General features: G+C 52.4%; 1 protein-coding gene across 1 annotated transcript; it reads left to right on the top strand.

Annotated features, from left to right (window-relative positions):
• Positions 1-26,932: 26,932 nt before the first annotated feature.
• On the top strand, positions 26,933-113,640 carry ADCY1 (adenylate cyclase 1). Its single transcript, XM_055144588.1, has 20 exons — positions 26,933-27,508; positions 38,299-38,448; positions 58,997-59,115; positions 60,368-60,479; positions 73,928-74,055; positions 76,628-76,786; positions 78,397-78,538; positions 79,627-79,776; positions 82,268-82,462; positions 82,596-82,693; positions 84,183-84,267; positions 91,853-91,942; positions 92,498-92,733; positions 92,869-92,995; positions 105,474-105,590; positions 106,005-106,151; positions 106,730-106,828; positions 111,455-111,569; positions 112,010-112,134; positions 113,204-113,640. Exons 2-20 carry the CDS (start codon positions 38,335-38,337, stop codon positions 113,489-113,491), a joined length of 2,646 nt encoding a protein of 881 aa, XP_055000563.1. The 5' UTR covers positions 26,933-27,508; positions 38,299-38,334; the 3' UTR covers positions 113,492-113,640.
• Positions 113,641-131,581: the final 17,941 nt, after the last annotated feature.

Here is a 131,581-nt window from a genome sequence, read left to right as displayed (position 1 = left end):
CCCTTCCTTCCTTCCTTCCTTCCTTCCTTCCTTCCCTTCCTTCCTTCCTCTTTTTTTCTCTCTCCCTTTCTGTTTCTCTTTCTTTCTTTCTTTCTTTCTTTCTCTTCTTTCTTCTTTCTCTCTTTCTTTCTCTCTCTTTCTGTCTTTCTTTCTTTCTCTCTTTCTCTTTTTTCTTTCTTTCTTTCTCTCTTTCTCTCTTTCTTTCTTTCTTTCTTTCTCTCTTTCTCTTTCTCTTTCTCTTCTCTCTTTCTTTCTCTCTTTCTTTCCTTCCTTCCTTCCTTCCTTCCTTCCTTCCTTCCTTCCTTCCTTCCTTCCTTCCTTCCTTCCTTCTTCTTTCTTTCTTTCTTTCTTTCTTTCTTTCTTTCTTCTCTTCTTTCTTTCTCTTCTTTCTTTCTTTCTTTCTCTCTTTCTTTCTCTCTCTTCTGTCTTTCTTTCTTTCTCTCTTTTCTCTTTTTCTTTCTTTCTTTCTTTCTTTCTTTCTTTCTTTCTCTCTTTCTCTCTTTCTTTCTTTCTTTCTTTCTTTCTTTCTTCTTTCTTTCTTTCTTTCTTTCTTTCTCTCTTTCTCTTTCTCTTTCTTTTTCTCTCTTTCTTTCTCTCTTTCCTTCCTTCTTCCTTCCTTCCTTCCTTCCTTCCTTCCTTCCTTCCTTCCTTCCTTCCTTCCTTCTTTCTTTCTTTCTTTCTTTCTTTCTTTCTTTCTTTCTTTCTTTCTTTCTTTCTTTCTGTCTTTCTTTCTTTCTTTCTTTCTTTCTTTCTTTCTTTCTTTCTTTCTTTCTTTCTTTCTTTCTTTCTTTCTTTCTTTCTCGCTCCTCTCCTCTTTCTCTCCCCCTGTCCCAGGTACTAACTCCTAGCTCTGTTCTTGAGGGTCACTCCTCATAGTGCTTGAGGGATCATATAGTATCTGGGATTGAACTGTGGTCAGTTATGCAAGGCAAACTTCATAACTTCTAAACTATTTATCTGGCCCAGGGGCAGAAAATTTCTAGGAACTGCAAGACACTTTCATGGTGAGTCTGGGACATGGGAGCAGGGAGGAGTTCAGAGCATATATGACCAATTTCATCAATATTGGGAGGCTCTAGTCAGCATTAAGGATGCCATGACATACCCACATGTCCATTATGGCGTGATGAGGAGAAAGCAAGAAGTGGAGGTCCCAGACATTTGCCTTGACAGGCACAGGAATAGATGCAGGAGAGTAGAAAGGCTTAGCATAGTTCATAAATATCAGAAACTTCTCTTGGGAGACTGAATAGATGGAGAAACAATTATCTAAACTAAGAGAAAAACTAGGACCAAGCAGTGCAGTCATTAGGTGAAATGGGATTTCAGTTTTGCACAGACCGTGAAGTGTTTTTGCAATAACACACAAAAGTGTCCCTCGGCACATTTTGCTGGTGCTCAGAGTAGAGAAAGGATGGCACGAGGGAATGTGGAGTATGTTGTTTCAGCTGCTAGACTTTGCTCTGTGCTTCTGATGATCCAATGATGACAATTTATGAAATAAGTGCAAGAATGAACAACCCAGAAAAAAGGAAGAGATTGGCCAAGCAGGCTTGATGTTTGATGTGTAAATTCTCCTCCATGAATTAAACAGGAATAAATTTTCTCAATATGTTGAGTTTCCTCACTTTTTAATTTTTTTGTGGGGTGAAAGATGTGGTTGATGAGGGCCACAGCTGGTGGCATGACAGTAGATGGGGGAAATAGGAGAGGTGAGACACGAGAATCAGGGTAAGTTTATCCATCCACCTTGTTAGCCCAGGTGCTTACTAGACAAAGGCAGGACTTTAAACTGAAATCAGGCAGAGGCACCCATATTGGTTTGCATCAAAGAGCAGATGCCTCCTCTAGTCTTAGCCATGGAACAGACACCAGTGGATGGTGGACGAGAAAATGCCTGAATTCAGGGCAAATGGGGGGGGGTAAGGACAGAGGAGAATTTAGTACTCTGCTGAGATAATGTAGTATAGTGTCAAATACGTATTGGAAAGTGAAAATAGATCTTTTACTTCAGAATAAACTTCCTGAAATAGCGGTTATTGAGGGGTAGGTGTGAAGGAATGTCTGGGGTGTCAGAAATATTTAGTATTTTGGTTTGTGTGATAGTTGTATGGATTTAAAGATAAGTAAATGTCACCTCTGTTCTTAATGCAAGTGTAGTTGGGTATTAGTTATAGTGAGCTGAGTTGTGTCCCCTAGAACTTACAGGTTCAAGACTCAGTCTGAGAACCACACCTCACTCAGTGGCATTTGTAAAACTGTGGTGAGTTAAGATAGGCCATAGCAGGGAGGGATGGGCCCTAGTGCAATCTGGCTCTTGTTTGGACGTGGACGCTCAAAGGGAGAATGTGAGGACTGGAGCAGTGCAGCCACAGGCAGCAGACGGCCAGCACCAGAAAGGTCTGGGAGCTGCCAACAGTGTTTCCCTGGCCTACAGAATCGTGAGAACACAAACAGCCTGTGCATCTTGTTGGTGAAGCCACACAGCCAGTGGCACTTTGTTACAGCAGCTCTAGAAACTACGGGATGCTTTAAGGAAGAGACGAGAAAGGACAACCATCCTAATGCGCACAAACATTCGGCAAAACTCAGCACAATCCCATGATAAAAGTACTCAGGAAACTAGGAATAAAAAGGAACATGACTTTAAATATGCCCTTTTTTGACCACACCTGGTAGTGCACAGGGCTACTCCTGACTATCTTCAGGGATGACTCCTGGTGGGGCTGGAGATTGAACCCAGGTTAGCTACATGCAAGGCAAGTACCCTTACCCTACCCACTGTATTATTATTGGTCTGGGCCCTGAAAAACCATCTGGTGTGGCTCAGAAGCCAGAATTTTTTTGAATTAAAATTAAAATATTTTTTTAAATAATGCATTGACAAGGACCTACAACTAACATCAAACTCAATGGTGAAAGACTGAATGTTTCTTTTCTAAGATAAGGAACAAAATAAGATGTTTGCTTTTGCCACTTCAATTCAAAGTTTGTGGATTGAAAATAATAATGTTAAGATAGTGATACTTTTCAAGTATCTACAGATTCGATATAATCCTTACCAAAATTCCAATGACTTTTTTTGCAGATAGTGACAAGTTTATTTGAAAATCAGTACAGAAATAAGGATGCAGATTATCCTAAGTAATCTGTATCTCCATTCAAGAGCTTACTAATAGCTGCAGAAATCACCATGGTCTAGAATAGCTCAGGAAAGGGACAGGAAGATGGACTAGAATCGAGTTATCAGAGGTAAGCCCAGCACCTGTGGTCAGCTGAGTTCAAAAAAGCTGTGAAAGCAATTTGAATTCCATTCACTTGTCATTTGTAGAGTTTTATTTAAGAAACCTGTTGTGATATTAAGTTGTTTCCCTTGTGTTTGAGACTTTGCTTCTCTCTTGCTGATTTAAGGAGGACATCTGTTTCTCTCTTAGGCTCTTGTCATTTTGATTACACAGCCTTGAGTTGTATTGGTGTTGATTTATTTCCAGTCTTTGGGCCTTTACCTGATGTGGGAAGTTTTTAGCTATTATCTCTTTCATGAACCTTTCTTCTCCTTTCTCTCTTCTTCTGTGATTTCTCTGATTTTGGAGGCTTTTCTTTTGCTGTTGTCCTTTAGCTATCTTATGTTTCTTCATTTTGTAAATATATTTCCTATTACCTCTTTGTAGGACAAAACATTGAGTTTGTCCTTTCAGCCTTGCCACAGGGAACTTAGTTTACCTTACAGCAATATCCTTTCTGTATGGACACAGGAAGACACTTAATATTATGCTTTGTAAGTTGGGAGCTGATTGACTCCAATAATATTTACTCCTGGGCATCTGCTTCCTCAACTCAGTTGCCTTTAGTTCTAGCACCCCAAAAGCAGGGTCCCGACAAGGGACAGAATGGACACAGGACAAGCGGTGAGCTACCCTGGCATCGAAATGGGCCATGTCAAAGTACCACAATACTCAACTATAAGTTGAGAGCATGGTCATAGACAAATGTTGTCATGATCCAAAAGTAACGACGAGACTAGGATTCTGCTGGGGTTAGGAAGACTAACCTGGTCTGAGGACTGTAGTCTGGAATATATAGTGATTGTCCTCAGGAAGAACCAAACTTTAAGTCTGATATATGTCTTACTGTGCTCATACAGAATGACATTGCTAGAAATATTAGAAGTAGATTTACTACAACTATTTAAGTGGATTACTAGCTGAGGAAAGAAGAGACACACCCTTGTTTGGATCCCACCCTTGAGCAGACCTCCTAGTAATCTGGAGTAATCTCCTTAGATGAGATTTTGTTAGTCTCCTGGAGAAATGGTTTTACCCTCTTTGTTGATTTGTTAATGTTCAACCCACCTTTGTGTTACCACCTATGTAATTGCTATGTAAACTAAGACTGTAAAGGGAGAAGAGGCAGAGGCAAGACAGAAGCAGCAGAGAAGACACAGAGGAGAGAAGACACAGAAGTGGAGGAGAGAGAAGACACAAAAGCAGGAGAGAAGACACAGAAGTGGAGGAGAGAAGATACCGCAGCAGGAGAGAAGACACAGGGGCAGAGGTAAGACAGAAGCAAGGAGAAGAGACAAAAGCGGAGAGAAGACGAAGGGAAGACAAAAGACACAGGAGAAGACACATAAGCAGAGAGAGAGAGAGGTCGGAAGAGACCAGAGGAGAGACTACAGAGACAGAGAGACAGACAGAAGAGAGTACAGCAGCATACACAGAAGCAGAGCACAAGGAGGAACCATCCCGATCTGGTCCATACACAGCGGCTTGAGAGCACCAAACGCAAGTGGAGAGAGAGAGAGAGAGAGAGAGAGAGAGAGAGAGAGAGAGAGAGAGAGAGAGAGAGAGAGAGAGAGTGCCTCCTCACCTCAAGAGCCTGCAAACAACACACAACACACATCTTCCCCTCCCACACGCGCCCCTTTGTATTTTTTACACCTCTTCTTTGTCGATGGTGTCCTGTACATTGTCCTCAAGGTCACTGACTCAATTTTTGGCTTCTTCACCTGCTACTTCATTCTTTAGCCTTCTCATTCTGTTTCAATGAATTCTTTGGTTCCCCAACCCAACTAACCCCTCTGCCAAATGTCTCTTATAATTTATTGGATTTCTCTTCTGATGTGTCCCAGTTCAGTGAACACTCAGAGGATGTTTACTCTGGAGTCATCGTCAGACAGCAGAAAAAGTCACTGTTTATATTAAGTGAAGTGAGACAAAGGAGGAGAAGGACAAATACCAGGTGTCCACTCCTCTGTGGACTATAGAGACAAACAAGGATGCAGACAGTGTCAGACAATGACAGACCCAGACCTTAGATCACTAAACATTAGCCAGCAGCAGTGGGTGGTGCATGGGGGAAAGATCAGACTGGAGTTGGCATAGAGACAGTGGTGGAATATCTGAGAAACTTTGCTTTTGGTGGAGTGCATAATGCCATAAAATTTAACAGTATTGTAATTATCTAAACTATATATCTCTCTATATAAACTATATATGTGTATATATGTATCTGTATCACTGTGGTCCCGTTGCTCATCGATTTGCTCAAGTGGGTGCCTAACATCTTCATTCGTCCCTGTCACGTTCAGGGTCAGGGGAATGAAGGCTGTTACTGTTACTGTTTTTGGCATACTGAATACACCACGGGTAGCTTGGCAGGCTCTCCTGTGCAAGATTCTGCATCGCTCTCTTCCAAGAGCTTTGTTTTATAGTCTCTGGATCTTGGCCATTGATGAGATTACATGGCGCCAGGGGCAGTTTCTGGGTGTGACTGCCAAGTTGCTGGAAAACCGGTGATCTGGGTGGAGGAGGAGGCCCAGTCCCAATCCAAGCAGGCTTGGAGCTCTCAGTCACGGGTCCTGCTGAAGAAACCTGGGTTCCTCTGTCGGTTCATGCTTGTGAGGCTCGTCCGAGTGTGTGGAGAGTGACCTTGAGCATGGCTGTGGCTGGATTCTGGAGGTTTTTGGCTGCTGGGGCTCTGTGTGGGGGTGGGGAGGAAACTCAACCCACCTCCCTCCGAGGTGCCCCGGTGAAGACAGCCTAGCACAGGGGCAGGAGATTCTGCCATTTTTCACAATAGCCAAAAAAATTGGAAAACACCCAAGCTGTAACAAAATAATAAAGTCACATACTGGAACATTATTCAGTTACAAAAAGGAATCACACTGGTACAGAACTGATGAATCTAAGTCCCTCAGTGGATGATATCACACTGTTGTCAGCTGAGGGGAGCCTCCTGTGCCCGGCTAGCCCTCTGGCCTGGAGCGACCCCGCCTTTATACATATCTAAAGTTATTTCAGTTTTTAAAAGATTCTGATGTGCTTGAGGACTTTCCTGGGCTTCTGTCCCCATCTGCTTATGCAGCTAATGTCCTTCATTTCTCCCATTATTTCTGGTGCTTCATGAAAAGTAAAGGCGGAACTCTGAGTTCCAGGAGTTTGAGCAATATCAAGCCAGTGTTCATGACTCTTCAGATTTCTAGTAGCCGCAGGTGCCGTGTCAGGATTCCGTAAATGCTTGCAAGATCATTCTGGTGCTGGTGGCTCTGGCGTATGTGTGCCTGGATGATGCCATGGTATTTGTGGCTCCTGAACTCTCTAGCTGTTCTGGCATTAAGGCTAGCTGCCCTGGGCTCCAGCCAAGCAGGATTCACAGTTCCTGGTGTCCAGCTGTTGATGTGGCACCACAGTCCAGTGGCCTATGGGGATGGTGGTCACGTGCACCTAGCTGCAGCTGTTAAGAACTCTAACTCCTCCAGCTATGGGGTGCTTTTTGCATTTGCGTGAGCCCTAGCCTGTTGGACAGCATTCACCCCCAGGGTATCTGTATGTACTGTGCCCCTGGAGTGCAGCTGCCACTTGCCTTCTCAGTAGTGATTGCTCAGCTGTGGCCAGGGGCAACTCTCCCTGTCTGTGCTGGGTATTGCCAGCACCTACTCTCTTCTGAAGCAATGGGCACAAGCACAGAATGGTACCTTCAGATGGTTTGTGACAAGCATCCTCTGGCTTAGGTGAGAGAGTAAACCTGGTTACCTACCTTGGGGGAGCTTTCTCTGCCTTGAGCTTCCTGCTGGATTATCTGACAGCTCTAGCTAGCAGGTGGGGCCTGTTGATGTGACCTTGTCAGGGTGGGTGGAGACCAGTCTCTGGTTGAGCTTTGGCGTAGACCTCCTGCTGGGTGCAGCCGAGGGCACTGCTCACCACCCTTTGCTGGCCGTACGGTGTCATGAGACCCTGCAACTTGTGAGATACAGTACAAACACGAATTCTGTGAAAGCTTAATTGTTCAGAAGGAGCTGTCTTGATGGAACTGCAGAGCCAAGAATGTGACCCTACCGGACACGGCTCACCTCTGGTCTAGCCTCCCTCTTGTGCCACTGTGCTGTGTGCTGGCATAGAGTTTGTTTTCAACGTAGTGAGCACTGCTATAAAGCTGATGCTCTGTAGGGCCTTTGCACTCAGCTCCCTCCCACCCTAGGACTTTTAGTCCTTCTCTCTCTCTGTCTGTCTCTCTTGTCTCTCTCTCATTTTATTTAGACACGCTGGTTTACAAAGTTATTAGTAGTGCAATTGTTATCGGCTTTTGATGTTCCAACACTAACTCCACCACCTGAGTCACCGTTTTCACAACACCCTCTCAGCCTGCCCTTTGAACAGGCACACAATAATTTGTTTCATATTATTTGTTAAAACCAAATGGCTAAAGGAATTCACTTGTCTTGCGCTGGAGCAATAGCACAGCGGGTAGGGCGTTTGCCTTGCATGCGGCCGTCTCGGGTTCGATTCCCAGCATCCCATATGGTCCCCCCGAGCACCGCCAGAAGTTATTCCTGAGTGCAGAGCCAGGAGTTAATCCCTGTGCATCGCAGGGTGTGACCCAAAAAGCAAAATAAATAAATAAATAAAATAAAGGAATTCACTTGTCTTGTCTTGGACAAGGAATTATCAAGAATAAATATTCCGTACAAGAAAATTTGTGATTGCTGTTATATCTCACCATGGGGCTGTCTGTGAGGATTTACTAAGCTGATTGTGGCTAGTTGAGCCTTCTGTGTTATTGTTTTGGTTGTTAAATGTGTCGGCTTCTATGTTTACTTTCTCATCTAATTTGGAATTTCAGTACTGTGGACTTTGGAGGTGTCATGGACATGCAACCCAGACACTTCAGGATCTACAGAACTGGGTGGATCTGCAGGGATTCTTAGCGAAGCCATGAAATTAGACCATAGGCCTTTGGCGTGGTGGCTGCCGTGGCATATGGGTTCAGCTGCCAGGACTCGGAGGGTGGAGATGGAGACACACACCTCCCAAGAGTGCCCCGGAGTTTTCAGGTGGGGGCTAGTGTGTCCATGGATTTCAGCTGCTATTTGCATCTTCTCAGAGATTTAAGGTCCTTTAATCTTTCGCTCTCTACTTGTCTCCTTCCCAACTCTGAGGAAACCCTCCTGGCCTCTGTCTTCTGTAGCCTTGAGTCTTCCTGAGGCACTGGCCGCTGGCTCTACCCCTTCAGATGGGGATGGGACTGGGGATAGGATCTCTTCAGCACTGTTGCTTCTTCCTCATCTTTGGGCCCAAATCTGAAGTTTCTTAGTCATGAAACTTAAACGTGGAAAATGAAATTGAAAATTAGCAAATAAAAATATGTGTAGCATATCACATTAAAACTTTTGCGCAGAAAAAGACACTACTAAGAAAGTCAAGGTTGGGGCTGGAGCAATAGTATAGCGGGTAGGGTGTTTGCCTTGCATGCGGCCAGCCCAGGTTTTATTCCTAGCATCCTATATGATCCCCTGAGAACCCCCAGGAGTAATTCCTGAGTGCAGAGCCAGGAGTGTGACCCAAAAAGCAAAAAAAAAAAATGAAGAAAGAAAGAAAGAAGGAAAGAAGGAAAAAGAAAAAAAAAGTCAAGGTAAAGCCATCAAATCAATAAGTTATTTATTTATTTTTTTTCTTTTTGGGTCACACCCGGCGATGCACAGGGGTTACTCATGGTTCTACACTCAGGAATTACTCCTGGCGGTGCTCAAGGGACCATATGGGATGCTGGGATTCGAACCTGGGTCGGCTGCGTGTAAGGCAAACACATTACCCGCTGTGCTATTGCTCCAACCCTAAATCAGTAAGTTATTTACAAATCACAAATCAAGTGCATGATAGATGTCTAGAATGCAGAGTATATAAATAACTCCCTTACAACAACAAAAGCAAATAATCAGCCAGAAGAGATCTGAATAAGCATTACCAGACACTTTTTCAAGTAACGTATGCTAGAGACATACTAATACATGAAAAGATATCAAACAGCATCAGTTATTAAGGAAATGTAAGTCAAGACCACGCTGGGGTATTACCCACTCACTAGAGTGGACATCATAAAAAATAGGTGTCAAAAGAGGCATGGGGAAATTAAAACACTTGTTCACATTATTGTGACATGGTGAAGTCTCTTTGGAAAATATGTTGGTGAATTCCTCTTTGTTTTAATTTTATTCTTGTTATAGAACCACACCTGGCTGTGCTCAGGGCTTACTCTTGACTCTGTGCTTGGGATCATTCTTGGCTAGCTCTAGGGGCAATTGGAGTGCCAAGGGTCAAACCCAGGTCAGCCATGTGCAAAGCAAGTGCTCCACTTGCTGTGCTATCATTCTGGCTCTGGCAAATTCTCTTTAAAAAAACAAAACCAGACAATTCAGAAATTACACCCCAGGCATATAACCAAAGGAACTGAATACATTAGTTCACATAAAACGTTGCTCACAAATATTCCTGGCAGCACTACTCACTACAGCCAACTCAAATGTCCATCAACGATGGAAAAATAAAATGCTGTATGTCTACAAAGTGGAATATTATTTAAAAATAAATGAAATGAGATATTAATATATGCTACACTATGGGTTACCTCTGGGGGGGGAAACATTTATGTAAATAAAAGAAATGAAAAGTCAAATAATATATTATTAAATCTACACACAGTTTCAGAACATGCAAATCTGTATAGAGTAGCCTACTGGCTGTCAGACACAGAAGTAAGGGTTGGTAATTGGCTACTGGGCGGCTGACTTCTTTCTGGAGTGTTGAAATATGACAGAATTAGATCGTTGTGATTGTACAATATTGCAAACACACTAGAAACAGTGAATTGCACAGTTTTAAATGACAGTTTTATGGTTTGTATGTCAAAAAGGAGAACGTTAAACATGGCTAATAAACCAGAATATTATTTGCAATACTTACAAAATAAAGTTCATAGCCTTAAAACATATAAAGAGCTGTTGAAATTCAATTTTTAGCTGCTACTAGAAAAATCAGCAAAGGACACACACATTCACATGCTAATAATATACAAGAGACACACACAGAAGCACACAAACATTTACAAGCACCAACCCACCCGCCCACCTTCCACGAAACAGTGAACAGTCTCACATGAAACAGAAAAGAAATTTGAATAGGCAAGAATTAAATGAAGAAATTTCTGCTTCACTAGTTAAGTAGTTCAATGTAAAAGAAATGGATTTTTTTTACAGTCTTGTAATTCTGAGGTTTTTTGCTTGCTTTCTGCACCTCTCCTGGTGGTGCTGAGGGGGCATGTAGGGCCAGGGAGGCAGGAAGTCTGGTGCCAAGGACTCTCCAGCCCTTTGGGCCACCTCCCATCCTTTCTGTTCTCCTGTTTTGACTTTTGTTTTTTCATTTTTGGACCACACTGAGGTATACTCAGGGTTTACTTCTGGCTCTGTGTTCAGGGATCACTTCTGGTGAGGCCCGCGGGGGGGGGGCATATGGGGTGCCAGGGTCGAGCCTGGTCTCAGCGGCCTTTCCTGGGGTGGGAGGGAAGCACAGGGCAGTTCTCTGGGACTCGGACAAAGATCTGTGGCAGTCACAGAGCTGGGCAGGCAGCCTGCAGGGCCCTGTTCAGCACCCCTGGGCTCTCCTTGCTTCTTCCTGGTGCCCTAAATTAAAACAAGGCCAGAGCAGGAGTGAGGTGAGGACCCTGGGGTGCTCGAGGGAACCCTGGGTTAGCACCAAGGGACACCCCTGTAGCACTGTACCTCAGCATCCATGCCTGCTCCCTGCCAGGCTCACCCTGTGGGCTGCAGAGCTAAGTACACCAGTGGTGCTGCACGCACTGAGCTCCCTAAGCAACAGCACGACAGCTCTACGCAGAGCCCTGTGCTCTACGCTGGCCCCGAGCGAACCGTTCTGACGTGTATTGGAGAGTACACTGTGTTAATAGTTTATGATTTCAGGTGCACTGAGAACTTTCCACTTTGATTTATGTGAATAGGAGCTAGAAACAGGGGAGACCAGTCACCCTTGTTCTAAAACTCATCTTCTTTTTCATCCCTCCTGATAAAACTCATAAATAATTTACTAGAGTCTTTAAAGTGGCAGACAGGAGGCCGGAGTGAAAGTACGGTGGGTAGCAATAGTGCAGCATTCGCCTTGCATGCAGAATGGACCCAGCTTCCATTCTCAGCATCCCATATGGCTTCCTGAGCACCGAGCCAGGAGTAACCCCTGAGCATTGCTGAGTGTGGCCCAAGATCAAAAAAAGAAAGAAAGAAAGAAGGAAAGGAAGGAAGGAAGGAAGGAAGGAAGGAAGGAAGGAAGGAAGGAAGGAAGGAAGGAAGGAAGGAAGGAAGAGAGGGAGGAAGAGAGGGAGGGAGGGAGGAAGGGAGGGAGGGAGGAGGGAGGAGGGAGGGAGGGAAGGAAAGAATGGAGGAAGAGAGGGAGGGAGGGAGGAGGAAGAAAGGAAAGAAGGAGGGAAGGAAGGAAGGAAGAGAGGAAGAAAGGAGAGAGGGAGGGAGGGAGGAAGGAAGGAAGGAAGGAAAAAAGGAAGAAAGGAAGAGAGAGAGGGAGGGAGGGAGGGAGAAAGAGAGAGAGAGAGAGAGAGAGAAGTATTTGGTAAACATAAAAATTCTTACTCCAGCTTTCCGCAGCTAGTGTGCACTGGAGTTCCTGGATTCAGTTCCAGTGGGTATGTGGACTCTCACCACATATCCACTGGACCAAGAAGCAATTCTCGCACCAATAGGACCTGTGAGACTCAAACTCAATTTTTTTTTTTCTTTTCGGGTCATACCCGGCGATGCTCAGGGGTTACTTCTGGCTCTGTACTCAGGAATTACTCCTGGCGGTGCTCCGGAGACCATATGGGATTCTGGGAATCGAACCCAGGTTGGCCGCGTGCAAGGCAAACGCCCTACCCACTGTGCTATCACTACAGCCCCACAAACTCAATTCTTATTCTACCTGAAGATCAGTTCTGGTGCTACGAGACAGGGGCTGGATCTCCACCATCTTCCACTTGAGATGACACCTCACTGCCAGAGCTTCTTCCCAGTGAGACTCAGGGGAGTCCTCACTATCCCTTCTCAAAGATTAGGTTCTGGTTCTGAGCCCAGATTGTTGTTTGTGCTTTGGCATTCTGGCTGGAAAACAGCACTCCAGGACACACTCTTTGGGTTCTGTTACTTTGCTAGAAATACACACAGAAGAGAGAAAACCTGTTTACTCACTAGCCCACGGCACTAAATAACGTGACTGACTTTTGTGACTGTGAGTGCCTGTGGAAGAGATGCCCAGGGTGACTGTGCAGAAGGATGTAGACTCTCCTGGTCCGCCCAGGCACTCTCTTTGCCAAGTCTTCTGTCTGATGGGGCCAGAGCAACAGTACAGTGTGGAGGGTGTTTGCTTTGCTCACAGCTGACCAGGTTTCAATCCCTGGCATCCCATTATAGTCCCTCAAGCACTACCAGAAGTAATTCCTGAACACTGCTGGGTGGGTGTGGCCCCCCCAAACCAAAAACCAAGTAAAGAAACCAACTCCAAACTTCTGCTTGCTGACTAATGAGCTCTTTAAAGCCCCATGTTCCTGAGTGGTCATGGATGCTTCACTCAGAGGCATGGGAAATGAATGTAGCCAGAACAGGAAATTAACTCAACTCCTCGCCCCCCTAAAGGAGAAAGGCTAGACTTACAGGTCACCAGGTGGAAGAACCCTTTAACACTCTGATCTCCAAGGCTTTTGGGGAACGTGAGACAGGAACTGAGGATGAGGAGCAATATGTGTGAGAAATAAACCCCAGCTATTTGCATCATCGATATATGTGTTTTGTATAAATCACAGCAGCGCGTGGGTGCCAGCAAGACGATAGTTGTAGATCAGGCGAGTGCAGTCACATGTTCCTGCCTTGGTTTGTCTGGTTGATGTGCTCTGAGTGAGATTCTCACAGAACATCACGGCTTTTAGTGGGAAAAGTTACTGCTTTTCTAGTTGTGCAGCTATAGGTAGAACATGGGGTGTTGTCAAACAGAAGTGTCCATTTCTATTCCTGCTCAGTTAATAGGAAAGACACGTTTTAACTGCACTCTGCAGGATGGGGCAGGACACCACCACCCTGTGCTGCCTCTGGCACGTGATGCTTCAGCCTGGTGATTCTCCAAGGTCCCCAAGGCCATACCCGAAAGTTCTGGGTGGGGGTCATGCAGTATTGGGTTTTGAACTCTGGATCCTGTGCTCAAAAGGCCTGCACTCCAATCTTTGGGGGCAAGATTGATCCATAGATAGTCAGGGCTTTCTTCCTTGGCCCTGTGTTCCAAAATTTTGTTTTAATTTAGGGTCACACCCAGTGGTGCTCAGGACATAGTCCTTACTCTGTGTTTAGGGATAACTCCTGGCAAGGCTTGGGGGACCATATTGAGTTCTGGGGATCAAACTTGGGGTGGCTGCATGCAAGGCAAGTGCCGTACTTGCTGTACTATCTCTGGCCCCATTTTCCAAGTTTTTTAATTAGATTTTAGTCCCTTTATCGTAGAGGTTGGTTCAAAAAATAAAGAGACACGGATTCTTTAGGAAAAGAAGTTTTTATTGGTAGCTCTTCATAGCAAATACTGCTGAGTCCCAGAGAACAGTCTCATCATATCACCTGGAAAATTATTAAAAGTGGCCACAACCCACTTGATTAAAACCAACTAAGATGATGAAACAAACCAAGAACTCTAGGAAGACAGAGGGCAGCTCTTCAGGGGTCCGGGGAGTGGAGGTGGAGGGGCCAGGGAGGCTCAGGTTTAAGGAGCAATGATTTAAAGCATGGAATTTGTGATAGTATAAATCAACAAAACACACATGCACACAAAAATAGTTTGACCTTGGTATGACCATAGGAAGCGCAATGAGCTGCAGGGAGCAGGCGTGTAAACCACTACGAACTGACACCTCTCTGCAGCTCATTTTTCTTCCCAATCCTGAAAAATAGGTGTTTGTTTTATTGAGGTAACAGTGGCTTACAACATTATCTATATTTTAGGAGTTCGGCTTCACACATCTTCAAGCGTGTGATGTTATAGTACAGCTACCGCCGTCCCCGGGTTCTGTCCAGTCCTCCTTCCCTCACTCCCTGCTCTCTCATAACCAGCATTTTGTTGTCAAGGTCTAAGGGTTGATTTAATTATGGTTTTTCATTTGATCATTTGTTTTGTTTCTTGATAGTCCACATATGAGCAAGGTCATTTGGTATTTGTCTTATTTTTTACTAGGTTATAAGTTTAAAATTTTTTTTCAATATGTATTTTTAGGCTGGAGCGATAGTACAGAGGGTAGGGCGTTTGTCTTGCTCACGGCTGACCTGGGTTCAATTCCTCTGCCCCTCTCGAAGAGCCTGGCAAACTACCGAGAGAATTTCGCCCGCATGGCAAGCTACCTATGGTGGATTCGATATGCCAAAAACAGTAACAAGAAGTCTCACAATGGAGACATTACTGGTGCCCGCTCAAACAAATCGATGAACAATTAGATGACAGTGATAGTGACAGTGATGTATTTTTTAAATTTATTTTTGTTCAAACACCATGACTTACAAAGTTGTCCATAACACAGTTGTTTCAGGCATTAAGTGTTCCAACACAACTGATGTACCTCCACCAATGTCTCCAGTTTCCCTCCCAAGCCGAACCTGCCTCCTTAGGTACATAACAAATTTATTTTATATTGCTTATTCAAAATAAACTTAAAGAAATGGCAAACAGAATGATCAGAAAATAAATTAGTAAAAGCCAATTTGTGATTGCTATATGATTTTAACCTATATAAATAAGGAAATTAAAACCATTTCATACAACATAATAAAATGTTATTCTCATTGACATAACTAAGTTTTCAACTCTGGACTCTAAAATAAATTGCATTAAATTTTATTTTATTTTTTTTCTTTTTTAAATTTTTATTTTATCACCATGTGGAAAGTTACAAAGTTCTTAGGTTTATGTCTCAGTTATACAATATTCAAACACCATTCCTTCACCAGTGCCCATATTCCACCACCAAAATCTCCAGTATACCTCCTGCCCCAACCCCCCGACTGTATAACTGATGAATTTCACTTCATTTTCTCTTTACGTTCCATATTTCAACACAAAACTCACTATTGTTGTTGGAGTTTCCACCCAAGAAAGACAGCCCTACTAAGGAAGCATTTGATAATTAGTTTTCCATTAAAAGATTGTATGTTTTCAGGTTTTAGAAAAGGTCGCGCGGCCGGCTTAGCGGCCGCGTGGTTCAGATGTGTCCCAGTCCCGCATCCGGGAGCCATGTTAGTTGCTGCTCAGTGTCGCCGGGGCTCCATCTGGAGAAGGTGTGCTGGCTGTACCTCCTTCGTCTGGATCCCGGGTGTTGCTGGCCCACTCTCGGGTCCAGAGCATTCTCCGGGCTGCGTTGCTCACCAGAATGCCTGGCTGCTTCTCTGTTGAATGTGGCAAGATGGCGCCGAGGGTGGGTCGAGGGCGTGACTTCCAGCAGCCGGGACCACTTGGAGGCTGGGCTGGCACCGCCCCACTCAAGTACCCCCCTGCGGTTTGGATGTGTCCCAGTCCGGCATCCGGAAGTCGTGTTAGTTGCTGCTCAGTGTCGCTGGGGCTCCATCTGGAGAAGGTGTGCTGGCTGCATTAAATTTTATTTTGTACTTGGATCTCATTATCGTAATCTGTCTTATCTGTCATTAATGAAACTTAAAAAAAATTCTGTGCTAATATATTTTGGAATTTACATGAAATAAAAAGGTCTACATATGTAAAAAAAATTTTCCTCTACACTTTATTTAAACACCATGGTTTTGTTATAGGCATTCAATATTCCAATACCAATCCACCACTATCACTTTCCCTTCACCATTGTCTCCAATTTTCCCATTCACCCTCAAGTTGGCCCTGTAGCAGGCCCACAATTGTTTATTTTATATGCTTGTTACCAATAACTTGCTAACAAAATGATAGAAAATATTTTTCTGAGAAGAAAGTTAGTGTAAATAGTACTCACCATGGAGACATGAAGTCCTTGCGTGAGAGATTACTAAGATGCACAAGTTAAGCTTTCTGTGTTTATGTTTTTGTTGGTGAAATTGGTTGATTTTAAATGATACCCTATCCAATATGGTGTGGTACTACTGGACTATACTACTTCTGCGTGCTTGAGTTTTGGGTGGGTTGACTTTCCAGTGAGGCTCAGTCCTGACGTGACAGAGTCTTGCACAGCAGTGACTTCGGGATGTGTGAGTGAGTGGCTGCCTGGGCTTCCTTTGGGAGGACACTGGCCCATTCCTCAGGAGTGCCCTTAATGTCTCAGCCGAGAACGGGTGTCAGAGAAATTTTTGTGGCTAGCTGATCTCTTTCGGGATTAATTTATGAGTCTCTGGAGCAATGATAATCTTTCATTTGATTGTTATGTGTTATTTCATTGTGTTGCGAAGTCATTAATCATTTTTCCCTTCTCTGTTTGGAGGCTTGGTTTGTCTCCAGTGTTCTGGAACACTCTGGCTATGAACAACACACAGTGAGAACATTTTCCCACTTGCCTGTAAGACACCCGTACAAGGCACTGTCTGGGCTCTGAAGACTCAAGACAGCCATTCCTGTACCACAGGGCTCAATTTAAAATTTTGTCTAAAATTTCAAGATGACATGGAGAATCCTGGACCAATTATTCTGCTTTCTCTTACTCGGCTGCATTTCAAACTGATTTCAGCCATCCTCGTGAATGTGAATTGCTTTTCATTGAGATCTCCATAAGCAGTTTCTTTGTTTGAGGATTTCCCCTAGGGATGTTTATTTGCCACTCATATTTCTTAAAATGTTTGTCCTTTTCTCATTTCCAGTGGGGAAGGATTGATTTTTGTCTTGCAGATTCGTAAGAAGTTTGCTGTGAGTTGGACAAGTCATTGGTACTTAGCGATGGGTTTTTAGTTTATAACCTGTCCATTTTTTTCATTGTCCACAAGGAACAGAAAATTCTGTTGCATTTTATCAAGTTTACTCTTGAGTACTTTACTTTAGGTATTTGTTGAAGCCATCATTCATGCTTCATTCATGCTTCAAAATCTAAAGGACCTCTCTTTCTTAGCTTTTCTTTTTCTCTTCTTGGAAAGTAGAAAAGTTTATTGGAAAGTAGAAGAAAAAGGGAAAGGAACTCACCATGTGGGAAGGGACTTAGTATAGAACTAAGTTTCTTAATTTTCTTTTCAAAGGGCTAAAGGGGCCGAGAGATAGTATAGTCGGTGCTGTCTTGCGTTGTTCTTGCCTTGCATGTAGCTGATTCAGGCTTAGTCAGTGACACTGAATATGGTTCTCTAAACACCACCAAAAGTAATCCCTGAGCACAGAGCCAGGAGGAAGTCCTGAGCACGTCCTGGTGCAGTCCCAAAACCAAAAAAAAAAAAAAAAGGAGTAAGATATAGTTTTTACAATTATCTTTATTCCATGATTAGACTTTCCTAGGTGGTGTAAAATAAGAATCCGTTTCCTACTTCTGAATGCATCAGTTCAGAAAAGGGAGTCATTTTCTCAGCGATACCTTTGTCCTCTATCAGACTTCTGGGTGGACGTGGATAAGTGTCTAGGGGTCTGTGGGCCAGTCTGCTTTGCTCCTCTTATGTGACTCACTGACCTTGTGATATCTACCCTTACATAAAGATTCTGCAGGAAAAGCTTCTAGAAATAGACTAAACAGTGAAGTGTCAGGCTTAACGAAATATAAAACAGAACTGTGTTGCATTTCTACACACAATGAGGTAAAAGGAGAAAAAACTATTTTAAACTTTACTTGCAATTCATTGCTTTTTATCCCTTAATAATTATAAAGAGCTAAATGGTAACTCATATCCTTTGAACCAACTAAAGTTTCATTTGTTTTTATTGGGTTTGGGGCCACACCTAGCAGTGCCCAGGGCTTACTCCTGGCTCTAGGCTTGTGGGACCATAGGGGATGCTGGGAATCCAACCCTGGGTTGGCCGGGTACAAGGCAAAGGGCCTGCCTTCTGTACTATGCTTCCAGCATGAATCCCTTAATAAGGAAAGAATAATATTCTCAAAATTTGAAGACAAAATTATAATAGATACATATTCTAAGGGGAAAATGTTCTCTAGGAAAATATTTTTATAAGGAAAATTCATAAAAGCATGAAAAGATCATGGGGAAGACTCAATGAAGTAGCTGCTTACTTATGTCAAGTCCTTGCATTAATATTTATGTTTGTGACAACGTTTTCTTTCTTTTTTTAAAAAAAACATCTTTCTGCATATTCTTTTTTAAAAAACTTTAAATTTTATTTTCATAAAGTTGTTCACAATAATTGTTTACATTCAATATTTCAACACCAATTCCACCACCATTACACCTTCCACTACCATTATTTCGAACTTTCCCACCACCACCCAAGCCTGCCCCATAGGCAGATGCTAAATAATATATATATATAAACATATGCACATATATATAATATAGGCATGGAATATCTAGGCTGGAATAACTAGATTGTATTTATTATATATTATATTTATATATTTATATATAAACACATATATCTATAGACATACACACGTGTATGTGTGTGTGTGTGTGTGTGTGTGTGTGTGTGTGTGCGCTCTGGTAAGTTCTGGGTATAAACTTAATGAAATTATTTATCTTATTCTTTATTTATTCACAGGAGAGCCTGGCAAGCTACCCGTGGGGTATTTGATATGCCAAAACCTGTAACAACAAGTCTCACAATGGAAACATTACTGGTGCCTGCTCGAGCAAATTGATGAACAATGGGAAGACAGTGCGACAGTGCTACAGTGCATTCTTTATTTATAAATAAAATGTTTCTAAGGTGTTACCATGAAGGATAATGTTTCCTGGGCCAGAGAGATAGTACAGTGGGTGGGGCACTTGCCTGCAGGCAGTTGACCCAGTTCAACCCCTGGCACCCCATAAGGTCCCCTGCACCTACCAGAGTGCAGAGCCAGGGGGAAGCGAGCCCTGAGCACAGCTGTGTGAGCCCCAGCCCCAAAAAGAATGTTTCCTGAAGATTTTATAGACGTGCATTATCAGATGAAGAGGATTTTTGGAATTTGTATGTCATTAGGTGGTTTATCCTAAATTTGTGATAAACATTGTCAAATACTTATGATACTTAGTTGCATCATCAAAATAATTGTATGGATTTTACCTCATGAATCTATTGATTTAGACATAGTGTTTGTAGACTTCCTAACTCTAATGGATCATAACCTCATAACCACTCAGAAGAGAAACAGGGGGGGGCGGTGGGAAGGGGTGTCTGTGAGCTAAGTTCTCTGTGGCCTCCTTCCTCATTTCCTGCTTTCTTCCCTCCTCTGGCAATATGATAACTGTGAAGTGCAGGAAAAATTAAAAGTATTTTCTTTCATTGAACCAATTCAATGAAAATTGCAAGGTCCTCAAATTTTATTCCTGAAGCTCTTAGGCGTCTCTTTCCTAAGATCAAGGCATGCTAGTTATCATCACAGTGTCGTGACTGCTCCTAAGAAAATCAAGTCAGCTGGCATATTACTACACCCCAATAGGATCTAGCGTCCAGGTCATGCTCACTTTCTCCCACTCTCCCCAAGTGCGTTTTTATAGAGATGTTCCGCTTTCAACGAGAAGCCCCAAGAAGACAGACATGAGGTCACTGGGCTGTTTCTGCTATCGTGTGGAGAGAGCTGGCCTGGAGCAACCGGGAGGGCACAGGACACCTTCCTAGTGCCTAGGACCCACGGCTGGGGCCCAGGACCCTCCAAAGCATGAACAGTCCCACTGCTTTGCCGTCTGTTTCTTCCTTGTGCAGCTGTGGGACTCTGCGGTTGAAACTGGGGAAGATCAAGGGACAGTCTGAAGAGGGTAGCAAGGGGGGGCAGCCAGAGGAGCCTCTCTGGAGCGTGAGCCAGATGCCTGCCATGGACGTCCCAGGAGCTGACACACCGAGTCACACCACGGCAGTGGGGCTCCGGCCCTACTCTGCCTGTTGCACTTGGGCACATTCCTCTGTACGGGACTTTCTTTAGGACTTGTGTGCTGAGAAGTGTGCTCTGGGCTGGGGAGAGGGCACTAAGGGCTGGACCCAGATTCAATCCCAGCACTGCATGCCCCCCTAGTGCTCCAGGGATGCCCTTGGTAGCTCTGAGCGCTGGGTCTGAGCAGAGCCAGGCCGAGTGGGGCTGAGGGTGACCCAGGAGGCCCAGCCCTCTTGGGAGTTCCACCAGATGGGGTAGTAACCAACCACACAGTGCAGGGAACTGTCAGGTAACATGGAGTAGCAGCAATACAATGTTACAGAGCATAGCTTAACAACATAACACAGTATAACATATGACACAGCATGACATGAGGTATAACAACAGAGATCATAGCAAAACACAGTATAACATGACAACACATAACACAGTATAGCACAACATGACACAGCATGACGTACCCTAGCGTGGGGGGATGTTCAAGGCAGTAGGGCAGAAGGGAGCCTGGTCCAGCTGCTCTGACAAGGACCAGACTGCTCTGGTGGGGGCAAATGTGCTGGCAATGGGGCAAACCCAGAGTCGCTGAGGGGAGCACAGAGGAAGCTTCTCGGGGTGGTTCCCAAGGGTCAGGCGCCAGGCTGAGGTGCAGAGGACGGGGCGTGCAGGGCGGCCCTGGGCGATGCTGGAGCTGGGATCTGGGGAAGGCACAGCGTCCCACTTACATTGCTGTGGGCTGGCCTGAGCCTGTCACTCGGGGGCTGTGGCCCCAGGTGGACGGCAGCTCCTGCACACCTGGCCGCTGCTCACAGCCTCTGCACCTCTCGCATCCTGGCCCTTCCCCCGGGACCTGGCCAGGCGTCTGCGAACCTCCTGGTCTGGGTTTTCCTTTTAGTCCCACGTGGCCCTTGCAGCCATCGCTCTGGCGACTATATTTAACCTGTTTAATGAGATTTCTTTTCCAGTAATTCTTGAAACTGGTAATCTCTAATTGGGTCAAATTCTCTACCCACAAGCCAGCGATGCTATTTTTAGCGCAAATCCTCCGGCTGGAGCCTTCCTGCCGCAGCAGCTGCGGGAGGACTTTCTGGGCGCCTGCCGCCGCCCCGCCCTGTGTGACAGTCGGCGCCTCCAGCAGCACCGCCAGGGCTTTACGCAGCTTCTGCAGGCCTGCCTGGCTGGGGAGCCGCTGTGGGCGCTGGGAGGGCGCTGGGAGGGCGCCCTTCCTGCAGAGCCCAGGAGCAGCCAGGAGCAGAGAGAGTCCCCTGGGAGTCACAAGAGCCCCACCCTGCCCTGCAGCCAAAGTCCTGCCCCCAAGGTCTCCAGGCTCCTCCAGGCTGATGATACGGGCTGCTGCGCCTCCCCTCCCTTCTTCTGGACCAGGAACTCCTGTGAGTGGGCAGACACCTCCGTCTCCCCTCCTTTTTTTCCCTTTCTGTCTTTGGACCACACTCAGCAATACCCAGGATTCACCCAGGACGTGGGGAATGGAACCTTCCCCACTGTGCTAGTTCTCGGCCCTCACTTTGTTTCTTAAGATGCCCTCAGTGGGCCCTGCCTAAGCCCTTGAATGAATCTTGTGTGTAGGTCAGCAAGCACTGCGGGTTAGGGTCACTGGTGGGGAGAGGTCAGCCAGCATTAGGTGGGGGGTGTGGCTGTTGCTGGGGTCCACCTGCTCCCCATCACTGATGGGAAGGCTGAGCTCCCAGTCCTTCAGAATAGGGAGCTGGAAGAGGGCCCAGGAACCCCCACATTGTTCCCCTGATCCCCCATTTCCCCAGTGTCTACTGCATAGCTGCATAGGACACTCTGAGCATTCAGTTCCAGAAGGTTCTCTCCACTTTGGAACACTGGAAAGGAGAGAGACCACACACAGCAGCTTCAAGCCATGGAAAGAGGAGGTCTTCCTGATCGCAAACAATTTCCCTTATTTGGGTCCAGGAAAGTCAGCTGCCTTTGGGGACTCTGGGCAGAGCTCCCTGGTCCAGCCATCTTCAAACTGACCAAACAGCATCTTTCAGGAGAGCCACACAGATGTATGACTGTTGCATGAAGTGACATCATGCAACAGTCAGAGGCGCAGAGACAAGACATGTGAGAGGAATGTAGAGAGCACGGAGGGCCAAGGCGCCGATCTGGCTCCAGGTGAAGAGCGACTGCCAGAGGCCTTCTTTTATTCTATTTTTTATCAGTTACATCCTAATGACCTCATGACAGAGAAAGACTCAGTTGTGGCCCCAACTGAAAATGTAGGATGGCATGAGATGGAGAAGAGCAGAGTGGAACAGGGTAGCCCAGAGCAGAAGAGAACGGAGTGAAATAGGGTGGAGTAGAGTGGGGAAAGCAGAGTAAAGTAGGTGAGTGCAGGCTAGAGTAGAGTAGACCAGGCTGAGCAGAGAGGAACCAAATGGAGGAGAACTGAGTAAGAGAACAGGGTGGACGGGAGCAGAGCAGAGTGAGGAGAGCAGCGCGGGGTGAGGAGGACCATCGGGCGAGGAGAGCAGCAGCTAATGCTCTCACCCCGCTCCTCCGGGACTGCGGCTGCATCTGTGGCTGCAGTCGGTGTGCACATCCCATCTCCACCCGGCAGTGTCACACAGCCTCCCTGCTGGGGTTGCTACATCCTTCTGGCTGGCCCATGGCTATGTCCTCTCCTCCTACTTTCTTCATGTCACCCCAAGATGAGGCAGCCTGGTCCCTACCATGGCTCTGTGTGGGAGTAGAGGTCAGCCTGCCATGCTCAGGGTCTTGGGTCTCTGCTGAGCCCATTCCCCCTTCAGAGACTGGTACTGGCCACAGAACCCAGAGCAGCTTGACCACACGAGGCTCACATGTGAAGAGGTCCCCTGAGAAGCCAGCGTCCCCTCCTTGCCCCGCTCTTCCCTGCTCCAGGCGTCTACCACACTGGACATTGCCACGGCATCCACACCCCCTTCCAGTTCATTCCAGACCAGAGGGGCTCAGTCTGAAGGGTTTGGGCCCTGACCCCTCCCCCAATCCGGGGTCACCTTTTGGGCCGTTGCTGCAGTTAGGTGCACACATTTACCTGTGAAATTAGTGCAGCAGTACTGACCTATCCTGCTGGCCAGAGCTACTGAAACACTCTGGTTAGTGCTAAGTATAAGCGGCCAGGCCACTCCACAAATCTCCTCCTGCCCGCTACAGACTATCTGGTGCTATTGGGTCCCAGGCGTGTCAGAGCCCTGGCCCAGTTGTGGGGACATGGAGCTCCAGAATCCTGGGCCTGGGTCCAAGAAGAGGGGTAAGAGCTGGCTCTGCAAGGCACACAAGCTGAACCCCAAGAGAGCCATGAGGAAGGGCACCAACCAGGGTGCCAGAGCCTGCTCTGTCTGCTGTGTTGCCCAGTGGGCAGTGTGCTGGGCAGAGTAGCCACCTAGTTCCTGCCCACACAAGTCTCTTCTCATGACCTCTGCCTACCCAGTCCCCTGTCCATCAGCCCTGCCATCCGACATTGCCCACGCAGTGCCCACACCACCCAGTTGCAGCCCTTGCTCTGGAATGAGCATCTGTCTCCAGCCACGTGGAGTAGACGGGTAGGACTAGTGCAAAGGGGAAGTGGTCCTCTACACAGAATGCCACTGTGGGCCATGCCAGGCTGGTCCAGGATGTCAGGTGCAGCCCTCCCACTCTTCCCAGCTGAGATGCTGAGGCTGGGGTTGCTGGTCACGGAGTGTGGTCCGAAGCGGAGAAGCGGCTTTCAACAAGACCAGTGAGCTGTCCCCAGTCTGAGGCTAAAGAAGCTGTGTTGTGTTATCTGTCCCACCAAGTGCATCCCTGTCACCATTCCTACCTGGTGCCAATGGTGAATTAAAAGCCTTTCATGGGCCCCACTGGCCCAGGTGTGGGCAGCAGTGTCCAGTGTGGCTTGGGTAACATGCGCAGGGTCACCATGTGGGTGAATTCTGCAATGGTCTTCCAAACAGCACTGCATCCTGAGTCATTGGGGCTTGGGACTTGGACATGTTCATCTGGGGAGACAATGATCAGCCAGCAGGATGCAATTTCACTGTCCCAGAGAACTCTTCCCACTGTCCATGGCCCCAGAAAGGGAGAGGGAGAGATCCCAGAGTCTCTCCCTCTTTCAGTGTGGCAAACAGGAAGACAGACCCTAACCTAGCACAATGACGACTTCTAGGGTTGGACATGACCTTGGAATTGTGAGGCCAGAGTTTGCACCAGGCCCTAGGGTTCAAATCTCTTTGACTTGGGAAGCTTCTGAGAACTTGGTCCGGAAGTGAGCAAATGGGATGATGGACATGAAAAACACCCATGAGTTAAGCCACAGGGCCCTGGATGCTGTTCAGATGATCTGTGCAGTAGTCACAGGCCATATGTACCTCCCCCCCGCCCATAAGAACCATCACAGGCTACTTAGCATCTGAGGCCGATCCTAATTAAATCTTCTGGGTGATGGTGACAGGTGAGTGGGAATAAGCAGGTGGTAGCAAGGTGCTATTTATGGACGATGCCTCCAGATCATTTTGCCAAACTTCTCTCATTTTATTTTTATTTTATTATTATTATTATTTTTGCTTTTTGGGTCACACCCGGTGATGCTCAGGGGTTATTCCTGGCTCTGCACTCAGGAATAACTCATGGCAGTGCTCGGGGGACCATATGGGATGCTGGGAATCGAACCCGAGTCGGCTGCGTGCAAGGCAAACGCCCTACCCGCTGTGCTATTGCTCCAGCCCTAAACTTCTCTCATTTTAAAGTGGCATTTTATTTTTATGTATAGAACTTTTTTCAATTTTATAATCAATTTTTGGATATTATTCATGACATAATAAAACTCAATGTCAGCTCACTGTGCATTCATTACTCCAGCTTGTGTGCTTGAAAAGGCCTGAAGCTCCTGCAGCCCCTGGGGCAGGCCTGGGGGCAGGCAGCTGGCCAGGCTGCTGTGTCAGAAACAAACAGGTGAGGCCCTGCCGGACCTGCGTCTCAGCAGCTGCGTCTCAGGGTCTTGGTTCCCAGAGGGAAGGGACAGATGAGCAGATGGTAAGTCTGAGTATTACTGGAGGCTGGTCAGGACCAGGAAGGGCTCACCAAGAAGGAGGCCTTCGTGCGCCATTGTTCCAGGAAGAGCGACCCAGGGTTCTGCTTCTATTTGCTCTTGAGGACACAGGACACATAAGGAAATAGCTGCTGGCTTAGCCCAAGACTGAGATGTGCCGCGGCCAAACCACTGGAGCTGGTTATGTGACCAGTTGGGATTTGTGCAAAAGCTGGAACCAAGAATGATTCAGAGGGGGTCAGAGCTCCCGCTCGTGTCCTCTGGCCAGCACCCACTGAAATCCCTGGAGCGCCTCTAAGACACACCCACGTGGGGGCCCCTAATTTGATGCTGTACCTGGAGTGGGGTGAAGCACTTCCCCCAGGACAGGGCTTGCTTCCTAGCCGCTGGCGTTTCGTGGGGCCTCAGTCTCTGGTGCATTCACAGGGCAGGTGCAGGAGAAGCAGCAAGGGGCCACTGCAGGGAGGGGTGTTGGGGGCTGCTAGAGTCCTGGGTCCCTTCTGCTTGCCCCCTCTCTTTCGAACTGCATGCCTGGGTCCCTCCAAGTAGAGGCCCCTGTCCTTTGTTCGCCGAGTCCCTAAGGGGACTGGAAATGAGCACTGAGTGTGAGCCAAGGGATGCAGCGGACCTCTGCGGGCGGGCGGGAGGGACTCGCTGTCACTGGTTTCCTGGTTCTCTGGAAGCTAAAGCCCCTTCTCGGGTCCCTAGCCTAGACTTGCACCAGCCTGACCCCTGCTTTCCCCAGCCTCTCCGTGGCCGCTCCAGGCTCGAGCGGGCATCCGAGACGCTAGTGGGTCGCGCACCCGCAGGTCCCCTAGGAGGAGCGGCAGGAGAACTGCCCCCGGGAGTCCCGATTCAGGACTCCCGCATCTCTGTTCCCCTTTACGGTCTTGCTCGGGCTCCCCGGGGCATCCGTCAGTCCGTGAGGGTCGGGGCGCACTCGCAATCCAGCCTGCGGGACCGCCCTGCCCGGGTGGTCCTTCCCGGGAACCGCCCGGCTCCAGCGCCTTCAAAGGACCAGGAGGCGCGAGCCGGGAAACCGGGGCTTGGGGCGGGGCGCGGCGGTGGTGGTGGGTAGGGGCCGCACGCGGGGGCGCAGGGCGGCGGACTGTCCCGAGGGCGGGGGCGGGGGTCGCGGAGCGGGGCGGTCCCGCAGGCCGGGGGCGTGGGGAGGGGAGTCGCCGGCAGGGGTGGTCCCGCAGGCCGGGGGCGGGGGTCGCGGGGCGGGGAGGTTCCCGCAGGCGGGGGCGGTCCCGCAGGCCGGGGGCGGGGGTCGAGGCGCGGGGCGGGGCGGTCCCGCAGGCCTGGGGCTGGGGGGGCGCGGGGCGGGGCAGTCCAGCAGACCCGGGAGCGGGCGGGGGGCGCGAGGCGGGGTGGGGCGGTCCCGCAGGCCGGGGCGGGGGCGGGGGCGCGGGACGGGGCGGTCCCGCGGGCGGGTTGCGGGCGCGGCCGCTGCGGGGCCCCGGAGCCGCCGGCGCGGGAGGCGCAGTGCGCAGGCGCCCGACTCCGCCGCGCCCCGCGCCCCGACTCGGCCGCCCGCGCCCGCCCGCCGCGCGCCCCGGGCCGGCGAGGGGCGCTGGGATGGCGGCGGCGCGCGGCGCGGGGGGCGCGGGGGGCGCGGGCCGCGGGCCGGCGGGGCTCCGGGCGTGCGGCGCGGGCTTCGCGTGCCCCGAGCTCGAGGCGCTGTTCGGCCGCTACGCGCTGCGGCTGGAGCAGGCGGCCGCGCTGCGGGCGCTCGCGGTGCTCAGCCTGCTGGCCGGCTCGCTGGCGCTGGCCGAGCTGCTGGGCGCGCCGGGGCCCGCGGCCGGCCTGGCCCGCGGCTCGCACCCGGTGCACTGCGTCCTCTTCCTGGCGCTGCTTGTGGTCACCAACGTGCGCGCGCTGCGGGCGCCGCAGCTGCAGCAGCTCGGCCGCCTGGCGCTGCTCTTCTGCCTCACCTTCGCGCTGCTCTGCTGCCCCTTGGCGCTGGGCGGGCCCGCGGGGGCGCACGCCGGGGTGGCCGCGGGCCCGGGGGCCGCCGAGCGGGGCGTCTGGCAGCTGCTGCTGGTCACCTTCGTGTCCTATGCGCTGCTCCCGGTGCGCAGCCTGCTGGCCGTCGGCTTCGGGCTCGTGGTGGCCGCCGCGCACTTGGTGCTCACGGCCACTTCGTTCCCTGCCAAGCGCCCACGTCTCTGGAGGACGGTGAGTCACGCGGTGAGCCCCTCGCCCAGGTGGGAACCCAAAGAGGGGAGGGAGACAGCGGGTCAAGGTCACTCCAGACTGGGGACTGAGGGCTGGGCCGCCCGGGAGCGCCTTCCGAGTGCCAGTCCCCCAGGAGCCTCGGTGCGAGGCTGGCCGGGACTGGTCAGCACTGGCCCAAGGTCAGGAGCCGCAGGAAGGTGGGCCCGATTAGGATCTGGGGTCCCTGCACGGGGCCAGCCAGCTCGGCAGGAGCCCCAGGCTTTGTGCGAAGCCTGGAGCTAGTTGGGGGTCTGCCACCGGCAGCGCCCTCCCAGCCCCTCGGGAGAGGTGGGGAGGAGAGGGGGCTGTCCCGGTGAGCAGTTTGGGTGGGGTCCAGAGGAACAGGCTTTGGTGGGTGGGGCTGCAGGACCCTGGACCCTGTCCCCTCAAACCCCAGGGCTTTGACAAGTGGGGTTTTATCTCTGTGTGTTGGAGGCTCAGGCGGGGAGGTGGATGGCGCCAGGACATGGGTCCAGAGGAACAGTGCAGGACCCGGGATCCTGCTAGCCCTGATCCCAGGGCTTTGACAAGAGGGGACTTTGACTCTGTGTGTCCAGTGGTCAGGCAGGAAGGTGGACAGAGCAAGGACACAGCCTCCGGGCCCCTCCCGTCACAGGGCAGAGGCTGCAGGCTGACCCCCTCAAGTCTCTGCCCCTGGCTCACCTGTGCTCAGGGCTTAGGGGCCGAATCTTGTGAGCTTGGCGGGGGCCCTGAGGTGGACTGTCTGGAAGGGAGGGAGCAGAGAGAGGAGATGGGGAGGAGGGGGCGCAGGAGTGGCCATGCGCCTGTGTGTGCACACATGCCCATACGTTTGTGTCTGTACATACACATCTGCATGTGTCTGTGTGCTTCTGTACATGTGTCTGCATGCCTATGTCTGTGTCGCACACTTGTCTGTGTGCTCCTATACCTGTGTGTCTGCATGTATTTGTCTGTGTGTCCACGCATGTGCACAAGTCTCTGCATACCTATATGCGCACGCACGCCTCTGTATGGGCACGTTTGTGGTATGAGAGGACAGGCAGCCCCTGCTAGGAGAGACTGGTTGGAGCCCCATCGTGCTGTCCCTTCAGCACAGGTCAGGAGTCCTGGACAGTGCTGTCCCCTTCAGCCTTGGGGTCACACAGTTTAGCCTGTACCTAGGGCCAGAGGTGGGGGGGATTCTGGAGGGGAGCTGGTGGAGAAGGCTGGGAGATGGACAGGAGAGGGGACATGGGGCAGAGGCCAGAGACTAAGACAAAGATAGAAAAGGCAAGGGTGGGGGCTGTGAGCCCAGGGCATGGGGGATGTGGGGGGGATGTGGGGGTGAGGTGGGCATGGAGGAGCCCTGCTGCTCTGTTCCGGGGTCCCCACACCCCTTCCTCAGCAGCGCCTTCTGTGGGGGCTCAGTCCCCTGTAGGAAGCTGGCCAGCTTGGGGTGCGGCCTGAGTGGACAGGCTCAGGACCAGCCATGCTTGCTCTCCAGCTGCTCACCTGAAAGTCTGCAGTTCTCTTCTTTTAAATAGAAATTTTCAGCAGCCTTTCCCATGCCATGGCACCTCTCACCGCTCACCTCTGGGGAGGTGGCTGGCTCCAGCCAGCCCCGGAGCCCCATAAGTGTTGACCAGACCCTGTCCCTCCCGCCCCACCCACTCGTCACCCTTAATGGAGGTGCGAGGATTCGTGTTGATGTAATCAAGTCCTAAGTGAGAACTGGAGGCTTTGTTGTCCGCTTTGGTGGAGGTGGGAAGGCCCAGTCCTTGGGGGTGGTGTTGGAGAGCCTGGGGTAGTGAGGGCGGAGGCTGGGGGCAGCAGCCTGGGTGGCCTTGTGGGGGGAGAGGGGACAGCACATGTGACCCAGGTTCCTGATGTGGTGCCAGCTATCCCTGAGGGGCTAAGGAAGTGGGGGGCCACTGCTGAGAGAGACGGTGGAGGAGGGGGATTTTCTGGGTAACAGTCTCCTGCTCCTCCTGTTCCATACTGTTCCCTGCCTGCCTGTAGGAGGCGCTGGCCTGCCTGTCGCTGCCCAGCTGGTGGGTTTGATTTGGCAGGGGGAGCAGCAGGGGCTGGAGGCAGCTCATGGCGCAGCAGGAAAGTGTGGCTGGCCAGTGGTCCCAGGACAGAGGCCTCAGTGCAGCGGGAGGCCTGGGCAAGGTGGAAGCTGTCTGGAGCGGCGGAGCGAGTGTGAGCTGTGGGATGTGGGCTCTCCGGTGCTGACCAGGGGCTCTGCCCGTGGCTGATGGAGGGCTGCCCCCCCCCCCAACCTGAGCACACTCAGATGTGTGCCCATTCCTGGGGAGCCTGGCCAGCTCTCCACTTCTCCCCCTTGTGCTGCTGGGTCCCTCCAGGCTCCGCTGGCCCCTCGCCCATAATGGGCATCTCCTCCCGTGGCCCCCAGCCCCTGTCAGGGTTCGCCCCCTGGCCACTTTCCCTGCTAGTCCCTGGATGCTGGACCCTGACTGGGCCTCTCTGGGCCTGTCCATCTGGGAAGACTCCGGGCCGGGGGCTCAGACTTGTTGGCTCCCCCGTTCCATACTCTTCCTCAGCTGACCGGGGCCACTGGGTGGAGGCTGGAGCCAGGAGTTCCCTGGGCAATCACAGTCCCCCGAGCACCACTGCCACCGTTACCCTCCCCCTCCCCTGCTCCAGGCCCTGGCGGGGCAGTCCAGGCTCTTGCATGGTCGCCCTTGAGCTCCAGGTCATTGCTGGTATCACCTGAGACCTGTGGGTGTTTGCTGGGCCGTGATTCCCTGAAACCAGACCCCCACTCGCCCCTGCCCAACAGTCCGAGTGCCTCCCTTGGCACAGCTGTCCCGGCGGACCAGAAGCATGAAGGGTTCTGCCCTTGCCCGCCTCGTGCAGGACGCCCTGGCCCTGCCCCTCTCTGCTGGTCTGTCTCTTCCTGGCTGTGTGCTCCGGTGCATGCCAGAGCAGACCAGGTCGTGAGAGCTGGGGCAGCTCCTCCAGAGGTTCCTCATGAACCTCCACACTTGGGTGCCCAGTCTGAGAGCGGATGTGCGGGAGGGATCGTCAGTCTGCAGGCGGGAGACTGGGCTCTGGACTGAAGAGAGGACATCCTCTTTCTCTAGGTGGCTCCCGGCCCTTAAAGGCAGGGGGAGCTCTTCCAGACTGCTGTACCTGCTCCCAGGGACTGCAAGAGCCAGAGGGAGGCAGGAGGGGTGACGCCACCTTCCCTGTCCCTCGCCGAAGCTGCTGGCCTTGTCCTGACCAGAGGCTCCCAGGGGCCTCTGGGGGCACATCCTCCCACCTCCACTGTCTGACCTCCAGAGTTTAGTTCCCAAACTGAGTCTGTGGGCCAGCGCCCAGGTTAGCCTGCAGGGTCTGTACGTCCTGCATGGGGGCTACCTGGTGGGGCATTCTGGGGAGCAGGGGCGCCCCTTGCCCTGCTGCAGGGGTGCTGGTGGAAGTGGCGGAGGGATCAGCTGGTGGAGCGTGGTCTGTGCACAGCTGGGCTGTGGTGCACGTGTGCGTGTGTCTATTCAGGCTCTGCATGTGTGTATGTTATCTGACCCTGTTCATGTGTGCTTGCATGTGTGTTATCAGGCCCTTTACACATGTGTGTGCATACATGTGATGAGGCCCTGTGCATACGTGTGTGACCAGACTCTGTTCATATTTATGTGTATGTGATCAGTCCTGGCCCACCAGGAAGTGCCATCCCAGAGCTCAGAGACTGCCGGTGCCTGTGCTGTGCCGTGGCCAGCGCACACTCGTCCCAACAGAGCCTTGTTGGGGGACGGCCACAGAATGGCACTCTGTGCTCCCTCTGAGCATCCTGAATTTGGGGCACCATGTGCCAGTCCAGGCCGAGCCCTGCCACTGATGTGGGCATTCAGGCATCAAACAGACTTCCTGTGTCCCTGCAGGGGGCCCCGCCCAGCCAGTGTCCACTGCCCGTGTTCTTCTCAGTGGTCTTGGCTCAGAGGGGCTCCCCCGGGGCTCGGCTGTCCCCGAGGTGCAGGCACAGTCGCACTGTACAGGGGCCAGGGTCCGTGGCCAGCCTGGGAGGGAGCGCCAGGGCCCCTGTGCGCCCCACCCTCCAGGGCTGCTGTGAGGACCTTTTGGAGAGTCCACTCACTGGCTTGTCGCTGGGCCTGCAAGAGCGAGGGGACGGCCAGGCTTTTCCCAGGAGCACTGAGGCCCAGGCTCTACTCCCGCGTGCTGGCAGGCGGGCTCTGTGCTCCCCTGCCATCTCTCCTCCCTCCTGCGGAGCACTCAGCTGCCCTTCTGTGTGCCTGGTTCGGGCTCTGTGGGGGTGGGGAGTCCTGGGTGCTGGTGGCGTGTAGTGGTATAGAGTGGCCAGTGGTCCTCCCGGCAGGGACAGGCTCTGCCCAGTGGGAGCTGGTAGCCGTCCTGCTGCAGCTGGGGGAGGTGGCCCTGGCTTCAGAACTACTGAGGTTTTTCCAGGGTGTGGCATACGGGGCGGGGGTAGGGGCCCCTGCCCTCTCTGGCCTGCCAGGAGCTCGGTTGCTCGTCACCTTCCTCAGCTGTGTTACAGACCCAGAGAAGACGGGTGTGGACAGGACTCTCCGATTGACCAGTGTGGCCCTTGGAACTGCGGCGGGGGCCAGTTCACTCCCGAGCCCTGCAGGAGACCCCAGGGGCTGTGTTCCTATTTTGAGCCCCCAGGAGTGAGCAGCCCGCGCAGTGCCAGGGGCTTCCGGGGTCTGTGCTCTGCCAGGAGCGTCTCTCCAGCCATCAGCAGTGGCTGTGGGTGTGGATCGTCCTGCCCTGCCCTGTGTTTTCTTCCCACTGTCAGCACAGAGAGACTCCCTGTGTGGGCACTCCTCACTCCGCCCCATACAGCAGCTGCCGCGGGAGAGCCACTGGATTATGACTCAGCTGCCGGTGGACTCCGTCCCCGGGGCTGAGGGACTGGATGTCTTGGAGCCAGATGTGAATCTGTGTGCTTAGGCTTTGTGGCGTTGCTTCCTCACCTGACAGTCCATCAGGTGGCAGGAAAGGCCGGTGCAGTGGCCCCTGCTGCTGCTGCTTCTCCCAGCACGTAGGGTTGAGTAGCCTGGGGGCTGACGGGTGGGGTAGCCCTGCAGCTGCCCCTAGGGAAGGAGGTGCCTGGGGCTGGGCAGGCCTGAACCCGGCCCACACTGCCCTCCTCAGGTGTTCGTCTCCTCTGGATTCCTGAGGTGTGTCTGTTGGGGTGCAGCTGGCCCTCCCCAGGAACAGGCCCCCGAGAGGACAGTGTCCTGCCCCCGGCACCTGGGACTGAGCACGTGCGAGTGGCCAGGCTGTGTGTCTCCCTGGCTTGTCTCAGGGACCGTTACGCTCGGAGAGTGGGCGGCTGGTGGGGGCTGGTGGCGGGAAGCCCAGTCACTCAGCAGTGCCCACTGGCCAGTGCCGACCCAGGGGCTGCCCCACACATTGTGCGTGGATGGACGCTTGGCAGGTCCCCGGGCTCCCCGTGTGGGTTCCGGGGGGGAGATCTAGCTGCCTTTCTTCGCCATGGCTGGGACCCTGGGTCAGCCCAGGCATGGGTGGACGAGGTCCTCAGGACCCCTTACCCCGGTCATGTGACTCTGGGCTGGGGCTCGGCTGGCCAGTGACCCCAGGGCATGGAGGCTGCAGCCCAGTGGAGTCTGCAGTGTGGTGGTCACGGCCAGAACCTGTCCTGTACAGCGGGGCCATGAGAGGTCCCTGCTGCGCTGACCCTTGTGCAGTGCATGCCCACTCCGAGAGTGTTTAGATGCCCCTCGTCTCCCAGGATCTTACACCTACACCCCACCTGGGATCCCATTTTTGTGCCAGAGATCCCCCAAACAAACACTGCCAGCCTCGACCTGTCCACTGTGTGTGTTCAGCTGGTCCTGCAGAGAGCCAGCAGGGACAGGCCCGGGGACCCCTGGTCAGCCACACTTACCATGACAGGGGTGCCATCTCAGTACCCAGAGTCTCGCCCCTCCAGTAAGCTCTGTGACCAAGTACCCACTGTGTGCCTCGATGAGTAAGCTGAGTATGAACAGTAGTTTCCAGGAGCCCTATGCCTGTCCAGCCTTATTATTCTCTTGGGGTCTCTTTGCCCCTGATGTTTGGGGACCCAAGCATCTTTCCCAGATGCCTCTTGTGTGGGTGCCATCCCCTGCCATGCATGTCCCCAGGCCCTGCGGTGGGTCTGTGGCTCCGAGTTGACTCTCAGTGTACCTGCAGGAATGGGGACAGGCCTTTCTGCTGAGTCAGTGCTACGGCAGGGCTGGCGCCTCCTGGTGCTGACGGTTCTGCTCGAGGCTCTCTCACGGCAGGCAGACAGTGCTGGCCAACAGGCTGGGCCGCTTGGCTTAGGCCCGTGTGTCTGCAGGGTGCGAGCAATGTGAGGTTTGGATAATGTGCTTAGGAGGGGTTTCCTCGCCCGTGTTCCAAGTCATTACTCCTTGTGAATGTACCTGGGAAAGGTTCAGGCAGTATTAGTATGGGGAGCAGTGAGTTCCAGGGGCGCCTTGAACAAGCCCATCTCTCCGAATTGAAGAGGCTCTAGAAGTTCAGCCTGGGGCAGACGTGGGCTGCCCTAATTTGATCCAAACCAGATCAAGTTGTGTTTAAATTGAGGGATTGTGGGTGGCTCTTTGGATGGATAGATGATGGATGGATGATGGATGATGGATGGATGGTGGATAGATGGTGAATGGATGGTGGATGGATGGTAGATGGATGACGGATGATGGATGGGTGATGGATGGATGATGGATGGTGCATGGATGATGGATGGTGGATGATGAATGGTGGATGGATGATGGATGGATAGATGGTGGATGGATGGTGGATGGTGGATGGATGGTGGATGGTGATGGATAGTGGATGGTGGATGGATGGTGAATGGATGATGGTGGATGGATGGTGGATGGATGGTGGATGGATGGTGGATCATGGATAATGGATGGATGGAAGGATGATGTATGATGGATGGATGGTAGATGAATGACAAGTGAATTGATATGGGTAGATGGTGGATAGATTTATAGATGATGGATGGATGGTGGATAAATGATGGTGGATAGATGGTGGATGGATGGCGGATGGATAGTGGATGGATGGTGGGTGGATGGTGGATGGATGACAAATGAATCAATATGGGTAGATGGTGGATAGTGGAAGGATAGATATGGCAATGATGGATGGATTCATGACAGATGGGTGGTCGGTGGATGGTGGATAGATGATATGGATAAGAACATGTGTATTATTCTACACTTGATTATAGGTGATGATAAGTGATCCTTATTTAATGGTCAGTGAAGAAATTAATGTGATAAGCTGTCTTTGTTGTCTTTTCTTTATTTACTAGAAAATGGCAGGGATGAAAGAATGGTGTGTGGGAGAAAGGAGTTGGGACATTGCAGTTCTAGATGTTTTGTCTGTGGTGTAGGATAACATAGCCTTAGGTAGTTTAGGTATTGGGTTGTTCCCATCACAGTGCTCTGTGTTTATTTGTAGCTTCTATCTTAGTGTTCTCTTGACTTGTATATATTGTTTTTCTCTTCTCTATGAGTCCTTTGCATAGTTTATTCAGAGCCGTGTCCTTTTGTATGGGCACAGGAAGACAGTAGCAAATGCTATGCTTTGTAACCCGGGAGTCATTTGACTCTACATGATATTTTCCTCCTGGGCATCTGTTCTCTGGACCTAAGCTTCAGCTGCCCTTACTTTCCTAGCACCCCCAAAAAGCAGGATCCCGACGAGGGACGATATGGACCCAGGGCAAGTGGTGAGTTGTATCCTACCCTGGCATCGAGATGGGCCTGGCCAAAGTGCCTAATGCTTAACTATAAGTTAAGAGCTTGGTCATGGACAGATGCTGTCATGATCCAAAAAGTAATAACTAGATTCGGACCCTGCTAGGATTAGGAATGATTAATCTGGCCTGAGTGCTGTAGTCTGAGTCTGTGGCAAGATGTTGCCAGGAGAGCTTCCCTATAAGCCTCAATTTATCTCTTATTGTGTCCATACAAAACTATCTAGTATTAAGATGTTAATGAGTGTTTGGACTAAGGAAAGGAGAAAAACGCCTGAAGTGGTATTTTTGCCTACTGGCAGTCAGGAAGGGCTTTGGAATGTTGTGCTCCCTTTGAACCTGGTGGCCTTCAGGAAGGGCTTTCTTTTGTTGATTTTGCTACCTGGCTGTGTGTAGCCTAGGGGCAGGGGAGAGACTAGAGAAGGGGGTTTGAGCAGCAGATCCAGAGAGAGGACCGACCCAGGAGTGGGGGAGATGAGAAAGGTGGAAGATTGAATAAATGGTAACTGATCAGCAACCAGCTTGGTCCTTGTTCTTCCTTTGCCTGTCCTTGGCCAACAGCCGTCCCGGTCCAGCCCATACACAGCGGTTCCAGAGCACCGAACACGGGTGGTGAGACAGAGCCGCCCCAGAGCCCGTGAGTGCACACGCCCTTCGGTGTGCATAGTTTTTTACATGTGGCACATTGCAGTGGGTGGGGCTGAGCCAGATGTAGCACTCTGACCTTGGAGTGTCCAGTTCTCAGTGAGTCCATTGCTATCTGGACTGGCCTAGATGGACAGTCCCAATTCCTCTCCAGAGCACAGGAGCTGGTCTGCTGCAGGCCCCAGGCTGGGGGTGGTGGGGGGCAGGCACTTGGCCGAGCAGGCCTGGGTGGGCACTGTCAGATGCAGTGCCTCTGCTGAGGAAGACCTGGGCTGCTGCCCGTCTCAGGGACCAGAGGAGGCCTCAGCCCTGAGGCCCCTGAAGTGTACAGGCCTGTGTGGGGCAGGGTGTGGCCTACGCAGCTGTCCTGCAGCGCGGCCCTGTGTGCCGCAGCCCAGTGCTGCCTCCAGGGCTGCAGGATACGCTCCCGGGCCCTCAAGGCTTAGGACTCATGCCTGGCTCTGTGCTCAGGGCCCACTCCTGGCAGCACTTGGGGAACTGGATGTGGTACCGGATCAAGCCCAGGTCAGCCGCGTGCTCGGCCCGTACTGTCCCATGTCATAGGCCAGGGTCAGGATCTCAGCCACCTCTGCAGTGCCACCAACCCACAGACCTTTGGATCAGGGAGGGGGCAGGCCCTGCGGGATGTGTACCCAGCACCCAGCACCCACCCTCCCCCCTTGGGGTAGGTACCAATGCCCCTGGCCCTCGGGTGGCCCCAGCACCCCTGGCTACATAGCTTCCTGTGGCTCTGGCTGAGTCTCCCCCTGCCCTGGCGCCCTCGTGCCTGACCACAGCTGGGTGCCAGCCAGAGACTCTACATCTGGGTTCAGGGCTGCACCTCTGCCCCTAGCTGTGTTCGGCCCCTGGTGGGGGAGGGGTGTGTGTGGAGGGAGAGACAGTGCTGTTGATGGGCTGACTGCAGGGAGTGAGGACCTGCTCCGGCTGCTCAGGGAGGCCCGTAGAGCCTCCTCGGCTGGGAGGGGGGGCGCATCTTGGCCGAGTAGAGGGAAGGCGTGACGGAGACTGGGCGAATGATGGGCTCTGCTGTTAGGGTCTGTCTTGCACACACCCTCCCAGTCGCCCCTCTCCCCCCGACCTGTGCCCTGCCAGGCTGTGGCTGGGACCCCTGGACCCCAGCCTTGGCTGGGCTGTGTTCACTCTGGGCCTCACCATCCTCCATCATGCCCCCAAGGAGAGAAACTGATGAGACATCCACAGAGGCCTGGGGGTGAGGGGCAGGGGTGTCCCAGGAGGGAGAGGCAGCCTGTGTTCACATATGCCATGTGTTCAGTGTTACACAGGCCAGATGGGCGAGTGGCAGCTGGGGGCAAGGGTGTCTCTCAAGCTCTAGGTGGGAGAGACATGCTCGGTGTCACCACTCACTCTTTGCGTTGGAATAGATGTGCTCTGGGGCGGGAATGACAGTGCAGGGTAAGGAAGGCGCTTGCCTTGTATGTGGCTCACCAGGCTCAGTTCCCGGCACCACAGGAGTGATCCCTGAGGGCTCACTCCTGTGAGAGCCAGACACAGACCCTGAGCACAGCATTAGGAGTGAGCCCCCAGCACAGCCAAGTCTGGCTCAGAACCCACATGCATGAAAAAAGGAGCCGCTACTGCACCTGTGGGCACTTAGCACGCATTCAAACACTGACTCTGCGCGCCTGCACTATTGGTCCCTGCGCGGCCCTCACCTCGTGCTGCCTCAGACTCTGCTTTCCGGAGAGCTGGGTGCTCCCCGAGGATGGCAAGCACGGCCCTCAGCACTGCGTTGGCCGAAGCAGGCTCCAAAGGGCAGTGCCCTCTGCCCCCCGGGACTGCCCCTGGTGTTCCAGCCTTAGTCTCTGGTGTTCCAGCTCCCAGAAGGATGACTGGGTCGCAGGGAAGTTGCTCAGGCTCAGGGCACATGTGCCATGGAGGCACATTCCTGCCCTGGGCGTCTGTGTCCTTTCCTTTTCGGTCCTTGTAGGGCAGCATGGGGCTGGAGCAACAATACAGTGGTCAGGGCACTTATCCTCGTGCGTGTCTGACCCAGGTTTGGTCCCCAGCACCCCATGTGGTGCCCTGAACCCACCGGAATCAGCCCTGAGCACTGCCAGGTGTGGCCAGAAAGTAAAGAAACAGAATCAGGGTAGACTCGAGGCATCGCCTGCCCTCATCTGGTCAGCGCCTCTCTCTGCACTCAGGGTACACCCCAGGTGCCTGCTCACGGCTGCGCGTTGTGAGCTCAGCTGACCGTGGTGAGCGTGGCCTCTGCCAGGCGTGGCTGCAGCGGTCTGGGCCCTTGCACTGGGCAGGCTCTTGCGCTGGGCATGCTGGCCTTGGAGCAACCCCTCCAGGTCGTTTTTTCCTGCCTTCTCCTCAGCTGGGCGCCAACGCCCTCCTCTTCGTGGGCGTGAACATGTACGGGGTGTTTCTGCGGGTCCTGGCCGAGCGCTGCCAGCGGAGAGCATTCCTGCAGGCGCGGAACTGCATCGAAGACCGGCTGCGGCTGGAGGACGAGAACGAGAAGCAGGTCCGTGCAGGACGGTGTGCAGGGGTGTGGGGGCATGGGAGGGGGAGTGCGGGGATGGGGCGTGCTGCCTGGTTGGGGGACGTGGTGGGAAGCACTTTGCTGGGAGCTGGGAGCCCCCTGGCTGGTCTCCTTGGCCTCCTCTGCAGCCCGGGAAGGGTGGTCTGGGCTTGTGTGCCATGGGGGACACAGGGGCCACCTGGCCTGCCTGGGTGCTTCCCTGTCTGCCGAGGTGGGGACTCTGGACACGCCCTCCGAGGCGCCTGGGTTTCCCCGCGGGTGCTGGGTACAGCCTGAGTGGGGTGGGGCTTCTGCTCGGGGCTCTTTGCTGTTTTGGTGCCATGCGGGCGCCGTGGTCTCTGCAGACGGTCGGGGACTGTTTGCAGTCCGGTGGCCTTCGCCAGGGGAGGTTCTCCAGCCCCGTCTTTGCTCAGCCAGGCTGAGCCAGGCCAGGGCACCTCGGACAAGGCAGGGTGCCCTGGTGGTCTTCGCCCACAGCAGAGCTGGGCCTGTTCCTCTGGTGAGTGTCCTTGCCGGCCGCCGGGGCGGGCGCAGTGCAGCGCCCACCTTGCCGCGTGAGGCCTGAGTCTGCTCCTCAGCATAGTGAAAAACAAAACACTAAAGCGGAGGTCTTGTTGCGTGCCATGCTGTGCCGCTGAGTGGAGCACGGGCAGCTCGGGCATGGGTGAGGTCAGCCCGAATGAGGGCCTGGTGACACGAGTGGGCACTGTTCCAGAAATGCATCGGCCACTACTCCAGAAACGTACACATCCTTTCCGCTGAAGAATGTGGTGCTCCTGACGCTGGCTTGTTACTGACGGGTCCTGGATGACACAGGAGAGGGTGTCGTCCGGGGCTGATGAGGCGCCGACACAGCTCCTCATGTGGGTCATGGAGGCATGTATGTGGGATGCCCCGTGACACTGGACACGGACATGGATGAGCTCTGCCGGTCTCTACGCATGTGTGTTCGTGGGGCACGTACGTGTGACTGTGCAAAGGTGATCGAGTGTCTGGGTGGTGGACTTGCGTTCCTGTGGATTGTGTGTGCACATATGTTTCTGCACGCCTGAGTGCCAAGAGAGTCTGTGACACGTTGAAGGACTACCCCGAACTGCCCGTCCTGCTGGTGGGCTGGAGATTGATTCTCCATGCTGTTCTGATCGCGGTCATTGTGCTGACATGGAATTTTATTTCCTGCCCTTGACTTAGCATTTTCTGCAGCTGTACGCAGTGCTGGCGCTGTAACTAGCCCCTTCTTCCCGCAGTGGGACTGGCCCAAGCAGCGGCTGCCCCGCCTCCTTCACTGTGGACCCACAGCGGTTGGCTGCCTGTGCCGAGAGGACGCGGTGGGGCGGCCTTCCTTGCTGAGCTTCCTCTGTCCATGCAAGTAGCCCCGGGCTCCGCTCAGAGCTGAGTGTAGTGGCTCTGAGTCCAGCCATGGGCCACAGTGTCACCTCTGAAGTCGGGGGCCCCACGTGGCTTTTGTGAGGTGACAGGGAGAAGGATGGTCACTGAAACACCTGAGAGGACTTGGCGGGGTAGAGGCTGTGATGAGTCCGCCAGCCCACCAGGTGCTGTCGACCCCACCTGATGGTCTGCTCAGTCTTCTCGCACAGGAGTCGGGAGTCGATTCCACCACCCGATTTCTCAGGGAGTCTTGGACTCAGGTTGGAGCGAGGATTTGCTCTTTGCAAATCTGCGAATCTCGTCTCGCAGGAAAGATTTCAGGAGTAGATGAGCAGTGAAGTAAAACAGATTTTATTTGGAGGTCTTAGGAAGGGGAAGGAGGGAGAGCAAGAGAGAGGAAGATGCACTTAAGAGAGAATGCGGGCTTCCCCAGGGCGGAGAGAGCCCCCCCCCCCACCCCAGCATTAGACATGGAAGCATGAAAGTCCACATCTCAAGAGGGGGGATGCGGCTGACACATGTGCCCGGCCACGTGGGTGCAAGCAGCATGTGGGCTTGGCAGCATATGTGAGCACTTCCTCTGTTCAATGACTTTTAGAGGGTTTTCCCAACCTGCCCCAGGTGGGGCTTCTACCTGGGTAAAAATCAGTTGCTAGGGCGGTTGCCAAGGGCCTGGGGATGGGAGTGGTAGCCCATCTTTGAAAGGCCTTCCCTGGCCTTTTGTTTCTGCTGGAACTTCTCTTGGCCGGGAGTGTCCAGCCTTCTCCAGAGGGGGTGCCCAGCCTTCTTTGGGTCTGCTGCTGGCAGGTGCAAGTCTTTTTTTAATTTTAATTTTAATTATTTTTTAATTGAATCACCATGTGGAAAGTTACAAAGTTCTCAGGCTTATGTCTCAGTTATGCAATATTCAAACACCCTTCCCTTCACCAGTGCACATATTCCACCACCAAAAACCCCAGTATAACTCCTGCCCCTCCCCCCACCCCCAACTGTATAACTGATGAATTTCACTTCATTTTCTCTTTACCTTGATTACATTCCATATTTCAACACAAAACTCACTATTGTTGTTGGAGTTTCCCCCCAAGAAAGACAGCCCTACTACCAAGGAAGCATTTGATAATTAGTTTTCCATTGCTGAAAATGAAGAGATATGTAGCCCTACTGCTCCAAGTACATAACTCTTTTTCCCCCCTTTTACCTTTTCCCTTTTTTTTTTTCCCCTCATCCCCCTTCCCGTGCTTCATAGTATGGTGGATGCCACGCCTCGTTTCTCCCTGAAAATGGGAAACAACCGGGAAAGAGGGATATTTCCTCTTCTCAGCCGGCATGGGGCTGTTGCTTAGTTCACAGTCCAGAGAAATGGCTGCTACTTTGATTACCTTCAATATTTCAACAAAAAACTCACTGATATTATTTGGAGTTAACCCCCCAAGTCAGACCTGCTAAAAAGGAACCGTTTCACATTGCTGACAATTAAGAGATGTTAAGTCGTGGCCAAGTGGTTTTGGATTTCTGTATAAAGTCCAGGGAAAATTCTGCCAGAAATTGCATAGCCCATCTCACAGTCCCAGTGCATTGCTGTAAGAAGCTGCGCTGGATGCCAAAATGTATTAGAAGGTCTCTGGAATCAAAGTCTTTAGGCGCAAAGGGTCTGTTTCACTCTCAGCAGCTCCAGATTTATATGGGCCGAGGGCATGCCGGTTACACCCACTTCCCTTGATTCCCTGGGAGCCCTAAGTGTAAAACCCGTATACCTCTGGGTTAGGAGTCTTAGAAGGTGGCTCCTGCCATGTGGATGTTGCTGCCGCCACCATTTTCAGTGCAGAAAGACAGGGTGGAGAGGAAAGTTCCATCCCCGGGCAGCGCGGAGTTGTAGCCCAGCTCACAGTCCCAGTGCATTGCTGTAAGAAGCTGCACTGGGTGCCAAAATGTGTTAGGTCTCTGGAATCAAAGTCTTTAGGCGCAGAGGGTCCCTGGCAGGTGCAAGTCTTACCAGGACTTAGTTCCTGTGCCTCCAGGTGGGCCTGAGGGTGTGAGGCAGTTGTTACACCCTGGGAAGTCCGTCACTGTGTGCCCTTCCATGTCTATCTGCCTCAGTCACTGTCACCGTGGGGACTTCTGGGTGCAGATTCTCTGCCGCCTGCCCGCTCCTGCAGTGAGGCGCTGGACAGCTCTGCGGATTGTTTCCTCCCTCCCTCCCCCTTTCCTCCCTCTCTCTGTTGGGACTTCAGCACCTCCTGCTTATTCAGAGCCTTAACTTTCCTTGTGCCTCAGACAGCTGTTGTCCTTCTTGTCCTCGTTTGTCTCTGTCTGTGGATGTGTACCCCGACTTTCCCAATGGTATTGATGCAGTGACTCACAACAGAGAAGGGTGACCCCAAATCTCTTCCTCTTGATTTACTTTTATTTAATAAGCATGGAGGTGCTGAACCAGTTGATCATATTCCTCATCGATGTTGTCAAGGACAGCATCTTCCCATGTTGCTGCAGTAGTGCCAAAGAGCTCCCAGTTGGTGGTCATTCTGGGAGTTGCCTTCTTAGACTTAAATTTTGCAGACTTTTCTCTCTGCTCTGTGAAGTAAAATTTCGCATGAAGGAGATGGTGGTCTGATCCTGTTTGGAATTTTGGGACAATAACGACATCGGTCAGGCAAAACCTTTGATTGAATATGATGTGGTCAGTTTCACTGTGGAACTGTCCACCAGGAGACTCCCATGTCCAGCGTTTAGATTCAGCCTTCTGGAGTTACCATGAACGGTCTTGGTCAACATGATGAATTCAGACAGTCTCTCACCCTGATCGTTCCATTCTAGGCCATGTGTCCCAATGTGGAGTTCTTCGAGCGACCTTCTCGGACCTAGCTCGGCATTAAAATCACCAACAATGATCTTGTAGAAGGTGTGGTCTTCTTTATAGAACTTCTCCAGTTCCATGTAGAACCTCTCAATTTCTTCTTTATCGTAGTTGGAAGTTGGTGCTTAGACGATGAAGATAGAAACTGCAGGCAGTGAGCCACATCTATTCAAGCGTAATCATCCAATTCGGGTTGTTAGGCATTTGAATGAATCGATGCTCATGGCCAAGTTCATGTTGACAAGGACACCAGTGCCACCAACGCCTCTGTTGTCGCATGTTCCGAGGAACAATTCTTCTCCAGTTTTGAAAATGACGTGATGTGATTGATGTCTCCTCGTTTCGGGCAGACCAATGATGTCATACTTGATCTTCTGCGCTTGCACCATCAGGTCCTCGATGGATGCTTCTGATGCCAGTGTCCGTGCATTGAAAGTACAGACAATCATTTTAGTCTTTCTTCATTTTGGCAGTCTAGTTTGTCCCTGAGATTTTTTCAGCCTCTCTTTGCTCATCTTTCTTAACGCTTCCATATTGGGGGCTCTTTCAGTGACAGGTGAATGAGGCCAATTGTTGTTACTGTTGTTGGCATATCAAATACAACGGGTAGCTTGTTAGGCTCTGCCGTGTGGGTGGGATACTCTCAGTACTTGCCAGGCTCTCCGAGAGGGACAGAGGCTAAAAGCCTCCAATCGCCCTTAGAGGTGTTATCATGGTTCACACCAAATTTGAACCCTATCAAATATGGTGCGTGAATAATAGGTATTAAGTGTTTTTACGGAGACTGGAGGAGGCAGATAGAGGATCTTGTTTCAGGTCTTGTTGAACCTAGAGCTCAAGGTCGCAAAGTTCTGCTTACCTGGCTTTGCGGGGCTTCACTCGTGGGTGAGGTTTAGGCCAAGTGTCCGGAGAGCGGCTTGGAGCATGGCAGTGGCTGGGTAGTGGAAGGTGTGCAGAGATGCAATAAAGGAAGACCTCAAAGAGAGAAGAGCAGCAGTGTTGGCCAGTGCAGCAGAAGCTGCGAAAAGTATTCGCAACGCTCGCCTGTCCTTCGCCAACCACAAGACCAAGATGACTGCCCTCTGACGTCCTGATGGATCTATCACATCCTCCAGAAAGGCAATGGAGAGGATTATTCATGACTTCTACTCGGATCTCTTTGACAGCGTGTCTACCTGCCCACATACCAAATTCAGCAGGATGGATATGTCATTCCCAACGTTCTCCTTTCTGAAATCCGACACGCCATTTCATTGGTAAGGTCAGACCCGAACACCTGAAGAATCTGCCGCCAGTACTCATCAATACACTGGCCCAACTCTTCACAAGCTACCTGTCTGAATGCAAGGTTCCGTCCCAGTGGAAAACCAGTAGGACCGTTCTGTTGTACAAGAAGGGAGACATCCACGACATCGGCAGCTATCACCCAATCTGCCTGCTGTCTGTCGTCTACAAGTTGTTCACTCGTGTCATTATGAATAGAATAGGCAGAACACTAAATGAAGGACAACCACCCGAGCAAGCCGGGTTCCGAAGGGAATTCAGCACGATAGACCATATCCACACAGTGACCAAACTCATTGAAGTTTTGTGAGAGTTCAAGATGCCGCTGTCTAATGTTCATCAACTTAAAGAAGGCCTTCGATTCTGTTGAGACTGAGGCGGTCATCGGAGCCCTGGCCAAACAGGGGGTTCAAACCCAGTATATCAAAATCCTCCGAGAGCTGTATTGTGGATTCACCACCAGGATCTCACCATTCTACAGGGAAGTGATCATTGATGTAAAGAGAGGGGTGCGGCAGGGTGATACCATTTCACCGAAACTCTTCAGTGCCGCCCTCAAAAATATCATGCGATGACTGGAATGGGAAAGAATGGGAGTGAAGATAGAATGTCCACAATTACACCACCTCCGCTTCGATGATGACATCGTTCTCATAACACCAAACATTAGCCAAGCGGCACAAATGTTGGCCGACTTCGACCACAAGTGTGGAAAGGTCAGATTGCAGCTGAATCTCAAAAAGACGATGTTCATGAAAAAACGAACTGGTCCCTGAAGCTCCATTTGCTATCAATGGAACAAACATCTTCGAATGCAGCAGCTCTGTGTACCTGGGTCGAGAAATCAACATGAGGAACGACTTGGTGCCAGAATTGCGCAGGAGGAAGAGAGCAGCGTGGAATGCCTTCAAGAGCATTGAAGAGGTGGTTAAGAGAATGAAGAACCTCCGACTCCGCGCACATTCCACCATTCTTCCTGCACTAACATATGCCTCAGAGACCTGGGCCCTATGCAAACAGGATAAGAATGCTATTAGGGTATCCCAAAGCAGAATTGAAAGAGCTATCTGGGAATATCATGTCTCACTCAAGTGAGAGAAGGAATCCGGAGTTCTGACCTCTGTCGACGGTCAAGAATCAGGGATGCTATCTCTTTTGCCAAAGCATCGAAAATCAGATGGGCCGGTCATTAATAAGATTCAGAGACGACTGCTGGACTAGAGCTGTTACTGACTGGATTCCACGGGACGTCAGAAGACCATGTGGCCACCCACCAACTAGATGGTCAGATTTCTTCGTCAAATCTCTGAATGAACATTTTGAGGCTCTTCCTGTTCCTGGAGCGAGCAGATATCATTGGGCTGCACTAGCTCGAGACAGGGACAAATGGAGACGTTACTGGCGCCTGCTCGAGCAAATCGAAGATCAACGGGACTACAAGTGATACAAGTGATAGTAAGCATATTCTTTCATATTTTTTGAGATAATTTTGTTATTCTTTTACCTTTTTAATAAAAAAGATAGAGATTTTTTATTGAATCAACACTGGTTTACAGAGTTTCAATGTTCCTGTGTTTTGGGGATTCCACGTTAATACGCTATACCACAGCCAAGTGCCAGCCACCGCCACCACATCTGCAGGACCATTTCAGCAGCCTTGCTGTGAACTTCAGTTCTGTCACCAGCATCTAAAGGCTTGTTTTCATTAGACACTATTTATTCCTTGACTTATTCACATGCTGTGTAATCTCTATGCGGCTAGGGAAAGCCCCATGCGGCTCTCTCTTGCTGCCCGAGTTCGGTGGACTCAGACCACTCTCGCCCCCCCCCCCCGGGATGGCCAATGCCATGGGCGGACGGAGGAAACGAGGGCCAAACTGGTTGGTTGATGATCAGTTGCCGGTTATTGCATTCTCCCCACGCACCTGTTCCAGTCTCTAAGCTCCCCAGTCTAGTCTCACGCTGCCCCTCGTTCCCAGATCGCCCGCACATATCTCTGTGCTCCCTCTCGCAGCTGTGTCTCTCATCTCTCCATGCGCCTGCTCCCGCATTCTTCCCCTACGTGCCTCTGTCCCCCTTGCTAGTCTCTCTGCACTGCATCTTGCTGCCCTGCCCTGCGCTCGCTCTCTCTCTCTCTCTCTCTCTCTCTCTCTCTCTCTCTCTCTCTCTCTCATCCCTCACCAACTCTTAACATCAGGGATAGACTCCACACCCAGTCTGGGATCGCCCATCAGGCTCAAGGGAAGGAAACACAACCTAGGGGTGTTTCTCCCTTCCTTAGTCCAATAACTTAATTACCATTTTAATTAACATCTTAATTCTACTTCTTTATATTAGTTATTTTATATGGACACAGTAAGAGATACATTGAGCTTGTAGGGTGGCTCTTCTGGGGACATCTCACTTAAGATCTCAGCTACAGTGCTCAGGCCAGATTAGTCTTTCCTAACCCAGGGAGGGTTTGAATCTAGTTATTACTTTTTGGATCATGAGAGAATTTGTCCATGACCATGCTCTTAACTTATAGTTAAGTATTATGGTGCTTGGCCAGGCCCATTTTGATGCCAGGGTAGCTCACAGCTTGTCCTGGGTCCATCCAGTCCCTCGTCGGGACCCTGCTTTTGGGGATCTAGGAATTAAGGGCAACTGAGGTTTAAATCAAGAGAACAGATGCCCAGGGGTTAATATCACTGAGAGTCAATTAACTCCCAAGTTACAAAAGCACAGCATTAACTGTCTTCCTGCGTCTATACGAAAAGGACATGGCTCTGAATTAACTATGCAAAGGACTTAAGTAGAAGAGAAAAGCAATATTTACAAGTTAACAGAGCACAAAGAAAGCAGTTACAGATAAACTCAGAGGAATGGGAACACTGTGATGGGAGTAACCCAGTAAACCTAAGTTCTTGTGGCTAGGCGGAAAGGACAAGCCAGCATTATCCTACAACATGCCACATATGAGCAGGACTACTTGGTATTTGTCCTGTTCCCTGACCTTTTTCACTCAATGTAACATCCCCTAGTTCCGTCCACATTGTGCACCAGATTTGAGCAGTCCTGGGTGGTGGCTGGGGTCACAGTCCCAGTTGCTGGTGTGAGCAGGCTGTGGAATGACCCGGGCCACAAGGCTGTGCATGTCTCAGGCCCTGGGCCCTGCGGTGTTGAGGTTTCCTCAGGAGCCATGTGGTTCCCCGGGGCAGGGGGGAGTTGGCAGCGGAGCCCAGAGGGGCCTTGTGGGTGGCTTTTGCTTGGTGGTGCCTGTGGGATGTTTCCTGGCTACAGATGACAGCCTGCTTGTTAGCAATCAGGTATGGAAGGTCAAAGGGCAGGACTCTTAGAATAGACTGTGGCCCCTGGCCCCTGGAAGGCTCAGTCTTTAGCAGGACGGGGCGGCGTCTGCCCTCAGGATCTGCCACTAGGCAGAGGTGTCTGGTGGTGTCTCCTGTCCCTGGGGGTGAGGCTTGGGGGATCCTGACCCTCTCTGTCTCACAGTTTTCTGTCTCCTTAAGTTTGGGGCTGTAAGATGGGGATGCGGGTGTTCTGTGCAGCCCTCCAGGGCCACGTGCAGTGGAGACGGTGCTGCTTCGCTGCATCAGCCACCTGTTCCCACGCCAAGGTTCTGTGTGTTGCAAGGGTCTGGTGCAGCAGCTGCCTGATGGCCTTCCTTTCTACTTCTGTTTTGGTTTCGGGGTCACACCCAGCAGTGCTCAGGACTTACTCATGGCTCTGTGCTCAGGGTTCACTCCTGGTGGGGTTCGGGAGGCCATGGGGAGTGCCAGAGATCAAACCTGTCAGCTGTTTGCAAAGCGTGTGCTTCCCCCGCCCTGTTGCTCCAGCCGATGGGCTTCCTTCTCTGGTCAACCTTTCCTTTGAGCTCCACTCTTTTTTTTTTTTAATTTTTTATTAGTGAATCACTGTAAAGTATAGTAGTCACAAACTTACGAACTTTCATGTTTGCATTTCAGTCATACAGTGATGGTTTACCCGTCCCCCCCCCAGCTCAGTCTCATTTTCCCGAGCCACTTTCCGTTGTCTCCTGTCTCGCGTCCAGACTGGGCAGATAGCGGGGGTGGGCAGTAGTGCTGGGCTCGTTGCCTGCCTGGCTGGCCCCACCTGTACTGCCAGTTGTCACCTGTGTCTGGGGCCGCATCCCGGGACAACTCTCTTCCTGGCCACTCAGTGTGTGTGTGTGTGTGTGTGTTGGGGGCACACCCCGTTTCTGGGGCCAAGTTCAGGGCTTTGGACCTGGCTCTGGGAGTGGGTGCAGGTCCCGTTCTGGGCTGGTGACAGGTTATCAGCACAGGGGCTTTTGGCTTTCTTGGGAGCCGGAGACAGACGCGGAGCTGCGGTCCCTGAGGGAGGTCGAGTGGGGTGAGAGGCACCGGCCAGGGCCTGGGCTGGGAGGGCTGGGTGGCTCAGCGGGCGGTTGGCTGCTTGTCTCTCAGCTGGAGGAGTTGGAGAGGAAGGGGCACTGGATTTGGGGTGCCCTTGGCCTTGCTGGGCCCTCTCCCTGGACTCCAGATGAGACGTGTGTTGGGATCAACACAAAGGCAGGAGCTTGGAGAGGGGGTGGGTGCCCAGAGGGTTGGCACATCGCTCCTTTTGGTCCCTGCGGTGACAGCCGCTCAGCTTCCTGGGGCAGCAGCCACACTGGGGTACCCAGAATAACGGTCACCTTGAAAGATGCAGGAAGCATCTCCTGAGGATCTGCCTGCAGGACGCTTGTGTGCCTTTGGCCAGCCAGGATCTGTGTGGCAGAGAGCCTGGGCTCCACTGGGGTAGCGGCCCCCAGCACCAACCCTCAGGGAGAGGAGTTAGCAGATGGAAACCGTTCAGGGCCGTTGCTGGTGTTCTGGAACCCTGGAGAGAAACACAGCGGCCAGGGCCACCACGTGGGTGAGTGTCTGTGATGACAGACTGGGCCCGCTAGGAAGCACCGTGGCTGGCCTGACCTTGTAATGGTGGGGGGGTTGGGGGTGGGGAGGGGGCTGCTTGAACTTACATGGGGTCTAGAAAGTGCCTCCAGCCTCTGTACCCCTGTGGACTGACAGCTGTCCGGGAACAGGTGATTGGAACCCGTACCCCACCCGACCCCCCGCCCTGGACTCTTCGTAAATGATATCCCTGCGGTTGCCGGAACACAGTTTTCAAATAGCTTTGGGTGAAAGATCTGAGTTGAGCTGGGGTCTGCTCTGCTCCAGGCAGGTAGTAATGGGCCTGGCCTGTGTCAGAGGGAAGGAGCTGCTGGTGCCTCCTCCGGGTGCGTGGTGGAGTGACTCCTGTCTTCCCAGAGACGCTGCACGGGAGTTGTCTGTCCTGAATCTGGCCCCCTGGAGAGGGACTTGGACCTGGAAGTGTCTGACAGTGAGCCCAGCGCCAGGACTGCCCGAGGAGTGGCTCCCAGGGGTCCTCCTGGCCAGCCGCTTCTGAGCCGCGCCCAGCCCTCTGCGCCGTCGTGGGGTGCTCATGATTGTCAGTGACCTGAGGCAGGGCGGGTGGGGATGGGTGGAGGCCGCAGCGAGAGGCAGAGCTGATGGCAGCTGAGGCCAGAGCTGTGGCTCCATTTCCTGCCTGCTGCTCCCTCCCAGGTGCTCAGCCTCCCTCAAAAGGCCCCATGTGGAGCTTCTAGAAGATCATCGAGTGCTAGGACCCCGGAGGATTGTGGGAAGCCTTCACGGCACACTTTCCATTTTTGGAACAAATATGTCAATTCACTTCTTTGAAGTGGAAACACTGAGAGACAGCGGAGAGCAGTACAGATCGGGCCTGAGGGTGATCAGAGAGAGCCCACGGTGCCCGCATCAGAGCGCCCGCATCAAAGTGGCGAAAAATAATGGCAAGGACTCAGCATGTCGAGTGTTTGAATTCAAAGTGGAGAACACTTAGAGAAGTGTCTGTTACCAAAATTAAAAGGAAAACTTGAAAATCCCAATAAGAAAGCTGTCTAAGGGCCCGGGGAGATAGTACAGGGCAGGACAGCTGCTGTGCACACAGCTGACAGGGGCTGGGTTCAGTCCCATATGCCTCAGACAGCCTCCTGAGCACCACCAGGAGGGGTTCTTGAGCACAGCAGGGAGTAAGCCTTGAGCACTGCGAATGTGGCCTCTGGACTAAACCAAGACTAACCCTAAAGAGCACACAGCTCGACTCGGTCATGGGGACTCCCTGAGGGATCGCCAGGTGCAGAGGAGTTCACTGGAGTCATCCAGAACCCCCACAGCACTGTCCCCTTGGGGTCTCCCCAGCATCCAGCTCCCTGCAAGCACAGAACCTTCCTGCTGATGGTGGACAGAGGCCAGTGGCTTGGAAGGGTCAGATGCACACACGGGCGGCCCCGGGTAGGGTCGACACACACACGGGCAGCCCTGGGAAGGGTCAGCCTCCTGGCATATGATGGCACTTGGGCTCCGGTTCTCTGCGACCCCTCTGAAGACCCACCATGCCTTGTAGGTGTTGGGGCAGTGGACTGCGAGCGTGGAATATGGGGCACCCCCAGTTTCAGTTGGTGCTTCTCCGTATCTGCTGGATGGAGGGTCCTTCCCGTCAGGTTCTGAGAGCAGCTTCTGGACTGGGCCCAGCTTGTCCCCTGGTCCCGATGGCTCTTTGTGCAGACTCTCTGCTATGCTGTGTTGTCATGATGTGGGGCCCTGCCACTGGGGGGCCCTGCGAGGTGTCTGGACACCTGGACAGTGCTAGAAGTGTGCACATGGGGGAGGGTGTGCCCTGAGGTCTGCATTTCCAGAAGGACCTTTGCCTTCTCTGGAGGACAGCGGGAGGGATTCCTTTGATGCAGATGGCGGGGGAGAAGCAGGCGGACGGGGAGGGGGGCCCCTTGCTGGCCTTCTTCCTCCATCCTGCACACAGGCTCACTCTCTCCCTGGGTGTTGTGTTCGCCAGCTCTGCCTTGGCCCTCCCCTGAGGGTCTGAGCACTTGCCCCCGAGGGGGTGGGTGAGGTGGGCCTGGGGTGCGCTCACGGTTCATGTCAGGAGCCGGGCACAGAAGCAGCAGGTCAGACCAGGGAGAGACACTGAGGGGGCTGTGTGGAGGCCCCAGTGGCAGGAACAGGGGTGAGGGGTGGAGCTCGTCAGCACAGGACAGGGCTGCTAGGGAGAGCCAGGCTCTTGGCACAGTGCTCAGCTGTCTGTGGCAGCGGGGCCAGAACTGCTCCCCTGAGCAGTTGGAGGGGAGAGGGGAGCAGCAGAGAGGGGAGCGTTGCTACCGCTGGGCCGAGAGGCCACCTCCCCATGCCTCCTCAGCTGCAGCGGAGCGTGGGCAGGGCTCCCCAGGACCCAGAGCAGCAGACGGCAGCTGCTGTAGTGGCCGTGTGTGGGAGCAGCTGGACGTGTCCCCGGAGCCCACGTGGCTCTCTGGCCTCTCCTTGCCCGCGGGGACAGCGGTCTCGTCTGGGCGGGGCAGCAGGTGCAGCTGTGGCGGGAAGGTTCTCCCGGCACTGCTGGCTCTGGCTGACCAGCTCCTGAGCAGGCCAGACTCCAGGGCACCTGCATCCTCTGGCCCTGACTGCCGGTACCTCTCAGGTCACACACATCCTTCCTGCCTTCAAGCTGCCCTGCGTGTGTTTGTCCCACCCGCTCTTCACGGGTGCACTGGGCCCCACGCCTGTGCCCCCGGAGGCTGTCAGAGTAGAGCTCGGCGCTTGTGCTCAGGTTGTGCTCACGCTGGGCTTGAGCGTCTGCGTTCAGTAGCTCCTGAACAGGGTTTATGGGATACCCCTGAGGGATGGACGTCCGTGGTCCAGCACCTCTGTCAGGGGGTGACTGGTAGGCTGTGGGGGAAGTGCCGATCCCTTTCACTGTCGGCGACTGCCTGGATCTGGGGCTTCACCATTTGCTGACTTGCCGAAGAACTTTGTGGTGGTTTCCACTTTGGAGACATTATGGATGAAGTTTCCACGAACATTCATAGACAGGATTTTTTTGTGGATTCAGGTCATTTCTCTTGGAGTGCATTTTCTGGGGTGAGTGGCAGTTATGTGTTCAGTTTATTGAGAAATCATGAAATTGTTCCAGAGGGGTTGTACCGTTTTTCACTTCAGATAGTTTTCCCTGCTAATGGCTTCTCAGCCTGTGTTTCCTCTGCATCTGTTGGTACAATCAGGTGATGGTCACTCTCGTGGATGTGGCGTGTGCCGCTGACCCGCGGTAGTGAACTGTCCTTCTTCCCTGGCTTAGTTCTCTCTTGATCATGATCTTTTTAATGTATTGTTGAATCCGGTCTGCAGAGTTGAGGGTCTATTTTTGCATCTGTGTTCTGTAGCAACGTTCTCTATAGCTTTCTTTTTGTCGGACATGTGTGGCCGAGATAAATACACATATGTCTGTTTGTTTTGTCTGATACCTGCAGCTTCCCCCTCAGTCCTGGGCTACTGTTTAACTGTGAGGTTGTTCCTCAGCCTTTAACTTTGAGCCTGTGTTGACCCTTGCGGCCCAGGTCTGTTGGAGAGCAGTAGGAGGTTGGCTTCACATTTCTGACCCATCTGCCACTCCAGATGGCCTTCTGAGTCGTGAGCTCACACCATGGATGTTAAGTGAAATTATGGCACTAAAATCATTTGTTGCCATCTTTTTACATGCTTTCTGGGTGTGGGTGAGATTGGTCTTCGTTCTTTGACCGTGTTTTATTTCCCTTCACTGTACTTTGATATTTGTCTTTCCCAGAGTGGGCAGATCCCACTGGACCTTTCTGGACTCTAGGCTTGAGGTTCCCATGCAGTTTTCCTCCAGGGTTCTGGCCTCCCTCTGTGCCCCAAGGAGGGGAGGCTTCGGTTCAGTGTCCATGACTCTGTCATCGTTCTCCTCCTTTCCCACATTATATTTTCCTTGTCTTATTTACCTCAAGTACAGTGTTTGCCATTTACAGACAATGCAGTGCCTGAGCCTAAGCCTCTTTAACGGCCCTACGCTCCTCTGTTCCTTGTCTGCAGAGCCTGGAGTCTGAGTGCTGCTTGTGCTTGTCGCACTGCCACTCTGCGCGACCTTGCAGGGCCCTCTGGGCCTGCCGTCCTAGCCCCCTGTACTGTTTACTTCCATCTGTTGCTCCTGTGAGTCTCTTTGTTTTAGTTGTTTACTGTTTTGGTGGTTTTTTCTCCCAATTTTGGTTACAGCGTTTCTGAGTGCTCTCCTGTTTGGGTTATTTTGTTGGGATGAAACAACCCAAATAACTGAGGTCTGGGCGTAGGAGTCAGCCCGAAGGTTCTCAGCTATAATTCATGCAGCCACGGATCCTTCCCCTCTCCCCTCCTCTCCTTTCTTATCTCCTGTGATGTAAATGGTATTCCTTTGGAATATGTCCATAGTTCCCTATGTTTTCTTGGTTTTCCTTGATCCTTCCATCTTCTGTCCACACTGAGGGCCCTCGCGCCTCGCCCGCAGTGCACTGATCCCTCCCTCCGCCGCCCTGCTCCCGGGCCTGCCTCAGTTCACTCTGCAATTCCATCCTGTGACTCCTAGCAGGTTTCTCATGCTTCTCGTCCCTTGTTGGGGCTCTAACCGTCACTGTCTTCAGTTCCCCGAGCGCCCTCCCCAGTGTCCCTTTGACATCTCCATGGGGAGTTTAGACAGATCCTGTGGGTTTAGGGCCCACAGGCACCTCCCCTCATGTCTCCGTGGTGTCTGGGATGGCTGAGGGCCTGGCTCTGTGCAGGCCTGGAGGCCCTGTAAGGCTCGCACGGCTGGGTTTGTGGCTCTCTAGACTGCTGCCAGGGGGTTGCCGTAACACTCACCGTGGAGCTCTCGTTGTGCCCGGGAAGCCCCCTCTCATCCAGCCCCAGTTGTTTCTGCTGTTCCCGAGAGAGGACCTGCGTGTGGTGCCAGCAGGCTGTGCGGTGGCTCCGTTGCCGCTTCCTGGAGTACCAGCCGCAGTCAGAGGAAGGGTGGGGAGACAGCAGGTCCTTACAGGCTGCTGGCACTGTGCTGTAGCATGGGGAGCTTGCCTCTAGGCTGAACTGCTTCCAGCTCGTAAGGGGCCTGGAGCTCCTTGCAGCGTGGAGGGGACGGGCAGCAGTAGCTATCGGCAGGGGATGCTGGTCCTTGATAGCTCGTCAGTCCCCTTTCTTGCCGTTCTGTGGAGGGAGCTCTCAGTGCTGGCTGTCTTTCTGCTCCTCACCTCTGCCCTGAGGTCTCTGCGCGCCTTTCTGGCATGGCTGCTGGGCGTGAGCAGCTGCTGCTCCTGGTCGCCCTGCAGCGGAGGTCCTGGGTGGTCTGGCCCCTGCTTTCTTCACAGGGCCCCTGCTGGGCTCTTTATCTTCTTCGGTCCCCTTGCCGTGGCTGTGGCCAGCTCTTGCATCGCTCCCCTTTCTGCAGCCCCTCATCTCCTTGGATCCCATCATTTACTTATTTCTGTTGTTTCAGAATTCCCATTTGAAGGAGTGGGAGGGGTGCGGCGGAGAGGGCCATTGCCTGGTGTGTGGCCAGCCAGGATTCACTCCCCAGCACCCCATTTGGTCTCCACTCAGGAATTACCGGAAATGATTCCTGAGTGGAGAGCCAGGTTAACCCTTGAGCATTACTGCGTGTAGCCCCCAAACAAACAAAATCCTGTTTGATTCTTTACATCCTCTCTGACTCTGCTGAGAGTTTGTAGTTTGCTGCGCCATCCTGTGGCCACTGCTTCAGCGTTCCTGTCACTGGTTCTGACAGGACCGTGGTGCTCTCGCCATGGTGCTGACTTCTACTGATTGTTCTGAGATTGTGGCAGTTCATGGCATGAAAATGATTTCCAACTGGAGCCTGGACATGTGGACAGTTTTGTATGTGTCTCTGTGCCTATTGGGACCTGAGGCTTGGCTATTTTTCTGTGGCTTCATTTAGTGGTGGTGGGGGTGTGGGTACCCCATTCGTGCCTGCCAGCATGGTGTGTGCCAGCTCACAATGGACTGTCATGGATCTCAGCAGCTGGGGCTTCTGGTATGTAATTGAGAGTTTGGGTTCTTCATGCCCAGGAGTTCTGGGGGGGTGAGCAGGAGTGCCCCTGCAGGAGGGCAGGTCAGCAGTCAGAAAGAGGAAGGGGTGGCCTCCCTGCAGAGCCACTCAATACCTCCCTGTCAGGGGGAGCTGCGTCCTCACACCTCGGGGGGATGCAGGTCTGCGAGTCTTCATTGGCGTGTGTGAGGGGCTGTCGTCCAGGGTGCTTCTCCCTGGGGCTGTCCCTCTCCTCCCACATCAGGTTCTGTGTGACCTCTGTGCTCCACAGTGGTTCTGGGTCTGGTGTCCCCAGCGCTCGGGGAGGGTGCCCACGGGAGGGCCCACTTGGTGAGGTATCCATTGGTGAATGCACGGGCCTCATCTGGGTCTTGGCCCCTGGTGCTTCTCCCTCCCCCTGCCCGACTTGACAGCCTGTCAGGAGGGTTTCATGTGTCCAGACTCTCAGTTGCTCAGAGAGGAAAAGTACTTTACTTAGAAGCAGAATCTTCACAGCTGAGCATCTGGCCTGCCCCCCCCTCTCCTTCCTTCCTTCCTTCCTTCCTTCCTTCCTTCCTTCCTTCCTTCCTTCCTTCCTTCCTTCCTTCCTTCCTTCCTTCCTTCCTTCTTTCCTTCCTTCCTTTTTCTTTCTTTCTATATTTTTTTTTTATTTTATAAAGTAACTTATAAAATTTCTTTTTTATAAAGTCGCCTGGCTGTCTTCCCTGGGGCCCCTCAGAGGGGATGGGCTCCAGCTTCCCTCCCAAGCTCGAGCAGAGCTCCTGGCGGCTGAAGACCACCGGAACCTAGCTATAGCCAAACTTGAGGCCCCTCTCCACACGTTCAGACGAGCCTCACACATGAAGGTAGCGGCAGAGGAACCCAGGTGTGTGTAATCCCATCAACGGCCAACATCCAGAGACTTAAAAGCGAACTCCCAGAAGCGATATCTTGTAGCTACTTCTCCCTCTGGGAGAAACTGGCAAGCTTCTGAGAGTTTCCTGCCCATGTGGGACAGCCTTGCAACTTCCCATGGTGTATTCATATGCAAAATCCAGTAACAAGCTCTATCCCATTCCCCTGACCCTGAAAGAGCCTCCAGTGTGACATCATTAGGAGGGCTGAGTCGAGAGACTTCTAAGATCTCAGGGAAAGGACGAATGGAGAGGTTACTGAGCCCGCTCGAGAAATCGATGATTAACGGGATTTTGTGATTCGTGATTTGTGTGTGATAAGATAGTTCACAATATTTGATTACATTTAACATTCAAACACCAATCCCACCACCGTTACACCTTCCCACTACCATATTTCGAATGTTTCCATTCTGATCCTGAATCCCTGCCCCGAAGCAGAACTGAAATAATTTATTTTGTATTGTTTGTTATGAAAAACCACCGAAAATGCTACAAAAAAAGTATCCTTAGAAGAAAGAGGGTGAAGATTGTTGTATTTCACCCAGGGGCCATTAAGCCCTTCTATAAGGGGTCACTGACATGTTGTTAGAGGCTGAGCCTTGTGTACTTTTATATGTGTACATCTGTAAAAAAATAATTCCCTCTAAGATTGGTTTCATTCTACTTCGAACTCCATCAAATGTGCGATACTTTTGGAGTATGGGTGGGATGCGTGGTATGAATTGTTGCGCAGTCCAGGGATAGGTTCACGCGTGGGTAGCACTCAGCCTGAACATGGCGAGCCTCAGGTTATGCTCCCTTCCAGGAGAAAAGGCTGTGCGACCTGGATGGTGGCCGATGACGAAGTTATCTGGGCCAGCCAGAGGTGGCTTATGTGCGTGACTGCTGAGTTGCCGGAGACGGGGATACGGGCAGAGGATATCCGTTCCAGGTCCTGTTAGACCCGGAGTTCTCAGTCACCTGGGTTTTCCGGGGGTTCACTCATGGGTGAGGCTTGGCCCGAGTGTGTGGAGGGCGGCTGTTGAGTTCAGGTCACATGTCCTTCTCTCCCGGGAGGGAGCATAACATGACCCTCGCCATAACCAAGCCGTCGGACCCTGTGGGGGCCAGGCTGTTTCACTCAGGGTGCCCCAGAGGGTGGTGGGTGAGACCCCCTCCCCGCCTCAAGGGACCTAGTAGCAGCAGCCAAAAACATTTGGTATTTCTTAAGAATGTTGTCTTTGAAGGGCCAGTAATATTGCCCTATAGTTGGAAACCTGCCTCGTGAGCTGGGGAGAAGGCAGCTGGGGTAGAGAAGGGGTCACTGAGTCAGTGATGGGTGAAGGGCTCTCCCGGGATGGGAAATGTGTGATGAAAGTAGATAAAGGACCAAATGTGATGGCCTGTCAGTGTCTATATTGCAAACCATAATGTCTAAAAGTAGAGAGAGAATATGGGGGACATTATTTGCCATGGAGGCAGGGGGAGGGTTGGGGGGGAAATTCTGGGGACATTGGTGATGGAGAATGTGCACAGGTGGAGGGATGGGCGTTTGATCATTGTACGACTGAAACTCAAACATGAAAGCTTATAACTGTAGCTCACGGTGATTCAATAAAAAACCTCAATCTCCCCCCGCCCCTCCGCCCAAAGAGAATGTGTCTTTATTTTAAGCCACGCTGTGATAGGCAGGATAAATGAAATGACTGAGGCTGTTCTTCCTGTCGCCTTCACGGAACTCTGGTAATTCTGTGTGTGCCCCAGGGCAAGGGTGCGCCCTCTTGCCTGCCTCACCAGCCTGGGCGCAGCAGGCCAGCTGCTGTCGACTCTGCAGTTGCCTGTGCATCTGGGCGAGTTCTTGGGTTGGATGTGGACTTCCGGTGATAGCCGGAAGCTTTTTGTCCAGGTTGTTTTATTTTCTGTTTGGTCAATTTGTTCATCAAACTTTGGGCCACATGTTTACAGTAGTTTGAGTTTGTGTTTTTGTTGCGCTGGTTGCGCCCCCCACCAAAGGCCCAGCCCTCCCGCCAGTGTCCTTATTCCTTCCAGCCCACCTCCTCTTCTCCCCCCTGCTCCGTGTTCTCCGTCTTCTGGTCCGTGGCCAAGGGTTATCATTTGACACTGGCACTGCTTCGCTTCTCCGTGTCCTTGGGGACAGGCCCGTGTCTTGCCAGATTGGGGGTGTGCTTCCCATGTGAAAGACTTGGTGCTTTTAATCTGGCTGTTCCTGTGGATTGCCTGCCAGTGCCACAGGTGATCTTGTGGAAGAAGCTCGTGTCGGGGTCCCGTCCTAGATGCAGCCTCCCCAGGGCCTGCCGAGGACACTGGTTCGTGCAAGTGAGGTCAGGCCGTTGTGGCTGTGAGGCCGGTCTATCCTGCAGACCTTCCTCCTGGTCAGACGCCCGCCGGGTGTCTGGGAATGGCAGAGAGGCAGCCATAAGCGGCATAGTCTCGCCTCATGATGCTGGGGATTATGTGTGGTTGGTGATGTGTCTTCCCTGAGATGGGGCCATTTCGTTACAGGGCACATGAGGGGGGGGCATTGAAGGCCTTGCTCATAGTCCATGGCCTGAGCCACGGTCCTGGGGTCAGGACCAAGCATCCTGGTGGGTGCACACGCCTGGCTCTGCCCAGCACAGGGGAGGGCAGAGGAGGCCGGGGGCTGTGCCAGAGCAGTTGCTCAGACCTGCGTGGGCAGTCACCGGCGGAGCTGTGGGGCTAAAGGCAGAGGTGGACACTAAGGCCCTCTGAGGCGGCATCTGTCCTTGATGGAAACGGGCTCCAGAGACTGCAGGGCCCCTGGGGAGCAGCTCATTTTCTCGGGGGTTTCAGGAGAGGGAAGACAACCCTCCTGCCCCGTGTGTCAGACGGAGAGAAGGCACATTGTCGCCAGAGCTCCATGGGGTCAAGGTGCCTGTCTCCCGGGACGCGGGGTTTCAGGGCCCACTCAGGGTGCGTCTGGGGGCCGTCGCGTCAGGGAGGGTTGGGGAGGGGTCCACAGACGTGTTGGGTGCTTAGGGGAGCCGTGCTTTCTGGCACTTCAGGAGGGAGGGACACGGATGGTGACAGCCGGGCCTGGCTGCAGCCCCTCAAGGCCCCGGAATGGGGCACCGGCAGATCTGCTGCGTGGCCGGAGAGCAGCAGCCTCGGGCAGAGCCTGAGGAGCCCTCCCTGCCCCCGCCTCCAGGAGCGGCTGCTCATGAGCCTCCTGCCCCGGAATGTCGCCATGGAGATGAAGGAGGACTTCCTGAAGCCCCCCGAGAGGATCTTCCACAAGATCTACATCCAGAGGCATGACAATGTGAGGTATGCCAATGCGTGTCCTGTCTGGAGGAGAGGGCGTGGGGGATGGTGCGGGGAGGGGCATGGTAGGAGTGGGCGTGATGCTGGTGATAATGGAGGGGTGGGTATGGGGGCCGAGGAGGTGGAGGGGATGAGGCAGGGGATGCTGGCGACACTAGTCTCCTGCCCAGCAAGGGGGCACCCACTGAGGGGAGAGGCACTGGGGGGCTCCTGGCGACACATGTCCACATGTCTCCTCCCTCCCACCGCCTGCTTCAGCTCGGCATGCTCAGAATCTGCCCCTGGACTGGCAGCTTCCCTCCCTCCCTGCCTCCCTCCCTCCCTGCCTCCCTCCCTTCCTCCCCTCCCCTCCCCTCCTCTCTTCTCTCCTTTCATCGCTTTTCTTCCCTCCCTCCCTCCCTCCCTCCTATAATTTCTTGGTGGGACCTGGCCCCACCCAGCCGACTATGGCGTGAAGTGGGTGCTGTTTGTTCCTGCAGAGTTAGGACTCCGTGAACCCCATGCCCGCTGCACTCTGCAGCCCAGTGTACCTGTGAGAGCAGGGTCCCAGGTGCTCCTTGCTCGAGTGGAGCACGGGCCAGGCCAGAGGCTCGAGGCTCCTCCGAAGAAGGTGTGCAGTGCTCATCTGGGTCTGTGGGTCCCCAGGTCCATGGAGCCAGTGGGCTGAGGAAGAGGGCTGGAGGCTGGGTGTCAGCAGGCGAGAGAGGAGGAGCGGCTCGGAGGCGCAGGCGCCTGGGGCCGCCTCAGACAGGCTCACGTGTCCTGCGGGCTCGTGGGCTAGTGGCCCTGTTTGTGGTATGGACACTCTGTGGCTGCCCCCAGCTCCCTGGGATGACTCTCCTCGTGGGATCACGGGTGCGGTGGGCTGGGTGGTCACTAGGTTGGGGAATGGGACCAGGTGCACTGTGAGCGTGGTCACCGTGGGAGGGGGTTGCAGGGACGTGGGGCCCACTTCTGGCCTGGTATGTTGGCTCCCACCTCGGGGGTCCCGCCTTCATGCCCATAACACAGGTCGTTCCTTTCGGCATAGGCCAAGTGGTCTCAGCTCTGCCCCCTATCTCGGGAGGGTCCACATGTGGCTCACGGAGCTACTTCCCTGGGGAACATCGGCAGAAGCTGAAGCGTAAGACTGAGAGGCCTCCCAGCTCAGTCTTTCCACCTGTGAAATGGGCACCGCAGAGCCTGCTTGGACCAACAGTGGGCGGGCCGCCCTGACTGGCCGCCATGCCCTCTCCCCCTCTGTCTGCCTCCCCAGCATCCTCTTCGCCGACATCGTGGGCTTCACAGGCTTGGCCTCGCAGTGCACGGCCCAGGAGCTGGTGAAGCTGCTCAACGAGCTCTTCGGCAAGTTTGACGAGCTGGCCACGGTAAGTGCCACCCCTTGCCGCCGTTGACATGTGCTGGAGACATGGCCGAGCTGCTCACACCCAGGTCTGTCCACGTGGCTCAGCTCTCAGTGCCCTGCGCCGGGTTTGGGACCCAAGTGCCACGTTCACCAGAGAAGGAACCCTGCACAGGCCCCGGTGGGCCCGGCCGTCCCCTGCCCGCTGCAGACACGCTGCCCTCACCGCCCTCAGTTGAGTCAGCCCTGGTCGAGCTCTGGGAGCCACCGCAGCTGCCCCTCCTTTGAGCCAGTGCCTTCGAGGCCTGACGCTGGCACGTGGGGCCATTGGTGGCACTGGCTGCAGTGGGCACTGCGCTTCCGGCTTCTCTGGGAATCACAGCCACGTCTCACCAGGCCAGGCCAGGCTGGCGTGTCCTGCTGGGGCTCCCTGCTCTCTGGCACTGCCGTTCCTGCCGGGGACCCAGGGCCTGAGTGGCGTCCATGGTCTCCCTTGGGGCGGGTGCTGGAGTGTGTTGGAGAGAGGGAGCAGGGGCTGTCCAGGCAGGCTGGACTTACGTGTCCTTGAGAAAAGAGTGGACGTCCCCTCCATGCACTAGGGGGAGGGGAGTGCTAGCCGGGGCTGCCTTAGTCCTCAGGTGCTGATGTCTTCACGCTTGGCTGGGCCCACAGTTTGCTCCTGTCCTTCAGACTGTGTGGGGCAGCCTGACTGGCCCTGGGGTGCACTGGGGCTTGAGTGTGGGGCAGCTCTGAAGGGCGAGGAGGCGCTGGCATGGAGCACAGCATCCCTGCGTGCCAGAAGGGCCTGGGTCCGGCTGTGGGTTGCTCACCAGCTGGTCAGTGCTGGAGCCCTGACACGTGGCCCCTTCGGGCCTGTGGCGTTCTGCAGCACCCACTTGGGGAAAGACTGCCCTCTCCTTCCTGAGGACGAAGGTGAGACTCTGGTTCTCCACGTGGAGTGGCGGGACCCTTTGTTGTCTGTGTGGACCAGGCACGGAGCCACCGGGATGCTTCCCTGCGGCCGAGGACAGCTGCCCCTTGCCTCTGACACAGCTCGGGGACACCGGGCACTCCGCCTTCTGGGGGAGGACCGGAAAGAGACCTTTCTGGAAAGGTTTGGGGGGCGGAGGAGGAGCTGTGGGAGCTGTATGAGGCCTGGAACACATGTGCTCCTGACCATGTGCTCAGGTTGGTCATGTGTGCTGGGCTCTGTCTCAGGCCATGACGGGCAGCGCGTGGCGTGCATCTGAGCCATCGGGTGCCCGCCTCTTGCTCTTTGCTCCATGCTCATCGAAACACACAGATTGCCCTTTGCCTGGGCAGTCCAGGTCGTGGTGGACACAGCGCGTAATTCCCTTCTTTGTTCTGTCTCACCTGCGCATGTCCTTAGCAGTGTCATGTGAAGAGCAGACGTCTCTGGCCTTCACGAGTCTGGTGCTCAGCTGCTTCTCGCGTGGGTCATGGTGTCACTGCTGTCTAGAGAAACCGTGTCTCATCAGGGCCAGGGAAAGGTCTGTTTTCTCCCAGATGCTTCTTAGTCATAGGATTTACCTTTCTGGGTCTTGGCAGGACATGTAGCATGACCCTGGGGCTCAGTGTGGATTTCCAAGGGAAAGCGAAGCCTCCGGCCTTCTTCACGCATGTAGTGCCCACTGCCCATCGGTTGGAGTGCAGACCCGAGTTCTTGTGGGATCCAGGATCGCCCAAGGGCTTCATTCCCACCAACCCTGACTGTCAGTGCCGTAGGTGGCACCTGGCCTCCACTCTTGGCCTAAGGTTAAGCTCTGTGAGGAGCCTGGACCGGCTGCTGCCTCCTACTGGAGAACTGTGGCTCAAAGGATGGGGTGGTGGGCTTGAAGCATCTTCTCACGCATTTGGTCTCCTAATTCAGAGATGGAAGAGTTGGTTGCCCTCATGGGTCGGCCCAGGAGGAAGGTGGGGTGGGCCCCAAGGCAGCGTAAGGACCCACCTAATACTCAGCCATCCAGAAGTTGACCAGGGTCTGTCCAGGACACTAGAGAAGCTGCCGGTGCTGTGATTGCCACTTAGCTCCAAACAGGTTTTCCTAGAGATACAGAATCCAGAGTGTGTGCGGAGTCTGGGCAGCTTTGCCTGGACAGTCCAGGTCGTTGTGGACACAACGCGTAATTGTATTTACATTTAACAGCAGGGCCTAGGGCTGAGAGGCTGTATAAATAGTCCAGCTGTGTTTTTGTGTCTGATGTGGCTTGAGAGTTATTTTTCCTATAAACATCCAGATTGTAACTGAATGAAAGGTTTTGGCAGATTTGTAAGAAATGTTTGGCATACAAGAATCTTGTATGGTTATTTAATCATAACTAATTTGTGTTTGCTAAGTCCCTTAGCTCAGAGACCCTGGGAATTTCTTAGGATCCCAGAGTGACAGACTGAGAGAGGTGAGGGCCCAGGAGCTCAGGGTGGGCACAGCTGCCAAGGAGGCCACTTGGGCTGGCTGCTGTGCTCTGGTGTTCCCATGCCTGTGTCCGTGAGAAGGTCCAGTCTCCCCGAGTGGAGGCGCCGGTGTCGGTGTGTGAAGAAACTTCTCCAGGAGTGTTTGATCCATTTCTTTGAACAATTTCATGGGTATCCTTATAGGGATTGCATTGAATCTGTATAATGCTTTGGGGATATTGTCATTTTGACAATGTTAATTCTCCCAATCTATGATCAGGGGATATGTTTCCATTTCCTTGAATCTTCTTTTATTTCGTGAATTAGTGTTTTGTGGTTTTCTTTGTGCAGGTCCTTTACCTCCTTGGTTAAGCTGATTCCGAAGTACTTGATTTTCTGAGGCATGATTGTGAATAGGATTGCTTTTTTCACATCACTTTCTTCTCTCTCATTATTTGCGTATAGGAAAGCCATGGACTTTTGGGTATTGATTTTATTGTCTGAGACTTTACTATACAAATATACTATTTGTAGGAGTTTCTTGGTAGAGGCTTTAGGGTTCTCTAAATATATTATCATATCATTTGCAAACAGTGAGAGCTCGAATTGTTCCTTTCATAATTTTTGTATGTAGTACAATTATATTGATCAAATGTTTTTTTTTGTTTTGTTTTGTTTTTTTGAACTATCTGGTTGTTTCTCCACTGGTTCCTTTCCCCCAGTTTTAGAAATGATGGGTGAAAATTAGAAATATTTAGAAAAATTTATGCAAGATTGTTTCTGGAATTTTTCTTTGTATGTATCGTGTGTCTATGTATTATGTTATATGTATTTATGTATCAACATCTCAGCCATAGTATCTTAGCCGTCATGGTTTTCTAACACACGGAAATAACCTCTGTGATTCTCTTCACTTTGTTATATCTTTCAATTAAAAAGTTTTTTAAATGTTTACTTTTCGGAAGTTTCGAGAAACTTTCAAATACCTGGCCATGCTTGGGGACATCTCCTGACTCTATGCTAAGGGGTGTTTCCTAAAAGTGCTCAGGGAATCTTGTGGTGGTGGGTAGCAAATGTACATTTATTTAAAGCTAATTTTTTTTAAGACACTGTGATTTATGAAGTTATTCACAGTAGGGTTTTAGGAATACAGTGTTCCAACACCAATCCCACCCACAGGGTCAACTTCACCTGTCAGTGACCCCCGGTCCCTCCCTCCACCCCAGCCTGCCCCCTTCACAGTCATGGTTCTTAGTCTGGTTCTTGTAGTTCGGATCTCATGCTCCTAGTGTTGTGACTCTGTGGTTAGATATACAGAAATATCATCTCTCAAGACCACTGACATGCCCGAAGCTCCCGACTTCTGCCGTTACCTGCCATCCGTCTCGTCTTACTTGCCCCTCTATTTCACTTTGTGCTTGGCCGTCTCATTTCTGTAATGTAGGGTCAGAGATAATCCAGGCATCCATTCCCTCATCCTGTATTCCGCAGATACAGGAGATCATCCTGTATTTGTCATTTGTCTGACTTTATCATGAGATCCTCCAGTTCTATTCAAGTTGCAGTGAACTGCATGATTTCATTGTTCCTTGCAGCTGCATGGTGTCCATTGTGCATATTCAACACATCTTCATAATTCCTTCATCTGTCATTGGACACCTAGGCTGATTTCAGGTCTTGGCTGCTGTACTAAGTGCTGCAGTGAACAGTGGTCTGCATATGTCCTTTTGAATGAATGGTTTCGTGTCTTGGGAGCGCAGTTTGTCCTTTCTGAGAAATCTCCCTACTGTTTTCCACAGGGGTTGGGCCAACAACATTCCCACCAGCAGTGGATGAGAGTTCATTTTTCACCACATCACACCCACACAGATTGTTCCCAGTTTTTTTTTTTCTGTATGTGCCATTCTCACTGGTGTGAAATAATATCCCAGTGTCATCTTGATTTGGATTTCCCTGATAATAACTGATGATGAGCGCTTTTCATGTGCCTCTTAGCCATTCTCCTGTCTTCCTCTGAGGAGTGCTATTAATTTCATCTCCCCAATTTTTGACAGGGCTTTTGGATGTTTTGTTGTTGAGTTGTACTATTTCTTCCATCCAGGTGGGTGACTTGTTTAGCTTCCAGAGTTTAGAGTCCCTCATCTTCTTTTCATGGTTAATTTCTACCTTCATAGCATTGTGGTCTGAGAGGATACTTGGTATAATTTGCGAATTTGTAGATTTATTTATATTTGGGCCATGCCCTAGTATATGATCTCTCCTCGAGAATGTTCCGTGTGCATTAGAGAAGAATGTGACTTAGGCTTCTTGAGCTTGGAGGGTCCTGTCTGTGTCCATTAATTCTAGTTCTTCTGATTCCTCATTCAAGGCTCTCCTTGTGTGTTTACTAAGATTCTGTCTCATCTGTCTAACGAAGAAATGCAATGTTGAAGCTTCCCACCTCCTGGGCTTCCCTCAATGTGTTAGGTCTGTGAGCTGAAGCTTTATGAATGTTGTTGTGCCATCATTTGGTGCATATATGTTTGTAGGAGTTAGGGTTTTTTTTTTTTAAATCTATTGATCCTTAACCAGTAAGTGGTGACCAGCCATATTTCTAATTACTTTATCAAGATTGAATGCTGTTTATAGTCTGATACAAGGGTAGCTGCCCCAGCTTTTTTTTTAATTTACTGATTTGTTTGATTGCCTTCACTCTGAACCTGTATTTATCCTGTGAATTTATGCATTTAGGTGTGTTTCCTGTGGACAGCAAATAGATGAATTTTGTTTCCTGGTCCATCCAACTTCTCTCCCCCCACCTTTTGATGAAAGAGTTTAGTCCATTGATGTTCTGGGAAATTATTGATACAAATTAGTTCTTTGTCATTTTTCTATGATGATATTTTATTTTTTGCCCTAAGATGTTTGATTTTTGTAGACTGTCTCTTCCTATATTTTGACTTGCAGGCTGGGAGGACCCCAGGTTGAGGGTTCTGTCCTGCAGTGTTTGAGTTCCATGTTCTGTCTGGTCTTTTCTGCTTTGCTTTTGGACCACACCCAGCTGTGCTCAGGGCTTACTTCTGGCTCTGCACTCACGTCACTCCTGACAGTCTTGGGGGACTGTATGGGTTGCCAGGGATTGAACCTAGGTCAGCCACATGTAAGGCAAGTGCCTTACCTACTGTACTGGCCCCTTGTCAAATGTTTTATTCCATCTATTTGGAAATTGTGAGTTGTCGTTTTTAGTCTGCTAATTCATGAGTTAGCAGATGGTAGAATGTTAATGGTAGAATATTAAAAGCAACCTTACATTCTTGGCATAGAGCCAACTTGGACAGGGTATTAATCTTTTTATCTGTTGTTTTGATATGTTAAAATTTTATTTAGATTCTTTGCATTTTTGTTGGTATAGGTTGTTACTCTTTCCATTTTTATTGGGACACTTTGATTTAAAATACTATTAATGCTGAAGTTTCATGCATACCAGTGTTTGGATTTCTTTTCTTTTCTTTTTTTTTTAAATTTTATTGAATCACCGTGAGGTAGTTACAAGCTTTCATGTTTGGGTTACAATCTCACAATGATCAAACACCTATCCCTCCACCACTGCACATTTCCCACTACCAATATTCCTGGTATACCCCCCTTTCCCACCCTCCCCCTGCCTCCATGGCAGACAATATTCCTCATATTCTCTCTCTACTTTTGGGCATTATGGCTTGCAACACAGACACTGAGAGGTCATCATGTTTGTTCCATTATCTACTTTCGGCATGCATCTCCCAACCCAACTGGTTCCTCAAGCCATCATTTTCTTGGTGATCCCTTTTCTATTCCATCTGCCTTCTCCCCTCCACTCATGAAGTAGTCTTCCAGGTATGGGGCAATCCCCCTGCCCTTGTATCTACCATCCTTGGGTGTCAGCCTCATGTGATGCTACCCTCACTCCACAAATGAGTGCAGTCCCTCTATGTCTGTCCCTCTCTTTCTGACTCATTTCACTTAGCATGATACTCTCCATGTCTATCCACTTACAAGCAAATTTCATGACTTCATCTCTCCTAACAGCTGCATAGTATTCCACTGCGTAGATGTACCAAAGTTTCTTTAACCAGTCATCTGTTTTAGGGCACTCAGATTATTTCCATATTTTGGCTATTGTGAACAGAGCTGCAATGAATATATAGGTACAGATGTCATTTCTACTGTGCCTTTTAGCATCCTCGGGATATATTCCCAGAAGTGGTATTTTGGGGTCATATGGAGGCTCAGTTTCTAGTTTTTGAAGGACTGTCCATATTATTTTCCAGAAAGGTTGGACCAGTCTGCATTCCGACCAACAGTGAAGGAGCGTCCCTTTTTCCCCACATCCATGCCAGCACTGGTTGCTTTTGTTCTTTTGAATGTGTGCCAGTCTGTGTGGTGTGAGATGATATGTCATTGTTTTGATTTTCATCTCCCTGATGACTAGCGATGTGCAGCATTTTTTCATGTGCCTTTTGGCCATGTATTTCTTTTTTAAGGAAATTTCTGTTCACTTCTTCTCTCCATTTTTCGATGGGGTTGGAGGTTTTTTCTTATATAATTCTACTAGCGTCTTGTATATCCTGGATATTAATCCTTTATCAAATGGGTATTGGGTAAATATTCTTTCCCATTCTGTGGACTCTCTGTCTTTTTTATTATTATTTTTTTAATTTAATTTTTTAAAATTTACTTATTTTTTTAATTAGTGAGTTACCGTGAGGGTACAGTTACAAATTTATCCATTTTCGTGCTTATGTTTCCCTCATACAATATTCGAGAACCCATCCCTACACCAGTGTCCATTCTCCACCACCAATAAACCCATTATTCCTCCCACCCTCCAATCCCATCCCCCCATCCCACCCCACCTCTGTGGCAGGGTATTTCTTTTTGTTTTCTCTCTCCTTTTGGGTGTTGTGGTTTGTGATAGGGATATTGAGTGGCCATCATGTCTGTCTCTAGCCTACTTTCAGCACACATCTCCCTTCCCGTGCAAGATCTCCAACCACATTTTACTTGGTGTTCCCTTCTCTATCTGAGCTGCCTTTCCCCCAGCATGTGAGGCCTATTTCCAAGCCATGGAGCCAACCTCCTAATATTATATACTATTATTCTTGGGTTTTAGTCTCCTACTCTGTTATATTATATTCTACAGATGAGTGCAATCTTTCTATGTCTGTCCCTCTCTTTCTGACTTATTTCACTTGGCATGATACTTTCCATGTTGATCCACTTATATGCAGAGGTCAGGACTTCATCTTTTCTGACGGCTGCATAGTATTCCATTGTATAGATGTACCAAAGTTTCTTTAACCAATCATCCGTTCTCGGACACTCGGGTTTTTTCCAGATTCTTGCTATTGTAAGCAGTGCTGCGAGAACATATAAGTGCAGATGTCATTTCGACTATACTATTTTTGCTTCTCAGGGATATATTCCCAGCACTGGTATTGCTGGATCAAATGGAAGCTCAATTTCTAATTTTTTGAGAAGCATCCATATTGTTTTCCAAAGGGGCTGAACCAGTTGGCATTCCCACCAGCAGTGTAGAAGGGTCCCTTTCCCCCCACATCCTCTCCACCAGCAGTTGCTTTTGTTCTTTTGGATGTGTCCCATTCTCTGTGGTGTGAGGTGGTATCTCATGGTTGTTTTGATCTGCATCTCTCTGATGATTAGTGATGAAGAGCATTTTTTCATGTGCCTTTTGTTCATTCATATCTCTTCCTTAGAAAAGTTTCTGTTCATTTCTTTGCTCCATTTTCTGATGGGGTTGGATGTTTTCTTCTTGTAGAGTTCAACCAGTGCTTTAGATACCCTTGATATCAACCCCTTATCGGATGGATAGTGGATGAATATCCTTTCCCAATTTGTAGATTGTCTTTGTATTTTGGTCACTGTATCTTTTGCGGTGCAGAAGCTTCTTAGTTTCATATAGTACCATTTGTTTATCTCTGTTTCCACTTGGTTGGTCAGTTGCGTGTCATCTTTGAAGATGCTTTTAGCTTCAGTATTGTGGAGGGTTTTTAGGACCTAGTCTTCCATGTACCTTATGGATTGTTGTCTGATACTGAGGTCTTTAATCCATTTTGATCTGATTTTTGTGCATGGTGTCAGGTTGAGTTCTAAGCCCATTGTTTTGCATGTGGTTTCCAGTTATGCCAGGACCATTTGTTAAAGAGGCTTTCCTTGCTCCACTTCACATCTCTTGCTCCCTTATCAAAGATTATATATTATACATTTGAGGTTGTGTGTAGGGATATTCCACTCTGTTCCACTGGTCTGCAGCTCTGCCTTTGTTCCAGTACCATGCTGTTTTAATTGTTGCTGCTTTGTAGTAAAGTTTAAGGTTGGGGAGAGTGATGCCTACCATCACTTTTTCCCAAGAGTTGTTTTAGCTATCTGTGGGTGTTTGTTGTTCCATATGAATTTCAGGATTGCTTGATCCATTTCTTTGAAGAATTTCATGGGTATCTTATTAGAGATTGCATTGAATCTGTATAATGCTTTGGGGAGTATAGGCAGTTTGACAATGTTGATTTTCCCTATCCATGAGCAGGGGATATGTTTCCATTTCCTCATGTCCTCTTTTATTTCATGGAGAATTGTTGTTGTGTGAATATTCGTGTGGTAGGAGGTGCTGAGACCAGGAACACGGAAGAAATTTGTTCTTGGGCGGGGGGGGGGGGGGGTCTAGGTTCTCTCTGACTCTTAGACAAAGGTAGAGAGCCCGTGATCTCCTTTTATTGATCATGGTACCTCTAAGGGGCGCAATACAGTGACATCACCAAAGGCATCATAGAAGTTACAGGAAGAACATTGAGGCAGTAGAATATGCATTATTTCCTTGCATCTGCAGGCCAGTAATTTTGGCCTCTGGAAAGAAGATACAAACCCCAAACTGAAAGCTTTCTTGGGCTAAAAGAACTTGGATTTACATTCCAAAGACAAAACTGGGCCCCACACCTGAAATCTACTTGTACCTGAAATCTACACCTCAAAGATTAGGCTGGGCCAGAGCCTACAATTTACAATATCAAAGGTCAGGCCTGGCTAACACTGGAGATCTGCATGTCAAAGGCCAGCTAGTCTTCTGTGAGAGAAGGAAAACTGCTCTTTTCAATATACTGAAATTATTTTTCTGAAGGCAGCTTGAAGGGGGAAAATGTTCCTGTCTATAGTACAGTTTATGTGGGCTTGCCCTGATAGCTCAGTCCATCCCTAACAATTGTTTTATAGTTTTCTTTGTAGAGGTCCTTTACTTCCTTAGTTAAGCTGATTCCAAGGTACTTGATTTTCTGGGGCATGATTGTGAATGGGATTGCTTTTTTCATGTCCCTTTCCTCTGTCTCATTGTTTGCAAATAGGAAGGCCATGGATTTTTGAGTATTGATTTTATAGCCTGCAAGCTTACTGTACAAATCTATTGTTTCTAAGAGTTTCTTAGTAGAAGTTTTAGGCTTCTCTAGATATAGTATCATATCGTCTGTGAATAGTGAGAGTTTGGTTTCTTCTTTTCCTACCTGGATGCCCTTAATGTTTTTTTCTTGCCTAACAGCTATTGCAAGTACTTCCAGTACTATATTGAACAGCAGTGGTGAGAGTGGGCATCCTTGTCTTGGCCCTGATCTTAGAGGAAAGGCTCTTAGTTTTTCCCCACTGATGATAATGCTTGCCATAAGTTTGTGGTAGATGACTTTGACTATCTTGAGGAAAGTTCCTCCAAAACACATTTTGGTGAGAGTTTTCATCATGAACGGATGTTGGATCTTGTCAGATGCTTTCTCTGCATGTATTGATATGATCATAAGGTTTTTATATTTACTTTTGTTGATATGATGATTATGTGGATTGATTTCTGAGTGTTAAACCATCCTTGCATCCTCTGGATGAATCCCACTTGGTCATGGTGTATGATCTTTTTGATGAGTTGTTGGATTCTATTTGCTAATATTTTGTTGAGGATCTTCTCATCGGTGTTCATCAGGGATATTGGTCTATAGTTTTCTTTTTTTGTGGTGTCTTTGTTTGCTTTTGGTATTAGGGAGATATGTGCCTCATAGAATCTGTTTGGAAGAGTTCCTATTTTTTCAATTTCCTGGAAAAGCTTGAGGAGAACTGGCAGTGGGTCCTCTTTAAGTGTTTGGAAGAGGCCTGCCACCAAGATGTGATCCCGGGGGCCGCACATGTGTGCGGCCTCTCCGTAGCTGCATGAACGTGATTCCAGCTAAATTTTTTGGCATGGGCAGCTCCTCGCAGAATGTCTCCAGACTGAGAACTAAGCCGAGGCCCCATGCCCGCCCAGGAGGGTAAAGGTATTTCTCTCTCTCACCTTTTCCTTGCCGGGGGTGAAGGGCGTGTTGACCGCCATATTATGACGACCACAGATGGGATTTACGGAACTGCAGCAATAAATGTTTGGAAGGATTCGCCAGTGAATTTATCTGGACCTGGGCTTTTGTTTTTGGGGAGACTTGATTACAGTTTCAATTTCCTTGATATTAATGAGTGTTCAGGTATTCTAGGTCTTCTTGGTTCAGTCTTGGGAGATTGTAGGAATCAAGGAATTCATCCATTTCTTTTAGGTTCTCTTGTTTTGTGGCATAGAGACTTTCAAAGTAGTCTCTGATGATCTTTTGAATCTCCGTGGTTTCTATTGTTATGTCCCCCTTTTCATTTCTGATTCGGTTTATTAGGGTTTTTTCTCTCTCTTTCTTTGTGAGTCTTGCTAGCAGTTTATCAATCTTGTTTCTTTCTGTATTTTGATCACTGTTTCTTTTGAAGTGCAGAAGCTTCTTAGTTTGATGTAGTCTTATTTGTTTATGTTTGCTTCCACTTGCGTGGTCAGTGATGTTTCATCCTTAAAGATGCTTTTGGCTTCAATGAATGACAGGTTCTTTAGGTTAGTTAGGTTGCATGTTCTGTTTGTTTATATTTGGTTTGGGGGCTGATGCTCAGGACTTACTTCTAGCTCTGTGCTCAGGGATCACTCCTGGTACTCAGGGGACCAACTGCAGCACTGGGAACGGGACCAGAGTTGGCCATGTGCAAGGCAGGGGCCTTAACCTATGTCCTCTTTCTCCAGACCAAAGTTCCTAATTTTTTAAATGAATTTGATGCTTTGACTTTTTTAATCTTTCACAGAATCTGCCCACTTAATCTCAGCTATAAAAATTATTAAACTGTTGTTCATGGTATTTATCTATTATCATTGCTGATTTTTACAATCTGTGTCGTTTTCTTTTTTTCTTACCATTTGAGTTAGAGTTACCAATTTTATTGATTTTCTGATAGAAGTTGATTTGGTTTCATTAGTTTTAAGAATTTCATTAAGTTCCCTTCTGATTTTTATTGGTTTATGCCATCTGTTTATTTTGGTTTTACAGTGCTCTGCTGTTTGTAGTTTCAAAATGTAGAAGCTGAGACCATTGATTAGGGATCTTTCTTCTCACCTTATATAAGTACTCAATGTAGTGAATTTCCCCTTTAGCAGCACCCCAAAATTTCTGATATGCTGTGTTTTAATTTTACTTAGTTCAAAATATTTTTAGATTTCCATAAATTTTTTGAAATCCACGGGCCATTTACATGGGGTGAGGGAAGGATCAAAGATTTTGTTTTGGGGGTAGCTGAAGAGAGAGCACAGCAGATAGGCGCTCGCCGTGCCTGCAGCTGGCCCGCACTCAGCCCCCGGCCCCCATGTGACCCCTCCAGCACTGATAGGTGATTCCTGAACACAGAGACTGAGCAAGGCTCGGGTCATTAGGTGGCACCCAGAAACCTAAAACAATTTGTTTTTGTTTTTAATTCAATTTTAATTCTACTATGGTCATAAAAATACTATCATTTCACTCCTGATGGCGAGCAGGATAGCCACTGTGGGCTTCTCCCTGGCTGCCCCAGCCAGACCGCGCCAGGGAGCAGTCTATCTCCTGCCGCTGCTCATGGGGTGGGGGGAAGGGGGTGGAGAGGGTGTTCTCACGACTGCACAGGCGCGACACTACTCTTCAGCAGACGTCTCCTCTGGATGTCCCCAAAGTGGCCTGTTGAAGTGGCTTCCAGGTCCCGACCCCCCCCACTTGCCGTGTCTGCCCAGCTCCCCGCCCCTCCCTGCCTCCCGGGCCTTTGGGAGCTGCTCATCCACACAGACCTCCCTGAGCTCAGCTCTCTGCTCTGAGTGTGGGCTCCGGTCTGGGTTCTCGGCCTTCCCAGCAAGGCCCCCCCAGGGCAGGACAGGAGAGAGAAGGCCCCAGCACCTGGCTGTCTGCTGGGAAATCACCACACGCCTCCTTCTTTACCTTTGGGGAAAGGTCAGAACATTTTTAAAAAAAATCAAAACATTAGTTCACTGTGTAATGGATTTTTCATTACCTCTTTAATTGCAAACATATTTTTTAAAAAGGGTTTTCAGGGGCCTGAGAGATAACTCAGCAGGTAGGGCTCTGGTCTTGCGTTCAGCCAGCCCGGGTTTGGTACCCAGCACTCCCTGCGCCCCGCCACCCGCCACACCAGGCCCAGCAGAAGGATTCCTGAGTGCAGAACCAGGAGTTACCGGGAGCACGGCTGGGTGTGGCCCTAAAAACAACAAAAACTTTTTTTTGTTGGATGATAAGTATCCACGTATTTCTCTCTTAGTATTTCTCTTAGGAAAGTTATGCTAAAGTTCTTTGCTGTCTTGAGACTCACGGGGTGCAGGAGCAGAATGTTCTAAAACGGCTGCTTCACAGTGTCCTGGAGAGTGACTGGCACTGTGATGGTTGCTGCTGACGTGGGTGAGGGTCTGCTGTGACTGGCCCTCTGCCACGTGCAAGCCCAGCCTTGTCTCGTGTGTGACGCTGCGTCCAGGGCCAGTCCTGTGGCTGATCGCTCCAAGCTCAGGCGACACCCCGATGTGGGCTGTGGGGGTTGGGGGGCGTCCAGTAACAGTCCAGCAGGGCTGTGTCCAGTGAGCCTGTGGGTGGGGACATGCTGCGGGCGTCAGGAGGCCGATGCAGGTGTGGGCCTCGAGGGGAGAGGCCCCTGGGGGCCTGGCGCCTCTGACTGTCGCTCTCTCCCCAGGAGAACCACTGCCGCCGCATCAAGATCCTGGGCGACTGCTACTACTGTGTGTCTGGCCTCACGCAGCCCAAGGCCGACCATGCCCACTGCTGCGTGGAGATGGGCCTGGACATGATCGACACCATCACGTGAGTCCCCAGGGCACGTGGCCGTGGCCTTGACCATTCTGGCCAGTGTCCCTGTACCCAAGGGCTGGTGGTGGGGGGCAGAAGTGCCCACCTGCTGTGGCTGTGCCTCTGTGTCCCCTCTGTGCATGCTGTCTGTTGACGCTGAGGGTCTGTCCACATGGATCAGACCTGAGAGAGCCCCTGAGAGTTGCTGGTGGCTGGGACCCCTGGGAGGAGCAGCCAGTGCTCATGCTCCCGCGGCCAGGGGCTGGTGTCAGGCTCTGTGTGGAGTGGCCTCTGGGACACTGACTCGATCTGCAGTGCTCGCTGGCGATGGGTCAGAGAGCTCTCCAGCAGGACTGACAGGAAGCTCTCCACCCTGAGGCCAGCAGATGCCCAAGGGGACGGGCAAGTGCCGGGATGGCCGTGGGGAGGAGGTGCTCCTGAGCACTGTGCCCCGGCCAGCCCTGCAGGGCAGGGGCAGCACCCCTGTGGGGTGGGCCTGGCACCCTGCAGGGACCCAAGCACCTGTCAGCACGTCCAAGAGGACTTGATTCTGCTTGATTCTGCTGGGGTGGGTCTGGGGTGGGCAGCTGCTGGTGCACGCCGTGGCTTCCCTGACTCCCGTGGCTTCTGTGACTGCCATGATTTCCCATGACTGTGATGGTTTCCCTGACTGCCATGTTTTCCCCATGACTGTGGTTGTTTTCCATGACTTCAGTAGCTTCCTGTGTCTGCCATGGTTTCCCGTGACCGTGATGGTTTTCCGTGACTGCCGTGATTTCTGGTGACCATGATGGTTTCCCGTGACTGACATGGTTTCCCGTGACTGCGTGGTTTCCCCGCTCTGGGGCTGTCTCACCCCTGGCCAGGTGTTGCCCACTCCAGGGTGCCCAGGAAGCTTCAGAAGGACCACAGGTGAAAATCAGTCCAACAGGGAAGCAGACACAGCAGCCGGAGGGGACAGCTGGTCAGTTAGGGGCCTGGAGGGGAACCAGGTCAGAAGGGCCCATACCGGCCAGGCTGACAGCACTGTAGGGAGCTGGAGGGACCCGGGAGAAGAGGAGATGCTGTCTTGCACAGACACGGGTGCTGGGCCACCACTCATCATGTCACATGCCACTCAGGCCACACCACCGAGCATCAGGGATCTTTTTAAAAGATATTCATTTGGCAGTGCTCAGGGATCACTCCTGTGGGCTCGGGAGACCCTGTGGGGTGCCAGGGGTTGAATCTGGGTCAGCTTCATGCTTGGCTTATGCCCTCCATGCTGTGCTGTGTGTCAGACGGCCGGTGACACGTGTCTGTTCCCGCCTCTCAGAGCCCGTCACCTGGCCCATTCGCCACTGGTCACATCTGATGACCTTCATATGGTCCCACATGTGTTTGCTTACACGTGATCCATGATGTGCCTGATCATATGTGACCCATGACTTGTCCGTCATTTGTGATCACCGTGTGCTGTGCATGACGTCACCCACAGCATTGTCGCACATGTCCTGATGGAGTGCAACTCCCAGACCGTTCTCCGTGACCTCCTGGGAACACTGCAGGGACAGCGGCCACATTCGCTGTGCCACGTGCGGTGGGTGTCCCTCCGCCTGCCATGGGCGCTCAGAGGAGCTGTGACCCTCGGAGGCGAGCCTGCTTGGGTCTTCCTGGGGAACCTGACGCCACCTGGCCTGACCCTCCACAGCAGATGGCTGCTACCAACCCCAGGCCCTCCCCTCAGTGCTCATTCTCGCTGCTGTTTCCAGGGCTTCGGGAGCCGCTCGCTGCCCCTCCATGGCCCCCGGAGCCCACCCCAGGGCTTCAGCACCAGCTGCGTGCAGAGCACGTGCCCATTGCACCTCCCACTCCCTCTGGCTGCAGACAGCCCACCTCCCTCTGTGGGCTCATCCCGCCCTGCCGGGGCCTCGCCTGGGGCTGCCCTGCCGCCTGCCTCGTGAGCACTTAGGCCCCGGACTGGACCAGCCTGCAGAGTCCCACTGGACACAGGGACATAGCTCAAGGCTGCGAGACTGCAGGGCCCCCCTCACTCGCCCCTGCAGGCTGCTCTCAGCACCCCCTGCACTCACCCCTGCGGTCTGATCTTAGTGTCCACCCACTCAACCCCATGACTGATCTCAGTGCCACACTCAGCCCTGCGGCCTGGCCTCAGCGCCCGAGTCACTGGAGCTGACGGACTGTCGGTGTTCTCGAGGGCACACATGTCCCCGATGTCGTCACAGGGACAGGGCCGACTCAGGTGCTGATGTCACCTCCCCGAAGGCTGTCCTGCGTGGCAGGAGAGGGTGTGGACACTGTGAGTTGCCAGCAGAGGGGGGCCTTGAGTGGCCTCTGACCCCTGTGTGTGTGTGCCTACCCTGAAGCCTGTCCACCAGCTCGCAGCTGCCAGGTGTGTGTGTGAGTGTGTGCGTGCGTGCACACACGCGTGTGTGCATGTGTGTGCGCACATGTGTGTGTGTGCGCATACGCTTGCACCTTGAAGCCTGTCCCCCAACACATGCCCCCAGATTGGGCTGGTGGCTGGCCCCACCCCTGCACGTGTGTGTGCCCGTGGCCCCTCACCCCTGTGCTGTGTTGGTTGCAGGTCTGTGGCTGAGGCCACTGAGGTGGACCTGAACATGCGTGTGGGCCTGCACACGGGCCGCGTGCTCTGTGGGGTCCTGGGCCTGCGCAAGTGGCAGTATGACGTGTGGTCCAACGACGTCACCCTGGCCAATGTCATGGAAGCTGCCGGCCTCCCCGGGTGAGTGGGGTGACAGAGGGCTCGAGGGGCCCCGAGGCAGCCCCAGTGCTGGCTCTGCGCCTGTTGCTCCTTCCTCTCGCCGGCTCGCGGGGACAGTGTGTGTTCCGAGCGGGGCTGTGTGTCACTGGCCTGAGTGTCTCAGCCTTGCCCACGTCATGGCCGAGTCAGCTCCCAGCCACACACCCACTCGAATCTTCTGTGAGGAGCCTGGCCCGAGCTGGACGGGGGCTGAGGCACTGCCCACACATGGCCGGCTGTGGACCAATTCCTGGCGCCACATACAGTCCCGGGGTGGCCCACCCTCCCTCCGGGGGCTGCTGGCGGGGTGAGGGTCCTGCCCTGGGAGGGCCCCGTGTGCCGGCTCTGCAGGAGAGAGACTCTTCAGGCCAGTGGGGCTCTCCAGAGCCTGCCTCTGCCCCTGTCCCCCCCCCCACCCCACGCCTCTGCCTGGGACCCCCAGGCAAACCTTCTGCTCTGTTAGACGCCAGTGGCTGCCTCTGCTGCCACCCCTCCCCCCAGTCGCCCTGGCTCCTCCCCACCCTCAGGGTGGCCTGGGGCAGGGTGTTTGGGGCAGCGATACCTTTCTTGGCACCAAGGCCTGGTCAGCCAGAGGCAGGGCCGGCTTTGTCCCCCGGGCACCTTGGCAGGACTCCGAGTAGCGCGAGGGCTGACCCAGCAGAGGGAGAGCAGGGCTGCAGGGCACCGTGTCCCCGGGGAGCTCAAAGGCTGCACTGGGGCTGGCCAGAGGCCTCGCTGTCCCCTGAGGGGCCGGCCACTGGCTCTCTTGCCCCCATCTGCTGTCCACATGCCCCCATCGGGGCGGGGCTAAACCGGGAAACAGAGAGGGCCCCCAGACCACCACAGCTGCACGCGCGTGCCCCTGGCACTTTGTCCCCCCGACGGCCACTGCTCTGTCCCCCCACCTGGTGCTGTCACCACCGCGGATCGTGTTCTGGATGCTTCTACCTAGAAGCAGAGGGTTCTGAGCGAGCTGCCATCTGCAGTGGGACCCCACTCTCAGGGAGACCCCCACACCAACACCCCTGGGGGACCCCCAGTCACGGGCACCCCCACAGCCTGGAGCCTCACCGCGCCCTCTGCTGTTCTGTTGTTCTGGGTGCTCTGGCTTAGCTCCTGGTGTCTGTTGGGACCCCAGAAAGGACTGAGAGCAGAACTGCCACCCACCCCGCCAGCCCCTAGGCCATTCCGGCGGCTGGAACCCACAGCCATGTTGGCAACTGCAGCCGCTCATTATGGCTAGCAGCCGGGAGCCCTCCTCAAGAGCACCGGGGTTTCCTTCCTGCGGGAGCACTGGGGTTTCCTTCCTGCAGGATCCCTGGGGTTTCCTTCCTGTGGGATCTCTGGGGTTTCTTTTCTGCGGGAGCACTGGGGTTTCTTTTCTGCGGGAGCACTGGGGTTTCCTTCTCACGGGATCCCTGGGGTTTCCTTCCTGCGGGATCCCTGAGGTTTCTGTCCTGCAGGGGCACTGGGGTTTCCTTGCCCACACAGCCGGGAGCAGGCTCTCTGCCCTGTGAGTGCGGGGTTGAGGTGGAGGTGTGCCCGGCCTGCTCTGTGCCAGGCTCAGGGCTCTCCCCACACCCCCCCGGCAGGAAGGTCCACATCACCAAGACCACCCTGGCGTGCTTGAACGGCGACTATGAGGTGGAGCCAGGCCACGGGCACGAGCGGAACAGCTTCCTGAAAGCCCACAACATCGAGACCTTCTTCATTGTGCCCTCACACCGGAGAAAGGTGGGCGCAGCCCCGGGGGCGGCCCTGGGCAGAAGGCTTCCCTGCAGAAACCTTGCCAGCCCCTGCCCTGGCCGGAAGCCCTCAGGTCCTCAGGGACCCTGTGCGGTGTGAGCGCTTCTGCAGGGTGAGGGGTGCCAAGCAGACGGGCCATGACCTGGCCTGAGGAGCCCAGCATGTACCAGGGGCAGAGTCCAGGCTGGTGGGGGTCAGGACTGGAGGGTGTCAGGGCTGGTGGGGGTCAGGGCCGGTGGGGGTCAGGGCAGGTGGGGGTCAGGGCCCGTGTGGGTCAGGGTAGATGGGGGTCAGGGCAGGTGGGGGTCAGGGCAGGTGGGCGTTAGGGCCCGTGGGGGTCAGGGCCCGTGGGGGTCAGGGCCCGTGGGGGTCAGGGTAGATGGGGGTCAGGGCAGGTGGGGGTCAGGGCAGGTGGGGGTGTGGGTTAGGGCAGGTGGGGTCAGGGCCCGTGGGGGTCAGGTTTGGGTGAGGTCAGGGCTGGGTGAGGTCGGGCCAGGTAAGGAGACCCCAAGGAAGACTCAGAGGAACAGTTGGGTTCAGGTTACTGGTTGTCTGTCCTGGTGCGTCCATGGGGGCCATGCTGGCCTGGCTGCAGCTCACCCATGTGCCTTGGGACAGAGCCATCTGTGTGAGCCGCTGCCTGCACGGCAGAGTGAGTGAGCACCTCTGGAGCAGAGCTGGGGCCCCCAGGAGGTGGGCATGTGGAAGTGTGGGGGGAGGACAGTCCCAGTAGAAGGGTCCAGCTGGTGAGAGTGGGGAGGGGAGGGCAAGGCCGGCGATGTTTCGTAGAGTGGATCTGGGCAGGCTTGGAGGGCCCTCGAGCCAGTGAGGGAGGGGCGGGTCCTCAGATGGCTCTCTCGAGCCAGGCCTCACTTGGGCCGGGCGGCCCTGCCTGGGGCTGCTTTTCCTGGGGCACTGTTGGGCTGCGGGGTGGAAGCCGGTGTGGATGCAGTTCCCAGTTATACCCTGTGTCTGGGCATGTGACCCCAAGACTGCGCTCTCCCTGTCAGAGTCTGGACTGGCCTTGGCGAGCCCCGAGCATTCACTCAGCTTGTCCCTGTCCCCGCTTGGGGCAGATATTTCCAGGGCTGATCCTCTCCGACATCAAGCCTGCCAAGAGGATGAAGTTCAAGACTGTCTGCTACCTGCTGGTGCAGCTCATGCACTGCCGGAAGATGTTCAAAGCCGAGATCCCCTTCTCCAGCGCCACCTGTGGGGACGACAAGGTAGCTGGCTCTATCCCCTGTGCAAGCAGGCTCTGGGCGTCCGCCAGAACCGCCTTCTCTTGCTGGTGGTTTTCTCTGGCGGCCTTGTGCTTCCACACATCCTGGACTTGGATCAGGAGGTTCAAGCCAGGAATCCCCAGCCAGCTCCTGCCTTCCAGATCTTTCTACTCAATGATCGTTTTTCATTCTACTTTGTTGATGGCTTAGCTTGGCATTTTAGTGTATGTGCCAGTGTGTGTGTCCATGTATATGTTGTGTGAGTGCACATATATGTTGTGTGTGCATGTGCATAGTGTATATTCTGTGTATATGTTGTGTGCATGCATATATGTGCATGTGTATGTGTTGTATACATGTGTGAGTACGTGTGTTGAGTGTATATGTTGTTTAAAGTGTGCATGTGTGTATATTTTGTGTGTGTATGTTGTATGTGGGTGTGTATGTTGTGTATATGTATATTTGTTGCATGCGTATGTTCTGTGTTTATATGTTGTGTGTGCATGTGTATATATATTCTGTGTGTATGTTGTGTGTATGTGTATATATTCTGTACATGTTTTGTGTACATGTGTATATTGTATGTATATAATGTGCATGTGTGTATATGTTGCATTTGTATGCATATGTATGTAGTAAGTATATGTTGTGTGTGCATGTGTGTATTTGTTGTGTGTATGTGTGTGTATGTGTATATGTTGTATGCGTGTGTATGTTATATATACAGGGTATGTGTTGCATATACAGGTGTGTATGTTGTGTGTGTGCATGTGTGTATGTTGTGTGTGCATGATGCGTGTGTGTGCCCAGAGTGCGTCTGCAGAGTGCGCAGGTCAGCAGAGCCTGGTTCCTGTACTCTGCCTCCTCCTTGCTGCCCCACGCTCAGCCTGATCCCAGGGCAGCAGCCCAGGCTGGGCCCAGGATGCTGCTTTGGCACCTGATTTGCCACAGGCCCAAATCCCAGAGCTATGATGGGTAAAAGTAAAGCAGTACTTTGAAAAATCAAGGTTTTGGTGAATCAAACATGAGGCGTGTTGGAAGTGGTAAGAGGGGGAGAGCCAGGGGGGCCTGGCCGGCACTGACGTGGCTGAGATGGGGCTCCTGGGACTCGGGGCCCCCCATGCCCATGGGACCAGCTCGGCGTTTGCCCAGGCTGGCCCCCGTCTGGGCAGGGTCACCTGCAGGAGTGGGATGTGCAGGGGCTGCTCCCGGGAGGCCTGTAGGGGGCGCTCGGCGTCTCTGGGTCCTGTGACATCTCTGCAGCTCCTGCCCCAAAGGATATGTGTGTGCCGACAGTGGGGTGTCACAGGCTCGCGGAGGTTGGTCTCCCTCACGTGGTGACACCATGGAAGTGTCACGTAGCTGCCAAAGATCACCCAGCGCAGGCGTGGACACGGGAGCGTGCTGTGTGTGTGGCGCTGTCATGTGGCGGGTCCACGTAGCCCCAGAGTAGAGTGTTTCCTTCCTCTCAGGTGTCCTTCCGCCGTGGAATATCTCCACCTCTCATGCTCTCTTCTGGAGTGATTTGCTCGGGTGACACTGACTTCAGAGAATCAGCAGGGAGTTCTCTTCTGTTTTCTGGAAGAGCTGACGCAGAATTGCTCTACATCTTTTTTATTTGTTTCCATTTTTGAGTCACACCTGGTGGTTCTTGGGGGTCATTCCTGGCTCTGTACTCAGGAACTTACTCCTGGCAGTGCTCAGGGGTTACTCCTGGCTCTGCACTCAGGGGACAATAAGCGATGGCAGGGATCGAACCTGGGTTGGCAGCATGCAAGACAATGCCCTGCCCTCTGTCCTAACTGCTTCTGCCCACACTGCTGTTCATTTTTGGTGGGTTGCTGAGCACTCAGATGAGCTGCGCCTCACAACAGCATCCTCAGGAATTCTGAAGTGAGGGATTCCAGTACTTCAGCACCCGGGGCTGTCTGGCTTCTCACTGTGTGTCCGGAGAGTCCCCTGATCTCTGTGAAAGCTCTGGGATTCTCAGTGCCTCCTGTGGATCGTGATGGTGCTCGGGCCAGGCACTTAACTTACCTTTCCTCCTGGGTTTGTCAGGACACTCTGGCTTTCTCCTTCACTCTGTGTCCTGGAGGTTTGACCTCTGGATTATATTTTCAGAGAAACAGTTTATTTCATTGCTCATACCACATGGTACATTTCATGGCTACACCACACGGGTGCCAGGGACCCACTTGCAGACAAGAACAGTTGCTGGGGTTCCCTGCCAGCTGTCAGACATGCAGCTGCAGCCTGAAGAGACGGGGGCGGGGGTGCAGAGTGGGATGCAGAGAGCGAAGGCTTTGTCTCTGTCTCTCTCTCTGTGCCCTCTTCTCTGTCTCTGTATCTGTATCTGTCTCTCTGTCTCTGTCTCTGTCTCTGTCTCTCTGTCTCTCTCTCTCTCTCTCTCTCTCTCTCTGATGTGAGACTCTGCCCTGTCCCTTTTTCTCTGTGGAGATCTGACCCTATCCCTTTCTCTCTGTGGTGGCCGCAGCGCAGGGCATTGAGAACAACTTCAGAGAAACTCAGAAACCGCTCATCCTTCTCTACCAATGTTGTCTACACCACCCCGGGCACCCGTGTCAATCGGTACATCAGCCGCCTCCTGGAAGCCCGCCAGACGGAGCTGGAGATAGCTGACCTGAACTTCTTCACCCTCAAGTACAAGCAGGCTGAGCGTGAGCGGAAGGTTGGTGACTGGCCTGATGCAGCAGTGCTGTGCTTCCCTGACCTCTCTGGCCTGGGCTCTGGGCGTTGCTTGGGGGGGTGGGCAGACTTGTGGGTGCTGGAGACACGTCGCTGACGTGAGTCTCTGCCCACAGTACCACCAGCTCCAGGACGAGTACTTCACCAGCGCGGTCGCGCTCGCCCTGATTCTCGCTGCATTGTTCGGCCTCATCTACCTTCTTGTGATCCCGCAGTAAGTGCTGTCCCAGGGTATATTCATACGTGCATACGTGCATGCATGCATGCATATGTATGTGCAGAGTGCTGTGATTCACAGCGCTGTGCTGGCAGGGCTTTTCTGGGGACACTGATCTCACATCACACACCGCCTCTCCCCCAGCCGCCCCCAGTGCGTCCACTTCCTGCCCCTGCCCTGAGCCCAGCTCTACAGGGCCTTCAGGGGGTTGTTGCTCCCCTCCTCTGCTTCTTCAGACCCTGCCCTCAGAGTTCACTGTGTCTGCCTCTCCTTCGGCTGCCCGCTCTCGGCAGGGTGCCTGTGGACACCTGGGACTATTCCGTGGTCCTGTCCACGGTGCAGCAGATCTTGTCCCTTCTCCGAGTCAGGCAGGGTCCAGTGTGCACGGACCTGCTTTCTCTATCCTCACCTCTGTTCTCAGGCACTCGCTGTCTCCCGCTTGGCTGTGGGGGATCAGGTGGGCATATGTCCGTTCTGAATACTGGTTTGGGGCCCTTGGGGTATATTCTAGGAAGCAGAATTGCAGGTCATTTGGAAGTTCAGTTCTACCTTTCTTGAGAAGGGTTCATATTATTTTTTAGAAGGGTTGGGTCTGTCAGCCTCCCGCCTGCTGTGCATGAAGTTTTTCCCCAAAACCCTAGGGACTCTTCTGATGTCCAGGTTTGTTTCCAGAGACTAATTACCTGTTGACCCCTAAAATTTTAGAATCCACCAACAATGAGACACTCCTGCGTTCACTGGTGACTAGCCATGCCTGCCTTTGGCATCCCTGTGGGACTGGCTCTCTGCTCTGATGTTCAGGATAGTCTGTTGCAGGTTCTCATGCACCTGCAAGGGGCTGACTTCTGGCTTCTGAGGGAGAAAACCCACAGCACCCCCAAGTGGGCACATTGGTTATTGGCTGAGTGGTAGTTCTAGAAACTGAAAATGAGAAAAATTAACCTCTGGAAAGGAAGATTTTAGCAGTGATTTTAGCAGCATTCATTCACCACAAGTAATAGTGCCAGTGTTTGTTTTTTGGCAAAAAACAGCTGAGAAAATCTCCCCATTTCTTCTGTGTTGAAACACTTTCCTTATAAAGCCCCTAAGTGAACTGGCTGTCCTGTGAGCAGCAGCAGATGGGAGCTGCCCCATCTGGACCCTGCAGGGCCCTGGAGAGCCTGAGAGGAATTGGAGCATTTCCTAGACAGAGCCCAGGAGGAGGACCGGTCGGGGCCGTGCCCCATAACTCAGTCCTTCCTTTGTAAGGTGGCCATACCAGAAGCTGTGAGGTAGGAAGATCCTGCAGGGGAAGGTGGAAGGGGTTGGACACAGGAGGGACGCGGCCACCCCCACCCCTGCCAAGAGAACCAGAGTGGAGAGTCCCAGGCTGGATGGCTGGAAGCTGCGGGGCTGGTGGCAGGAGGTGGGTGAGGGCGGGTTCCCAGGTGGCTGGCAGGCATGTCAGCCCAGTCTTGGTCCTGGTGACATGTGTCTTTTGTCACAGGAACCTGGCCCTCCTGCTCCTTCTGGTGTTCTGCATCTGCTTCCTGCTGGCCTGTGTCTTGTACCTGCAGGTCACCCAGGTCCAGGTATGTGCCCTTATATGATGTCCCTGCCAGAGCAGCATGCAGTGTCTTCCAGCATGCAGTGTGGTGTGTGAGGGAGTGGTGGTGCATGGAGTCTGAGAGAGCAGTGTGTGTGTGGTGTCTGAGGGAGTGGCATGCATGGTTCTGAGGGAGCAGTGTGTGTGGTGTCTGAGGAAGAAGTGTGTTTGGTGTCTGAGGGAGCAGTGTGTGTGGTATCTGAGGGAGCAGTGTGTGTGTGTGTGTGTGTGTGTGTGTGTGTGGTGTTTGAGGGAGCAGTGTGTGTGTGGTGTCTGAGGGAGCAGTGTGTGCCTTCAGCATCCAGGCTGGCAGCTAAGGTGGTTCGGTCTCTGGCTCTCTGGCCAGTTGAAATTACTTTCTCTTTTTGTGCTGGACGTTTGAGGCCTGTGCCTTATGGTCTTGGGGCGGGGTGGCCAGTGGTGGGGGGAGGGTCAGTGGGGACTCAGCAGCCCCAGGCTGACGTTGTAGAGTGTTGCTTCAGGTCAGGAGAACCATCACTGGTGCTTTCCTGTCTGGGGATGGGGGGGTCCATGTGGAGCATTCTGCTCTGACTGGTGTGTGGTGCCTCTCACTGTGGCTAAGCTCTGTGTGTCCTGCTCATAGGAAAGGGCCTGTCCCCAAGTCCACATTCCCTTCTTGCCCCCCAGCCTTCACCGCCACCATTTCCTCGTGTGACATCTTGTAATCCCGTCATTAGTGCAGGATTGTTGCAGACAGCTGCCCTTCAAACAGTCACATCTGGCTTATTCACTTGGCTTCCTTCTCTTTTCGTCAGCAGCTTGGTTTGCTTTGAAGAGAACGGCACATTCTGGGTTCACGCCACCCTCAGCTCTTTGTCTTCCATAGGCCAAGTGACATCGGGTGTGATAAACTTTAAAGTTCACACTGCAAATAAGTTGCTTTAAGCACTTCCTTTTGCAGGGAGGGTTTTGGGCCACACCCGGTGATGCTCAGGGGTTACTCCTGGCTCTGCACTCTGTGTAGGGTGCTGGGGATGGAACCTGGGTTGTCTGTGTGTAAGGCTGGCACCTCCTCCCCTCCGCCTCGCTGGTAAGCATTTACCTTCGAAGGGAGACACAGCGCATGGGCTCCTGAGACCTCAGACATGTGCCCCGTGTTTGGTGGCTCCGTGGCCCCGTGTGGACAAACAGCAGGAGGTGAACAGAACAGAAGCCACTGCTGGGGCAAGGGCAGGAATGAAGATTGAGCCAGACAGCCCAGGAGCCCTCGAATCCAGAGGCCCCCGAGACTCCGGAATCCCATCTGTGGGCCCGAATGAAAGGAGTTTCCTCGTGCGCTGCAGGCGGCTGCCACTCTCCGGGCTCCCAAACTCGTGCAGAGCCAGAGCAGTGCGTGCCAGGTGAAAGCTTCGGTTACCCACTGTCGAGACCCTCTGACTCCGAGGTCACACTGAGGCTCAGTGGGGGCCCCTTCTCCTGCACACTCTGTTTCTCGGTCTCTCGAGCTGCATCCCAAGGTGCCCTCTGGCCCTCAGCTTTGCAGAATGCAGGTCCTCGCTCCACCATGTTGGGGTCTTTCATCCCACGGAGCTCCTGCTGTGTGGATGCTGCATCCAGGGCCGTGTGGTTGCAGTCACAGTGCTGGTGACGTTTGTCGCTGTCTGGACAGCCAGCAGCTGTGAGCAGGTTCCACAGCCAACGCTCAGGGCCCATGCTGGACTGGCCACAGCCTGCAACAGGGCGTCTGCTCAGGTCCTGACTAAGCGCCCACTTTCCCCTCGGTCACAGCCATTTTTCATGCTCTTTCAGGCGCATCTTGTTGAGGTTTGTATGATTGTTCATATTTCAGTGTCACAGTCCCCAGATCCACAGTTGAGCAAGGTGGCCAGTGGTCTCTGCGCCTGCCCCTCTGAGCTCCTGGCAGGCTCCCTGCAGCCTCTGAGGCTCCCCTTCTTAGCCTCAGAACAGGCTTTCCACGGCTGTTCACCCTCCGTGTGCGGCCAGTCACAGCTCCATCAGCAGGCGCGACCAGGCCCTCCCTTTCTCTCTCTAGGAATGTGACTTGGTTCTTTCGCAAGTCTCTGGTTGGCAGCTCCGGTAACTTTCAGCGGTAACGTGAGTGTGTAGGCTTCCAAGGCAGGGAAAGATCAGGGCTGCAGCATCTGCTGGTTGGCAGGTGCCTGCAGCCCAGCTGTGTCCCCTTCCCAGGCCAGCTCAGGGGGGGCACTTTCCGGCCTCTCCCTGGAGTACTCGAGACTGCCAGCCTGAGCCCTCGGAGGGAGCTCACGCAGGGTGTCACTTTCCTCTGCGGGAGGAAGTTCCTTGTGGGACTGACCTGGCCCAGTGGGTTGGAAAGCCCCAGGCAGAGGAGAGGAGGTGGTTGGGGGCTCAGCATGGGCTTCTCTTTGTCTGCTCCCTGCAGGCACCTGTGGGCCGTGCTGCCTGGGGCTTGTAAGGAGACCGTGTTGGCATTCAGGTGGCCAGATGTTTTCTGTACATGTCTGTGCCTATTCTCAGTTCCTAACTTGATGCTGGTGTGATGCTTCTCAGGAGGCACTCGGGGGCCTGGGTGTAGTGGACCCGGCCAGGTTCCGACCTCCGGCCTCACCCCTTGGCCTCCCCATAGCACACTGGCTCGCCCCGCTGCACAGACTCCTCAGACCCACATGTGGGGTGACAGTGCTTCCGGGTGGATGGGCCCGTGGAATCTGGAGGGTGACAGTGCCTGGGAGGTGCAAGTGCTCCCCCTCGCGCCCCCACCCCCCGCCTCCCATACCTGCCCTTGCCCCTGCAGCCCTTGGGTCTGGCTGTTCCAGGACAAAAATCTTTTGTAATAAGCCAGTGATCTGTGAGTTGCTGGAGTTCCCCGAGCCTTTCTAGAAAGTTAATGGAGCCTGAGCAGGGGGTCCTGGAAGCGTTTGAGCTGTGAAACCTGCTGCCTGGGAGCCAGCGAGCAGCCACAGGACGCAAAGCACCCGCGTTTGGAGGGGGGTCTGAGAACTGCCCTTCTGTGGCCGGAAGCCTGGAAGCCTGGCCACGGGCTGGTGGGTGGCGGGGACGGGTCCGATGCTCTTTCTCACGCAGGTGTGTCGGGAACAAGCTGAGCGTAGCTCTGGGACGTGTTGGCGCACAGACGAGCACATGTGTGTTGGATGTGTGTGGGAGAGGGTGGGCAGAGTGTCTGTTTCTGCTTTCTGCCGGGCTGAGAAATGGAAATGGGCACAGGGGAAGGTCCACAGCAGGTGTGGCCAGGGCGGCCCCACGCAGGGCGGTGGTGAGCAGCATGGGGGGAAGCAGCTCTCGGGCCGTGGTGGAGAGCCGCCCCCGCCTGGGCCCTGCTCTGTGAAACCCTCCAGCCTTGCCTGTGATTCCTGCCCTCCCCTGGCCATGGCCCGCTGCATCCTCTTGACCCTTTGTCACCAGCCAGGAAAACGAAACTCGACATTAATTTCATTTATTTAAGGTGACACCCAGCAGTGCTCAGGGCTCACTCCTGACTTTGTGCTCAGGGATCACCGGTGGCAGGGCACAGGGGACCCTCTGGGGCCTGCGCATGCAGAGGAAGTCCTGCTCTCTGTATTTCCCTTCTGGCTCAGTGGCATTTTTTTTTCTACTTCCCATTTTAGCACAGCGGTCGGGCTTTCTCCTTTCACGAGGCCAACCCGTGTTTGATTCTTCCGCCCCTCTCAGAGAGCCCTGCAAGCTACTGAGAGTATGGAGCCTGCACAGTAGAGCCTGGCAAGCTACCCGTGCGTATTGGATATGCCAAAAACAGTAACAAGAAGTCTCTCAATGAGAGACGTTACTGGTGCCCGCTTGAACAAATCGATGAGCAATGGGATGACAGTGACTTCCCATTTTCAAGACACTTTCTTTTTTTTTTAAGTGTAGGAGTACTGCTATTTATTCAGCCATTGATGAAGCTGTTTCAACTCCATTGATTAAGCTGTTTGAATTCCATTGATTAAGCTGTTTGAATTGGGCATGAACTCCACGTTACATTTTTTTTTAACTGAATCACTGTGAGATACAGTTACAAAGCTTTCGTGTTTGAGATTTAGTTTTACAATATTTGAACACCAATCCCTCCACCAGTGCACACTTTCCACCACCAGTGTCCCCAGTATACCCCCATCCCCACACCCCAGTCCTCACCCTGCCTCCATGGTAGGAAATTTTTCCAATACTCTCTCTACTTTGGGGCATTATGTTTTGCTCAAATTTTCCCACCACCATTCAAGCCCGCCTGCCAGGGGCAGATGCTAGATCATTGCTCATTTTGAGTATCATGGGTGCTGCGGCCACTCGCTTCTGGAATCCTAGATTGTACACGGTTAGGTTCCAGAGACATTTCTGTAGGGCCTAGTCCATTTTGGGATTCAGTTGGGCGTCTCTGGACCAGGTCTGTTAGTGCGCTAATGATGGTGCCCGGAGGCACATTGTGGACGTGACAGCCAGGCCGATGAGTGGGTGGGGACCCGGCAGAGACAGCCCAGCACCTCGCCGCCATGTGGCATGGAGATTTAGTCCTGCAACCTGCATACTGGGCCTTGCTTGTGGAAGCTCTTGGTTGCCTGGATTCCACCTGGAGTAGCGGGGAGACTGCACCTGTTCCATCTGGGGTGCACTGGTGAAACTGGCTTGGTATGGGGCCTGGAGAGATCTCGGCTCTGTGGTGTCTTCTGGGACTCGCTGCTGTGTCTCTGGGCCAGGGCTGTTGGTACACTAAGGTGGCGCTCGGAGGCACATTGTGGGCATGATAACCAGGCTGAAGAGCAGGCAGGCAGCTGGGGATAGCCCGGCGCCTCTGCCGCCATGCATCTTGGAGATTCAGTCCTGGACCCAGTGGCTTTTGTTCCTTTTTCCCCAAGGCATCAAACATGGCTGTGGGTGTTACCAGTGCCGAGGTTTCAGGGCTGCAGAGCTCCTGCCCGCACCCACACCTGTGTCCAGGTGCCCCCACCATCCTCCCCTGGTCCCACAGAGCCAGACTGATGCTGCATGCGTGAATGTCACTGTGTGCTGCCCAGCTTCTGGCACTGCACTAGACAGGATCTGCAGGGCTATCTCAGTCTCTGATCCTCAAGGTGGTGGTCCCGGGGCAAGGCCAGAGCTAGCCAGGTGCGTGCCCAGTGATGGAGCGTGAGATGTTCTGCCCACCTGGGCAGTTCCTGGGGAGGCCTGCAGTGGGAAGGCAGTGCTCTGCTCCCTGAGCACGTGTGTTCTAGTGTGACCCGTCTGCTGCTGAGGCATGACGTGGCTAATGAGGGTGACGCCTTGTGGCTGCGTCAGCTTGTCCACGGTCAGTGCTGTTGCCACAGGTCCCTCCTCGCATGTCCGTTAGAAGGTTCTGGACTTGGGCGCAGTGTTGGTGTGTACTGTGGCAGGCTGAGTGCTCTGCAGTCCATCCCGCCCGCTCTGGGGAGCAGAAAGCCCCATGCACCTCCTTCACCACCACCATGGGTGTTTGGGTCATGGGCCCACGGGACAGTGGCTGTGGTGACTGATGTCCCCCTCTGCTGAGGTTACCATTGGTGAATGCTCGCATGGGCCAAGCATGTTCACAGTTTTCTCCCACTTGGCCAGACTGACCCGTATCCCTCTTCCGCTCGACACATTTTCCTTGTGCCTGATCTTCCGATCTGCCTCTTTTTGGCCCCTCACTGTCCAGGCCACTGGCCGCTGCCCAGGGGTTGATCTGCAGCCACACTTCTAGTCCCCTCTCTGCAAGTAAGCTGGGGAGCGGGTGCTATCTGGGGGAGTCCATGGGGCGTTTCCTGAGGCTGGTTTTCAGGGCAGGGGAGCTGCATCTCAGCCACAGGGTCCAGCTGCCCTAGGCCCATGCCACAGTGGGCCCTGAAGCTCCTGCTCAGACAGTGGCCGGGCCCCAGGGGAAGCTGGGAAAACAGGAACCCAGGGCTGCTGCTGACTCCAGCCCTGGGCAGACACAATCGCCCTCGCCACGGCCAGTGGGGCACGAGGTCGCCTCCTTCTGCTCAGCCCTGCAGTGACTCTGCTTTCCCCGGAGGTCGATTGGCCCACACTGGCAGGGGTCCTTCCTGCTCTGCACTCAGAATCACTCCTCACAGTGCTCGGGGCTCATGTGGAACGGTGGGGATCAAATGCGGGCAAGCAACCCTGCTGCTGTCCTGTTGCTCTGGCCCTCTGCTTTCGTCTAGCCCTGGGCAGTCATAGGCGAGTGTCCAGGCCAGGACTCCAGTGGCTCTTGAGCACTGGTTTTGAGGAAAGACCGAGAAGGTGTGTGGAACTAACTGCTGCTGACAGGATGGGGAAGAGGAATCTCGGGGGGTCAGAGTCTCAGGAGAAATGAGGCTTTCTGGTGGCCTGGCCTACGGTGGGTTTAGCATCAAATGGATCCGCAGCCCCCCAGAGTGGCTGAAGCACCTGCTCGCCCTTTGGTGCAGCCAGGAGGTGTCAGAGCGCACTCACTGGGCGCGTGGGTGTGTGCTTCTGCAGAGAAGAGTCGACACGGGAGACCTCTGTGCCATTTCTTCCTGGTTCCTAGCTCCAGGGCTGTGCCCTGGGGTCCCACCGGGCCACCCAGGAGCTGCACACCCCTGCCTCACTGAGACTCCAATCCCACCCCAGGGGCCAGGGCTCAGCCCAGGAGGGAAGTGCTGCAGGCCGCGGCATGGGCAGTGGCGGAGAGCAGCCCCCTGCCGCACAGCTCTGCCGGTGTCTGGTGGAGGATAGTCGTGGACACTGCTCTGAGCCCTGTCCTGGGCGTGAGTGAGCAGGCAGGGGGTGGGCAGCAGCAGGCTGAGTGTGGAGGGGGCCTTGGAGGGGTGCCCTCTGCTCGGCCCTGTCCTGCAGCTGGAAGGGTCACTCGTGCCATGAATGTGAGTCTGAGGAGAGCTTCTCACTTGGTGAAAATGTTTGCTGGATGTTGCTGAACGTGTTAAAAGAAACTAGAGTTAGGGGCTGGAGCGACAGCACAGTGGGGAGGGCACTTGCCTTGCATGTGGCAGACCCAGGTTCTATTCCTGGCACCCCATATGGCCCCTGAGCCCACCAGGAGTGATCCCTGAATGCAGCAAGACAGAAGTAAGTCCTGAGCACAGCCAGGTGTGGCCCCCAAACAGACAGACCAGAAAAGGGATATTGACCGATATTAAATCAGTATGATTTTTTTAAAAAATTAGAGTTAACCAATTTCTAATACTAAACTCCATCTAATTTATTAATACATGATCTATTGGAAACACACTTATAAGTATTATTTACCTTTGTGAGGAAAATAATCAATCTCAGTTCAAACATATAAAAAATAAGTGAAGAAATAATTCGTGAGCTAGCAGGACTCAGTTTGAAGTCACTTTGAAGATGCCAAGACAATTAACGCACTGAGACTGTCTCAGTGCTGAGCACGTCGGAGTGTGAGTACAGAGGAGGAAGGCTGTAGCTTCCAGGGAAACCAACATATGTATGGTGCAGGGCGCACGTGTGAGATGAGTGTGTGCACTAAGCAGGGGTGCATGTGGGGGCCCCTCAGAGGCCCCAGTGCTCAGCTGCCTTGGGCTGGGATTGTTTTCTGCCACATGGCCCAGCTTCCTGATGTACTCTGGGGAAGTGACGCGTTTGCCGCGCAGTGTTTTCCAGGCTGCCTGACCATCCAGATCCGCACCGTCCTGTGCATCTTCATAGTAGTCCTGGTCTACGCCGTGGCCCAAGGCTGTGTGGTGAGGAGGGCAGCCCGAGGAGCTGGGGTTGGGGGAGGCTCGTGGGTTCAGAGACGGGCCTGAGCACGCAGGAGCCAGTGGGGGACACGCTGGGCCTGGAGGAAACAGGACCTGTACCTTCCTAGTGCAGGGAGAGTAGAGCCGGATTGGAGGGGCAGCAGGGAGGCAGGGAAGAGGAGGAGGGACAGGGAGGGGGTGGGGGCAGTGGAGGCAGGACGGTCTCTGTGGCTGGTGCAGGAGTAACTCAATGGCTGGTTCTCTGAGGTGGGGATGGGACTCGTGCTCAGTTGCTCGAGCGTCAGTGTGGACACTGAGCAGGGGGCCTGTGGGGCCCCACTGGGGGGAGTGGGGAGTGGGTACGGGAAGTGTGTAGAGGAAGTGTGTACGGGGAGTGGGTATAGGAAGTGGGTACGGGTTAGGGTTTGGGAGTGGGTTTGGGGAGTGGGTACTGGAGAAGTGGACTGTGGGGAGGAGGTTTGGGCAGCGGCCGGTGCTGTGATGGTTTGGGCCTGCTGAGTTCTGAGGCCGTGCCCTGCCCCGCCCTGTCCCCCCCAGGTGGGCTGCCTGCCCTGGGCCTGGAGCATCCGCCCCAACGCGTCCCTGGTGGTCCTGACGCCTGGCGCCCCCTCTGGCGACGCTGTGCCCCACGCTCTGCTCTGCGGCCAGGTGGGCACTCTGCCCCTGGCCGTGTTTCTGCGTGTGTCCTCCCTGCCGAAAGTGATCCTGCTGGCCGTGCTCACGGCGTCCTACATCCTGGTTCTGGAGCTCAGCGGCTACGCGGAGGCCGTGCGGTAGGTGTCTGTGGTCAGGGCAGACCCGCAGGAGGGCCTGGAGCGGGGGCTCCCTGTGCCTGTCCCGCACTCTGAGGAGGGTCTGTACCGGTCACCGAGCCTTGGTGCTGACTTGGTCTCCCCCATTCTCCTCAGCGGCGGCACTGTGTCTGGGCACAGCTCGGAGCCCATCATGGCCATCCTGCTGTTCTCCTGCGCCCTGGCCCTCCATGCCCGGCAGGTGGACATCAAGCTCCGGCTGGACTACCTCTGGGCTGCGCAGGCAAGCGGAGCCCTTTCTGCACCCTTGGGAGTGGGTGGCAGTGGGGTCTCTGGGCTCCTGGGGCTGGTGGAGCTGGAGTGGGCAGTGTGCAGGAGGCCAGGCAGCTTAGTGCCACGGCCCGCTGAGTCCTGTCCATGTGCTCCCGAGGGGCTGGGCGCAGGGCTCCCAGGGGCTCAGAAGCTCCTGAGAATGCTCCATCTCACCCCCTGACTAGTTTCCAGTGGGTCTGTGGGGATGGCCCAGGTGCTTGTTTATTTGTTTTTAACAGATTTGCAGGGATTACTTATAAAAGTTCCGACATAGGCCTAGAGAGTTAGGACAGCATGTTAGGCTTTGACTTGAATGTGACTGACCCAAGTTCAGTCCCCAGGCTCAGCCAGGAATGAGCCTGAGCACAGAGTCAGGAGTGAGCCTTGAGCCCGGAGTCAGGAGTGAGCCTGAGCACAGAGCCAGGAGTGAGCCCTGAGCACAGCCAGGTTTGACCCTATGCACAATCAGTAAGACCCTCTGTGGGGCCACTCCTACTTAGCAGCGGGTATGCCTGAGCTTCTCCCCATGGTCCCCTCCCAGACACGCCAGCTCTGTCCACATCCATGCCTGGGCAGGCCACCCCCTCCACATAGGCCTGTCAGCAAGAGGGCTCCTGGTAGCTCTTTCTTTGCCCGGAGCCAGCAGCCCCGCTGCAGTTCCTCAGGCCCTGAGAGGCGAGCCCTGGGGTTGGCGTCTGGGAAGGAGAGACATGGACAGACCCCCGCCCGTTGACAGAGAGTGAGGCAGTGATGCGGGCACCCAGGCAGTTGCTGTCCCTCGGTGGAACTGGCCTGGGAGGGCCAGGTTGGCTACGCAGGCTCCTGTGGTTGGAGAGGCGACAGCGGGATCGCGAAGGTTCTTCATTGTTATTTCAGGCGAATGCGAGACTGTGTCACCATTCTGAGTGTGCGTTGTCTGGATGTGTTGTGTGCGTGTGCCTGCAGCAGAAGCTCAGTTAGTTTTCCACAGCTGACTTGCTGAGCTGCAGTCTGCATGACCCACCCACATACATGGGGCCAGTGTCGTCAGAGCGGGTGACCACCCCAGAGTCCCCTTCAGGATACTCTGTGTCTCAGACTCCCGAGCACTGCTGGCCACCTTGCTGTGCTGTGCACTTGCCTCCTTTGTTTCGGGGACCTTCATGTCGGCAGCACTGCTCTGAGAATCTGCTCCTGTACGTCCCTCGAGGCTGGGCTGCTGAGACCCTGGCCCGCAGGGACCAGGACTGCACCAGCCCTGGGTTTGGAGTCTGGATTCCAGATTCCCACCAGCAGAGGCTTCCGCCTCCGTGCCCTGGCAGACAGGCTAAGGCCTGTGCTCACGCAGGCAGCTGGTCCCAGGTAGGCGTGGACTCACGGGCTGCTCTGGCTGCCTGGCCGTCAGCTGCAAGGTTTTGGCCATGGTCTTGCTTGGGCTGGGAAGACCTTCCCTGCCTCCTCTGGGGAGCACTGGGGACTGTGCTGAGGGCAGGAATGGGTCTGTGGGAGAGGGTCTGTGAAGGGCATCACCCTGGACACTGCTCAGGGCTTGACAGAGGGGACCCCCCCGGTCGCATCCTGCTTGGGCAGGGTTGACAACAACTTCCAAGCTGTGGGGCTGGATCCCATCACTGTTCCTGCAGGGCAGGGCTTGTGGAGTCAGGAGCCGAGGGGGAATGTGAGAACCATCGGGGGACATCCACCTGGTCATGAGGGCTTCTGGGAAGATGCATTGGAAGTGACGCCCTGGGTCCACCTATGGCTGACTGTTGAGTATCAGGAAGTGGTGGCAGTGGAGCTGCTGGTCTCTGCAGTGAGGGCAGAAGGCGCACAGAGGTGGGCGGGGCGGGGGGAGCACCCCAGGCACTGCCAGAGTCCCCTCAGCCTCAGGCATGAAAGAGGTGCCAGAGCCAGGGGCAGGCATCACACTCTGGATTTGCAGCCAGGAGCTTATGGTCAGCAGGGACATGGCCTCCTCTCGCACTGCTGCTGGCACTCGTTTGGCTGAGTCAGCCCGACAGAGCACGGGCAGCAGGGCCGGCCAGACCATGGGATCCAGTGGCAGAGGCCAGCACACTCTGTTCCCCAAAGGGAGAGCTGGCCACCTCTCAGGTGGACAGTGCCCCTCGCTCAGTGACTTGACTCCCGCTGCCCACCCAGGAACGAGCTGTGCCTCGTGTCAGCTCGAGTCAGGTGTGAGTTTGGACGTGGCGCCTGAAGAGGGTGGCCTTGGAATGGCCTGGGAAGCTGAGACCTGGCAGTGGGCTCAAGGACCATGGAGCACCCCAGAAGGCCCAGGGGTCTGCTTCTTCTGCAGAGACCTCCAAGGAGGACTTACCTTCCCGAGCCTGCAGGCACCTGACTGGACCTCTGGTTCTGTTTGAATGTTCCTCAGGAGAGTTGTGGTCCTGCCCGGGACTCTGTACCCAGGGCACCTTTGTCCCCAAAGATTCCCCTTCCAGGAAATTCAGTGCAGAGGATCGCCTGTGTGTCACGGGGAGGGTGGCCTGCACAGGACACTTAGACATACTTTTTCCATGGCTTTGGACCAAGAAATGTCTCCTCATCCACTCGCAAACTCAGCAAAGTCACCTGCTGCCCTTTGCCCCATCTGCCCTGCAGATGGTAGTGTGGGTCGTGCAGAGTGCCTCAGAGGCCTCGAACACTTGCAGAATTGTCTGCCAGTGCCTCCCTACATTCATTATTTTCTAGACCAGGATGACCATTTGCACCAACTCCAGTAGACAAGCTTTTCTCTGTGACCTTGGCCTCAGCCCTCCATCTACCTCTGTCACCAAGCTTCTTAGACTTCTTGGGCGCATGACTCCATATGGGGGTGAAGTAACTGAATGTGGAGCTTGTGAAAATATTTTAAATTTCACTTAAAAATAAACTTCTTTATGATTTTTATTAGCGAGAGTTTGGTTTGTGTCCCTGTTTTACATACCTATAGAACCGGGTTGGAACAATTTCTTGAGAAGTTCTGCTCCATAGGAATGCTTTCCTCACCATGATTGGGGCCTCACAGCTATTCTCAGCCAACCTGCCGGGGGTGGGTGCCAGGGCCTAAGGATGCGGTGCTGCTTGGGATTACCTGGGGTGGTCCAGGGCCTCTGGGAGTATCACTGGTGATGCTCAGGGTGATGCTTCAATTCGAGAGATTGCACTTAAAGCACTGACTTTCTGGCCCTTAGTGATTTGTCTTTTCGTGAAGTTCCTCTTTGACCTATGTATTTTTACTTTCTCCTGAATACTTAGGTTTAATTTTCTCTCACTTTCTTAGTATTTTTCCCCATCTAGGATCATGCATGTAGGGGCTCTCGGGACCTAAGTGCCTGTACTGGCCACAGCGCCTCGTCCCTGCGAGCACGTCATGCCCCTGAGGTGACTGCACTGACAGGCTGCTTCTGTGCTGGAGAGACCTCGTTGTCCTCTTCTCTCTGATGTGCTGTTTCAGTGCTGCTAGAGCTGAGTCCCACAAACTTCGATAGTTTGTGCAGTTTCACTCTCATCTTGTTCGAAGCACTTTCTAATTTTCCTTTTATTGAATTTTCCTTATACCAAAAGGTTATTCAGAAATCTATTTTATTGCTGAGAAGTTTGCAGAGATCTTTCTGTTACTGGGTTCGTAGTCATTACACTTTGGCCGGACAACTGCCTATCATGACGCAGAGCTCAGGCCCAAGTCTGCACCATGCACATTTTGCGTGGCCTGTGGCTGTGTCCCTGTGACCATCAGGACCATTGTTGTTCTCCGGTCTTTCTACCTTTTTCATGTTTTTGGGCCACAAATGGCTGTGCTTAGGGATCACTCCTGAAGGACTCAGGACCCGATGGGATGCTCGTGACTGGACCCAGGTCTGCCACAGGCAAGGCAGGCGCCCTCCCCACTGTACTGTCGCTCTAGCCCCAGGTCTCTGTGCCTTTACTGACTTGTTATTTTAGAGAGAATATTTTAGGATTTGTAAACTGTGACTGAACAGAATTTCTTGCAGCTGTTTTTGTTTTGTGTATTTTGATGATCTGTGTATTGCAGAGGCATTTAGCATCGCGTCCACTTGACGTCAGGAGCTTTGTCTGTCTGGTCACTGTACACAGACCGTCTCTCCCCGTAGAGGAGCTTAGCTCTGAGGTCTGTCTCTCTGAAACCAACTCTTTAATTTTGTTGCTTCCACATATTTTATCTTTAACCTATTTGTATCTTTACTTAAAATGCTTTTCTTTGAAAGCAATATACAATCAGTTCTTGCCTATTTTAAATTGTAGGAGTTCTGCTATTTATTCAGCCATTGATTAAGTTGATTGAGCTGGACATGAACTCCAATTACTTTATTTATTTATTTATTTATTTATTTTGCTTTTTGGGTCACACCCAGCGATGCTCAGGGGTTACTCCTGGCTTTGCACTCAGGAATTACTCCTGGTGGTGCTTGGGGGACCATATGGGATGCCGGGGATCGAACCTGGGTCGGCCGCGTGCAAGGCAAACGCCCTACCCGCTGTGCTATCGCTCCGGCCCCGAACTCCAATTACTTTAAAAAAATTTTTTTTAATGGATATCTATGAGATAGACCATTACAAAGCTATTTATAATTGGGATTTAGTCATACAATGATCCAGCACCCATCCCTCCACCAGTGCACACCTCCCACCACCATTGTCCCCATTTCCCCACCCCTGTCCCCAGCCCCCAGCCCCCTACCCCCAGCCTCCCTCTATGGGAGGCACTTTCCTTCTTGCTCTCTCTCTCTCCTTTTCCTTTTATGCATTGTGATTTGCAATACAGGTGCTAAGAGGTCATGGTGTTTGTTCAGGGCATCTGGTATTTTTATCTGGATGGTAAGGCTGGAGTAGCTTTTCAATTGGGTGGCAGCTTTGGGATGTGGATGTGACTGCCGAGACTTCCAGAAGTACAGGCAGGCAGGCGGAGGTAGTCCATCCCAACCCCAAGAAAACCTGGAAATTTCAGTCACAAAACCCACATACTCAAATTTTAAGCAGATTATTTCTTGGTGAGGTCCGTCCTGAGATGGTGGAGTCAGGCCAAGGATACGGCAGTGATTTTGGATTGTGGAAGCAAGTGGCTGCTGGGGTCTCTGCTTGAGCGGGCACAGGCCAACCTCCCCCCCTCTCATTTACTCCGGTCTGTTCAGCCATGCGCAGGTCCGAGCTCAACTGCAGCTTTTGGTCTCTTTCGAGATTTATTTAGGGTTCTCAGAAGCAAGGCGGGCAGCAAAGATTACAGGGTGGTGCTGGAGTTGGTTCATGGGGGTGACTGCCAGTGCTTCCAGGAATATTGGGAAGTGGGGGAGGTAGCCAACCCCAACTCTGAGAAAGCCTGGAGATTTCAGTCACAAAACTCACATACCCGAATGTTCAGCACATTATATCTTAGTGAGGTCTGTCCTGAGACAGTGGAGTCAGGCCACGGGTATGGCGGCAATTTTGGATTGTAGAAGCAAGTGGCTGCTGGGGGCTCTACTTGGGAGGGCACAGGCCAACCTGCCCCACTCCAGTTTACCCCAGTCTGTCCAGCCATGCTGGGTCCGAGATTAATTGTGTCTTTTGATCTCTTTCGAGATTTATCTGTGGGTCTCTGAAATAAGGCCGATAAATGAACTTGTATAGCTGAGCCAGAGGTGGTTTGTGGGCGTGGCTCCCACATACCTAACTTTTGGCCAATTTCTTGGTAAACTTAGTCCCAAGTTGTTGAGGTCCGGCCAAAGGCACAATGGCAATTTGGGGGTATCGGGAAGCCTGAAGGCACCACCAGGCTACTGAAGCACTTGCTCCGCAGGTGCAGGTTGACCTGCTGGCAGCACCACACTCCCAGAATTTATGCCTTTTAATTGAGCTATTTAGATCAATTAAAATGAATATGATTGGATTTTTGTTTTTGTTGGGGGATCACCCCTGGTAATACTTAGAGTTTACTGTGCTCTGTTTTCAGGGGCCACTCGTGACGGTGTTCAGGAGGCCATATGTGATGCCAGGGACTGAGCCCAGGTCGGCCACATGCAAGGCGAGCACCCTCCCCACTGTACTACCACGCCAGCCCTGATGTGGTTGGAGTTTTTGTTTTGTTTTGGGGCCACACCCAGCAATACTCAGGTATCAATACTCAGGTATTGCTGGGTGTGGCCTTGCACTCAGAAATCACCTGGTGGTGCTTGGGGAACCATTTGCAATTCCAGGGTTCAAATGCGGGAGGCTGAGGGAGGCAGTGCCTGCCCCACGGCGCTTCCTCCCGAGCCCGTGGCTGGGTTCAGCCTGCCGTCCTGCTGCCTCCTTTCTTTCCTTCTCAGATGACTGTTTTCTATTTTTTCCATTTCACTGCTCATTTCGGGGGTCCATTAATTCTTTTATTCCATTCAATATTTCTGACTTTTGTCTTCTTTCCATAACTATTGCATATGCAATAGACATATGTCCTTGACTTGCTTCATCCTGGATATCTGCTATTGACATTACGGATTTTATTTGTACATACATTCTAAGCACAAAGAATGCTTTTCCATAAAACTATTTAATTGTATACTATATTTAATGGGAAATTTATTTTCCCTTTTGCCTATTTTGATCAGGAGGAATGACTCTGCAAAGAAGAAGAAGACATCAACAGAGGGAAAAAATTAAAATACTGGGGAGGGGAAGGGGGTTAGAAAGAGGCAAGGAGGGACCAAGAGGAAACTACACAGAACACAGGCAGGGAGATCAGGCTCCTTGAGGAGGGCGAGCAGCTCACCTCTAAGGAAGAACGAAAGAAAGATTCATTAAATCCGTTTACTACAATAGTTCAAGGAGGGGAGTAACTTTAAACTTAGTTCACATTCTTCCACAGTCTTCATGGCTGTCACAGTCAGATTTATGGATTTGAACTCATGCATAATAACAGCCTGCTTTTTATGCAGCACAAATGGCAGATAATATCATACAAGAGCCAATTGTACCAACATCACTGGATGTTTGTATACATTGTGAAACAGTTGCTGCGGTGAGAACCATTGATGTCCATAGCCATCAGTTACAGTTTTGCCTGTGTGATGAGAAATTTTGAAGATCACTCTTAGCACACTCAGATACGCTGCTGATGTAGTCATCATGCTGGACACAGTGTCCACAGGATTGCTGTAACTTGAAGTTTGTGCCCTTTTGCGTTTGATTATATTTAAACTTGTTTTGTAAGAAGACATTGTGATGATTTCTGGTGGTTTTCTGCTCTGTACAGATTTGGGCTTCTCTGCTCTCCTGATCTTCATCCTGAAGGAGCTGACTAAGCACTTTCTGTGGGTCTAAGGGTGATTAACTTTTCATCTCTGTGAGTCTGAAAAATGTCCCCCCCCTTTTTTTTTGTCTTCATGGTTGACAGACGTTTTGCTGAGTATAGGTTCTAGGTTGCTGGTGGTTTTCTTTCAGTACTTTAAATACTTTCCACTGTGTTTTGCCAAGCACGATTTTCACTGAGAAGTCTGCTGTCATCCTAATCTCTTTTCTGCAGTTTTTAACTTAAATCTAGGGTTTCTTAAAGATTTTTCTCCAGTTTTAAGATTGTTCTGTTTGTTTTGTTCCCTGTTTGGGGGCCACACCCAAACAAGGCTTAATCCTGCAGTATGGCACTGAAGCCCGGCCACAGATTAGCCACATATAAGGCAAGCATCCTTCCTGCTGTGCTAACTCTGGTCTGAAACATCACTAGTTTTAAGTCATTTGATTATGATGTAGTCTCGTGTGTGTGTGTGTGTGTGTGTGTGTGTGTGTGTGTGTGTTTTAAATCAGTCTCACTTTTCAGAATGTGTGTGCCTCCTTGGAGTCAGTCAGTGTGATGAATTACTATAGATAACTCAATGAATTATACTACTTGGAAAGACGTTTAATCTCTGAGGCGAAGGAAGCTGCTCAGTGGCTAATGTTAGGAAGATCCACCATCACGGGTGGGAATCTAGGCATGGGGTCCACCTTCCCCACCTGCATTTTTTTGTTGGGGGAGTCACACCTGGCGATGCTCAGGGTTAGGGTTAGGTTACTCCTGGCTCTGCACTCAGGAATTACTCCTGGTGGTGCTCGGGGGACCATATGGGATGCTGGGAATAGAACCCGGGTCGGCCGCATGCAAAGCAAATGCCCTACCCACTGTGCTATCGCTCCAGCCCCCTCCTCCCCGCCTTTGGTGTCTTCGGGGACTCGCTGCTGTGTCCCATGGTTTGCATTCTTGACCATGGGGTTGGGCTTTGAGCATGTGAGTTTCATGCGTGGCCTGGCCCAGCTGGTCCACCCAAGTCTCTGGTCTTGTCCCTCCATGCAGCTGCGTTTTTTTGCACAACTGCACCATGCAGGACCCAGGTGCTCTGCCAACACAGTTGCACACGGCAGCTCTTACGGGGAGCCTTATTCTTCCTGAGAATAAGCAGTCAGAGTGATGTCCAGGCCCACTAAGACGTGTTGTTCGACCTGCAGGACGTGCCTTGTCTTAGCCCCACTGTGTGCTACGGGAAACTTCCTCTTTGGCCTCCCCAGCAGAATTAGGCTCTCAGAGCCTGTGGCCCAAAGAGGGACGTGTGTACCCAAGGGCACATAGGATACTGTTGTATAGTTTGGGGTTTTGTTTTGCTTGGCCGTACCTGGTGATGCTCAGGGGTTTCTCCTGGCTCTACGTTCAGGAATGACTCATGATGTTGCTTGGGGGATCCAGGGGCTGCTGGGGGCTGAATCTCAGTCATCCGTGTGCAAGGCAGATGCCTTCCCCGCTGTGCTATCGCTCAGACCAGTACAGTATGGTTTTGAAAGACAACATCTGTGGTAGTTGGAATGAATTATCTACTTGATTGGACCATGGGGTGCCCAGATTTGGCCTGGCATTGTTTTGGGTATGCATAGGAGTGTGTTTCTAGGTAAAAATTCACATTTTGATCAGTAGACTCTGTAAAGCAGTTTGGTCTTTATGGCGTGGCTGGGCTTCCTTCAGTCTTTTAAGGCCTGAAGAGACCAGAAAAGGGGAGGAGAAATTCATGTGTTTCTCCCAGCCCTGCAGCTGGAACTTCTGTCTTTGCCCTTCATTTTCCAAGTTCTCAGACTTTTGATTACACCGAGTGGCACCATGGCTTGTCTTGGAGCTTCAGCTTGCAGACATCATGTCATGGAACCCTCACAGAGGTTTCTTCCTTCTTTGTTTCCTGAGACAATCTCTCCTGGACTTCTTCCTGTGCAACCAAAAGTGCCTCATTCATTTTTTTTTTCTGGGAAGTCCTGAAAACTCTGGCATTGCTCAGGAAATCTATTTACGGAGAGTGTTCTGGAAATGAACAAACACACTTTCCTAATATTTGAAGAGTGACGACCTGGCTGGGGCATCCTGACTCAAGCTGGATGTCACTCCGGGTCGCAGCAGCGACGACACTCCTGGCTGTGCTGAGCACTTGGCAGCACCCGCAGGGGCCACCCTCAGCACGGCCCTGTGCACCTCATGTCGGGCTCGGGAGGTTTCCTTCTGTCGACCAACCCAGGGGCTCTGCGCTCCCCTGACTTCTGCAGTTACCATCTGTTCATGGTAACTGTCCCCTAAAGTCTGAGCTCAGCATTTTAACAAATGAGACAGGAATTCCCTTGGAAAGAAAGTAGGCTATAGGAAAAACACTTTGAAAAGGAATTTTAGGGCCAGAGAGTACAGTGGGTACATTTTTGTAAAAGTACATTTTTGCCTTGCATGTGACCTATCCAGGTTCATCCCCGGCACCCCACATGGTCACTGAGTCCCTCCAGGAGTGATCCTGAGCTCAGGGTCAGGACTAAGCCCTGAGTACCACCAAGTGCAGCCCCCAAGCCAAAAAAGGATAAAAAATTAAAAGGTGTGTTTCATGTATCTAGATCACATGATTTTATTGACAGGAACGGTGTGTGTTCACAAACCACCAACTAATCTCTTTATTATAAATCTTTAGACTGACCTTATTGAAAGAGCTTCCCAAAAAAAAGATATTTTCAGTGAATTTCAATCCTTTTAAATGTAATGTATTTTCTATTAAAATATGGATATTTGTTAGTCAAATTTCAATAAAACCTTTGCTTCTGAGTCAGTTGAAAATTAGATATTATTTAAGAAGAGAGCTAATCTGATAGCCCAAAAATCGGAGTAAATTTTAAATAAACTGCAGTGAACTGAACCGAGTGCCACAGATTTTTTATCACAACGTTATGTGCCACCATCATCAAAAACAGATTATGTAATCACATTGCTTTCATTAAAATATTATTCACCTTGATAATAATTTGACTGGAACTAAATTTTTTGTTTTGGGTTTTGTTTGAGGCCACACGGAGCAGTGTGCAGGGTGGTCCCTGGCTCTGTGCTTGGGGGTCCCTCCTGGTGGTGCCTGGGTTTTGAGCCAGGGCTGGCCATGCATAGGCAAGCATCTTTACCCATGTGCTGTCTCTCTGAACGTGTCGTTAATAAACAACACTGGTTTTGTTTTGTTGTTGGTTTTTTGTTTGTTCTTAAAGGGCCTCACAGGCAGTTCTCAGGAGACGCAGGGGCCATGCCTGGGAGACCCTCATCATTGCTTGGGTCTTACTCAGACCCAGTGGGGTTGGGGGCCATGTGGGCCCTGTGGGCTTGTAATCAGACTTGGGGCCCAGGATATACCCTTTTAGCCATCATCCTGTACCAACAAAACTTTTTAAAAAATCTTTTGTACTTCTGCATTCTAACGCTGCAAAGTCTTTCAGTGTGTGCACACTTGGCCAAGTCATCCTCCTTTCCTCAGGTGAAAATCTGCTCCTCTGACACACTCCTTCCATCAGCTCTGTGGAACCCTTGAGGACAGCTCTCGCTGTCTGTCTGCAGAACCCTCACTTCTTTCTGTGGGGGCTGCACTTTCTAATTTCTTCCCTCCCCTGCCATTGCCTACTCACTTTAAGGAGCAAGAGGGAACTTGGTAGTCTGTCTCTGTGGTCGCTGGCGCACATGACTGGTTTTCCAGAAAAGGCCGTGTGGGAAGTGGGGGCTACTCACCCTGGGCCCTGTCTGATGGCTCGCCACCCTCAGGCACAGTGTGCTCCACCCAGAGCTCGCGTCCCACTGCTGTGTCAGTGGTCTCCTCAGAGCTTGAAGCCGGCAGCACGATTGTCACTGTTGTTGTGACAGACCCAGGAGACTCCTCTGGGCTTCCGCAGCACCTCGATGCCCAGGAGCGGTGCTTCACACCCGCTTCACAGTGAAGAAACACTGTCTGCTCTAGAGGCCGGCTCAGTGGGGCCATGCCATTCCCCACCCATTCTGGAGCTTCGTTAGGTGACTATTTCCAGGTCCAAAGCATGGTGCCCCCTAGCGCCTCACAGTGGTGCCCCAGAGAGCTGGCCCGGGCTGTTGATTTCAGGGCGCAGGCCTGAGCCAGGCACTGCGGCCAGGGGCAGTGGCTGGTGGTGATCCTGTGCTTCCGTCTTGGGACACAGACTGTGCAGACACATGGCCAGCGGCGTCTCTTGAACCCTCGAAGCACCAGTGGTGTCACTGTCACATTGTTTGCATTCGTCTCTGGAAAGGCCCAGGAGCTGAGTGAGGTCAGCCAGCCTGGACATGCTTTCCACCCTGCCGAGTGAGTTGGCGCCCAGTGGACCTCATCGTTTGCCGACTCAGCGTCCCTGCAGCCCTCACGATTTTGGCTTGTGACCCAGGGAGCTGTGAGCTGTGAGTGGTGCTAGGCTCTGGGTCTCGAGGCAGTGGGCAGTTTAGACCAGCACCTGCCTGGCTTCGCTGGCACTGGACATCTGTGGAGCAGGCAGGTGTGAGGTCCAGGAGAGTGCGGGGACATCAGTGGTTGCCAGGGGTCAGCATGACCTGGGTTTATGCATGTGCCTCAGCGAGAGCTGGTGCCTGCAGTGGGTCCCCGAGAGTGGCCACGAGTGGACTCTTGAAATGTGTCTCTTGAAATGGCCTCTCATTTTCAGTCTTTGCAAAGTTCTGTCTGTCCAGAGTGGTGGCTTGTCCACTTGTACAGAAATACGTGGTTCCTCTCCACCCCTGCCATGCTAAGATGGCAGAATGGAGAGAAGCGGGTGTAGACCATCATTGACACACTTGGCGTTTTGTGTGGATGCTTGGGAGAAGTGTGTGTTAAGAGGAAAATGATTCATTCAAGAACAGCAGGGTCAAGAGATAGGAGTGAGCGTCCCTTGGAGCAAAGTGATGGGTGGGCTCAACATGCCCAGTAAGGTGGGGTGTATGACCCAGGAGTGCAACCCCGTGGGACTTAAGGATCAGGGGCTTCTGACTGAAGTGATCTGGCAGGATGTCACTGACGGCAGCATGTGGTGGGCTGACACCTCAGGGCAGAGGAGGGACGGGGAATGGCCGCCAAGGCTGGGGTGGGGGTCTCATCCACACTGGGTGCCCGAGCATCAAGGCGAGCTGAGGCTGCCGGGCGGGCAGTGAGGAAGGATGCAGTCAGCAGATGGGTGACTCCTAGGCTCCTCCCCAGGCGGAGGAGGAGCGAGACGACATGGAGCGGGTGAAGCTGGACAACAAGCGGATCCTCTTCAACCTCCTGCCCGCCCACGTGGCCCAGCACTTCCTCCTGTCCAACCCCCGGAACATGGTGAGCGCAGGGCAGTGGGGCTGTGTCAGACTCACGGCCACACAGTGACTGAGGGGCCTCCCTACCCTCCCCCCCCCATAGTCCTGGCAGTGGTCTTCTCCTTGGCTTTCTGCAGAGAACTAGCACACCCGTCTTCAAGAGGAAGGAGAATGGGGCCCCCAGGGTAGGGCAGCCCGCCTGGGCACAGCCCCTAAGTGTGCCATGGCCTGCCGGCGGGCTCTGGAACCAGCCTCAGCCACAGCCGAACTTAAAAGCACATTTCAGATCCTGGAGACACACATGCAGACCTTGGCTCGTGGTCCCAGAGTGTCCCCGTGGAGTTTCTGGAAGTTTCTGGCCACACAGCCAGGAGTTCTGGCTCAGGGAGCCAGCCGGACCCAGTCCCCGAGGCGCTGACCCGACCTTTCCCCCCAGGATCTCTACTACCAGTCGTACGCACAGGTGGGCGTCATGTTCGCCTCCATCCCCAACTTCAACGACTTCTACATCGAGCTGGATGGCAACAACATGGGGGTGGAGTGCCTGCGGCTCCTCAACGAGATCATCGCCGACTTTGACGAGGTAGGGCCGCTCGCATCCAGCCCGGGCCTCGAATCCCAGTATGGGGTCAGGGCTGGGCACATCCCAGTGTGGGCCCTGGGCTGGGTGTGTCCCTTTGGGGCCTGGCTCCTGCCCAGAGAGCCGGCATCTCTCCACGGGTGGAACAGGGAGAAAGTATAGCACGTGTCTCTCTGGGAAAGAAGGTCTTTGTCTGAGGCACAGAGGAAGGAGGCCTGGGGGGCAGTGGGTTCCGGGGCTGAGCGTAGGGTCCGGCGGGCTGTGGGTGGGAGGCTGATTGCGGGCCTGGGTGGGCACTGGATTGAGTGAGTGTGGACCCTGCTGCTGGTCGGACTCACAGGCCATGGGTTCTGGCCCGGCTCCCTTCTGCCCTGGGCCTTGCTCTTGGTGATTTGGAGGCTTCTGGAGGACAGATTACTCTGTTAGCCAGGTCTGTCCCTTCCTTCAAACACCCACTCAGGCCTCTGTTTCAGTCCAGATGCAAACCCGCGCTAGTGCTCTCTGGGACGTGTCACCTGCTCGGTGGTCTTGTCCAGTGTGACAGTTTTGTAATGTTGAACAGTTTTGTGTTTTAAACAAAGCTCATGGACAAAGATTTCTACAAGGACCTGGAGAAGATCAAGACCATCGGCAGCACCTACATGGCTGCAGTGGGGCTGGCACCCACGGCAGGGGTCAAGGTATGTAATACACAAAGTTGCACTGTTAAGTAGATGGGTCTCGGGCTGGAGTGAAGGACGGCAGGCTGGTGCTTGCCTTGCATACAGATAACCCCAGTTTGGATCTTGGAACCACATATCCTGGAACTGCCAGGGGTGACTCCTGAGCACCAAGCCAGGAATAAGCCCTAAACACTGCCGACAATGACCCCAAGCAATGACACAGAGGGCTGTGTCCCCACTCTGTCCAGGGCAGACTCCACATCTGGCCTCTGTGTGCCCTCTGCCCCAGAGTCAGCACCAGCCCATGTGCCAGCTTGTCATGCCAGCTTTACACCTCTACTAGACACAGTGTTCAGTGGAAAGTCAACACAGAATTGGTAGCTCCAGTGCGCAAGATTAGTCAAGATTTGTTCAGCTGAATAGCATCACAGTGGAGAGGACATTATTAGACACTCTGTCCAGCAGTAGGAGAACACACTTTTCTTAAAGCTACATGAGAAATACTTAACAACGACAAACAAATGCCTTCTCCCTAAGACCAAGGTTCTTCCGAAGGAGTAGGATATGAGTCTTCCCTTTTTCCATTCCTCTCATCATACAAAAAGTCTTAGTTAATATGCAAAATCAAGGAAAGGAATACAAGTATACACATTGGTAATGAAGATATAAAAATGTCTTTGGTTATAAAAGTTATGATTACTCACTTAGAAAATTGAAGAGAAAAAGCCCTGCCCACCCTGGAACTGATGACAGCTACCGAAAATCTGTGGGTATGGAATTGGGTCGACCACTCCCTCATATGCCAGCAGTGAATGAGTAGCATGTGGAATTAAAATCACAGTTCCATTTATAATAGCATACCCCCAAATTAAATCCTAGGCATAAATATAATAATTATGTGTAATATCACTGCGAGGAAAACTATGTCTTTTTTATAAAACAGTTTTTATTCACCAAAATTACCTCAGATTATAGGTCATTTGAATTATATATTTTAAGACTTCCAACCAGAAGAAGAATGAAAATTGGAAAGACATACAAAAATAGACTTAGACACAAAAAAGAAGTCTCTTAGCTTTGATTAAAATTTCAGGGCCTAACACAGCTCTAGGATGCGGAACTGGGACACATCCGAGCATTAGCGGCCGCGCGACCTTTTTTAAAAATTGAAAACATACAATCTTTTAATGGAAAACTAATTATCAAATGCTTCCTTACTTGGGCTATCTTTTTTGGGGGAAAACTTCCACAACTATAGTGAGTTTTGTGTTGAAATATGGAACATAACTAAGGTAAAGAGAAAATGAAGTGAAATTCATCAGTTATACAGTTGGGGGTGGGGAGCGGGGGTGGGATGGGGGTATACTGGGGATTTTGGTGGTGGAATATGGGCACTGGTGAAGGGATGGTGTTTGAATATTGTATAACTGAGACATAAACCGAAGAACTTTGTAACTTTCCACATGGTGATAAAATAAAAATTAAAAAAAAAAATTTCAGGGCCTCTAAAGAGAAATATTTGAACCACCCGTGTTTGTAAAATAGAGAAATTGTCTTTGATTTAGTTTCAATACTACTGAATCTCTCCTTTAAGAGATTTCTCTAAATGTTTTTGAAATCATTTTAAAGGCAAAAGCAACCTAATTCGTACTTGAACATGGTGTTGACCTATAGTGTAAGTCTTAATCACTTAAAAACTTAATATAATTTAATATGGTTACATTATTATTGACACTTATGATCTTGGTTTACACAATTTTATTATTTTAATTTGTTTTGCACACACCTGTGTGTGTAGGACTTATTCCTGGCTGTCCATTGAGGGATCACTCCTGGCAGGGCTCTAGAGACTGGGGTGTTGGGGACCAAACCTGGGTTGTCCACATGCAAGTGCCCTACCCACTGTACTAAGACGCTGCCACAAATTAAGCCTTCTCTTCATGTTTTTGTTAATCAACATTGGTTGGCTTCTAAGTTACATCCTGCCCAGTCTGGTATATTTATCAGTGTTGTAGAGTTTGGAGATTTATTCCAGGAAATCTGGAATATTTTAACTGGGCAGTCCAACTGGAGTTAAAGTTTTAACTGGGCAGCAGCTGTGGGGTGTGGCCGTGTCTGCTGGGCTGCCAGAAGCACAGAGCTGAAGGGAGGTTCCCACCCTGGCTCTGAAAAGGCCTCAAGTTTTCAGTCCCAGGGACCGTGTGCTTGAGTTCCCGGCAGGTTACTTTCTCTGCTGGCTCATCCCAGGTCATGGAGTCCAGCCACAGGTGTGGGGGTGTGAGCAGTTGTCAGGCGTCCTTTGGGTGGGCGCTGGTCCGTCCCCTCTGAGAGTGCCCCGAATGCTCAAAAACTTATTGGAGTGAGTCTCCAATAAGTTTTTGTGGCTACTTTATCTCTTTGAAGATTTCCTTGAGTCTCTGGAATAGGCTGGTGAGGCCCAGTTTGCCTGGTGGGGGAGGCAGTTCATCCCACTGATCTTTCACAAAGGAACAGACAATACATGGGGCAAAGTAGAGCCATTTCACGGGCCATTTCAACAACTGTAGGCACAGCTGGAAATCTGTATCCTCATATTTTAAGTGATTCAACCAAATGCAGACACTTCACAGAAACTAGCTCAAAATATAAAACTCATTTTATATTTATAATAGACATAAATGTAAAATGAAAAGCTACACTGTCTGGAAGATAAAAGAAAATCTAGGCAGTCTTGAATTTGGGGGTAATTTTCTTAGATACAACAAAACTTTGTAATTTTGACCTAATTAAAATCTTAGAATTCTACTCCAACTATAAAGAAAAGAGTGAATTCACAGACTTGGATAGTTTTGCTAACCCACCTACCTGTTACAGTACTTGTAACCATATATATAACCAAATATCCACATATTTATAAGAATTCTTAAAACCTGAAACTCTTTTTAATAAGTTTTATTGGATCACCGTGAGATACAGTTACAAACTTGCATGGTTGCATTTCAGTCACACAGTGCTCGAGCACCCACCAGTGCACATTCCCACCACCCTTGTTCCCGTGTCCCACCCGCCACCCCCACCCCATCTCACTCCCTGCCTCTGTGGCAGGTACAATCCTTCTTGCTCTCTCTCTAATTTGGGGCATTATTATTTGCAATGCAGATACTAAGAGGCCATCATGTTTGGTCCTTGGTCTACTTTCAGCACACATCTCCCATCCTGGGCGATCCCTCCATCATCATTTACTCAGTGGTTCCTTCTCTGTCACAACTGCCTTTTCCCCCAGCACATGGGGTTGGGTTGAAACTCTTTTTAACCCTAGTAAAAAGGGACCAAGAGGGGAGAAGGAGGGAGGGTGAGAGAGAATAAATTAAAAAAATACAAAATATCTGAGCAGACATCTCACAGAGAAGACATACAGGTGGCCCATATGTATGAGATATAATTCTCTAAAGCATATGTCATTGGGAAATACAAATTTAAGCAGTGAGATACCCCTACACACTAACTAGAACAGTCAAGATCTGGAGACTGCGCCATGGAATGGAACTCTCACCTACGGCAGAGGGTTGTGAGTGGCACAGCCACCATTGTGCTTACCCAAAGAAGTGAAAAAAATGTATCTACATACAAAACCCTTTACACAGCTCTATTCATAATTATCAAAATCCGGAACCAACCAAGATGTTCTTCCATAGATGAGTAGTTGTATCGAGTAGTACATGCAGGCGATTGATTATGACTGAAAGCTAAAGCAAATGAGTGGGCCAGAGTGACAGTACAGCAGTAGGACACTTGCCTGGCACATGGCTTCCGTGGGTTCAGCCCCCAGCACCACCAGGAGCGATCCCGGAACACAATCCCAGGACTAATCCCTGAATACTGCCAGGTATGGCCCAAACACCCCCCTCCACCACCACCACACACAGACACACACACACACACACACACACACACACACGTACACACAAAAAAAAACCATTAACAAAATGAAAAATAAAAGGCTAATTATTTTTTCAGTAAAAACCTCTGGGCTTAGATTTACTTTATTTAAACAATGGTATATCTAAGAGAAAGTTAGGACTGTCAAAATAGTTTTTTAAAATTCCAACTTCATTGTTCATTCCTAGCATTTTAAGACATTATTACTCTTTCTGTAGAGAAGGTAGTCCTCAAAGATATAGAGGAACCACAGATTCATATTACTAAATGAAAGAAGTGATTCTGAAACTTGACCACTGTCAACCCCCTTAGGATGTTCTATGTAGAATGCACCTGATGTGAACTGTAAACTTCAGTGGATAGTAATATTTCACTGTGGCTTCCCTGATACACAGATGTGCCAGACCCTGACGCTGGTGTCAGTGAGTGGGGAGCTCTGGGCGCTCGGTTGGGCTCCCACATGGGAATTCTCTTCCCACCTGCCTAGCTTCCCTACAAACCTGTTCTAAAAATGATGTTAGGTTTTTAAAAAGTAAAATAGCCCTAAAAATTAGAATCTTCAGTCAAAAAAATGTACAGTTGTCATTGTACACAAAAATAAGGTTCTTTTAGGAAGATGGGATGCCAGGAGACAGTAAGTCTGAGGAAGGAGGACCAGAACACCCAGGCTGCCACGTGCCTGCCCCGTCTGTCCCCGCACACCCATGACAGCAGCTGTCCCCCCAGGTGAAGAAGTGCATCTCCGCCCACCTCAGCACCCTGGCCGACTTCGCCATCGAGATGTTCGACGTGTTGGATGAGATCAACTATCAGTCCTACAACGACTTCGTGCTGCGTGTCGGTGTGTCCTGGGGCGGGATTCAGAGGGACTCGGAGGCAGGTGGCCTGTCTGTGGCCCACAGAGGCCCAGTGTGTGCTCTGGTCCTGAAGTGGGCGGGGGCCGTGGAGGCGGGCGGGGGACCTGCATCGGCCCTTTCGGCACAACCCAGGCCTGTCAGCTCCAGAGCCATGTCAGGAGAAGCAGCTGGAGGGCTGACTGGGGCTCCGTCCCCTCTGGTGGCCTCGCCTGCAGCCGGGGGAGCTGCTGTCTGCCTGGGCGGGGGCTGCAGCCAGCAGGCGCAGGACTCAGCCTGGCTGCAGCCACAGGAAGTAGGACTGTCCCGGGGTCTCTAGCGGGGGCCGGCAGCCTGAGGCTGGGCTGTCTCCCTCAGTGTTGAGTCCCCCCAGCACACTGCCGTGCCCTCCCGCTCAGCCCCCAGCTGCACTGTTGGTGTTTTCCAGGCATCAATGTGGGCCCTGTGGTGGCTGGAGTGATCGGTGCTCGGAGACCCCAGTATGATATTTGGGGGAACACGGTCAACGTGGCCAGTCGGATGGACAGTACCGGGGTCCAGGGCAGAATCCAGGTCAGTGCACTCGGTCACCTGAGGTGGAGGAAGCAGCGCTTGGCAGAGGCAGGATGGGCCCCTGGGAAGCCAGAGGCTGCTGCCTCCCTGCTGCCCTCCAGGTGGGCACCCAGTAAGGGCACCTGCCTGGCACAGCTGAGCTTGAGGCTGGGTTTGTTGTTTGGTTCTTAGGCAGCCCTGGGGGGGTGCCAGGGTCGAGTTGGGGAGCCTCTGAGTGACGGTTCCTGGCTCTGCCAAGGGAAGGAAGTTGTGTTTTGTAGGGGCTAAGCAGAGGGTCAACATCACATTCCCCAGCCACTGGGTCCGGGTGGGTCCCCAGGTACTCCAGGGGGTACTGGTGAAAGTCATGTAAATGGGGGCTGCTACGGGCCCACTGTCCGGCAGGCAGGAAACAGGGTGAGCAGTGCAGAGACCCACGGGTACAGAGGACAGTGCCCCTGCGAGCCATTGCATGCGGGCCTCGGTCCACCTTTGGGCTTCTCCAGAACATGCCAGAAACTGGGCTGGCTCAAGCTGGTAGTATCCAGGTAGCGGGTGCAGGGGAGGCCGGCCGCCAGCCGGGTGTGCAGGGGCCGAGGGATGCACTGAAGGGTGGCCTGGGGCCTCTTTCCGACTCCAGAGCATGGGTGGTACGGGGTTCTAAAGGTCAGGGTGCCCAGCCCTGCCTCCCACAAGCTTGGCTGGTCACCTTGCGCCATGGAGCCTCCACAGCAGGAGCAGGGGAAGCTGGGTCCCGCAGGTCCCCCTCCTGCTGTGCTTGTCCAGCCCAGCTCGCCCCGCCCCGAACATTGGGTCTGCTGTGTGCCTGGAGGCCAGGCCACGGTCCAGGCATCTGCCAGGACCCGGGTGGGGCCACATGGAGGGTACAGCTTGGGGCCCCTCCAGCCTCCCTCGGCTCCAAGCACCTGTTGTGAATGTGGTCTTGTCCTGCTTGTCTGGGCCGGGGGGTGGTGCGGGGCGCGCAGAGGCAGCAGGAGGAGCAGTGGCCCTGCTGGGGTGGGATGGGCCCTGCCCCAGGGGACCCGCTCCTCCCGCCTGCAGTTGAGTGATGGCCCTGTCCTCCAATTAGGTGACGGAGGAGGTCCACCGGCTGCTGCGCCAGGGCGTGTACCACTTTGTGTGCCGAGGCAAGGTCAGCGTCAAGGGCAAGGGCGAGATGCTGACCTACTTCCTGGAAGGCAGGACCGATGGTGGCCCCCGGGCCCGTACCCAGGCCCTGGGCCGGAAGCTGTGTCCCTACCGCAGAGCCGGCCTCCCGGGCAGACTGGCCGCGCTGGGGTCTCTGCAGGGCGCAGGACTGACCTCCGGGCCCCCCACCCAGCACCTGCCCCCTGGAGCAGCGGGGAAGGAGGCTTAGCCCAACTGGCGCTGGCCACTGAGCTGGGCGCCCCGCGGGGACTGACTGTGCCAGCAGAGCAGGTGGGGACAGAGTCCAGGCAAGCCGCCAGGCTGACCTGGGAGAGGGGGAGCAGCCCCACGGCCACCAGGCTCTCTTGGGGCTCTCGCTGTTGCAGCCTCGCCTGGGGGCCCAGCCCCGGGGTCAGGGTCAGGTTGCCATGTCCCCGGGGGTCTGCCTGGCAGAGCAGAGTCTGGTCAGGCTGAGATGGCCATTCCCGAGCTGACTGGACTGAGACCCAGACGAGTCTTCTGGGTTCCAGGGACTGGGGAGGGCCCTGCCCATCCCAGCCCTCCGCGCCTGCCCAGGCCCAGTAGCTGTGGTCAGAGGGCTCAGCCCACCATTTCCTCGGGCCCGCCGCCTTGAGTGCCTGTCCGTGGAACCTCAGCTCCTGGGGCTGAGTGGGAGCTGCCCCCACCACGACCAGGGCCCCTGGAAGCAAGTTGCCAAGTTACGACTGTGACCAGGTGTCCCTGCGCTGGGTGGCTGACCCACATCCCGGCATCTCTGGGGTCCCTCCCGCCTTTCCACATTCACCCAGGATGTGAGGTCAGGGCCTTGTAGGGACGGGGGAGGGGGGTGGATGGGCGGGGACAGGCCACGTGGGGACACTGCATCTCCTGGGACAGGAGGTCCAGAGTCCCCGGCTTCTGCCTAGGGCTGCAGGCCCTGCTGCCCTTCAAGCACTTTTCAGGACTGTGCCCTCTGGGCTGTCCAGCTCCTTCTCTCCCAGGTGTGCATGCTCGGGGGTCACTCTGAGAGCCATGGGCATAGGGACTGGGCGTAGCTGGTAGCTCTGCAGGCGGCCAACCTTAGTTGCCCGTTGGGGTGCATGTGGAAGAGGCCGGGGCGGGCAGGCGCCTCCCCTCGCCATACCCCTAAACAGTCCCACCACGCCATATCCCTGCACCAGGCCTGCCACGCCGTCAGAGCAGAGGGCCTGATACCAAATCCCCTTAGAGGCAGGGGAAACTGAGTCATCTCAGGAGGCCCACCCCGTGAGTCTGCGCAGTTCCACAACCCGGGGTGTGGGGCAGGCTGGGTGGGGCCCCACCTACAGCGGCAGACCCCAATTCAGCATCAGCCAGAGCGTGTGGAGGCCGCCCTGCTCCCACCTCTGGATGGACGCCAGCCCACGGCCCATGGCCCCACACAGGCTCGCACACAGCCACCGAGTGCGTGGCACCCACCGTGGCCACAGGGAAGCCATCTGGCATGCGACTGTTCCCGACGCCGGGGATCTCCTTCGCAAGAAGCAGCATCTCCGCCAGCATCAGCAGTTCCGAACCCTGCCTTCTCCCTGGGCACAAAAGTCGTCTTCCGCCGTGATTTCGCTCTGTGGGGCTTGGGGACCTTTTCATGTGTGACAAGCCTTATTTCCTGTGATCTTGTCCAGTAGTCCCGTGCTCACGTTTGGGCCGCGCAGGCGGGAGTCTGGCTCAGCTCTGGACACAGCACTGCCAGCCCTGCCTGGCCCCCTCCCTCGAATGCACACGCAAGCCGTGCACGTGATGTTTCTGCAGCCTCACACCCCTGCTTGATGACGCTTTGACCCTTGACCCTTGGAATGATCCCCTCAAGCCCCTCTGGGACCCTTGCATGCCTCTGGAAGCTGTGCTCAGTAGAATAGGATGCAGCCCCAAACGTCCAGACCCTTCCATGACCCCAGCAGAGCCGTCATGTGGGGTCTGTCCTGCCGTCTGTCTGTTCCCTGACCCAACCCAGCCCCAGGCAGGTGCCTGCTCGTGTCTGTCACACTCCAAAGCCCCAGGACTCAGCAGGCACCTTCTCTAACTAGAAGCAATAACTGACTCCAAACTGAAGAGAGGAGATGGCCTGGGACCTCTTAACGCCCAGACAAGCCATGCACCTACTCTGTCCAAACTCGAGTGTCCCGGGGGTCCCGCACTCTCGAGGGGCACAGCCCATCCTGCCATCCCACCCCAGGGCCTTCCATGTCAGCCTTCGTGCCCTGAGGAAGGTGTGTGGTCCGTGTCATGGCCACACTAGCTGTCCAGCATGTGAGGTGCCCACTGCTGTCCCAGGTGGGGGCATTGGAGTCTTCTGGTCAGTTTGTTGGACATGCAGGCATGGGCCCCTGTGGACACTGGGTCTGTCCAGGCTCCACCAGCCCTCAGACCCCCCCCCCCCTGCATCCCAGCCAGCAGGGACACCTTGTGGGGGTCTCAGAGCTGTGGCCAAGTCCCGTCTCCACCTGCCACTGGCAAGGAAGGGCTGTGCTTCCTTCTCGCCACGCGCCGGGTGCCTCCAGGCCGTGCGCCCCTGCCTCTGTCCCTGATGACCTGTGCTTCTGCACACCTTGTCCCTGTGCTCAGAGGCAGGGACACGCCATCTCTCCCCAAGACTGGCCCTGAGGCGGCTTAGAAAGTGAGTAAGCTTGTGGGTGTGGGTCTGGCGAGATGTGGGAGGAGCCATGTGAGGGCGCCCTGGGTGGTGCGTCCCGGGCAGGCCCCTGAAAGGCTGGTGAAGCTGGAGGGCTCCCGTGTGCCCCCCGCTGACCGGCTGTCACCCCAGTAGGACTTGCCACAGCTTTAGAGCAGCGTTCAGAGAACAGGGAGGGGCCAGGCCAGGCTCCTGGGGCCAGCGCAGCAGCAGTGTTGGTGGACTAGCAGGGCCTGCCCGAGGCTGGTGTGCAGTGGCATCCCCAGGCCAGACCCCCTCCCCAGCTGTAGTTTGCATTCAGAGTCAAAAGTCTGGCCCGTGGGCCCCTTTTTCAGGAGCCCAGATTCCTCAGCAAGGAGATCCCGGAAAGTGAGACTTTCTGTCTCGGGTCTGCATTTGCCCTCCTGGCTCCCTAGGCCCGGGGGAGTTTGTCAGAACCAGCAGTCAGCCGGAGTGGTGGGGGAAGGCCAGAGGCCAGTGGCTGAACCAGGGACCCTCAGCCACTTCGAGTTTGGCCTCAGTCCATTATCCTGGTCTCAGCCGACCAGAACTTGAGAGTGTTCCCAAGGTGGACTTCCCCTGGGGACCTCGGGGCACACGGTGGCCATAGCTGCCTGCCGGGCTCACCCTTGCTGCTCCGCTTGGTGGGCTGAGACCAGGCGTCTGACTGGGGTTGAAGGCAGAGACCTCCGGGAAAGCTCAGCTCAGCTCAGCCTAGGGTGATCCTTCGGCATGTTTCCAAAGTTCCCAGAGCCCACAGGCAGCTGTGCTCTGCCGGGAGAAGGAGGTCAGCGCTCAGACGCTTGTTGGACCTCAGCCCAGCGGCTGGAACCTGACCTGGACTCTCCTCGGGGCATTAGGGGCTGGATAAGCATGTGATAAGATAAGAAAACTGGGGAGTTTTCTTGGGCCCTAGAGCCAGGTCCTGAAGCTGAGGACGTGGGCCCTGGGGACACCCCACTAGATCGGTCACCCGCCCTGTCACTAGGTCCTTTGCGCTTCTCCAGTGAGCCCAGCCTCAATTCTCAGATCGTGCCAGCGTGTGGACAGCCACATCTGAGATTCCTTCTCTTACTTCCTGTTCAAGCCATCTAATGCCATTGTTCCATGACTGGCCTGGGGTAGGTGGCCAGTCTTCCTTCTTAGAGGATGTGCCAGGACATCTGCCGAGAAGTCCAGTGAAGGAGAGACAGGGATGGCAGCGCATGGTAAAGCCAAGGCAGCCTCTCCTGGCGGGATCCCTGCCTGAGCGGGCAGCTGCCTTCTCGGGGTTGGTTTCCACAAGGGTGTGCGGGCACTCACCGGGATGTATTTAGACAGGGGCTCTCCCAGGTGTGCACTCGAAGGCATCACGGGTGTCAGCAGATATCTGTGTGCCCGCGTGTCCTGAGCACCATGGCTGGGGGCAGCCGGCCCCCTCCCCCCATAGTCAGGTTCTGTTTCTTGCCTCCCACCAGCAATCCCCAGATAACCCTGGGCCCTGGGCCCAAAAGCACAAATCTCAGGAGAACACAGCCATGTCTGGGAGCCCAAGGAACCCCACGCCACCCCTGCACAGTCTGACGACAGCCAGGAGAGGTGGAACCTTCCTTCCCGTTCCAGCCCTGGACACCCAGGCACCTAGTCCCCAGGATCTCTTGCTGTGGAATCTTAAATATTTGAATTGGAAAACATGGCGTGTGCAAAGTGGGTCATATGCTGATTGGCCACATGTGTCCCCGAATCCAAATGGAGTTGGGACCCTGGGCCTCGCAGTGCCCAGCACCCTCTTCAACCCCCTCCCCAGCACCCCTCTCTGGTGTCCCTGCGATTGCACGCCGATTTGCACAAGTGAAGAAAAATGTCAATGTCCATTACTGGTAGATTTTTCTCTCAGTTAAGGCAAACCAGGGCCGTTCCTGGTTTTCTTGGTTACTGCTGTAAACTCCGAGGCCCTTCTGTGTCCCACTAGCTGTCCCTCGTGCCCTATGCGGAATGCAGAGGGGGTGGATATAGTGACCTCCTCCCACCAATAGTGTTTACTGAGGGTGCTTTTCTAGGCATGGAAATGAGACAATATTTGAACGACAACAGCTTCAGTGTCACCGGGTAACTTGTAGATTTGTAACACTCCATACGGGTCTATTTTTACGTCAGCTGAACACTGTGGCGTACCTTCCAGTCTTCCAAGATTGTTAAACTGAGACACGTAATGAAACAATTTGTCCTATTTTTATTTTTAAAAATGGACTGAAATGTTAAATGTGAATGTACATTTCTTAATTGCAACTTTTCTACTGAGTGTTTGCACTATACTTTCTGGAATCTTAACAAAATAAAGGGGGAAATTTGCTTGATTGAACGCAGGGGAGATTTTAATCACAAAGCTCATGTTTGTGTGAGATTTAGACACTCCTGCCAGACTCCTATCTCCAGCCACTGCTGTAGGGGACACTGTGGTGTCCTGGGTATGATGTCCTGCAGGTGCTGGCCCTGCTGTGGCCTTGTTGAGAGGAAGCCCATGGGTAGGACCAGTAGATGAACATGCTCAGCTTTTGCTCCTGTCACTGTCACCCCATTGTTCGTCGATTTACTCGAGCGGGCACCAGTAACATCTCTATTACACTCAGTCTTGAGATTTTAGCAGCCTCTCCTTACTCGTCTTTCCCAGTGATTGGAGCCTCTTTCAGGGTCAAGGGAATGAGACCTATTGTTACTGTTTTTGGCATATCAAATACGTCAAGGGTAGCTTGCCAGGCTCTGCCGTGCGGGCGGGATACTCTCGGTAGCTTGCCAGGCTTTTGCTCCTATACAACATAACTCAAGGAGATAATTTGGGAGAGAAAGAGAAAAAAAGACAGAGGGAGGAAGGAAGGGGGAGGGAAATAATTAGAATATTGATCCCCCCCTCGCCAGTGTCTCTCTGGCAGTTTGTTCTGGGTCTTACCTCTAGGTTGATCTGTGTGCCACCCTGTCTCAGACCCATGTGAGAAGGTTCTGAGTCTCCTGAGCCAGTGGGGCAAGGGTGCAGCCATGGCCACATGAAGCAAAGCCCAGAGAAGTCGGTGGGTCTGGCCGCGATTTAGGAAAACCCCATCCCAGCACCACTCAGGGTGGCATCATTTATTATAGCAGATTCTGCCCCAGGAACCCTCAGAGTCCATGGACCCTGCCTGCCCAGGCCTCGACCCTTCTCGACGACGTGTTAAGCTGTGGCTGACTTGCACCTCCCAGAAGCCCATGGGGTGGCGTGAAGAGGCGCTGGGAGAAGCAAGTTCTCCTGAACAGATTCAGGAACTTCTCATGTCTCTGGAGACTAGAAATCTGAAAGCGTAGTGTTACGGGGTTGGTTTCTTCTGAGAGCTTTTTGGGTTTGGGCCATACCTATCAGTGTTCAGGGGTCACTCCTGGATCTGAGCCATGAATCACCCCTAGCAGGCTTGGAACCATATAGGATGCTCGGGATCGAACCAGGGTCAGCTGTTGCAAGGCAAGTGCCCTGCCCACTCTGCTATGACCCCAGCGCCTCTCCTGGGGTCTTGCAGGCCCTTCGGCCCCTGCCTCTCCTGCTGGTGGCACTCGGCTGTGATCTTGGCTGCTGCAGTGTGGCCTGCAGCACCTCAGAGGCTTTGCCTTGCTTTACACCATCAGCTCACGATCCCCCTCCTCTCAGATCCTGCTCCCGTCTCTGCCACGGTTCTTCCCAGGAGACCTGCTCAAGACAGAACCACTCCCTTCAGTCCCGTGCCCGAGCCCCATCTCCTTTGCGTGGGCATGCTGAAGGGACCCTCGGGGGGGGGGGGGAGAGATGCCGAGAGGGCAGAACCACCGGGGGCTCAGGGGCCCATTAGGAAGAGCTGCAGTTTGATCTCTGTCCCCCAACGCCTTGGCGAGGATGCAGGAGACCGTCTGCAGCCATGAAGGACATCCTCCCTGGGGCCCAGGCAGGCCAGAGCCTTCCGAGGTTGTGAGAGGTCAGCTTTGTTTGGCTAGTCAGCATGGTGATACTCTGAGGCTCTGGTGACAAGCCTCTTGGGGCCACAAGAGCCCACGACAGTGGCCTTTGCAGAAACACGGGTCTGAGAGAAGAGTCTAGAGAGACTGGAGAGAGACTACAGGGGTCAAAGTGCTCTCCTTGGACATGCCTGGCCTGCTTTTATTCCAACACCCTGTATGGTTCCCTGAGCCCTGCCAGGAGTTAATCCCTGAGCACAGAGTCAGAAATAAACTCTGGGCCTACCTTAGAAACAAAAAATAAGTCTAGTGTGGTGGCTGAGTGGACTCCGGGGGACATTTTGTAGTGACCAGCGAATTCAGGCAGTGGTGTATGTAGAGGTATCTGGAAAGAGCCTCTTTCTTCCTTCCCTTCTGACTGGGGGACAGCCCCCTCAAGTGCCCCCCAGTCAGCTCCAGACGGGCCCGGTGGCCGTGGTGCATGGGCTGGCTGGGCCTCTGATCTTCCCTGCCCCCTGCCTTTCTTGGGCAAATGGGTCTTTGTAATCTTAGCCCTCAGGGACTGTCCCAGTCTCTGTCCCATAAGAACCTTCTAGAAAGAACACAGGTGGCTTCTGTGTCCTCTGTCTCTCCAGACTCCGACTCTAGCACTGTCCCTAATCGCCCAGGCATGGTCTTATCCTGTGCCCCTCCCCCCCACTATCCAGCAAAAGGCCCTGTTTGCCCTGCGGGTGCTGGCTGCCATCCTGAGCATCCCGCCCCCTCCTCCCTGCCCCTCATTCTCTGAGGCACTCCCAGGGACTTTGGCATCATCTCATCCTGACACGCTCCTTCTGGGCAAGCCTCAGAACGGCTACTCCGGGGCTCTGGAACACAGACAAGTGTGTGTTTGGGGTTTTCTTATTTGCTTCATGGGGGCCAGCCCCTGTGGTGCTCAGGGCTGACTCCTGGCTCTGCACTGAGGCCTCTGTGGTGCCAGGGATCAAGTCCAGTTTGGGTCCCCATGCAGGGCCTACTGGGTGTCCTGTGTTTCCGGGTCCCTAGTGTTAACTTTTGAGACTTTTTGTTTCCTTTCTGAGACATAATTTTGATTTTGTCTCTGTCATGTTCTTTTTGCTTACTGAAACTATTCTCTGATACTTCTAAGTCAAGTCTAATGTCCATCTGGGTTGGGTACTGGTGTTGGCTACTGGTGTCTATCTTCTCTCATTCATGCTGAGAATTTCCTGATTCTTTGGAGATTTCTGGGTTGGTTTTATTTTGGGGCCATACCCAGCAGTGCTCAGGGATCAGTGCTGGGAGGACTTGGGAGACTATGAGGTGTCAGGGATTGAACCCAGGTCTGCCGTGTACAAGGCAAATGCCTTCCTCGCTGTACGCCCTCTCCAGCATACACGTGTTGCCTGGAAGCCTCCCCACATGCCTCCATGCACAGCCGGCCTCTCCCTGCGCCTGCCTATTGCCAGCCTCCTGCCCCCCAGCCCTGGGACTTACTGCCTCAGCTGCAGTCAAGGTGGCTTCAGAGAGCTGGACAGGCCACTGCCTGCCAAGACATTCCCCACTGCCTCAGCTTACCTCCCCGGGGCCACACTGTCTGGAGCATCCCAAGAGAAATTTCTGGCCTTTTCTTGATGTCTCAGAAGTCGGTGCTGCCTGGGCCTGCCCCAGACCTCAACTCCGCAATGAAACTGCTCCCCCCAGTGCCTTTCCTCTGGCCTGGGCAGCTGAGAGCAGGCAGGACGGAAGCCACAAGTGTGCTCTGCTGGCCTAAATATCTCCCCATCAGCATGAGTGGAGAGATCAGGCACAGGGTTACCACTTTAGACAGGTTCACCCGGGATGTTACAATGGGCAGCGTGGGAACCAGCCTGGACAGGTCATTATGTGGAGCCTCAGTCCTTCGGACAGGCACTGCCCGTTAGGGGCCAATCTTTGTGGCCAATCAAGCCACAATCTTTGCACACAAAGAAACCAGCTCATGTTAGAGCAAACAAATGCCAAAATGGACTCATTATAAACAAAAGAGAAAGCCTATATTATCAAGCTAGATGCATTTTTATAAACCAAATTGTTTTCAAAACCGGTCCATGTGGTGGGATCGGCAGGGAGCCTTCTTGGTTAGTCCAGACTAACGGAAAGCACAGCGCCCATGTCTGCAGGGGAGCGCGGCTCCTGGGGGAGCTGGGCCTGAGCTCTGGCAGCCTGAGGGGCCAGTCGTCCTGCAGCCCAGCCTGTAGGCATGCAAACAGTCTGGGAAATGCCACTCACAGATCAGAGACCTTCCAGCTCCGCCAGCAGTCACAGTGAACAGCAGCGAGCAGGAGAGAAACCACGTGTCACCCAGTGCCTTGGGGTTTCCCCCGGCGGGCAGGAGACTCACAGAACAGCAGCACAGGGGCTGCTCACTCCGTCTCAATGGTGAGCTCATGCCGGCTGGCCTCCTCGATGTCCTGGAGCAGGCGTCCTTCCCACTGCTGCACCCGCAAAGCCTGTGAGGAGACAATGGTGAGCCCGGCAGCCCGTGGGGACACAGGTGCCCTCCAGGGCCTTGCCCTGACCCTGGTACTGCCTGGCCAGGGAGCCTCTCCCCACCTGGAACAAGGACCCCCAGACAGAAATTAAGAGGCCTTAAGAGGCCCTTAAGAGGCCAAGTGTCTGTGTGGAGACACAGGTAGGGAGTGAAGGGCTGGACTCCGGGAGGGGTTGCTCGGAAGGGCCAGGGGCTGGCCATGCCGGGGATCACGGCGGCCTAAGTGCATCTGAACCCACAAGGTCTTTGTTGCGTGGGCAGCGCCTGGGTGCGAACACCCAGTGTGGCCACTCTTGAATCCATAGGTCACTTTAGAATTCTGTTTACGCTTTCAAGCATGAGCACAGGATGAGGTTTTATTTTTGTTTTTTGGGGTGGCATTTTTCTACTTTTAGTAATGTCTAACACTTCTCAGTAGTCTTTTATATCCTTTGTTACTTTTGCTCACTAAAGTGTATTCCATCATTTTGCCTAAAGTTGAAAGCCATATTTCACATTTTTAACCATTGTTAATACAATTTCTTATATATAAGGAGCTTTATCTAAGCATACAATTACTCTTTTATAGGATTTTATTTTCAGGCCACGTGGTGTTGCCAGAGCTCCCTCCCGGCCTCTGCGCAGGGTCGTCTGTGGCAGTGGAGGCAGAGAGGGGCCACGCGTGCCTGGAGAGCACCTCTGCCTCGGCTCCCCCTCCCCCCCAGTTTGTGTAACAAAAATGAAAAACATGCATTCTTTTATGTTAGATAACTTTCAATCTAATGCAAAAAATTAAACATGACAGAAAAATACAAAGGATAAAGGTATTTTCCATCATATACATGTTAGCTTGGAGAAGAAAAGGGACCGTTACATAAATCAGTCAGTTTGGTCTTAGGAAATGCAAAATGTTGTTTTCTGATGGAAGTCTAGGTTAAGAGATGGAAAAAACAGATGAGATCTTTCTACATTAGCTCCTCTGATTCCTACTAATTGATTTTTTAAAAATTCACTTACCTCTTTAATAAATAACCTGCCTAACACTTTAAGTTGCAGAATCTCTGAAAACAGAGAGCTTCATATTTGTTAGGGGGAAATGCACCCGTGAAATTTTAATTGTCCTTACTCAGAACATCCATGTGTCGGTGGTTCAGGATGGTCTCTTTTTTTTTTTCTTTTTGGGTCACACCCAGCGATGCACTCAGGAATTACCCCCGGGCAGTGCTCAGGGGACCATATGGGATGCTGGGAATCGAACACGGGTCAGCCGTGTGCAAGGCAAACGCCCTACCCACTGTGCTATTGCTCCAGCCCCTCAGGATAGTCTCTTAAGGGGAACTTTACTTGGGCACTGCCACTCTTGTATTAAAGTGGATTGTGACTCTCTCCCTCCCTGACCTTCCTTGTTGTCGAAGGGACATGGCCTCTTTGCTAGTGGGCGTGGCCCCGCTTCAGTGGGCGTGGTCGTCAGGAGCAGCTTACAAGGCCGCAGTTATTTTCCCCTTTACTAGTATGCTCGAGAGAGGTCGCAATCCCCATTAACTTACTCTGTGGAGATCTCCCAAGTTACCTCAAACACAAAAGTCTAAATTAACCACTAGCCTACTCTAATTGCACCAAAATATCGAAAACTCAGGAAAAGAGAGATTAGCTTTTAGTGAACTGGAAGGTCCCACCTCCATACTACTGTGACAGCATGAAGAAACAGCGCAAATCCCCACAGCAAGGAGAGGACGAAGAAAAGAGTCCAGAAACCTCTGCAGGAGTTTCCCTCAAATGTGATCTCTCTGATAAAGAATTCAGAGAAGAAATTCTAAGAATGTTCATCGAACTTAAAGAAACAGTGGAGCGGTCAGCGAAGAAATTATGGGAAGAAATGAGAACAGAAATAGGAAAGCTACATTCAGAAATGTCACGAATAAAAGACGCTGTAGACGAAATAAACACAGTTGGAGCCTTCAACAGTAGAATGGCTGCAGCTGAAGAGAGAATTAGTGAGCTTGAAGATGAGCAACAGAAATCCCAAAGGCTACAACAAACAATTGGAAAAGATCTTAAAATAGCTCTAGGGCGAATCAGAGACCTAGGGGATGATGCCAAGAGGAATAACATAAGAATCATTGGAGTTCCAGAAGGACAGGGAGACAGCCCTAATGAGAAAGCCACAGTTAAAGAAATCATTGCTGAAAAGTTCCCAGAGCTGGATAATGCAGATGTTCAGATCCTAGGAGCCAGAAGGGTGTCAGCTAGACGGGACCCTAATAAAAAGACTCCAAGACATATCATAGTCAGAATGATGGATTCCATGGATATGGATACAATACTGCAAGCAGCAAGGTCAAAAAAAGAAATCACATACAAAGGAGCACCCCTTAGATTCACAGCAGACTTATCAGAGGAAACACTCCAAGCCAGAAGACAATGGTGGGATATAGTGAAAAAACTCAATGAAATGAACACCTCATCAAGAATACTTTAGCCAGTTAAGCTCTCACTCAAACTCAAAGGAACCATACACAATATCATGGATAAACAACAACTAAGGGACTTCATAGATTCAAAACCAAGCATAAAAGAAGGAGTAAAGGGGCTTTTGTAAGACAAGGAAAAATCCTACAAGAACAACAAACCCCACAGAAAGATGGCACAAAATCCCATGACAAAAAACTCTCTGTCAATGGCCTAAACACACCAATTAAAAGACACAGAGTGGCAAAATAGATTCAGAAACAAAACCCAACATTCTGCTGCCTAAAAGAAACACACCTGAACAGTCAGAGAAAACACAGACTCAAAGTCAAAGGATGGAAAACTATCCTGCAAGTAAACAACTCCCTCAAAAAGGCTGGGGTGGCCATACTAGTATCCAACAACATAAATTTCAGGTTTAAAAAGATTAGAAGGGACAGGGAAGGTCACTTCCTATTTATCAAGGGATATGTACAACAGGAAGAAATCACACTCTTAAACTTATATGCACCTAATGAGAGACTGGCTAAATACTTAAAACAAGTCCTAAAAGACTTTACGGAGGACATTGCTAGCAACACAATAGTAGTACACCGCCTTATCACCTCTGGATAGATCGATAAGAATAAAAGTCACCAAGGAAATACTAACACTGAAGGAAAAAATAGAAGAGAGAGGCCTAATAGACCTATACAGGGCTTTACACCCCCAAAAGAAAGGATACACATTCTTTTCCAGTGCACATGGAACATTTTCCAAAATAGACCATGTACTGGGCCACAAACCATAACTCAATAGAATTGGAAAAATAGAAATTGTATCGACAACCTTCTCAGACCACGATGCGCTGTAGAAGCTAATCACACACAGACGCAGAGAATCAAAGCAAACACCTGGAAATTAAACAGCTCAGTGTTGAACAGTGAGTGGATCAGGAAGGAAATCAAAGTAGAAATCAAGAGATACTTCGAAACAAATGAAAATGAAGACACAAGCTACCAAAACCTATGGGACGCAGCTAAAGCTGTGTTAAGGGAAAAAATTGTAGCTTTGCAAGCATTCCTTAGGAAGGAAGAAAGGGCCTACACAGATAGCTTGACTTCACAGCTCAAGTCCTTAGAAAAGGAGCAGAAAAAGGAACCCAAACCAGACTGAAGGAAGGAAATAATAAAAATCAGAGCATAAATTAATGACATGGAAACCCAGAAAACAATCCGAAAGGTCAATGAAACCAAGAGCTGTTTCTTTGAGAAAATAAACAAGATTGATAAACCACTAGCAAGACTCACAAAGAAAGAGAGAGAGAGAACCCTAATAAACCGAATCAGGAATGAAAAGTGGGACATCACAACAGAAACCAATGAAATTCAAAAGATTATCAGAGACTACTTCGAAAGTCTATATGCCATGAAACAAGAGAACCTAAAAGAAATGGATGAATTCCTTGACTCCTACAATCTCCCAAGACTGAACTAAGACAACTTGGAATTCCTGAATAGACCTATTAATATCAAGGAAATTGAAGCTGTAATCAAAAGTCTCCCCAAAAACAAAAGCCCAGGTCCAGATGGATTCACTGACGAATTCTTCCAAACATTTAAAGAAGACTTGTTGCCAATTCTCCTCAAACTTTTCCAGGAAATTGAAAAATCAGGAACTCTCCCAAATAGTTTCTATGAAGCACATATCTCCCTAATACCAAAAGCAAACAAAGACACCACTAAGAAAGAAAATTATAAACCAATATCCATGATGAACACCGATGCGAAGATCCTCAACAAAATATTAGCAAATAGAATCCAACAACTCATCAAAAAGATCATACACCATGACCAAGTGGGATTCATCCCAGGGATGCAAGGATGGTTTAACATTCGGAAATCAATCAACATAATCCATCATATCAACAAAAGTAAAGAAAAAACCATATGATTATATCAATTGATGCAGAGAAAGCATTTGACAAGATCCAACATCCGTTCATGATGAAACCCTCACCAAAATGGGTTTTGGAGGAACTTTCCTCAAGACAGTCGAAGCCATCTACCATAAGCTTATGGAAAGCATTATCCTCAATGGGGAAAAACTAGGCCTTTCCTCTAAGATCAGGGACAAGACAAGGATGCCCACTCTCACCACTTCTGTTCAAAATAGTCCTGGAACTACTTGCGATATCTGTTAGACAAGAAAAAGATATCAAGGGCATCCAGATAGGTAAGGAAGAAATCAAACTCTCACTATTTGCATACGATATGATACCATATCTATAGAAGCCTAAATCCTCTACGAAGAAACTCTTAGAAACAATAGACTTGTAAAGTTGCAGCCTATAAAATCAATACCCAAAAATCCATGGCCTTCCTATTTGCAAACAATGAGGCAGAAGAAAGGGACATGAAAAAAGCAATCCCATTCACAATTGTGCCCCAGAAAATCAAGTACCTTGAAATCAGCTTAACTAAGGAAGTAAAATACCTCTACAAAGAAAACTACAAGACACTATTCCATGAAATAAAAGAGGACGTGAGGAAATGGAACCATATCCCCTGCTCATGGTTAGGGAGAATCAACATTGTCAAAATGGCAATACTCCCAAAAGCATTGTACAGATTCAATGCGATCCCTATAAGGATACCCATGCAATTCTTCAAAGAAATGGATCAAGCAATCCTGAAATTCAAATGGAACAAAAATCGCCCACGGATTGCTAAAACAATTCTTGGGGAAAAGATGATGGGAGGCATCACCCTCCCCAACCTCAAACTTTACTATAAAGTGGTAATAATCAAAACAGCATGGTACTGGAACAAAGGCAGAGCCTCAGACCAATGGAACAGGGTGGAATATCCCTACACACAACCCCAAATGTATGACCATCTAATCTTTGATAAAGGAGCAAGAAATGTGAAATGGAGCAAAGAAAACATCTTTAACAAATGGTGCTGGCACAACTGGACAACCATATGCAAAAGAATGGGTTTAGACCTCGACCTGACACCATGCACAAAAGTCAGATCAAAATGGATTAAGGACCTCAACATCAGACCACAAACCATAAGGTACATTGAAGACAAGGTTGACAAAACCCTCCATGATATTGAAGCTAACGGTTTCTTCAAAGATGACACACAACTGACCAACCAAGAGGAAACAGAGATAAACAAATGGGACTACATTAAACTAAGAAGCTTCTGCACCACAAAAGATACAGTGACCAGAATACAGTCTACAGAATGGGAAAGGATATTCACCCAATACCTATCCAATAAGGGGTATTGGGTGAATATCCAATTCATCCCTTCAGAAAATGGAGCGAAGAAATGAACAGAAACTTTCCCAAGGAAGAGATACGAATGGCCAAAAGGCACATGAAAAAGTGCTCTACATCACTAATCATCAGGGAGATGCAGATCAAAACAACCATGAGATACCACCTCACACCACAGAGACTGGCACACATCCAAAAGAACAAAAGCAACCGCTGTTGGAGAGGATGTGGGGAGAAAGGGACCCTTCTACACTGCTGGTGGGAATGCCAACTGCTTCAGCCCTTCTGGAAAACAATATGGACGCTTCTCAGAAAATTAGAAATTGAGCTCCCATTTGACCCAGCAATACCACTACTGGGAATATACCCTGGAAAAGCAAAAAAGTATAGTCGAAATGACATCTGCACTTATATGTTTATCGCAGCACTGTTTACAATAGCCAGAATCTGGAAAAAACCCGAGTTCCCGAGAACAGATGACTGGTTAAAGAAACTCTGGTACATCTATACAATGGTATACTATGCAGCTGTTTGAAAAATGAGGTCATGAACTTTGCATATAAGTGGATCAGCATGGAAAGTATCATGCTAAGTGAAATGAGTCAGAAAGAGAGAGACAAACATAGAAAGATTGCACTCATCTGTGGAATATAAAATAACAGAATAGGAAACTAATATCCAAGAATGGTAGAAATAAGTACCACTAGGTTGGCTCCATGGCTTGGAAGCTGGTCTCACATGCACGGGAAAAAGGCAGCTCAGATAGAGAAGGGAACACCAAGTAAAATGTGGTTGGAGATCCTGTCCAGGAAGGGAGATGTTTGCTGAAAGTAGACTAGAGACTGAACACAGTGGCCACTCAATACCCCTTTGCAAACCACAACACCCAATTCGAGAGAGAGAGATCGAAAGGGAGTACCCTGCCACAGAGGCAGGGTGGGGTGGAGGGGGGAGATGGGATGGGGGGGGATACTAGGTTCATTGGTGATGGAGAATGGGCACTGGTGGAGGGATGTGTTTGCGAACATTGTATGAGGGAAAAACAAGTTCTAACATGTGTGAATCTGTATCTGTACCTTCATGGTGATTCACTAATTAAAGAATAAAATAAAAGAAATAAAATAAAGTGGATTGTGATGCAGCCCCACTGGGAGATCTGTCCTAGAGCCCTTCCAGGGAGCAAAGCTATTTGAAATTACTGGGAATCAAGCAGAAAGCTTTTGAGTACCTGCACTCTGAGACGCAGCCTGCCTGTACAATACTGTCGAAAAAAGCCTCCCACCGCTGTTGGCTCCAATGCTCTGAGCTCACATGATAGGGGATTCTGGGCGCAGTACCAAGAATAGAAGCGTCCTAATTTTCTGCGGCTCTTGGAATAGTCCTGAGCACTTTCTTTGTGCCAGGCAGTTCTCTAAACACTTGGATAGGCATTGTTGCATTTTACCCTTAGAAAAGTCTTCTCAAATGGAAACGATTATCTTAAAGAAATCACACGAAAAGAAACCATGGTAAGAGAAGACATGCAGGAAGCCTGACTGACACCCAGCTGCCGAGCAGCTCTGAGAGCGAATGAGGCAAGTAAGGGAGGGTCTGTCAGATAAACAGGCCCCAAACAGACCAGACCACAGTCGCAGGGTTCGGGCTCGTGGGCGAGGGGCCCGGACAGGATGTGGGAGGCCTTGGGCAGCCTCTCAGCCTGCGGGGGACAGACGGAAGGTCCCGGGAGCCATGGGGAGCTTCTGCATCACAGACCATTGCTGGATGTGCGGCAGGGCTGGCACCGCGCTGGACAGCAGGGCAGGCGAGGTGCGTGTAGTTGAGCACGCTGGACAGCGGGGGACCGGAGGTGCGCATGCTGGACAGCGAGGATGGGGAGGTGCACGCAGCCAAGTACGCTGGACAGCGGGGCCGGCGAGGTGCTCGCAGTTGGGCACGCTGGACAGCGGGGGGACGGGAGGTGCGCACGCTGGACAGCGGGGATGGGGAGGTGCACGCAGCCAAGTACGCTGGACAGCGGGGCCGACGAGGTGCGCGCAGTTGGGCACGCTGGACAGCGGGGGTCAGGAGGTGCGCACGCTGGACAGCGGGGATGGGGAGGTGCACGCAGCCAAGTACGCTGGACAGCGGGGCCGACGAGGTGCGCGCAGTTGGGCACGCTGGACAGTGGGGGGACGGGAGGTGCGCATGCTGGACAGCGGGGATGGGGAGGTGCACGCAGCCAAGTACGCTGGACAGCGGGGACGGGGAGGTGAGTGCAGCTGGGCTGCTGGACAGCGGGGATGGGGAGATGTGTGCAGCTGTGAGCCTACCACGGCCTTCCGCGCCTTCGCGCCCTGCCTCCGCTTCCTGGGCGAGGCCCGGACTCCGGGCAGCGCAGCCCCTGCCCGCGGCTCCTCCGGGCCACTGGTCCTGGGCGGGCTGTGCGTGGCCTCCAGGGCGCTGCCGCCGTGGAACTCTCGGGAAGACATCCGTTTGCCGGCTGAACGGTCGTGAGCAGCTGCGCCGGGCTGGGGGCCCTGTAGGAGAACCCCGCCGGTCAGTGCCCGCTGGCCCGCAAGCCACCATCGCGGTGTCCACCCAGGCCTGGCGTTAGAACTGCCTGCGAGTGCTCAGCGGGGCGATCATGCCCGCCTTTCGCTCGCTTTGGGCTTAGTTTCTTTGGTCCAAGTTTAAGCATTTGGGCCAGAGAAATGGTATCGGGATATGGCACTTACTTACCTTGCATGCAACCAGGGTTCCTTCCCTGGTACCCCCACCACCCCCCCTCCCCGCAGCAAACAAACAAAAACTTTCAGCATTTATCAAATATGTGGTTTTGTTTGTTTTTTTCTTTTTTTTAAGGGTTGAATTAAACAGATGACCTTTAGGGAAAAAGCTTTTTTTCAGAAGTACAAAGCATTATCAATGAAATCGTCTTAACATTTAAAACCAAGATATAAAATATTTCCTGGGAACAGGGCAGGGTTTATTTTTTAACAGGTAAAATTATGCTGCACAGGCCCCATGCTGATAAGTATTTCCAAAATGTATTTGGAAAATATATTATTGTCTCAATTTGGAGCCATGATGTCAGAGCACAGGAATCCCATTCTTGATTGTATGAACCTGAAGGCTTTCTTTTTTGTAATGCTTGAGGCCTGATTTCAGCTTGACACCAAGGTATATTTCAAATGGATTGTAAATAAGATTTAAATGTGAAAAACAAAACTATTGACCATTGGAAGTAATGTGGGTGTATTCCTCTCTAAGGCTGACTATAACTCACAACACAGTCATAAACAAAAGAATAAGTTAAACCAAAACTATCACGTATCACTGCCATCCTGTTGCTCATCGATTTGCTTGAGCGGGCACCAGTAACATCTCCATTGTTAGACTTGTTATTACAGTTTTTGGCATATCGAATACGCACGGGTAGCTTGCAAGGCTCTGCCATGCTGGTGAGATATGCTCGCTAGCTTGCCGGGCT

Source organism: Sorex araneus, chromosome 7 (assembly GCF_027595985.1).
Source record: "Sorex araneus isolate mSorAra2 chromosome 7, mSorAra2.pri, whole genome shotgun sequence".
Lineage (NCBI taxonomy): Eukaryota > Metazoa > Chordata > Mammalia > Eulipotyphla > Soricidae > Sorex > Sorex araneus.
Note: the sequence above shows the minus strand (reverse complement) of the source record. Positions and strands in the feature narration are given on the sequence as shown.

Bases quoted from the DNA above. Each gene is read 5' to 3' on its own strand.
- ADCY1 (XM_055144588.1), top strand. From the start codon at position 38,335: ATGTACGGGGTGTTTCTGCGGGTCCTGGCCGAGCGCTGCCAGCGGAGA. The intron at 82,694-84,182 runs GTAAGTGCTGTC...CTTTTGTCACAG, and splicing joins TACCTTCTTGTGATCCCGCA to GAACCTGGCCCTCCTGCTCC. The intron at 111,570-112,009 runs GTGTGTCCTGGG...GGTGTTTTCCAG, and splicing joins CGACTTCGTGCTGCGTGTCG to GCATCAATGTGGGCCCTGTG.